General features: G+C 42.8%; 2 protein-coding genes and 3 pseudogenes across 3 annotated transcripts; 2 read left to right on the top strand and 3 right to left on the bottom strand.

Moving 5' to 3' along the window:
• Positions 1-3,616: 3,616 nt before the first annotated feature.
• Positions 3,617-67,713, bottom strand: LOC101703122 (uncharacterized). Its single transcript, XM_087200980.1, is given in 8 exon segments — positions 3,617-5,558; positions 5,560-7,226; positions 15,757-15,885; positions 16,311-16,437; positions 28,660-28,824; positions 29,381-29,801; positions 67,043-67,193; positions 67,531-67,713. Coding segments are annotated over 5 exon segments (2,004 nt in total). The 5' UTR covers positions 28,675-28,824; positions 29,381-29,801; positions 67,043-67,193; positions 67,531-67,713; the 3' UTR covers positions 3,617-5,492.
• On the bottom strand, positions 46,828-48,807 carry LOC101703820 (uncharacterized; annotated as a pseudogene).
• On the top strand, positions 53,274-63,475 carry LOC147821285 (vomeronasal type-1 receptor 4-like; annotated as a pseudogene). Its single transcript, XR_015447285.1, has 2 exons — positions 53,274-55,695; positions 55,734-63,475. The product of XR_015447285.1 is annotated as a vomeronasal type-1 receptor 4-like (transcript).
• On the top strand, positions 67,700-97,800 carry Ppp2r1a (protein phosphatase 2 scaffold subunit Aalpha). Its single transcript, XM_004866739.4, has 15 exons — positions 67,700-68,011; positions 80,412-80,502; positions 83,371-83,471; positions 84,545-84,777; positions 85,592-85,739; positions 85,858-86,013; positions 86,498-86,612; positions 86,719-86,789; positions 87,221-87,355; positions 89,041-89,214; positions 89,470-89,530; positions 90,209-90,363; positions 91,313-91,455; positions 97,126-97,217; positions 97,348-97,800. The coding sequence occupies exons 1-15, from the start codon at positions 67,934-67,936 to the stop codon at positions 97,362-97,364; spliced, it is 1,770 nt and encodes a 589-aa protein (XP_004866796.1). The 5' UTR covers positions 67,700-67,933; the 3' UTR covers positions 97,365-97,800.
• A 10,741-nt stretch (positions 97,801-108,541) lies between these two features.
• LOC101696853 (vomeronasal type-1 receptor 4-like) lies at positions 108,542-109,506 on the bottom strand (annotated as a pseudogene).
• Positions 109,507-117,890: the final 8,384 nt, after the last annotated feature.

Here is a 117,890-nt window from a genome sequence, read left to right as displayed (position 1 = left end):
ATCCAAAGCCTATTTTGTAAAAAGGTGTCCAAACCCTTAGGTAACTTACTGAACATTTATATCCTTCAGACACGAGAACACACTACACTATGGTGTGTGGGTTGTTTACACTCATGGTCCCTGGTGACCGACAGAGACCTATGGCTTTGCTGCTCCTGTCCATGATGAGAGACTATCATACCACATATCATTAGCCTGGAGAAAGAGGAAAATTTTATATTCAAATAGATTTCTTCTGTGTGTCACTTTTGCATTACTGTAAAGATGAAGAATCATTAATTGGCATAAGGTAAGTTGATGTCTCAAAATAAAGAATGTCAGCCTCTAAAGGAGCAGCTTCACACAATCTCCTGAACACCTGGAGACCAAAAGGAGAGGTAGTATAAATATCACGCAGTAATGTGGGTATGGCCCAGATGATTTCTGCAGGTTGAGGATGGTCTGTGGACTGTAGATTTCTGTCTGAACATATCCCGAGGCTTCTGTCTTCTCTGTTCCTCACTGTGAAAGAGACTTTTCCTAGCAAGTTTCCTGGTGCTGTTTTCACACACTGTTAGCCTCCACAAGCCCTCGGTGCCTTGTCTTGGTGTGGTTTGTGCATGGCTGTGTGAGACTTGGGTGAACACTTGTGGTGGCAGCGGCAGGTGAGCACTAAGCCCAAGCCAAGTAAATGTAGAAGAAATAGCACAGGGATAATCATTAAAATGCTCATGCTGGAGTAGGACATGACCAGGAAGGTCTCCACCTTCCTGTGAGTGGAGGGTCTGTGCCACCATGTCCTCAAACTGGAGTTGTAACCAAACTGGTACAGGAAGCAAATCAGGACAAAAAGCTGGATGTTGCACAGAAGCAACTCGGGCCACATACAGCCTGCTCTGGGCCTGGTAGGTAGCGAGGCTGGGGTCGATTCCTGCCTTCAGAAGTCAAGGAAGAGGGAATGAGCCTTCCTGGCAACATGAGAGGAGCTAATGTACAGACCGTTGTGGCACAACTTTGCTGACTTTTAACTTGGAGACCACTTTGCCTTTTTTGGGGGGTCTGATTGTCATGCCTAAAACATTTCTTGTGAACAGCTTCGGGATAGTTCTTAGGCTGCAATTATAGCATTAAGTTGCTGTTTGGCTGCTTTGTGCTTCTAATAAAATTATCTTGCTGTTCAGTTATTTGGAAATGTTACCCACCTAGTTCTATGTGGAATGTAACTAACTGTGAGTTAGCTCTTAGATCAAATGAGAGGCCAATATAAGAGTGTTTTGAAATCTGTGTCAACAAAGGGTTGGTGATGATAGGGAATCATTAAGTAGGACAGAAGAGATGTACAAATGTTGAGTGAGAAAATCTTTTTGGTAAGGATTTTGTATGGTAAGATTTTGCCCTACCAGACTGATAAAAGATGAGGACAAAACCAGGAAGTTAATACAAAAGTGTGTGGAAGATGAGCCTTATGAGAGGAAATTTGATTGTCTCTTCTGTTTGGTTTTGCTCCTGTCGGTTTTGTTAAGCCTAGGAGTTAACCCTTCTAACTTCTGTTGCTCAAATATGGCTAAAAGAGCTATGCACTGACTCATTCTTCACTTCCCCTCCCATGCAGGACCAGAAAAGACCAATAGCTAGAACAGCATTTTAGTGGTGGTGGACAATGGAAATAATGATTAATTAGTGATGCTTTCAGAGAAACTCTCTTAAGGACAAGAGAATATATGGAAAACAAGAGTTGTAAAAATCAAGATGTAGTCACTTGTGTTAGCCATTTAAAAGGTAAACAAAGGTAGAAGCTCGTAAAGGAAGAGTTCTTAGGTATGAGTATCTGATAACAGTTACAAAGGACTCTGCTAAAATCCTAAGTTTGTTCTGAATCAGTTTCATCATGACTTAACAGAGCTGCCATTGGAGAATCTGAATCTTGACATTCAGAGGTAATGAACAATCTCATACCAGGGGGTGGATGAGTAATCAGGACACACCCCTTAGTAACAGAGAATACCCAAGGATGTAAATGTTAGAGGCAGTGATACATACTCTTATCTTGTTTCACTGTGTAGCTGTCTAGTGGGCCCTCACCAGGTGCTGAGGCTCTGTGCCAGAATGCAGCATAACAAGGTCCTCAAATATTTTGTCTTCAGTGCTTGCCAAGACCAGCAGAGGTCCTCAGAAGGATGGGATGGGAATCCAGTACACATAACTAATCCCAAGGGCTCTAGTCTTTTTCTCTTGGTGTTTTGGTGACTGTCATAGAGCCTTACAAATTCAGTAGTTTAGCAAAGGTGATTAGAAACTTCAGCAGTGCTGCAGCATACAAGCTGTCCTCTGCTGTATAAATATCCCCTAATAAACTCAGTTCGCAAGTTGCACTTGTCTGAGTCATGCTTTGTACCCTAATTTGGAGACAGATGTTTCTTTTACATCTTTCTGGCAAATTAATACAACAGCAGATGACTGATATCTAATTTTAAATCACTCAGCCCATCCCATAAATTTTTATATATATATATATACATATATATATATACATATATATATATATATATATATATTTTTTTTTTTTTGGTACCGGGGACCGAACTCGGGACCTTGCACTTTCAAGGCAGGAGCTGGAACCACTGAGCTAAATCCCCAGCCCTTAATATATGTTTTTATATATAATTTTTTGATACTGTTGATTGAACACAGGGCCTTCGATATGCTATAAAAGTGTTTTACCACTGACCTATATCCCCAGTCCTTTTTTAGTTTCACACATAACTTAGATTCAGAGTCTCGTGAGTTGCCTAGGTGGCAACAAATGTGCTCCCCCTGCCTCAATCTACCAAGTGGCTGATTATAGGTATGTACCATGACATCAGGCCCAAATACTCTTTAATGAAAATATTTATTTTTATTAGGCAGTGACCTTGTTCCAAAGGAACAGACAATAGTGATCTTCACTTCATGAGGTAAGGTCTTTCATTTTATTGATGCCTTTTTGACACTACTGTGAAAAGCCTGTTAAAAAAAAAAGGGATATCAATAGGTTTTAAAGTTCATGTTAAAATTCAAATATAGGTAGCCTTTTGTCTTATTTTTGTGTTGCTAAGACAAAATATTCAACATGCAATGTTACAGGAGGAAAAGTTATTTTGGCTTAGTTTGTAGAGGTTTCAGTTCATAGTTGGTGGTCGCCACAGCAGGATGGCATAGCAGAGGGCCATGGAAAAGCAGCTAAAGGCAGTAAAGCAGCAGCCATAAGCAAGGACAGCAGCCCCACATAGGGCAGGAGACCTCACACTCACGGTGGGGTACCCTCAATCCTACCAACGCACCAAGAATCCGTCCCAGTATCACACACCCTGGATGCAGCCACCTCCAAAGCTCTGCACCTACCACTGCATAAGGCTTTGGGTTATGTCTAGATACAAGCACTACCATCTCCCTCTGCCCACAAACCTTCAAGGAATGGAGTATTTTATAACCTGAAATTAGGTGGCCATTTACAAATGTCCTTGCATCTTTGACATATAGCAGGAATGTTAACATAGTTTAACTTGTAATTACTCTGCAGTATCCAAAACAGAAGTTTAACCTTGGACTTAGTCTTCATAAAAATTGTATGATACAAAGTACATTTGAGAATGTCAAATAATTCACCATAGCATTATATTTCTAAAAGTTTTTTTGCAGTAGAAATTCTTTCGTGGATCCTGAGGACACATCTTTGAAGAAGGAACATTTTGTGTTTATGTTGAGACAAGGTCAGTTCAGGCTAGCCTATAACTATGTGGCCCAGGCTGACCTCAAACTTAAGGCTATCCTCTTACCTTAACCTCCCACCTGCTGGTATTACTGGCATGTACCACCACGCCTGGCAAAAGTGAAGTTTCTAATCTCACTGTATTTGTCTGGTTTCACTCGAGAACAAATCCTTTTATGACAACAAAATGAACATTAGACAAAAGACTAATTCATTACATCTGTAAAGTTGCTCCCCAGCTCAACTATTCTATTCCAGTTTTGATGTTTGGATAAAAGCCTTTGCATGCCCATTACCCTCATATGGCTTCCCCAAAGATGTATTATTTGATGCCTAGTGAATGCTGAAGCTTGGAAGTCTCTTGTTGATTAAGCATATGCCTTTTATAACTGTTGCTCTTTAGTATGCAATGAGATATTATTGCTTGAATTCAACATGGTTTTGACACCCTTGTTGCATTTCTGGTATCACTCATATACAAATTCTCTAGTTTTATGCAAGGTGTGAATGTGCACATTCATCACATTTCTATGGTTTCTCCCCAGTACAAGTTATCTGATGTGTACTGAAATATGAGTGAAGAAGATAGGATTTGCCAAACTGCATTTTTCTAAGGTTTTAATAAGGATATATTTTGATATGTCCTGAGGCTTGAGTGCATACTCACAATTTTCCCTTATCATTTAATTTGTAAGGTTTCTTTCCAGTTTGAGTTTTTGAGTGAATACTAATGTCTGATTTTCACCTTAAGGCATTGTAACACCCAATACATTGGGAAGGTTTCTCTCCATTGTCGATTAGCAGTTAGTAACCCTTAAATAACTCAAGGCTTGTCTCATTTTTCACATGTAAAAATTATCTTTCCAGCTGTCATTGTTCAGTGGTTTGTAAGACTTGACCAATGACTGAAGACTTCTGGTACATTCATAAGCTTATTCTCCAGGATAAAATCTAATTCCAAGTTACAGACTGTCACATACAACCTTAACACCTTCTCCAGTATAGATTACATGTTTGGGCTTAAACCCATACTAACAGCTTTGATGAACTCACTGAATTTGTAAGAATCCTCTCCTGTGAGTCTTTTGGTACACAAGGTGTCAAATTTGACTACAGATCTGAACACTTTCATTACATTTCTAAGGTTTCCTTCAAGTATAAATTCCCCAGTGATGTGCTAGGGATGAGATTAGACTAAACAATTTGCCATATTAATTTGTGCAGTATCTCTGCAGTATAAATTCTCTGATGACATGCTGGAGTTTAGACAGAACATTTTGCCATATTAATGACATTTCAAAGGTTTCTCTCCAGTGTGGATTATTACATGTTCTGCCAGATATGAATTACAACTGAAAACTTTACCATATTCATTAAATTTATAAGGTTTTTCTCCAGTATGGATTCTCTTGATTTGTTAGCTATGATTTCTGACTGTGGACCTTGCCACATTCATTAATTCATAAGATTTTTCTCCAGCATGAATTATCAGATCTTGTGGAAGGCAGGAATTGTGATTAAAGACTATGACTATTCATTATATTGTGAAAGGTTTCTTTCCATTTTTTTTTTTGGTACTGGGGATCAAACTCGAGACCTTGCATTTGCAAAGCAGGCAGCAGAACCATTGAGCTAAATCCCTGGCCCATGGTTTCTCTCTACTTTGAATGGTTTGATCTTGTACAGAGTGTGAAATTTGATGGCAATTTTTCCACATTGATTACATTTTAAGGTTTCTCTCCAGTATGGATTCTTTGATGCTTTGCTAGGGATGACTTACGACAGAAAACATTGCCACAGTGACTACATTTGTATGGTTTCTCTCCAGTATGGACTCTCTGATGCTTTGCTATATATGACTTGCGACTGAAGACCTTGCCACATTCATTACATTTGTAAGGTCCCTCTCCAGTATGAATTCTCCGATGATGTGCTAGGGATGAATTCAGACTGAACATCTTGCCACAATCATTGCATTTGTAAGGTTTCTCTCCAGTATGACTTCTTCGATGACATTCTAGGTATGACTTTTCTCTGAAGACCTTTCCACATTCACTGCATTTGTAAGGTTTCTCTCCAGTATGAATCCTAAGATGACATACAAGGCGGGAATTGCGACTGAACACCTTGTCACATTCACTACATTTGAATGGTTTTTCTCTAGCATGAATTATCAGATGTTCTGCAAGGTATGAATTACAAATGAACACTTTACCACACTCATTGCATTTGTAAGGTTTCTCTCCAGTATGGATTCTTTGATGCTTTGCTAGTGATGACTTACGACAAAAAACGTTGCCACATTCATTACATTTGTAAGGTTTCTCTCCAGTATGGATTCTCTGATGATTTGCTAGGTATGACTTGTGACTGAAGACCTTGCCACATTCCTTACATTTGTAAGATCTCTCTCTAATATGAATTCTCCTATGATGTGTCAGAGATGAGTTTAGACTAAATACTTGCCCACATTCATTGCATTTGTAAGGTTTTTCTCCGGTATGAATTCTTTGATGACATGCAAGGTATGACTTATGTCTGAAGACCTTTTCACATTCAGTACATTTGTAAGGTTTCTCTCCACTATGAATCTTACAATGATATGCAAGGTCAGAATTTCGACTGAACAATTTGCCACATTCATTACATTTGAAAGGTTTCTCTCCAGTATGAATTATCAGATGTACTGCAAGGTATGCATTACAACCGAACACTTTACCACATTCATTACATTTGTAAGGTTTCTCTCCAGTATGGATTTTCTGATGCTTTGATAGGGATGACCTATACCTAAAAAAATTGCCACACTCATTACATTTGAAAGGCTTTTCTCCAGTATGCATTCTCTGATGACTTCTAAGGTTAGATTTCTGATTGAAAACCTTACCACATATATCACATAGAAATTGCTTCTCTCCAGCATGGACTATCTGATGCACAGTAAATTGTGAGCATTGGTTAAACGACTTGTCACACTCATTCCGTTTGTAAAGTTTTGTACTAATGTGCATCACCTGTTCTTGTGTGAAAAATGGAGACTGAAGAAAATCATTTTCATATTCATGAGAAATATTGTTTTTGATACTGGAAGGATTTCTTTGGTTGGATGAAACTGAGGAATCACTGTTGACAGACTGCTCAATGTAACTCCACTCATTAAACTTCCTTTCTGTGTCAAATAGCTGCAATTTAGGTTGATGTGTCTGAAAGTTTAATCTAGGCCAATTTTTAATATGTTTCTTTCCTGCAGTTCTCCTACCATGTTCATCTCTTCTGTTAATGAGATTTTCCTTGTGATTCACACAGAATCCTGTGTCAAGTCTTCCATCCTCACTGCAATGGCACTCAAAGTCATGTATATTTGTCTGGATTTCTTTGAAATACAATTCTTGAATCTCATGGATTTTATGTCTTTCCAATATTACTGTGTGGAACATTTCTCCTGTATCACTTTTCCTTTTTGGTAAAAACTCCTTGATGAAACATTTAGGAGACATATCTATGAAACAGAAGAAATCATTGGGTTCTGATTAATTACAGATGGTAAATAAATTCCATTACTGAAACACATGACATTACACCAAAAGAAATAATTATACTTGAACAGTTATAAAACTTCATGATTTTTACTTTTTTGGAAAAAAACCCCTAGAAATGTCTGATTATACGTAATTCATATCAACTGCAGAAATGCTGTTTGAAATAAACTATAACCCAAACAGTCACTTTGCATAAACTAATTCAATGGGTACCCTTATTGTGGAATTTTTAGTCCCCAAACTTGTGACAAATAAATTTTTGTGATTTAAGCATGCTAATCTGTGTTATTTCTAATGGAAGATGGAGGTAAATGAGACATGAAAAGGATCCTTTCCTAAAAAGGATAGAAGGTCAATCAATTGTATTAATCAAAGAATCTTTGAGGGCTGGGGATTTAGCTCAGTGGTTCCACTGCCTGCCTCACAAGTGCAAGGCCCTGGGTTCGATCCTCAGTACCAAGAAAAAAAAAAAGAAACTTTGAAATATCTACTATAAAATAGCTATTATTTGTAACTAATTTAAACTATTATGTTTTTAAAAACCTAGAGCTAAGTTATTTTTAATTAAGGATAGCAGGTCAGTAACATTTATGTTTCTAACACTAATATGCAGACTGTGAGAGAAACAGAATTTGTTTCTTGGCCTGTATGCTTAGATAACATGTTCTAAAAGATACGTATTCACACAAGCAGCATATAGTATAACAAATCACAGCAAATACAAAAAGCATGAAACATTATTTAACAAAAAAGAGCTAGGCTGTGTTGTAACAGTGTCATTCAGCCATCCATTAAGACAATGTTATTTGAATCATTAACAGTGCATATATTGATTTACATAGTGTCCTCAGAACATCTAAAAATCAGTAGGTGTCTAACACTGTCAAGTTAATGTGAGAGTCCTCTGCAAGTCTATGTGTGTAAAAGAACATAACTATTAAGAAGCAGCAGTACAGTGCATCCAGAACAAGGAACAATATGAGAAAGAGCCAGCATGGAAAAAGACAAGCATGGAGGGCATTGAATAATGGGCCTGAGGAAGCAGAATTTCTGCTGGTAAATCTGTGGGAATGTAATTGTACTAGGGCAGTTAATATTCCAGCGTCTGTGGAAAAGAGAAACAGATGGTAAGGAAGAAAGCAGATTCATACATTCTAAAATATCTTTAATGAAATTTATCAAATTGAATGACCTGTAAGTACTAGGTATATCTTTAACAAAATCTTATTTATATATTCTAAGTGATTAGATGAAGAAATGTTTTAAGCAGGACCAACCTTGAAATAGCCAAGAAGAAGAAACAGTGAATTAATTCTGTTCCTACACAGAAACTCAATATAACTTTTATCAAGAGTAGAGCAATCTAGGAAATAATGGGTACAATGTGTTGATTTTCTGGCTTAGGAGATAGATATCTTTGAAGAAACAAGACTAGCAACAGGTCCACCCTTAATCATATTAGCAAAACTGAAAAAAAAAAAGAAAAAAAAAAGAAAAGTGAAAAAAGCTATTAAGTATTGAGGATCCTGAAGCATTGCCATGGCATGGGTCAATGATAACCCAAAGTAGATTATCTGCATTATCACTTGTTGCAAGGCCAGTAATGGCCTGACCTTATGTCACAATGCATGTGTCATTCACAGTAAACACACATTTCTCATCATAAGAATAGTGAGATGAGAATAAAATATTTTGAGCAAAGAGACTAATCTCTCTATCTTTTATCATTAGCCTACTTTTAGCAGTAGTGTTGTTAACTATTAGCTATTGCCATTAATATCATACTGTGCCAAATTTGTAAGTAAAACTTTATCACAGTTATGTATGCATAGGAAAAAGCACAGTATATTAGGGTTTGGTACAACTTGCAGGACAGTTCCTCACCTGGGGATTTGGAATGTAAAGGCACACAATAATGGACAACTACTGTAAGAAATGTTAGGGTAGAAAAATACTAAACAGAAAATAGCACTAAAATCCTGAATTAAAGGTTTTAAATAGAAGACAAATAACTGATAAAACTTATGGCTGGATTAACTAAGAGAAAAAGAGGAAAAACAACTAAAATCACCAAGAAGAAAGGGGACCTTACAAACTGCTGGTTCTATGCAAATAAAAAGAAACAGTAGTGCAGAAAAAATAGGTAAAATTCTAGAAATACATAAGCATGAGGAAATAGGAAATCTAAAAGAGATCAGAAGCAAAGAAACTGAATCAGTCACCAAAAATATCACCCCCCCAAAAAAGACTAGACTCAATGTTTTTAGAGAATGCTATGAAACATTTAAAGAACTAAAGCAATCTTCCTCAATATTGAGAATGAGGAAAGACTACAACACTTTTCCTATGAGGTAGCATTACCTTCACATGAAAGCCAGACTAAGATAATAACAAAGAAACTAAAGACCAATAATATCCCTGATGCATTTGGTGTAAAATCTTCAACAAAATACTATCAAAAGCACATTAAAACATCAAAAACCATGACCACATGAGATTTATTCCTGAACTATAAAGACACATCAATTCATGCAATGTACCACTTTGAGCAGAATGAAAGAAAAAAACCAGAAGGTCATTTCAAATGACAGAAAAACTATTTGAAAAAGTCAATACCGGCTGGCTGTTGTGGTGTACATACGTAAACCCAGCACCCGGCAGGGTGAGGCAGGATAATCACCATGAGTTTCAGGCTATAAAATTCCCCAATTCCACTAAGTGTATGTACCCTTCATAATTGAAAATATATTCTAGAAGAGGTATTTGTAAACCCACACTCATACTAGTATTCACAGTAGCCAAGGGGTAGAAGCATACCAAAAGGATAAAGAAAATATGGCTGTGGATTTGTTGTGGTTTGTTCCCCAAGGGTTAATGTTTCAGAAGCTTAGCCCTCAGTGTGGTGACGTTGGGAAGCAAAGGACCTTAAAAGAGGTGGAGCCTAGTAGGAAGTAACTAGCTCACTGTGGGTGCTGCCTGCAGGTCTGGCAGAGTGATTGAGTTCTTGTGAGAGTGCACTGTTATAAAGTGCGCACCTGACCCCTAATACAGACATCCTGGCTTACCATACGATCTCTTCTGCACATTCTCCTGCCATGATGTCCTTACTAGAGGACAAACAAATAGTGACACTAGGTCCTGGTGTTTCAGATCCCCAAACTGTGAGCTAAATAACCTTTTGTTTATATATTATTCAGCCTCAGTGGTTTTATTATAGCAACAGGAATCAAGAGTAAAGCTCACACACAATGGAATGTTAGCCTTTAAAGAAATCCTGTTATATGAAATAAGATCGATAATTCTGGAGGATATTATGCTAAGTGAATGCAAACTGAAAAAGGAGAGTCATGAAAACACAAAACCTGAACAAGTTCACATATATGAAGCACCAAAGATAATAAAATTCATGGGAACAAAAAGAAGAACGGCAGTTGCTGATGGGCAAAGGAAAGAGTAAGATGGAGGAAAAGTGGATTTAAATACTCATGATAACCAAATGAATTAAATTCAAGCAACAAGAGAAATACGGTATATTCTAATTCTGCTAAGCTCCTATAATATACAGTGGCACTCCAGTACACCAACCAAATAAACACATCCAAGGACAAAAACCACACAATGATATCAATAGACTCAGAAAAAGCACTGGACAAAGTCCAACACACATTCACGATAAAAAAAAACCTCTACAAAAATTAAGAACAGATGGACTTTACCTCAATCTGATAAAAGCCATCTATGACCAATCAACAGCCAACATCACACTAAACGGTCAAAAACTAAAAGCTTTTACTCTAAAATCAGGAACAAGAGATAACGACATCTACTATCACCACTCCTATTCAATATAGTTCTTGAAACATGAGCCAGAGCAATTAGACAAGAAAAAGAAATAAAAAGAATAAGGATAGGAAAGGAAGAAGTTATTATTATTTGTGGATGATAGCATATTTTACACAAAAGACCCAAAAGCTTTACCAAAAGACATCAAGATTTAATAACAAAATTAAGTAGCATAGCAGGCTACAAAGTCAACACTCAAAAATCAATAGCCTTCCTGTACACAAATAACAAACTTGCTGAGAGGGAAATTTAGGGAAACAACACTTTTCACAATAGCATTCAAAAAAGTGAAATACCTAGAAATCAATCTAATGAAGGAAGTAAAAAGCCTTTACATTGAAAACTACAGTACTTTGAAAAAAAGAGTGAAGACGATATCAGAAAATGGAACCCAAAAAACCAATATAGTGAAAATGGCCATACTTCCAAAACTGCTATACAGATTTAATGCAATCCCAATTAAAAAAAACAACAGCATACCTCACTGAATTAGAGAAAACAATCTTAAAATTCATTTGTAACCAGAAGAGACCTAGAATAGCAAAACCAGTTTTGGGCAGGAGAGGAGGCATCACAATCTCTGACTTGAAATTATACTACAAAGCTTCTGTGATAAAAACAGCATAGTACTGGCAAAAAGAAAAAAATAAAAAAACGGACCTGAGTATCAATGGAACAGATTTTAGAAAATATAAAAATAACTCCAAACACACTCAGCCACCTAATCTTTGACAAAGGAGCCCAAACACTTTCACTGGAAGAAAGAGAGCCTCTTTAATAAATGGTGCTGGAAAAACTGGCTGTCCACATGCTGAAGATTAAACCTAGATGCATATCTCTCACCATGCACTAAACTACAATCAAAATGGATTAAAAAGCTAAATAATCAAACTAAAAAACTGAAACCCTAAATCTATCAAAGACAGAATAGGTAGAATTCTTGAAGATATAGGTGTAGCCAAACACTTTATGAACTAACCTCCAGTTGCATAAGAAATAATATAAAGAATCAACAAATGGGATCTCATCTTATTAAACAGCTTTAGCAGAGCAAAAGAAACCCCAACACAGTGTAGAGACAACAGACAAAACAGGGAAAAATTTTTTCCAACTGTTCCTCAAACAAAGGCCTAACATCTAGAATATATAAAGAACTAAAAAAAGAAAAAAAAAATCAGACCCTCCTAAATTTAAAGACCCAATCCAAAAATGAGCATCTGAAATAAGTAGATACTTCTCAAAGAAGTAGAAACAGAAAATGAATATACGAAAAAAATTTCAACATCACTGGTTATTTGGGAGATGGAAATTAAAACTTGATTTCATCTCAGTCCAGAAAGAATGGCTATCATTATAAAATTAACCAATAAAAATGCTGGCAGGGCTGTGAGAATAAAGGAACCCCTCTCTACTGTTGGTGGGAGTGTAGACTGGTACAACTACTATGGAAATCAGTGTGGAGATTCCTCAAAAAGTAAAACTAGAGGTTCCATTTGACCCAGCTATTGGCCTTCTCGTTATCTACCAGAAAGAATTAAAAGTATCATACCACAATGATATATGTACCCTCATGTTCATAGCAGCACAATTTGTGTTTTTGTTTTTAGTACTGGAGATTGAACTCAAGACCTTGCACTTGCCAGGCAGGTGCTATGCTGCTGAGCTAAATCCCTGGCCCAGAAACACAATTTGTAATAGCTAAATCTTGCAATCAGCCCAAATCAACAGGTGAATGGGAAAAGATGTGCTTTTTTTTTATATATAATGGAATACTACTCTGCTATAATGAAGGATAAACTTGAGGCATTTATAGGGAAATGGATGCATCTTTTTTTGTCTTTTTTCTTTTTTTTTTTTGAAATGGATGCATCTTGAGGCCATATTCTTAAGTGAAATAAATTGAACACACATGTTTAAATATCACATTGTTTCTCTGCTGTGAGAAACCAAAGTGTAAATAACCAAGGTATATAATATGTATTGGGAAATGGAAAGAAAATATTCAAATGGGAAGGGGAACAAGGGAGCAGTGGAGGGGGAAAGGAAGAAGGGAAAAGAAAAAAAGAATAGAAGGAAAAAATGGAAACAAAGCTTTTGTAAATAAGGAGAGGAAGAGGGGTTGAAAGGAGGGGAGGGGTTGAAGGTAAAAACACAAATCAGGATATACCATGTACAGATACACATTCCCTATGAAGAAGAGGATCACTATGTATATCTAAAATGTGACAATGAAAAAATCAAAATTTAAAAATATATTACAGGTACTACTAATTGTATATATTAGTATACAGTTGTTACTATGAATGAAGGAATAAAAACATGTACTTATCCAAAATTAATACATCTGACTTCACAAATGTTACCAAGAGAACACACCTAACATTATGGACAAAATAAGTAAATGAACCACAACGGAGATGGCTTTATATAACATCACTATTGGTGACAGCTAAATGAGCAGAGAAATAGTCAACAGCATAAGTAGCAAATGGGAGCCAGAAAGAGGACAGCACCAGAGATGGGGTAACACGGATCAGGTGAACATCATAGGAAATTCAGGTAGAAAGAAAGATGGAGAATAAAACAGTTTTTATGTGCTAAACTCAAGAATGTAATTTCTAGGACTTCAGAGATTTTGTAGTAAATGAAGGTGATACAGGAGTGGAAAAGAATTGCATAAAGTGCCAGAAATGGGCTTAGTTTCCTACAAAATTCTATGAGACAGTGAAATACTAACCTAGTATAGCAAGATGGACACAATGAATCTACATAGAGAAGAATGATTCAGAAATATCATTGGTTCCAAGAAATAACAAATCAGTAAAATGCAAAGAAAATCCAGTAGTTATTAAATTGAGAAATACAGTAAGGGGAAAAGTTATTAAATAAGAATAGAAGGAATGTTTCTCTAAAGATGTTTCTGAGATTCAGACATAGATGAAACAAAAATGATATTATCAAGATATCAAAAGTTCCAAATTTAAAACCAATGAATTTAACAAACAAAAGTGTACTTAAACAATATGCTCTAAGTTAGATAAAACGAAAGTAAAGAAAATAATTAAGACTGTTCAAAAATTGTGGAACTGGGTAAACTTCATACAGACCCTTGCTGAGTTATACTTTCTGCAGTGAAGAAAAAAATCTTCTAAATACATACACCTTTAGAAAATCCTCGTTAGAACAGTCTCACAAACTGTAGTTGTAAAACAAATCACAAGTATCATAAAAAATATGAGACTTCTGACTACATACATAAAAAGGTTCATTTATACTACGTGGTAAGGTACAGGATGAAAGATTACTGTTGTAAAACCGTGAGGGTAGACTTTAAAATCTATGGTATCACTCAACCTCACAAGGTGTCTCAGTAAGATGCACAAAAACCATGTTTTTATAAGTTTGAGCTTACACTACAATGAACAAAGGTCTGAGCAAAGTTATCTTGTTGAAAATGAACAATGGCACCGTGGGCCACACAGGCAGTACTGCAAAGCCTCATGCATATGAGACCATGAACCTGAGAAGTGTGCTGCTAAGAGATTTTTCTGTGCCACTGAACCCTGCCTCAAAGGAGAAGACTGTCACTGTATGTGGCCAACACTGTCATGGTACCACAGAAAGACAATTCTGTGACAATCCTCAAAACAAAAGGCAGCTGGAAATAAGGCTCAGTTAGACGCTACCAATTTTTGTATATGTTGGGACAGCTCAGTGTAGTTTCTAGGGTCTTTCTCACCCTGACACAGGCTGAGAACCCCACTAAGGGTGTTTCCAGGGACACCTGGCAGGTGGGAGAACGAGATTCAAAAGTACAAGGCAAACTATTCTCCTTTAAGGGGTTTTATGTAAATACACACACTCCATGGAATAGTCCACAAGAAGCTATGTATAACCTCAAAGTGGGTTACCACAGCAGAGGAGGATGACATGTCAGACCCTAGGAATTTGTACATCAAAAGCCAATTGAACTGTGTGTTAGATACTTTGGAAGTTGAGGCAGGAAGACTGCAAGTTCGATGCCATCAGGGGAACTCACTAAGATCCTGTCTGAGAATAAAAATAAAAGGGTCAGGGATATAGTTCAGTGGTATGGTAACCCTGGGTTGCATCCTCAGTATCACCAAGAAAAATACAACAAAAAGTAAACATCAACGGAAAAATACTACAAATGTAAAAAAATTCAAAATCAAGAAGAGCCCAGGTTTTTCTCTACTCACACACTAGTAATGGTAGTGAAAGAAAAAAAAAATCTAATATGAAGGATTTGGGGGGACCTTGAGATTGAAATCTGTTCTGTCTACAACCTCAAGAGAAAACTGAGCAGCAGATAGAATCAAGAATGAAAGAGTCAAAGGAGAGACACAAAAGGGCCTTCCCACACAGCACAGGCAGGAACTGAGACTTCATAGAAGCTAATGACATATTATCGTCTATAATGATGGAGATGCAGGCTTTGTTTCTGAGCTCCAGAATGACCTGCAGGTAAAACATCAACCATGACCCTTGTTATGTGGGTGACAGGGCACCACTGGTGGTAAAAGAAACACAGGAAGTAAACATTTTCCCACAGACCTCTCCCATTACAGAAGTTTCCCAAATAGTACTTGATGGTGCAACTTCCTCTCTGCCCATCTGAGCTCTTACCTGTGGTCACACCTTCGACATATTCCCTCCCATTTGAGTTTCCAGATACTTTCACTTGACCATGTACACTCCAGGGCTCTCCTCCTTGCTCCAACATGGAAACAACATTCAGGTCAAAAGAAGAGATTCCTGTTTGGAAAAAGAAAGGCATGTGATGTGTGGTGGATTTCCCACACTCCAACCCTGTTTACTTGAGAAAGAGATCACAGTGTGATCTAGACAAATATTTCACTGTTCTACATAGATATCTAGCTCTCTGCCAAGGAACAATGATTCAAAAGCACAAGGATAAAGAAGTATTTTAAAAGTCTGCGATAAGGCTTCTTGCATATTTCAGAACTGGAACCACCACTTTGTGCCATATCTATCACAAAGAGAGCAGAGCACCTGAAGAAAGAGGACAGTTCAAGTGCAGAAGGTGCATTGTGAAGCTTCTCATTTCAGAGGCAACAGGGCATCTGTCTCAGTCAAACAATGCAGAGGATTCCATGAAGACACAAGGGAAATGCAGAGACACAGAGTACATCTGATTTCTGGAAGGAAGTCGTGCTTACCCAGGGAGACCAGGTTCCTGTAGTTCTCCAACATCACATCCCTGTATAAAGTCCTCTGAGCAGGGTCCAGGCCTTTCCATTCCTCTTGGGAGAACTCTATGGCCACATCCCTGAATGTCAACAGACCCTGAAATGAAAAGCATTTCACCTCAGTGAATTGGGGAGAGTTATAATCTCCATATATAATGAAAAGGGGGGAAATGTAAAAGTCACTTCAAATGAAGCCAGTGAACTAGATCCATGCTGTGATGTCAGGAGTTTCCTGATAGAGGTCACTTTGAATTTCAGGAGTGATAATGATGGTTTTATACGCTAATGAGGTAACTGGTGGCCAGGGGTTCCCAGGGAGCTTCAGGACAGGGCCTGGTCATCACGAAGACCTAGGCAGTATTAGACGGTTATGACATTCACTCCTACCCTCATCTTCCCGGGAAGGGAGAGCATCTAAATTTTGAATTCATCAGGAATGTCAATAACATAACCAATCATGCCTTTGTAAAGAAGCATCCATAAAAACTCAAAAAGACAGGGTTCAAAGGAGCAGTCCGATGGATGAATGTCTGGGGGTTTCTGGATGGTGAAGCATCCACAGAAGGCATGGACACACCATGTTGCTTAGCTCATACCTCACCCTCTGCATCTTTCCCATCTGGGTGACCATCTTTTTAACAAGCTTCATAAGAAATGCTAAGGGTGAGTGTTTCACTGATTTTCGTGAACTGCTTCTTACCAAATTATTTGAACCCAAGAATGGGGCTGTGGGAACAGGAATCCCCATTTAGAGCTGATCATTCAGAACCACAGGCTGCAACTTGTGCCTGTAGCTGTCATCTGATGTGGGGACACTTCTGAGGGTCTTAGCCCTCAATAGTGGGATCTAGGGTATTTCTACATAGACAGTGTCAGAATTGGATTGAATTAGGGAGCATCCCCAAAGAACTGCTTGCTTGGTGTGTGGAGAAAAATCCTCACATATGTGGAGTGACAGCTCTCTGTGGTGAATGGATAGGAGGAAGTGAGTTTGTTTCTCCTATATACTCACACACAGCAAGGTATCTTTGAGCATGTTATAGCTCTGCAATTGTGTTTCAGTATACTTTTACATAAGAGGCTATACTACTTACATCACATATAGATCTCTCCTTTTGTGGACAACTCCACCAATAGACAAAGAAGAAATCAGCAAAGCTTTTCTCTATGAAAGTACCAGATGTCATGTCCAACACACTAAGTGATATTCAATATATACATGGGCTAGAGGTTGAGATGTGTTTTGAGAAATGACATAATTCATAGCAGCTTTAAAGAAAGTAAGAATCTATAAAGCATGAAAGTGACAGCAATAGTAATGGCTAAAGCTACTGGACACTTGTAGGTACTATATATTATTCTAACTGCTTTACATGTATAATTCTTAGAAAAAAAGAGCACACAAAAGAAACAATTCCCTCTTAGTATGGAGAAAACCGTAGCATGGAGACACTAAGAGACTTGTCTCAGGTCAAAAAGACAAAAATGGCAGAGCAAGCGCCTGAATCTAGGGGCTTGGGAATCACAATGAAAGCCAAAGAATCAAATAGAGAACAACACATAGCATGAAAAATAAATTGACATTAGGTTTCCTAAACTTGAAAGAAGTTCAGGATAACATCATAAGTCTGCATGAAAGTTCATTATTTATGCACACACACATGCAGGCAAATTATGTTTGTTGCTGCTACCAATGTATTAACATGATAGTCCATTACAAATTTAATGGAAAAAAAATCTAAGATATAGTTTCTACCGTTAAAAAAATAATAAAATTGGGTTGAGGATGTAGCTCACTTGTAAGGCACTTGCCTAGCATGCATGAGCCCTAGGCTTCAGCTGCAGCATTGAAGAATAAGTACACAAGTGAAATAATAATGTGACCTTAATAAAAACCATGGAATTGCATATCCACATACTAAGTCACACTCAATACACTTAAATCAATAAATTTAAAAGAGGGCTCTTTTTTCAGTGATTTTATTTTTATCATCACTTATTTCAATGTTTATTTCAGTATGTATGGACAATGAAAATGTAAAAAATGAACTTTAGATGACAAAACACTACTGTTTATTAGGATTTTTTAAATGGTACAACATGAAAACTTGTATAATGGAACCTGAACTCCAATGTCTAAAAAAATACGCATACTAAAAATATATTTAGAATGTATTTAAATTAAGATATCCAGGCATTAGGAAAACTCAAATGAAATTTATTAGTTTAATAAAACTATAAGATTAAGACTTTTTTGAAAATCTACTGTACAAGGATCAAACCTAGTGCTTCACGCATGCCACACAAGCATATTATTTCTGAGCTACATCTCCAGCTCAGAAAATTTTAAACAATTCAATCAATTTAATAGATTAAGAGATAGGGATTTATCTCAGTGGCACTGTGCCTGCCTGGCAAATATAAGGTCCTGAGTTCAATTCCCAGTACCAAAAAAAAAAAAAGAATTACTGAAAAATTAAAAAGCAGGAGGAGCCATTGGTGCTGCCCCGCCCCCATCTGCACCTCCCAGCCAGGAGCTGTTGGGTGAAGAGTGGAGCCACGCGGGCACCTGCAGCACCACTCCCCCCAGCCTCTGGATCCACACTGCAGAGGCACTGGGGCTCATACAGGCCATTGTCCTGAGCTCCAGAGGATATAGCAGAAGTGAACAACAGAAAGAGGGCCTCTCTCAGGCTCCTTGACAAAAACTGAAGCCCAGTGAAAAAGTGAAGAGAATCACTGCAATAAAGGCACACCAGACCACCATAGTTGGTAAGTTGGAGGGATCACCACCTCCCATCAGAACCTAGACTATCTTCAGGGGAAGGACAGCTGGAACCTCCAGTAGAACCTTGCAGAGTTCAACCCTGCGGATCAGGGAGCTCAACTTGGGCCTTGCAGGCAGAAATCAGCCTGAATCTCAAGGGTCTGCTACTGGCTTGCTGAGACTAATTTACTTCAATCAGCATACTGCAGCCCACGTTGTCTATTGTGACAGCAGAGACATACCCTGAAGGGGGCCCTTCATTTTTATTTTCAAAATTACTTTTTCTCTTATTTTTAATTTTTAGTTTTCATTTTTTTCTCTTTTCTTTTTTTTTTTACTTTTCTTTCTCTCTTCCTCTCACTCTTGCTCTTGTGCTCTCCCATATTGTTCTTCATCTCCCTTTTTGTTACAGTTTCTAGCTTCCCTATTGCTGTTAGGTTGTTCTGTTCTTGTCTTTGTTCTTTCATTCTGTTTTTTCTTCTTGTCTTCACACAGTTCCCTGGAGTTTGCATGATCTTCCTGTGTCCTCTGGCCTCACTTCTAACCTTGCCCTATCCTTCTACCTATATATCCCTCCCTCCCCAACTCCTTCTAAGTCCCCATCAGAAAAGTCAAGTTGCTATACTGAAGAGTTCACTCACTATAAACATATTTTGGGCTGGCCCTTGATTTTGATTTAATTCATATGGTTAACAGTGATAGATTAATAACTACCACAAACTGTCATTTTCTAAACTGTGCTTGATGCTATTGTTGCTGCTAATTGTATCACTTGGGCTAAGCTGCTGTGATTGATCTAATGAGTTATCCTTCCTGGTATAATGAAAATGTGATTGCCCCAGAATCATTACAGACTCAAAACCTAAAGACCAGCTATATCTGGAAGACACCTCTGAGAAGCAATCATCTGATAAGGGTTCTAAATACAAGCGACAAAGATACTTACAATAAGCATTATTGAAGTATCAACTCAGGAATTTAACCAAGGACCGTACCAACAACAAAAACAGAAATGAGAAGACATCTAAGCAAGGCACAATCCCAGACTTCCAGCTCACAAAAGTAAATTCTGGGGGAAAGAAGGTGAAAAAGTCTGATATTCAACCACCTGGACACCCTGAACTGATAGCACAGGAAGTAACAAAACAGATGAATGAAGCTCTAGAAAAATTCAAAACAGAAATAATTTCCAAAATAACTGCAGAGATGGTGAGCACATAAAAGACATGATTAGAGACTCTAGAACAGAAACAGTTAAAAGAAAAATAGATGAGCTCAGGACCATGATGGAAGCCATGAATGCCAAGCATAGGAAAGAAATGGAAACCATGAGACCTCAACATAGAAAAGAAATGGAATCCATGAAACAGATTCAAACAGATATCCAGGAGATTAAAAACTCTATTGAAAGTATGCACAAGGGCCAGGGATTTAGCTCAGTGGTTCCGGCACCTGTCTCGCAAGTTCAAGATCCTGAGTACAATCCCTGGTACCAAAAAAAAAAAAAAAAAAAAAAGAATGAAAGTATACACAGCACACTGAGCCAATGTGAAGACAGGATATCAGATATAGAAGACAGGATTGTGGACAGTGACCATGAAAAGAGAGATCTCTTAAAAATAGTAAGGGACCATGAGAAATCAATCCAACAGCTCCTAGATGATGCAAAGAAGAATAATATAAGACTAATAGGAGTCCACGAAAAAGCAGGAGAAAGTACAAATGACAGGAAAAAAAAATTGTTCACAGAATTAGTGACAGAAAATTTCCCAAACAGAGCAGAAGAATTTGACATACAGATAAGTGAGGCATATAGGACTCCAACTAGCCATGATCAAAAAATAATCTACACCTAGACATATAATAATCAAGATTCCAGAAACCCAACAGAACAAAATACTACAAGCAGTTAGAGAAAAGAAACAAATCACATGCAAAGGAAAGCCCAACAGAATCACAGCAGACTTTTCAATACAAACCCTCAAGTCAAGTAGAGCCTGGAATGAGGTATTTCAAGCCCTAAAAGAAAACAGCGTACAACCTAGTCTGATGTATCCTGCAAAACTATCTTTCAAAAGTGATGGGGAGGGCCAGGGATTTAGCTCTGTGGTTCGGCCACCTGACTCACAAGCGCAAGGACCCGAGCGAGTTCAATCCTCGGTACCAAAAAAAAAAAAAAAAAAATTGACAGGGAAATAAGATACTTCCATGACAAAGAACACCTGAGAAACTTCATGAACACCAAACCAGCACTCCAAACAATTCTAAATAATATCCTAGAAAAAGACAATGAAGGTCACAGCTCCATGAGTCCCAATAGAGTAAATCTGTCGTGCAAGGCAAGAAATTAAAGGGAGAGGAGGAAAAATAAAAGAGTCAACAACAGAAAAATAACATGACAATTATAAGTCAATACATATCAGCTATAACCATCAATGTTAATGGCCTCAATTCACCAATCAAAAGAAATAGACTAGCAGAATGGATTAAGAAGCAAAATCAAACAATATGCTGTATACAAGAAACGCACCTAGTACAAAAACAAACTCATAGACTGAAAGTAAAAGGATGGAAAACAGTTCCCAAACCTGGAAAAAAGCAGGGGTAGCTAACTTATTTACAGACAAAGTAAATTTCAAACCAAAACTAATTAGGACAGACAAAGAAGGTTGCTACAACCTTGTAAAGGGAACAATCCAAGAGGAAGAGATGACAATCATAAATACTTATGCACCAAATACTAATGCCCCCAATTACACAAAGTAAATATTAAGGGATGTGAAAAATCAAATAAGCATACGAGTGTAGTGGGGGACCTCCATAATCCACTGTCACAAGCAGACAGATCATCTACACAAAAGAAAAGTAATAATGAAATAACAGAACTGAACCAAGCTTTTGAACAAATGGACTGAACAGACGTCTACAGAGTGTTCCACCCCACAAAATCAGAATATGCATTCTTTTTTGGCTGTACATGGGTCATTCTCCAAAATAGACCACATACTAATGCACAGAACATGTTTAAGTAAATGCAAAAGAACTGAAGTTATTCCATGTATATTATCAGATCATAGTGCAATTAAACTGGAGATGAATAACAAAAGAAACCACAAAAACTGCACAAACACGTGGAAATTGAATAAGACACTCCTGAACAACCAATGGGCCAAAGGGAAAGTTAAAGAAGAAATTAGACAGTTTTTACAATTAAATTATAATGCCAGTACAACATACAGGAATATATGGGACATAATGAAAGCAGTTTTATGAGGGAAATTCATAGCAGTGAATGCCCACACTAGGAAAACAGAGCAAGCTGAAATAAATAACTTAATGCTGAATCTTAAGCTCCTAGAAAAAGAAGACCAAGAGAAACCCAAGCCTACTACAAGGCAGGAAATTATAAAGATCAAAGCAGAAATCAATGCAATGGAGACTAAGAGAACAATACAAAAAATTCAATGAATCAAAGAGTTGGTTTTTTGAAAAGAGTAAATAAAATCGATAAACCCTCAGCCAATCTTATCAAAAAAAGGAAAGAAAAGGCTCAAATTTATACAATTAGAAATGAAAAAGGTGAAGTCACAACAGATTCAGCAGAAATCCAGAGGACAATCAATACCTACTTTGAGAACCTGTACTCTAATAAAATGGAAAACACAGAAGAAATGGACAGATTTCTAGATACATATGAATTACCAAAGTTGAATGAAGAAGATATAAAAAGTCTAAACACACCAATAACAATCAGTGAAAGTGAAAACCCAATTAAACATGTAACAACAAAGAAATGCCCAGGTCCTGCTGCCTTCTCTGCTGAATTCTACAAGACATTTAGAGAGGAACTACCACCATTACTCTTTAAAATGTTCAATGAAATTGAAAGGAAACCAATACTTCCAAATTCATTCCTGGAAGCAAGTGTTACTTTGATTCCAAAACCAGGGAAAGACCCAACCCAAAAAGAGAATTACCGGCCAATATCCCTAAGGAACATAGATGCAAAAATCCTCAATAAGATACTGGCAAACAGAATACAGAGGGTCATCAAGAAGATCATACACCCTGACCAAGTCAGATTTATCCCAGGGATGCAAGGATGGTTCAACATACATAAATCAGTAAATGTAATACCATATATTAACAGAGCCAAGGACAAAAGCCATATGATCATCTCAATAGATGCAGAAAAAGCATTTGACAAAATCCAACACCCATTCATGATAAAAACCCTACAGAAAATTGGAATAGATGGTCTTTATCTCAAACTGATTAAGGCTATCTATGAAAAACCAACAGCCAACATCATACTAAATGGTCAAAAACTGAAAACCTTCATGCTAAAGTCAAGAACAAGACAAGGATGTCCATTATCACCACTCTTGTTTAATATAGTTCTGGAAACATTAGCCACAGCTAATAGACAAGGGAAACAAATAAAAGGAATAAAGATAGGAAAGGAAGGATTTAAATGGTCATTATGTGCTGTTGATATGATACTCTACATAGAAGACTCAAAAAATTCTGCCAAAAGACTTCTAGACTTATTTGACAGATTAAGTAGAGTAGCTGGATACAAGGTCAACACTCAAAAATCAATAGCCTTCTTGTACCCAAATAACAGATTCACTGAGAGAGATATTAGGGAAACAATTCCTTTCACAATACCATCCAAAAATATGAAATATCTCAGAATCAATCTAACGAAGGAAGCAAAAGACCTCTACATTGAGAACTACAACACTCTGAAAAAAGAGATTGAAGAGGATATAAGAAAATGGAAAGACATCTCTTGTTCCTAAGGTAGAAAGAACCAATATAGTGAAAATGGCCATACTTCCAAAACTGCTATACAGATTCAATGCAATCCCAATTGAAATCCCAACAATATATTTCACAGAGCTAGAGAAAACAATCCAAAAATTCAGTTGGAACCATAATAGACCTAGAATAGCAAAAGCAATTCTAGGCAACAGAGACATGCTAGGGGGTATCACAATCCCCAACTTCAAACTATACTACAAAGTCACTGTGATAAAAACAGCATGGTATTGGCAAAGAAACAGACCTGAGGATCAGTGGAATAGATTAGAAGGTGCAGAAACAAGTGCAGACATACTCAGCTACCTCATCTTAGACAAAGGAGCCCACCATCCTCACTGGAGGAAAGACAGCCTCTTTAATAAATGGTGTTGGAAAAACTGGTTTTCAACTTGCCAAAGATTAAAACTAGACCCCTGTCTGTCACCATGAACTAAACTAAAATCCAAGTGGATTAAAGTTCTAAATATTAAAACAGAAACACTAAATTTGCTGGAAGATAAGTTAGGTGAAACTCTCAAAGACATTGGCATAGGAAAAAACTTTATGAACAAAACCTCAGCAGCACGGGAACTAACAGAAAGAATCAACAACTGGGATCTCATCTTACTTAAGTTTCTGTACTGCAAGAGAAACCACCAACAGAGCTAAAAGACAACCTACAATGTGCGAAATTTTTTTTACCAGCTTTTCCCCAGACAAAAGGCTACTATCTAAAATATATAAAGAACTGAAAAAGTCAGACCTCCAAAATATAAAGACCCAATTCAAAAATGGGCATCTGAAATGAACAGACATTTCTCAGACAAAGAAGTAAAAGCAGCAAATAAACATATGAAAAAATGTTGAACATCACTGGTTATTCCAGAGATGCAGATGAAAACAGCACTGGGATTCCACCTCACCCCAGAAAGAATGGCTACTATCAAGAAATCGATCAATAACAAATGCTAGTGGGGTTGTGGGGAGAAAAGAACCGTTCTTCATTGTTGGTGGGAGTGCAGAAGGGTGCAACCACTGTGGAAATCAATATGGAGATACCTCAAACAACTAGGATTGGAAGTCCCATTTGATCCAGAAATTCCTCTGCTGGGGATCTTCCCAAATGAATTAAAATCATACCACAGCCATATATATGCACCCATGTTTATAGTTGCACAGTTTGTAATAGCGAAAGCTTGGAAACAGCCCAACTGCTCATCAAGTGGAGACTGGACAAAGATGTGTTTTTTTTATAAAATTGAGTACTACTCACCCATAAAGAACAAGAAACTAGAGACATTTATAGATAAGTGGATGCACATTGAGGCCATACTCTTAAGTGAAATAAATAGCACACACATGTGTAAATACCAAATAGTTTCTCTGGTGTGAGAACCTGAAAGTGTAAATAAGGATTAAGATGATCAAAATGTATAATAAATAATGTGAAATAAGAAGAAAACCTCCAAAGGAGTAGGGGAAGTGGGAGGGGTAGGGGAAAGAAAAGAAAGGGGAAAAAAACATGAGATAGGAAAAAAATGGAAACAAATTATTTGTAAATAGGGAACGGTGGAGTGGGTGAGGGAAGACAGAGAATGGGGAAAAAATAAGAACCAAGATACATAATATAAAGGTACAAGATCCCACTGATGAAGGTAACTATACTGTATACATAAAATGTATCAATAAATCAACTTAATAAAAAAATTAAAAAGCAGTCCAAAAATATAACTTAAAAAGGTAAAACCACCAAGCCTCCAAACATATTTCACCAAACCTTGTGACTGGCAGTGAACACTGGATGTTCTTCCTCCTAGTCAAAGATAAAAGGGCGCTGGTTGGGCTCCAGCCCATCAGTGCTGCACAGGATGCCTGAGCAGGGATCAGTGAAGAAGCAAAAAGGTGGAAACAAGAGGGTATGGAAGATAGAAAAGAGTTGAATTTGTTAAAAACTAACAGATAATATGACTATAAACTTGGAAAAAGAATTTTACTTAAATATAGGAACTACAAATAGTGAAAAAATCTTCCTCCCCGGGCCAGGGATTTAGCTCAGTGGTTTCACCACCTGCTGCACAAGCACAAGGACCCAAGTTCAATCCCCCGGTACCAAAATAAAACAAACAAAAAACCTTCCTCCCTTAGTAGCTCTCATGAAACTCAAATGCACATAATACGTATTCATGACACATCTTACATTTCCATTAGCAAATATATCACAGCTCTTAAGTAAAAGACACTTCCCGATCCATGAAAAGAAATTATGCAACTGTTTTTTTCTTTAATTTTTAAAATAACTTTATTATCAAACACACACACATACAGAAATTAAAACCATTCAAAGAAGAACAATGCAAGGGGAAAAAAACTACAATAATATTCAAATACAGTAGAACTCAACCAAAACAAAACTGAAAAACACTTAAACATTTTTCTATATAACTTAAAAAAGCATCTCAAGCACCAACAAGACATCAGAGGATGTGGTTTGTTTCAGAAAGATCCCCAAAACCAACGCTGAACAAATAATGATCTGGAAAAAAACTCCAGTTAGCTAGCAGACTTCACATAAGCCAAATGTCCCTCTAATTTAAATTTCGATACAGTCATATGACACACGATGGAAACACAATCCGAGAAATAAGTCATTAGGCCATTTCATCCATGTGTGTCCTTAATTACATTTTCAGTTTCTCATACTAGAGAAACTATTCAGTATTTACACACGTGTGTCCTATTTATTTCAGTTAAGAGGATGGGCTCGATATGCATCCATTTAGCTATAAATGTCTCTAGTTTCTGGTTCTTTATGGCTGAGTAGTATTCCATTTTATAAAAAAACCACATCTTTGTCCAGTCTCCAGTTGATGGGCACTTGGGCTGTTTCCAAGCTTTCGCTATTACAAACTGTGCCGCTATAAACATGGGTGCACATATATCACTATGGTAAGATTCTTTTAATTCTTTTGGAAAAATACCCAGCAGGGGGATAGCTGGGTAAAATGGGACCTCTAAGAGATTTACACCAAAACACATAATAACGGAAGCATGGAAAATCAGAGACAAAAAAGAATCTTGACAAGAGAAATGTGACTTCCCAGATGGCAGCATGGTCCTAGGAGTGTCAAATCTCAGCAGAAATTCTGCCAGCTACATGTAAGGATTCATTCACAGCACTGATGGAAAACACTGCCAGTTAACAACTACACCAGACAAAACTGTTCTTCACAAATGAAGAAAGTGAGCCTAATCAGATAAAAATTAAGGGAGTTCATTACCATGAAACCTGCCTGACAAGAATTTATTGCTTTCTTTTTTCTTTTCAAATAGGTTCATGCTGATTTGCCCAGGCTGGCCACAAACTTGAGATCCTTTTGCCTTGGCCTCTGGAGCAGCTGGGATTACACATGTGTAGCAGCTTGCCCAGCCCAAGAATTTCTAAGAGAAATCATGAAGTTGAAAAAAAGAAGAGAAAAAGAAAAGCATAAAAATGCATAAAACTCCAGACAAAGGTATGTAAGCCCTTCAGTAAGAATAATTTTGTTCAGTTTGAATGAATTAAATGTCTATATTAACAGACATACAATGACTAAAGAGAGATTAAAAAAAAAGGAAACCAAGATTGAACTACATGCTGTAAACAAAGATTCACTATTGTTCAAAGGACTCACAGAGGGTAAAAGTGTAAAGGTGGAAAGAAATGCAAATAGGAACCCAAAGAGAAGGGGTAGCTACTCTTAATATTTTAACACATTGCCTTTAAAATAAAAACTGTCTCAAGAGAAAAAGATTTTGCAGAACTACTAAAAGGGCAGTTCTCCAGGAGATATAATTATAAGCATGTACCCAACATTAATCTCCACAATGTATGAAGCAAACACTGACAGAATTAGACAGCAGACAATAATGGGGGGACAATTCACTCTCCATGTAACTTATGGACAGAACAACCAGACAGAAGTTCTAGAAATAAACAGAGGGCTTCAACAATTCTACACAGCACATGCATCTCGCAGACCTATACAGAATATTCTATCCAACAACAGCAGAAATTATTACCTCTAAACCCCACAGGAACATCTACTTTATATATCATAGGTTAGGTTAAAACAAATGTTTAATAAAGTTTTAAAAAATTGAAGTCATTTTAATTTTCTTATGCACAATGGAATGAATGCAGAAATCCACAGCTGAGCAGGTACAAAACTCCACAAATATCTGAAAATTAAACTTACTCTCAACCTACTGGTAAAAGTAAGAAAAAATTTCTGAAAACATCTGTAGCAAAAGAAAAATGAAAACAAATATGACAAAACTTAAGGAATGTAGGAAAAGCAATAGTAAGATGTCTAAGATAGTAAACTTCACATCCAGAAGGACAAACTCAAACCAATAAACTTACACTTCAGTGAAAAAAAAAATTCAAAAATGCCATAAGCAACAGGAAGAAAAAAATTATTATCAGAGTAGAGATAATTGACACAGCTACAGATTAATCAGTAAAACATTAACGTTTTGAAAAGATTGGTACTTCCCAGAACCATGACCAATGGAGCCTCCTCACATAATCCATGTCACTGGTCCTAGTGAGATGGAGTCATAGTGGAGCTGAGCGAGGATGAGGGCACCACAGGTGAGTGTCAGCAAACACAGCAGGCTGCAGGATTACAGGAGGTTAGCAGTCCTGTATCCAGCACTTTACAAAGGAGAAAGACATAGAACAAGCAAATGAGATCAGCACTTTACCTGAATAACAGCCATTCTCGACTCCTTTTTGTTCCTCTTCCTCCTCTTCTAGGCTTCTTCCTTAAGTTTTTAAAGGTTAATCCTAGCACGGTTGAATTCCCAGCATTCAGGAGGCAGGGGCAGGAGGATCACCACAAATACCAGGCCAGCCTACACAGTGGGATACTGTCTCAAAAAAAAAAAGTTAATCCTGAATGTCAAAAATATGCTGTTTAATGTTCAGAATGAACACATCCCTTCCTGTAACACAGCCACCCACAGGGATGATAACCTCACCATGTGGAAAGATGAGTCCTCTGCTGCCCACTGCACTGAGTGTAGAGATGCAGTAATATGCAACTCCTACAGGAGGCCCAACCAGAGACTTCCTTGACACTTCAGAGCTTGCTTGCCTCCTGGTGAAGCCTAAACACCCAGGAGCAGTGGGGAACTGGGCTGTACTGAGTTCTCCTTCAGGACATAGTCCCAGCGCTGACCAAACCCATGCACAGCACATGCCCTCGTTCCTCCATGGATCACAGCTCTCATTAATGCTGGAGTGCCCAGTGTTGCACACAGAATAGAATCAACTTTAATGTCTATCAGGCTGGGTCCCAGGCTGATCATGGGAAAGGGATTCTGGTAGGTGCCACAGCACACTTATTAGCAAAACACCTCAACTCTCCAATGGGAAGCCAGGATTAAGCACCACCCAAGAGGGCAAGAGCAGCCCACATCCTACCTCTGGCTCAGCTCTCCCTTTGGAGCCTTGTTGTCCCCAGGATCCAGACAGCAGACTGGGAAGGATCAGAAAGAAACATGCAGAGCAGGCAGCATGGACCAGGGAGTGAGTATGTGGTTAGGGTGTCAGGGGAAGGTGGAGAGGCCACAGAAATCTCCATGGAGATGATAATACCAGAGCAAAGACCTGGGAAGGAAGGTGTCTGCCACCTGCAGCTGATGCCCCAGTGAGTTCTAAGCTTAGACAGAACCAAAGGAATGTCCTAAGGAAGGAGCTACAGCATCCCCAGGGAAAGGCAAGAGGCCTGTGTGTCCAGGGCAGAGTGAGCAGGGAGGAGGATACTGCAGGAGAGGAAGGCAGGGAGGGACTTCTGGAAGCAGAGCAGGTGTGGCTGAGATCTTCTAATACTTCTCTCCCACATCTGAAACAAATTTTGGAAATGATGCACTTGTCAATCATCTAATATAAAGGTGTGATTTTTTTCTTCCATTTTAAATCAAAATACAAACATTACAATGAATCTTACACTTAAAATACATGCAGAAGTGTTCAGGTAAGCTCCAGGAAGTACAGGGTCACCCCTACCTGAGATATAGAGGACTACAAAGAAGCATTTGCAGAGCTTAGGAAGTCATTTGAGGACTATGAAGGTAGAGTTATCTCTTTGCTATCCCCGCAGAACTAAGGTGATACAAGCACACAGGATTCTAGGGTTTCTGGGAGAGGTCTGCAGGGTAATGAGACACATGTATGGTGTCAAAGCTATGGAGGAGGTGATAAAGGGGTATTGTCATGAAGAGGTTCAAGGATAAAGTGTGGGGCACTGTCACATTCAGACAACACAGTGTTCAGGAGACACCGGCAGAGGACGCCACCTTCCTGTCTGCTATGGCTGTGAATCACCTCTCTTATCCTCCAGCTCTAAGCCCCTCCCTTTTCTTGCTCCTCTCCCTACTTCGCTGTCTGCATCTCTCTGGCAATCAACACTCTATCTTTCTCTATTTGATTTTCCTCCCCTGCTACTTTCTTTTCTTCTTTCACTCTTAAGATCTCTTTGGAGTCCCTCACCCATCCTCTACTTGCCATCTGTTTATGGGTCTATTTCTCCCGACCTCTTTGTCCATAGCTCAAAGGGTGGGGATGGAACGAGAACTCGCCTCCAGAGGAGCCTATCTGCCCCTGGGGAAGAATTTGGGAAGCAAGAACCCTGAAGTCACAGGACAGGCCAGGTGACCTCCACTCCCACGGAGGGGAGACTGCAAGGGGAGGCGCGGGGGGGGGGCGAGGCCAGGTCCCCCTCGCAGTAAGGATGGCGCCCGGCGGCCTAGAGGACAGCAGGGTGAGGGAGAAGGCGCGGCGGGTTCTGCCTGTCCTGCCTGGGCTGCGGCAATTTACTAGGGTGGCGGTCCGGGGACTAAAATCTTCCTAGGTACCCAGATCCGGACAGGAAGGCGCTGGGGACCAAGGAGCGCAGAGAATCCGGATAGAGGGAAACTCACGTGGCCCTGTGCCGTCCACTCCCGGATGCACTTCCGGGTCTGCAGGCTCCTGAGCGGCCCGCGGAGAAGCCGAGCCTGAGCCTGGAAACGCGGGAGGTGGGCGGGCCTAAGTGGGAGGGCCTATAGCAGATCTCTGCGCGTGCGCACTGGTGTTCCCGCTGTGGTCCCGCGGGTTTGCAGAAAGTCCTGGACCCATGGAAGCGCTTTTCGCGAAAGTGAGGAGTTTATATTCCACATCTGGGAACGTGCAGGGCGAGGGAGGCAGAGACTGACGTGTGGAGAACGATGGTAAAACATTTTGGACAGGTAGGGCGGATGGACTAAGAGACACTGGGAGGTGGAATTGGAGACACGGAAATCAGAGACACCGAGTGCTGGGATAGAAGAGGGACTAGGTGACCTGGAGAGCAGTGGCCAAACAGGGAGGGGACTTACTGGGCTGAGCGGATCAGAATTCAAGCAAGGTTAGTGAGAACCTTGTCTTCAGGCTTTTGTCTAAGTGCCCCTCGCCAGAGCCTCATGTGCTCACAGACGTGGCTTTTGAAAGGAGTTTGGGTCAGGGGGCTGCTGTAGCTAAACGTGTTGTTAGGAGGTGGGGCCAGGTGGGGCCTGGTCGGAAGAGGAGGATCACTAGACCTTGCCTCTCTAACCCTATCTAACCTTCCCTCCGAGCTACCCCTTCTCTCTCTGCTTCCCCTCCACGAAGCCCCTCTGCCCTGCTATTTCTTTGGAGCCAGCAAACCATGGACCGAAACGTGAGTGGAAATAAACCTCTCCTCCTTAAGGTTACTGGAGTCCCGTATTTTGTCCCAGTAGAGAGAAAGTAGCTATGACAGCTTCCCTTCTGCTGCAGTCTTAGGAAGCTAGTAACTCCAGAGCCAGTAGAATAGGATTTGATGAGCTAGAAGACAAAGCAGCAAATTGACATTTGACAATTGATATTATTGAGTCAGAGAAACAGAAAGAGAAAAGATGGAGAAAAGTGAACATACCCTATCAAGTGGTGGCACTTTCACGGGGACTACCAATTATGGATACTGAAGAATCAGAAGGGAATGAGATAGAGAATTTGAAAACATACTGGTTATAACCTCCCCAACTTTGATATCACACACTGGTAAAATCATGATTATAAACTTAAGGCTAAACGTTCTAGAGGAACAGGGCAAACACAAACCACTAATGTGTGAAGGGATGGAGGTAGAAGGGATCAAATGGGAGAGTTTCTCACTTTTTCATGATCCTTAAAGGTTGACATGGTCCCAAAGGAAAGTGTAGGAGATATTGAAGTCTGACCTATTAGAGACTATCAGAGAGGTTCGTGTAACTCCATTCCAGACTTCCCTGAATTCTTCTACCCTCATATATGCTACTTTGTAATAATCAGATCAGTAAGTGGCACCATCTTAAATATTCACCAAAAAAGAGAAAGTATCTGAGAAGAATGTCCAATGAAGAAAAAGGAAGACTATGATGTCATCATTTATATTTGAAATCATTGGCCTCATTCATAGAATTGAATGGAAAGTTTGAAATGATGAAATGGAAATATTCCAGGAAAAATTACTTGACAAAACAGACTCAAGCACCGATAGGAAACCTTGTCAGAAAAAACCTCTATTTATCTATATATCTATATCAGTGCCTCACAAATCAAAGCACCAGCATGAGAATATTCAACTGCCATATCATTTAAAAAAATTTTTTTGAGAAAAGATCTCAGTCCAGATTGGCCTTGAAATTGGGGCGATCCTCCTGTCTCAACCTCCTGTCTCAATCTCCTGAATCCTGGGATTACAGGCACATGCCATCATCCCTGGCTCAAAAATTCTTAAAGCAATGCAGCTGCTCTGTCAAAAAGCATTGAATGCTCACCAAAATTATCTACATAGTGTTATGCTGAGACAAAGAAGGAGGACCCCGATCATGCAATTTTTCAGTGAATAAGTACAGAATCTAGAGATTTTTTTAAAAAAATCAGTGCTTTGACTCTTGCAAATTTAACCCGGGTGTACTATCCATTCCCCTGTGAAGATTTTCAGGCCAACTTGGAATTCAGCAGGTAACAGTTCACTTAACTACCATGACTTCTAACTCATCTGCAAGTCTAAACCTCCCAAATCACCCTTAGGGTCAATAATTCACTTGAAGACCTCATAGAACTCACAGAGAGCTGTTTTACTCATGGTTACATTTTATTACATGGAAGGAGAGGTTATATCCACAGAGGGAAGCAGCAGACCGGGTGGAGTCCAGGACAAGTGCCCACATTGAGCTTCCAGTTATGCTCACATGCTGTCAAAGAGGCACCATTTTCCAGCACCATGTGAAACAGTACTCTTGCAGATTTTTAACCAGATCACCTAAGGCTGGTGCCCAGAGCTTCTTCTCAAGCTCTATCATACACAATCTATGTGGCTAGCTTTTCTTCTCTCATTCCTCCATAAGTTGGACTGCCTCTGCATGGCCCCAGGTCTCCCTCATACATCACACTGTTACACCGTCTGGTGTCCATAGCCCCAGTGAAACAAAGACCTCTTCCTTCAGACTTGATATTTCAAAGGGCTGGCTTTACCTCCCAGTGTCTAACAGCAAAAGCTGGGCCTCAGTTTGGGTAAAGCTATTTTTTAATACTGCTAGTGTCTCCCTAAATCTCTCTTACAGAAAAGGGAGCATGTTTGTGCATCTACATTTTCTATGGCCTTCACAGGACACATCTGAGAATTTTTTTTTTTTGTACTGGGGATCGAACTTGGGACCTTGTACTTGTGAGGCAGGTGGTGGAACAACTGAGCTAAATCCCTGGCCCACACCTGACAATACTGTCATGCGTGTATTCCTAAAATTTGAAGTGCCAGTGTGTGGTAGCAGAGATTTAGAGCTACAGTAGTTGCATTCAGTAGATTCATTAATTCATCTTCATATTTATTAAATTACTCATTTTCATCCCAGACTCACCACTTAAGTTTAGATAATTTTTACACACTATATTTTCAAGTCAAATGTATACTTCACATGTGTTAAATGTAAACTGCACATATGGTGTAACCAAAGTGGACGGAGCAGATTAATGAGAATGAAGAGGCAAAGGATGCTATGAAATTGTGGCAATATGACTTGCGGGTCTGTGAGGATAAGGGTTGCAACAATCATAGGAACACAGGACAGAATAGGGAGAAAGCCACAATGGATCAAAGTAGATAGAAGGCAGAGGGTTAAAATACCTAACAGAGAGGCTGGGGATTTAGCTCAGTGGTTCCGGCACCTGCCACGCAAGCACAAGGCCCCAAGTTTGATCCCCGGTACCAAAAAACAACCAACCAAACAAAAAATGCCTAACAGAGTTATTGTGGACAAAGGATTAAAGAACACAGGTGAGGTGATTTCTAAGTTATATAATTTTTTTTCTTTTTGATGGAATGACAACACTGACAATAGAAGTGCAGAAATTTTTATTAGTTATTATTAGCTGTAAAGGAGTAAGATTCTGAGTAGAAGCACATCAGGGTTATTCCTAGAAAGTGTGACAGCAGGCTGGGAGTAGCACATGGAGGACACGTAGTGTGACAATCACTGGGATTCCTGGGAACTCTGTGAATTGATTACTCTGAATAATAATTTAATGCCTCTGAAACATGGGGTTGTCCTTGTCTGGTATTGTCCATTTGGCAATCTGGAGGGGGTCCCTAAGTGGCCAAATATGTAAGAGCTCAGTTAGGGAGGTGCTTTGAATGCAGACATAATCAGATGCTAAACAAGGGAAACTGACAACCCTCTACAAGGGTCTCAAAACTGGGTCAAAAGAGAATTAAAAAAAAATGCAAATAGATTACAGTCTATTGGTGAATTAAGTATGCCCTGGCAGTAGGTCTGTAGTGTTGACGGACAGACACTGCAGGTTGGAAGGTGAATACAAGCCTTGTATTCTGGCCTTATGTGTGGGTGTGGAATAAGAAGATAGTAGGAAGACAGAGACATAACACATGCAGGTAAAGCAGTGAGTTGGGAAAGATAGGGAGGTTCCATAAAGGACCTAGAAAAAAAGGGTAGACATGGGAGGTATGAATGGGGACACAGTGGCTGATGCCATCTAATGAAAAAGGTCTGAGATTTGTGAACAAGGAGCCCTATGTTGAAGTCACTGGAATTAAATACATATTACCTGGGAAGGAAGACGTGGAGTTGACGGAAAGTGAGGAGCGTCGTGTCCACTGCAGTGCCTGACAAGTGCAGGTGGTCAGGTGGACAAAAGCCTGGATTCAAATGGTGCCAGATAGAAGTGAGTATGGAAGTGATACTAACCTGGATGAAGCAATAATAGTGAACAGAAAAAAGCAAATGGAAATGTCTCTGGAATTTACTGATGGCATTAAAAAATAAATTACTACCGGCATCTATAACAGTGAGCATAACAGATTTTGTGTGTTCCATAGTCTTCTAATGCATCATTGAACATAAGATTGTTTTGGGAAACCTAGACACAGAGATATTTCAGAAGTCATGGTGGTCTACCTTGGACCATGTCCCTCTAACTCCTCAGTTGGCTGAAAAATCTTTTCAGAGAAATAGTGTAGGTCAAATTTGTAACAGTTGAAAGATTGGTTTTGACCATTACCCTTAAATGTTCTAGAAAAATAAGAACACTTGAAAACTAAAGCTAGTACAAGGAAAGAAATTATAAAGATCAGAGCAGAAATTAATGAAATTGAGACTAAAAGACAATAAAAAGAATAAATCTAAGTGCTAGTTGTTTGAAGGAATAGATAAAAACTTAATTATTGGAAATCAAAAGAAAGACCCCAGTCAATGCAATTAGAAATGACAAAGTTGAAATCACATTTACTGCTGAAATCCAAATTAGTAACTACTTTAAAAGTCTGAAATGGATACATTCTGATACATATGAAGTACTAAAACAGAAACAAGATATTAAAATCCTGACTAATCCAATAACAGGCAATAAAACTGAACCAGTCATAAAATACCTACCTAGTAAGAAAAGTCCAAGACATGATGAATTCACCACTGAATTCTATGAGAACTTCAGGGAAGAGCTAATGCCAAGAGTCTCCAAACTCTAATGAAATTGAAAAGGAAGATGCACTCCCACAGTCATTCTTGGAAGTTAACATTTCCTGGATTGCAAAAGCAGACAGGGGGCCCAATTAAAAAAGAGAACTATAAACCAATCTCTTTAGTGAACACAGATGCAGAAATCCTGAACAAGATATTTGCAAGTAGATGGCAAGAATAAAAAATATTACATATCATGACAAGGTAGGATTTATCCCTGGGATACAGGAATGGTTCAACATATGCTAATCAATAAATATGATACATACAGCACATAAACAGAAACAAGGAAAAAAATCACAGAATCATCTCAATAAACAGAAAATCTTTGACAAATCCAACATCCACTCATGATAAAAACATGGAATAAGATGGGTATAGAAGGACCTTATTTCAATCTGCTAAGAGCCACTTATACTGAACCTACCACTGACATCATATTAAATGGGGAAAAGCTGAAGTTTCCCTCTAAAATAGGAAGAAGACAAGGACATCCACTATCTCCACTTCTGTTCAATAAAGTACTTAAAATATGACCCGAAGAAATTGGGCAAGAGAAAGAAATGTCAGAGATATCTATGGGAAATGAAGAACTCAAATTATTTTTTATAAATTTTATCCCAGTCCCCTTCCCCTATGTATAAAAGCTTTGTTTCAATTATTTTCTTCTAGTTTCACTTTTTTTTCTTGTCACACCAGTAGTGGAGAAGGGTTGCTTTTTCCCCACAGCCCCTCCAGCATTTGTTATTGGTTTATTTCTTGATAGCAGCCATTCTTTCTGGAATGAGATGGAACCTCAGTGTTGTTTTAACAGTTTTATGAAATGCATGTCACCACAGGACTTGTGTTAACAGGGATTAAGTAGGACATAAAAAGATGTAGAAATGTTGAGTGTGAGGATATATTTTTGACAAGGAAGGATTTTTGTATGGTAAGATTTGCCCTACCAGATTTAAAATACAAAAATGAGGACAAAACCATCACACTAAATACAAAACAGTGTGTGGAAGAAAAGCTTTATGAAAGGAAATTTGGTTGTTCTGTTTTTTGGTCTTCTTGGTTTTGTTGAACCTATGAGTTAATCCTTTTTATCTTTTGTTGCTCAAATGTGGCTAAAAGGGCTTTGACACATTCTCTCATAATCCACCTTCCTCTCCAAGGTAAGACCAGATAAGATCAACAACTGGAACAGCATTCTAATGAGGGACAGAAAAGAAAAAAAAATGGAAATGAAATCTATGTAAATAGGGAAGGGCAGAGGGGGTGAAGGGCGCACAGGTAATGAGGAAAAAAATAAGAACCAAGATATATCATGTACAGGTACAAACACCCAATGACAAATGTAAATGAATTGTATACCTAAAATGTACCAATAAAAGAACTAAAAAAACCCCCAGTTAATCAGTGATGCTTTTCAGATTCATAAGGACAATGGGGAATATAGGGAAAGCACAGGAGTTGTAAGAATAAGATGGAGTCACTTGTGTCAATCCTACCAAAAGGTAAAAAAGGTAGGTTTCAAGGGAAAGGTTCTTAGGTATGAGTAACTGCTGATGGCTGTTACAAGACTGTGCTAAAATCATAACTTTGTTCTGAATCAATTTGATCCTCATTTAACAGACCTGCCATTGGAGAATCTGGATCTTGACATTCACAGGTAAAAAACAACCCTTATAGTAGGGGTAGATGCATAATCAGAGGACACCCTTTGTAACACAGAGAATTACCCCAAGGGGTAAATGGCAGTGATGCATACTCTACCTTGTGTCACTGTTTAGCTGTCCAGAGGCCCCTGATCAGGTGCTGAGGCTGTGTGCCAGACCATAGCATACCAAGGTCCTCATGGTGTCTTGACAGTGCTTGTTGAGACTAGCAAAGTTCCTCAGAAGGATGGCATGGGAATGGAATACATATAACTAATCCCAAATGCCCTATTATCTAGTCTTTCTCTCTTGCTTTGTTGCTGATCGCCAGTCTTATAAATTCAGTAGCTTTGCAAAGGGTATTAGAATAGAAAGTTCAGGAATGCTGCAGCACACAAGTTGCCTTCTGCTCTGTAAGTAACCCCTCATAAACTCAGTTATTCCAAAGTGGCAGCTGTCTGAGCCATGTTTTGTACCCTCAATTTGGAAGCAGATGTTTCTTTTACATATTTCTGGCAAAAAATTGGAAGAGCAGATGACTGACATCATAAATCACTCTCAGCCCCTTACATACATACATACATACATACATACATACATACATACATATGGCTTAAACACAGAGCACATTCAACAAAAATGCTTTACCACTGAAGTATATCCCATTCTTTTTAGTTTCATAGGGTCTCACTAGTTGCCTAGCTGGCACCAGCTGTGCTCCTCCTCTTTCATTCTACCAAGCAGCTGAGGTTATAGGTATGCACTATGTCTTCAGGTGAAATTATGCAACAATATTCAATTTGGAAAAAGTGTCTTTGTTCTAAGGGAAGATGGACAGGTATGTTCTCACTTCATGTGGTAAGGCTTTTCATTTTACTGATGCCTTTTTAGACACTACCATGAAACCTCAGTAAGAAAAGCATATCAACACATTCAGAGTTCTGGTTAAAATTAAAATATCCTTTTTCCAAAGAAATCTGAAATAGCGTTTTATAAGCTAAATGTATTTGGCCATTTGCAAATGTCCTTGCATCTTTGACATTTATCATGAATACTAACATAGTATAACTTGTAATTACAGTATTCTGCAGTATGCAAGACACAAGTTTCACCTTGGATGGAGACTCATTTATCCTTCATATAAACTCTATGGAGTACACCGTGAGATTTGATTATGTAATTTACCACAGCAATACATTTGTGAGTTCTTTAAAGTAGGAAATTTTTGGTGAATCCTGAGGACACATCTTTTAAGAATCATATTTTGGGGTCCTGAGTCACGCGGAAGACCCCAAATCACCCCACTGCACACAGGCAGGTCTGCCCACACCCTGCCGAGGTCCCCAGTCACGCGGAACACATGCCAAATCAGCCCGCTGCAGACAGGCAGGTCTGTGCATGCCCTACTGAGGTCCTGAGTCACGTGGAAGACACTGAATCACCCCACTGCAGACAGGGAGCCACCTGATTCCACATTACCAAGGCGCAGAGGACACCAGACCACCAGACCAAGGTACTGAGTCCCACTGTTCCCGGCCCAGAGGTAGGGGCTTCTGAGCTGTCGTCCCACTGCTCCTGGTCCAGAGGAAGGGGCTTCCCAGTCACCATCCCTCCTGCTGCTCCCAGCCCACAGGAAAGGGCTTTTGGGCCACCTTCTGTCCCACTGCTCCTGGCCCAGAGGAAGGGGCTTCCAGGCCACCATCCCTCCCACTGCTCCATGCCCAGAGGGAGGGGCTTCTGAGCCACCATCCCACTGCTCCTGGTCCAGAGGAAGGGGTTTCCTGGCCACCATCCCTCTGGCTGCTCCCAGCCCACAGGAAAGGGCTTTTGGGTCACCATCCCTACCGCTCCTCCCAGCCCCTGTCCCACCTCACCCAGCTCAGAGGAGGTAATCCGTGCAGGCGCTAACAGCCCCCGCCCCAGTCAAAATGAGAAAACACATAAATAAGTCTCAAAACCAGACTTCCAGATCACCTACAGCAACCCCAAAGGGAAATGAGATGGAACACTCTGATACTCAACCACCTGGACCCACTGAACTGGCAACAAAAGAGGATCTGGAAAAAAATGAAATCAGAAATAATTTCTAAGATAACAGGAGAAATTGTGCCCTTAGTGCAAGACATGATTAATAAATCTAGAGAGAAGCTGAGGAACATGATGGAATCCCAACATAAGAAACAAATGGAATCCATAAAACAGATGCAAATAGATTTCCAGGACATGAAAAACTCCACTGAAAGTCTACACAGCAGAATGAGCCAATGTGAGGACAGAATTTCAGATACAGAAGATAACATTGCAATTGGTGACCAGGAAAAGAAAAATTGCTTCAGAATTATAAGGGAACATGAGAAATCAATCCAGCAGCTGCTAGATGATGCAAAAAAGAATAACATAAGACTGATTGGGCTCAATGAAGAAACAGGAGAGAGTGCAGATGACATAAAAAAATCTCTTCACAGAAATAATGGCAGAAAACTTCCCAATCAGGGGAAAAGAGCTTGACATACAGATAAGTGAGGCATATAGGACTCCACATAGCCTTGATCAAAAAAAATCTACACATAGGCATATAATTGTTAAGATTCCAGAAACACAACAGAAGAACAAAGTTCTCCAAGCAGTCAGAGAAAAGAAACAAATCACATACAAAGGAAAGCCCATCAGAATCACAGCAGACTTCTCAACACAAACCATCAAGGCAAGAAGAGCTTGGAGTGACATATTCCAAGCCCTGAAAGAAAACAGCCTCCAACCCAGATTGATGTACCCTGAAAAACTATCTTTCAAAATGGATGGAGAAATAAGATACTTTCATGACAAAGAGCACCTTAGGAACTTCGTGAATACCAAACCAGCACTCCAAAGAATTTTACACAATAGCCTAGGAACAGACATTGAGGATCACAACCCCAGGAAGCAAAGCAGAATGAACCCATCTGGCATGACAAGAAATTAAATGTAAAGGGGGAGAACCCAACAAAAAGAAAAAATCATGGCAATGACAAGTCAATACGTTTCAGTTATAACCATCAACGTTAATGGTCTCAATTCACCAATCAAAAGAAATAGACTGGCAGAATGGGTCAAGAAGCAAAATCCAACAATATGCTGCATACAAGAAACACACTTAATTCAAAAGGAAACTCATAGACTGAAAGTTAAAGGGTGGAAAACAATACTGCATGGGACAGGAACCCGAAAAAAAGCAGGAGTAGCTATCCTCTTGGCAGATCAAGTAGATTTCAAACCAACACTGATTAAGAGAGACGAAGAAGGACACTACATCCTTGTAAAGGGAAGAATCCAAGAGGAAGAGATGACAATCATAAATATCTATGCACCAAACACTAGTACACCCAACTATATAAAACAAATACTAACGGACATGAAAAGCCATATATGCACTAATACAATTGTAGTGGGGGACCTCAACACCCCACTGTCACAAATAGATAGATCAACTAGACTAAAACTAAGTAATGAAATACTAGAACTCAATCGAACTCTTGAACAAATGAACTTAACAGATGTTTACAGAGTCTTCCACCCCACAAAATCAGAATACACATTCTTCTCAGCTGCACATGGGTCATTCTCCAAAATAGACCACATACTCACACATAGAACATGTTTAAGTAAGTGCAAAGGAATTGAAGTTATCCCCTGTATATTATCAGACCATAGTGCCATGAAATTGGAGATCCATAGCAAAGAAACTCAAAAAATTTCATAAACACGTGGAAATTGAACAACACACTTCTGAATAACCAATGGGTCACAGAGGAAATTAAAGAAGAAAACAGACAGTTCCTTCAATTAAATGACAATGACAGTACAACATATCGGAATCTATGGGACACAATGAAAGCAGTCTTACGAGGGAAATTCATAGCAGTGAATACACATATTAGGAAAACAGAACGAGCCCAATTAAATAACCTGATGCTGAACCTCAACCTTCTAGAAAAAGAAGAGCAGGACAACCCCAAAGCTCATAAAGGGAAGAAATTACAAGGATCAGAGGAGAAATCAATGCAATGGAGACTAAGAGAATGATACAAAAAATCAATGAAGCCAAGAGTTGGTTCTTTGAAAGAATCAACAAAATTGATAAACTTTTAGTCAACCTTGTCAGAAAAAGGAAAGAAAAGGCCCAAATCCATGCAATTAGGAATGAAAAGGGTGAAACTACAACAGACCCAGCAGAAATCCAGATGATCATCAATACCTACTTCCAGAACCTATACGCCAATAAGATGGACAACACAGAAGAAATGGACAGATTCCTAGATACATATGAATTACCAAAGTTGAACGAAGAAGACCTAAAAATTCTGAACAACCTGATATCAACCAATGAAATTGAAAATGTAATTAAAAGCTTATCACCTAAGAAAAGCCCGGGCCCTGATGGCTTCACTGCTGAATTCTACAAGACATTTAGAGAGGAACTGCTGCTGCTACTGTTTAAACTCTTCAATGAAGTTGAAAGGGAAGCAATACTCCCAAATTCATTCCTGGAAGCAAGCATCACCTTGATCCCCAAAGCAGAGAAAGACCCAACTGAAAAAGAGAACTATAGGCCAATCTCACTAATGAACATAGATGCAAAAATCCTTAATAAGATACTGGCAAACAGAATGCAGAAGATCATCAAGAAGATCATACACCCTGATCAAGTGGGATTCATCTGAGGGATGCAGGGATGGTTCAATATATGAAAATCAATTAATGTAATACACTATATCAATAGAGCCAAGGACAAAAACCATATGATTATCTCCATAGATGCAGAAAAAGCATTTGACAAAATCCAACATGCATTTATGATAAAAACCCTACAAAAAATTGGAATAGATGGTCTCTACCTCACACTGATAGAAGCCATCTATGAAAAACCAACAGCCAATATCATACTAAATGGTCAAAAACTGAAATCCTTCACACTCAAATCAGGAACAAGACAAGGATGTCCACTATCACCACTCTTGTTCAATATAGTTCTGGAAACATTAGCCACGGCAATTAGACAAGAGAAAGAAATAAAACGAATAAAGATAGGAAATGAAGAAGTCAAATTGTTATTATTTGCAGATGACATGGTACTCTATATAGAAGACCGCAAGAACTCCACCAAAAGTCTTCTAGACTTAATAACCAAATTCAGTCAAGTAGCTGGTTACAAGGTCAACACACAAAAATCAATAGCTTTCCTCTACGCCAATGACAGACTCATTGAGAGAGAAATAGGGCAAATAATTCCTTTCACAATAGCATCCAAAAAACTGAAATACCTAGGAATCATCCTAATGAAAGAAATCAAAGACCTCTTTTCTGAAAACTATGGCACTCTGAAAAGAGAGATTGAAGATGATATCAGAAAATGGACAGACATCCCCTGCTCCTGGGTAGGAAGGATTAATATAGTGAAAATGGCCATACTTCCAAAACTGCTATATAGATTTAATGCAATTCCAATGGAGATCCCAGCAGCATACTTCATAGACCTCGAGAAAACAATCCAAAAATTCATTTGCAGCAAGAAGAGACCCAGAATAGCAAAAGCAATGATAGGTAACAGAGACATGCCAGGGGGTATCACAATCCCCAACCTGCAACTATACTACAAAGCTACTGTGATAAAAACAGCATGGTACTGGCAAAGAAACAGGCTTGAGGACCAGTGGAACAGATTAGAAGATGCAGAAACAACGCCAGACACACTCATCCATCTCATCTTCGATAAAGGAGCCAAACACCCTCACTGGAGGAAAGATAGCCTCTTTAATAAATGGTGCTGGAAAAATTGGGCTTCAACTTGCCAAAGATTAAAACTAGACCTGTATCTCTCACCATGCACTAAACTAAAATCAAAATGGATTAAAGATCTAAATATTAAAATAGAAACTCTAAACCAGTTGGAACAGAGGTTAGGTAGAACCCTTGAAGACATTGGTGTAGGAAAAGATTTTATGAACAAAACCTTAGTTGTCTGTGAACTAGCACAAACAATCAACAAATGGGATCTCTTCTTATTAAAAAGCTTCTGCACAGCAAGAGAAACCACCAGCAGTGTGAAGAGACAACCCACAATGTGGGAAAAAATCTTCACCTGCTCTTCCTCAGACAAAGGTCTACTATCTCGAATCTATAAAGAACTTAAAAAGATCAGACCTTCCAAATTTAAAGACCCAATCCAAAAATGGGCATCTGAAATGAACAGACATTTCTCACACAAAGAAGTAGAAATAGCAAATAAATACATGAAAAAATGTTCAACGTCACTGGTCATTTGAGAGATGCAAATGAAAACAACACTGAGATTCCACTTCACTCCAGAAAGAATGGCTGCTATCAAGAAATCAACCAATAACCAATGCTGGCGGGGCTGTGGGGAAAGAGGAACCCTGCTCCACTGCTGGTGGGAGTGTAGACTGGTGCAACCACTGTGGAAATCAGTATGGAGATACCTCAAAGAACTAGGACTGGAAATCCCATTTGACCCCGCTATTCCACTGCTGGGGATCTTCCCCAAAGAATTAAAAGAATCATACCACAGTGATATATGTGCACCCATGTTCATAGCAGCCCAGTTTGTAATAGCTAAAACTTGGAAACTGCCCAAATGCCCATCAACTGGAGACTGGATAAAGAAAATGTGGTTTTTTAATAAAATGGAGTAGTACTCAGCCATAAAAAATGAGAAATTAGAGACATTCATAGCTAAGTGGATGCACATTGAGGCAATACTCTTAAGTGAAATCAATAGGACACAGATGTGTAAATACCAAATAGTTTCTCTGGTGTGAGAAACTGAAAGTGTAAATAAGGACTAAACGTATACTAGGTAATGTGAAATAGGAAGAAAAGGGGCAAAGGGGAAGGAAGTGGGAGGGCTAGGGGAAAGGATAGAAGGGAATGGGATTAATATGAGAAAATGGAAAAATAGGAACAAAATTTTTGTAAATAGGGAGGGCTGGAGGGGTTGAAGGGAGGGCTGGGCAAGGGTGAAAAACAAGAACCAAGAGAGACTATGTAAAGGTGCAAATTTCCAATGATGAATGTCATTATATTGTATACCTAAAATGTACCAATTATTAGAATGAATAATTGATAATGTAAAATAGGAATAAAAGGTCCAAAGGGGTAGGGGTAGTGGGAGGCACAGGGGAAAGGAAAGAAGGGAAAGGAAAAAATGATGAGAAATGGAAAAAATGGAAATAAAGTCTTGTAAATAGGGAAGGATGGAGGGTGTGAAGGGAGGGCTAGGAATGGGGAAAAAAATAAGAACCAAGATGCATTATATAAAGGTAGAATTCCCAATGAGAAATGTAATTGTGTTGTATACCTACAGTGTACCAAACCAAGATGCATTATATAAAGGTAGAATTCCCAATGAGAAATGTAATTGTCTTGTATACCTACAATGTACCAATAAAAGAATTTAATACCAAAAAAAAAAAAAAAGAGTATCACCTCAATGTGTATCCGTTTGGTAAAAAAAAAAAAAAAAAAAAAAAAAAAGGATTATATTTTGTGGGGCCAGGGATTTAGCTCAGTGGCTCTGTGCCTCACAAGCGTAAGATCCTGAGTTTGATTCCCAGTACCAAAAAATTAAATGTTTTGGACAGGGTCAGTTCAGGCTGGTCTTTAACTATGTAACCCAGGTCAGCCTGTGGCTATCCTCCTCCCTTAGCCTAACAAGTGCTGGTGTTACAGGAATGCACCACTATGCCTGGCAAAAATGATCTTTCTAAATTCACTGTATTTATCTGGATTCACTCCAGAATAAATCCTTTTATGACAGCAAATTTTAACACTTGATGAAAGAGTCGGTATATTCATTACATGTGTGAGGTTGCTCTCTAGATCAACTATTCTATTCCAGTTTTGGTGCTTATATAAAAGCCTTAGTATACCCATTACGTTTGTATGCCTTCCTCAAAGGTATAAAATTTATGCCTAGTGAATTTTGGGGCTGGTAAGTCTCTGTTGTATGTGCATTGTTTTTTGCAACGCATGCAATAACATGCATTATTTTTTTTTAAACTGTTGCTCTTTAGTCTGGACTGGGATGTTGATTACTGTTTGACTTCAGGAAGGTTTTGCCACCTTCCTTGCATGTGTAAGATATCCCATATATAAATTCTCCAGTGTTACACATGGTGTGAATTTGCATTCATCTCATTTCTATGGTTTCTCTCCAGTACGAGTTATCTAATTTGTGCTGGGGTGTGAGCACTGAAGATATTTGCCAAACTACATTTTTCTAAGATTTTCTCAAGGATATATTTTCTGATGTATTCTGAGCCTTGAGTGCATATCACAAGATATACAAGACTAATTCTGTTTGTGAGGATTCTTTCCAGTTAGAATTTTTTGGTGAATACTAATGTCAGATTTTCACCATCAAGCATCTTTACATTGGAAAGGTTTCTCTGTACTATGCATTAACTTATGGTTATGTGTTAAATGATAACTTGAGGCTTGCCTCATTCTGCATGAAAATTATCTTTCCAGCAGGAACTGTCCAATGTTTTGTAAAGCTTGAACACTGCATGAAGTCTTCTGTCTCATTCATCAGCTTTCTCTCCAGGATGAAATCTCCAAGGAATCCCAAGTTAGGAATTGTCATGAAAGCCCTTGCCATATTTTTTCTAGTATGTGTTACATGCTTAGTTAGGCTTACACGCTAATAGCTGTGCTACACTCATTGAATTTGTAAGATTTCTCACCGCTATGAGTTCTCTGGTGCAGAAAGTGTCAAGTTTGACTCAAGATCTTGGCACATTCATTACATTACTAAGGTTTCTCTCAAGTATGAAATCTAGGATGATATGCTAGGGAGGAGTTTAGACTGAACACATTGCCACATTCATTACATTTGTAAGGTTTCTTTAGTATGAATGTTTTGATGACATGCAAGGTAGGAATTGCGACTGTACACCTTGCCACATTCATTACATTTGTAAGGTTTCTCACCAGTATGAACTGTCTGATGACGTATAAAGTGTGATTTCTGATTGAAGTCCTTGCCACATTCATTACATTTGTAAGGTTTCTCTCCAGAGTGAACGCTACAATGACACACAAGTTTGGAATTGCGACTGAACACCTTGCCACATTCATTACATTTGAAAGTGCCGCGGACCAGCCACAGTCGATGTAGGTTAGGAAGGGGAGATGTCCTGGGCTGGCGATGAGAAAAGAACCTTCACAAGTAATGTTCAGGTTCCCTCTGAGAAGTCTCAGGGTCTGATTTATTTTTATATCTTTAAGCAATAGTGAAGAGGCATTGGGCGGTACATGTTGCCTTAGCAATATCTGATGAGGTAAAGGTTATTTTTGTTAAACAGTATATTTTTTCTAAGCTGATTCATTTCATTGAACATCATGAATACATTTTTTAAAAATTACAATTGTCCCCTTATTTCCCCATACCTAAGCAGAACAGAAAGTATTTTCCCATACCTGAGCAGAACAGAAAGTAACTTAATCAAATTAAATGTCAAACTTGTGGTCACCAGCTAGCCCTTGAGAAACTGCACAATGGTTAATATAGTTTGCTATTAGCTCTCTTTTTTTTATACCTCTGTTCATCTTAACTAAATGTCATTTGGGTTCACAGTCCATGAGCAGGAGATATTTACAGCACTTTGAGAAATATTGAGTAATTTGCCTCCTTAATGCATTTACCTGTCTTAACATTCTTTTTATTCCCCATTTCCCACTATTTTGTACATCAAAAGTCTGTCCTTTCAATCTCTTTATAAGACCCCTTTAGTAAAAAGAATGTCAGCAATAAGAGAGGGAGGAATAGTAGTGGGAAAACAGCGGGGGTTTTAAGAGAGATTTCTTTAGGAGTGGATGTGGCAATAGAACTTAAGAGAAACTGGAATTTAAGACTTTTGAGCCAGATCAAATTTCAATATATCATTGCCAATTAGCCTCATGGAGAGTTTGTTGTTAGTCACAAACACAGTGACTCCTGTGACCAGAGTAACCATTATAAACATTATGGCAAGAAAAAAATAAAACATGAGGGTACGATGTGTCCCACCCTTTCTTTCCCCAGCTGGAACTTTGTCAAGCAGCCTTGGAGGTCGGTTGGGCTTTGCCATGAAAGGTTTCTCTCCAGAATGAATTAACAGATGGTCTGCAAGGTATGAATTACACTTGAACATTTTACCACATTTGCTACATTTGAAAGGTTTCTCTTCAGCATGGATTGTTTGATGATTTGCTAGAAAAGACCTACGACTGAACACTTTATCACTTTCATTACATTTGTAAGGTTTCTCTCTAGTGTGGATTCTCTTATGCCTTGTCAGGTATGACTTTTGACCGAAGACCTTGCCACATTCATTACATTTGTAAGGTTTCTCTCCAGTATGGATTTTCTGATGACTTGCTAAGTATGATTTGTCACTAAATACCTTGCCACATTCATTACATTTGTTTGTTTTCACTCCAGTATGAATTTTCTGATGACGTATAAAATTCGAATTCCTATTGAAGACCTTGCCACATTCATTAATTTGAAAAGTTTCTCTCCAGTGTGAATTTGCCGATGTAGCACAAGTTGAGAAATACGATTGAAGACTTTTCCACATTCATTACATGTGTAAGGTTTGTCTCCATTATGCATTCTCCAGTGACTTCTAAGGTTGGATTGCTGATTGAAGTCTTTGCCACATATATCACATAGAAATTGTTTCTCACCAGCATGGACTATCTGATGCACAGTAAAGCATGAGCCTTGATTAAAAGATCTGTAAGGTTTTGTACAACTGTGCATCACTGGTTGTGTGAAAAAAGAATCAAGAAAACCTTTTTCATATTCATGATTAATGTTTGTTATGACACTAGAAGGATTTTGTTGGTGGGATAAAACTGAAGAATCATTGTTGACAGACTGCTCAATATAATTCCTTTCAAAAATGTTCCTTTCTTTTTCAAATAGCTGTAGTTCAGGTACACGTGACCGAAAACTTACTCCAAGCCACTTTTTAATGTTTCTTTCCTGTATCCCTTCTACCATGTTCATCTCTTCTACCAGTGAAATTTTCCTTGTGAGTCACACAGAATCCTGTGTCAAGTCTTCCACTCTCTCTGCAGTGATACTCAAAGTCATGTATATTTGTCTGGATTTCTTTGAAGCACAATTCTTCAATGTCATGAATTTTATGTCTTTCCAACATTACTGTCTGGAACATTTCTCCTGTATCATTTTTCCATTTTGGTGGAAATTCATTGATGACATGTTTAGAAGAGGTATCTATGAAATATAAAAAATCACCAGGTTCTGATTCATTACACACGATAAATTTTGTTACTGAAACACATGACCTTACACCAAAAGTAATAATTATACTTGAACAGTTATGAAACTTCATGATTTTTACTTTTTAGGAAAACAGAAGGAATCAGAAAAGTTGCATTACATGTAACTGAAACCAAGTGTAGAAATCCCATTTCAAATAATGACCAAAACACTCATACTGCATGAAATAATTCAACGCATACCTTGATTACAATTTTCAGTCCTCAAATAGGGGAGACATAAATTGTGCGATAAGCCCAAAACTGAATGGATTTCTAATGGAGGATGGAGGTAAATGAGACATGAAAGGGATCCTCTCATCATAAAATGTAAAGGCTGATCAGTCTAAGGATAACAACTTTGAAATATTTACTATAAAATAGCTATGATTCTTAACTATCTAACAACACTATTTTGTAAAAACTTTTGAGAAGTTATTGTTGCTTTTAAATTTAGGACAAAAGGTCCTAAATTTATATTTCTAACTGTAATTCACACAGAGTATAAATAGCATAAGCAGGATTTGATTCTTGGCCTGTAGGCTCAGTCAACATGTTCTCAAAGATACCTATTCACACAGTACATAATATAACAAGTCACAACAAATACAAGAAACAAGGAAAGTAGCATTTCAAAAGAAAGAGAACTGAGCTGTGTTATGTCACTCAGACATCCCTCATAGATGTTATGTGAGTCATCAACATGGCACACATTGACTTAGATGTCCTAAGAACATCTAAAGGATGAGGAGATGTCTTTCCTTACACTGTGAAGTTAGTGTGGGAGTCCTCTACAAATTCAAGTATGTAGAAGAACAGATATATATTGAGAAACAGCAGTGCAGTGCATCCAGATCAAGGAACCACATGAAATAGAGCTAGCATGGAAAAAGACAAGAATGGAGGGAAGGATGTAAGGGGCATGAGGTAGCAGAGTTTGTGCTGGTAAATCTGTGGGAATGTAATTGCATTAGGGCTATTAATATTCTTACCTTTGTGGAAAAGAGAAATGGATGTAGCAAATGGGATAAAACTGTCTGATTTTTAACTATGGGAAGGAGTATTCAGAATACTCCTTCCCATAGTTAAGAGAGAATGGAAAAGAGTTAACAGTGTAGCAGTGTGATGGTGGGGAAGAAAGAAGAGTCACATCTTCTAAAGTATCTTTAATAAAATTTGTCAAATTGAGTGACCTGCAAGTTCTAGGTATATATTTAACAAATTCTTCTTTATATAGTCTAAGAGATTGTGTACAGAAATGTTCTAAGCAGTACCTGAAAACAAAAACCTTGAAATAGTCACGAAGAGATGGTGAATTAATTCTATTCCCTCATAGAAACTCAATATAAGTTTTAGGGTTCAGCAATCTAGGGAGACAATGGGCAAAAAGCAATGATTCTCTGGCTATGGAGATATGAGATAGCTTGAAGAAACAAGTCTAGCAGGAGGTCTACTGTCAGTCACATTGGTGAAACTGAAAAACAAAACAAAAACAAAAAGAAAGGTAAAAAGAGCCATCAACCATTGAGGATTCCTAAGCACTGCCATGGCATGGCTCAATGATCAAGGACAACCCAAAGCAGATAATTTGCCTTATCAATTGTCAGAATGCCAGTAATGGCCTGACCTTATGTCACAATGCCTGTGTCATTCACAGCAAATAGGCATTTCTCAGCAAAAGAAAGGGTGAGAGCAGGACAATAAAGTGTTTTAAAAGACAAAGAGACTAATTGCAAATATTTTATCAGAATCAACTGTTAGCAGCACTGTTCTGTTTTACTATTAACTATTGCCATTAATACCATACTGTGCCTAATTTATAAGAAAAACTTTATCTTAGTTATATGTGCATTGGAAAAGGCACAGTAAATTAGGGTTTGGTACAACTTGCAGATATAGTTCCGCACTTGGGGTCTTGGAAGGTATGAAACACAATAATGAAAAACTATTGTAAACTGTGATAGGGTTCAAAAATACTAAATATAAAATAGCGCTAGAGACAATCCTGAAACTAAGAGGTTTTACATATAAGAGACAGAAAACTGATAAAACTTATAGCTAGTTTAACTGAAAAAATGAGGAAAGACTGGGCCAAATCACCCCACTGCAGACAGGCAGGTCTGCCCATGCCCTATCTAGGTCCTGGGTCGCACAGAACACACCGAATCAGCCCGCTGCAGACAGGCAGGTCTGTGCACGCCCTACCAAGGTTCTGAGTCACGAGGAAGACGCCGAATCACCCTACTGCTATTTGAAGTCCTATATGCCTCACTTATCTGTATGTCAAGCTCTTTTCCCCTGACTGGGAAGTTTTCTGCCATTATTTCTGTGAAGAGGTTTTTTATGTCATCTCCACTCTCTCCTGTTTCTTCATTGAGCCCAATCAGTCTTATGTTATTCTTTTTTGCATCATCTAGCAGCTGCTGGATTGATTTCTCATGTTCCCTTATAATTCTGAAGCAATTTTTCTTTTCCTGGTCACTAATTGCAATCTTATCTTCTATATCTGAAATTCTGTCCTCACATTGGCTCATTCTGCTGTGTAGACTTTCAATGGAGTTTTTCATGTCCTGGAAATCTATTTGCATCTGTTTTATGGATTCCATTTGTTTCTTATGTTGGGATTCCATCATGTTCCTCAGCTTCTCTCTAGATTTATTAATCATGTCTTGCACTAAGGGCACAATTTCTCCTGTTATCTGAGAAATTATTTCTGATTTCATTTTTTCCAGATCCCCTTTTGTTGCCAGTTCAGTGGGTCCAGGTGGTTGAGTATCAGAGTGTTCCATCTCATTTCCCTTTGGGGTTGCTGTAGGTGATCTGGAAGTCTGGTTTTGAGACTTATTTATGTGTTTTCTCATTTTGACTGGGGCAGAGGGCTGTTAGCGCCTGCACGGATTACCTCCTCTGAGCTGGGTGAGGTGGGACAGGGGCCGGGAGCAGCGGTAGGGATGGTGACCCAAAAGCCCTTTCCTGTGGGCTGGGAGCAGCCGGAGGGATGGTGGCCAGGAAACGCCTTCCTCTGGATCAGGAGCAGTGGGATGGTGGCTCAGAAGCCCCTCCCTCTGGGCCTGGAGCGGTGGGAGGGATGGTGGTCCGGAAGCCCTTTCCTCTGGGCCAAGAGCAGCGGGACAGAAGGTGGCCCAAAAGCCCTTTCCTCTGGGCTGGAAGCAGCGGGAGGGATGGTGACCGGGAAGCCCCTTCCTCTGGACCAGGAGCAGTGGGACGACGGCTCAGAAGCCCCTACCTCTGGGCCGGGAACAGTGGGACTCAGTACCTTGGTCTGGTGGTCTGGTGGTCTGGTGTCCTCTGCGCCTTGGTAGTGTGGAATCAGGTGGCTGCCTGTCTGCAGTGGGGTGATTCGGCATCTTCTGCGTGACTCAGGACTTCGGCAGGGCGTGCACAGACCTGCCTGTTTGCAGTGGGGTGATTTGGTGTCTTCCTCGTGACTCAGGACCTCGGTAGGGCGTGCACAGACCTGCCTGTCTGCAGCGGGCTGATTCGGCGTGTGTTCCGCGCAACTGGGGACCTCGGCAGGGTGTGGGCAGACCTGGCTGTCTGCAGCCCCTTGAGCCAATCTTATATGGCCTGAATCTTCATTTAAAAATGTTAAATTTATTTTATTGGTACCTTTTAGGTATACAATATAATGGCATTCATCAGTGGAGATTTGTACCTTTACATAATATATCTTGATTCTTATTTTTTCCCCATTCCTCTGCCTTCCCTTCAACCTTTAGACTGAATCTTAATTTCTAATGGCCAACTTTTTTTGATTGAACTCTACTTAGAGCTTTCCAATCAACCTCCACAGATTCAAGTCCTCTCTGTCTGCCTATTAGGGTCCAAACTTAGAGACATACTTTAAACTTTCTGAATTTAAACTATCTTTGCAAAATATATGCCAGAATTTATAAAATATCACTACGAAAATTATAGAAAATATAATATGTAGGGCATTGTGGCAGCAAGTGATTTTGAGAGTGCTACTTAGAGTTTATACATTCACCTGTAGGAAGCATGCTGACTACCATATTTAAGTTAACAGTTCTCTTAGAGCAGACTAAATTCCTGTTGAAATGATCAGTGCGTTTCACAGCTCATGTTGCCTGTGGGATCCTCGGGCCTAAATATGATGCGAGTCACTTAGAATCAGCAGGATGGCCTCCAAGAATTTGCCACTGGAATAGTCTACACATTTCACAGTGTGGTTGGAATCCTCCTATTTGGCCCACTTTATTATACTTAAGGACAGAAAAATTCCATTGATTTGATTGTCATACCTCATTAATAGCCAGTATTTGGTCACTCTTTCTTAAAGTGTCTCTAAGACCCACCTCTGTAGTCTGCACAAAGACACTTGCAGATATGGGTTGAAGCATTTCACCAAAGACTTTAGACTATAACTTTTGCACTGGAGCCACCTGTGTCTTGAGGTTCTTATGTCATCATCATGAGTCCCAGGAACTCCAGGTACATAGAACATAAAATTCTCTGGATTACATTGTGTTCCTCATCTATTTGTAAACATGATTTTCCTATGTGTATGACTGCCAAAGAGAAGCAAAATCATAACAAATGAGAGAGGGTTTGAAGCTGTGTGCTTCTGGATTCCACAAGAAAATCAAAGAGTCAATAGACACAACATTGCTGTTACCCTAGAATGCTTCCCATTCGGGATTATCATCTCTGAGTGTGTTTCCATGAGTTTCATCCTGTTCTGACAGAAGCAGCAAGTCTCACACTTACCAGTGTCTGCAGTTCTCCCACGTTTTCTGACTTTACACAGTAACTAACATGTATGTGGAAAGAATGAAAGAGGCATCTGACTTTGTAAGGGCACAGCTCAGTGGGATTTCATAAATGGAACACAACTCTCCCTGCAACACATAGATCAAGAAACATAATTTTGTCTTTACCTTAAAGCACCTTTCTGTCTTATCTAGATTACTATCCCTAAGGTTATAGCTGTGGTGTATATATATATAGAAGTGGAATATGTAGACATGTTCTTACATATGTTGTAATGTTTAAGACACTAAATTACTAATGCCTGCCTGGTATTTTATAGAAATAAAATCAAAGAGTATTTTCAGATGTGGCATTTACATGCATTGTGTGAAACATTCGGGGGAACTTTACTATTTAGCATTATTTCCAATATTCATGGGCATTGATTATAGGATTGTACTGCATTAATAGCAAATAATTAAATAAATTATAATTATACTCTTAGTAGGCATGGAGGGTGTTGTGAGTTTAGGTTTACTGTGAATAGTGCTGGCATATAGACTGAAGTGTAGCATGTCTTCTTGTGATCCATATATGAATTTCTGTGGACTAAATTTTAAAAAATAAAATGACTGCAACATAAAATTATACCATATAATTTTAGGTGAATACTAGCAGTTTTTCAAAATAATTGTATTGATTCTGATACTCAAGCAAATATGCACGTTCTTTGTATATCCATGTCCTTACCAAAACTAATGTATATTGCTTTATTCATTGTAGCATTCTGAATGATGTGTGATGGTACCTGGTCATGGTTTGATTTCAATTTTCCTTATTCATAATGTCATTGAGCACCCTCCATATGTTCATATCCCACTAAAAAACTTTTTGAAATTTCAGCTCACATATTTTCCTATTTTTATTCTTGTTTGCAATGTGCTAGAGTCCTTAATGGTGAATACATGTGTATCTTTCCACGTCTCACTTTTCTCTCTTTCCCTTTCTCTCTCTTGTCTCATTTTTATGCAGTTACACGTCTTTTTCTGAAAATAGATCTTACTTTTAATATAATGTATAATTTCACTCATAGAGTTTCTTAGAGCAAAGAAATGATTTGTCCTGAAGCATTTCATATATATCATAAATATTTGCATTTGAAATCCATTCAGAATATTGCTGCTGTGTGATGTGGAGAAGGAGTGAGGTTTTCTTTTTTCAAAATAATCAAGATAAATTTCAGGATTTACTGAAAAAGTTGAATTATGCTTTCTTCCTGTTATGCTGTCACTTGTCATTTCTCCCCCCAGGTTAGCACCATCTTATCCTTAGTGATGACTTTCCCATGAAATGTGGTGAAAATTCTCATTTTCTTCCACTTCTTCAGATTTTTGTGATTCCACAAGCCTACACCACCAAAGTTACTTTGGTGTCCAATCTCTACAATGAGCCATGTTACTCAGAGGAGTGACTGTCATCACAATTTAAATGAAACTTTCAAAGGAAATGACAAAATGTGTTCTAAAGATCTGGCAGTAGGAATAATCTTCTTGTCTCAGACGATCACAAGTGTCCTTGGAAATATCTTCCTTCTTTACCATTATAGTTTCCTTTCCCACAAGGGCAACAGTACAAGGTCTACAGGTGTGATTCTGAAACACCTGTTTGTAGACAACCTCTTGGTTCTTCTTTCTACAGGAGTTCCTCACACAATCGTAGCCTTTGGGTTGAAACAATTCTTCAGTGATTTTGTGTGCAAATTGATCTCCTATGACAACAGAGTGGGCAGGATTGTGTCAATTGGTACCATCTGCATCTTGTGTGTTTTTCAGAACATCATGCTCAGCCCCATGAACTCCTATTGGAAAGATGTTAAAGGTAAAGCCCAAAAGTACATAGGCTTGTCCATTACCTTCTTCTGGATCCTAAACATGGTGGTCAATTTAATTATTCTTCTGTACACATTGTATTTGTCTACAGAAGGTTACAGCAGAAATATCAAGAAAATATATGCAGGATACTGTTGTCACCATGACTTGGGGTAGTTATAGTGTTAGTCTTTATAGCATTAATAGTTTTCCCTGAAGTTTCTTTTTCTGTCCTTATAGTCTAGGCCAGTGGCTCTGTGATTTTCATCTTGTACAGACACAAGCAGCAGGTTCAACACATTCATACCACTAATATCTCCCTCAGATCCCCTGAGTCCAGAGCCATGTAAAGCATCCTTCTTCTGGTGAGCACATTCATATCATTTTACACTCTCTCCACCATCTTTCGCATGTGTATGGGTGTAATTTATAATCTCAGTTCATGGTTTCTTAACACTTCTGAGGTAATTTCTTTGTGTTTTCCGACTATCAGCCCTTTTCTGATCATGAGCCAAGATTCCTCTATATTTAGGCACTGCTTTACCTGCGTAAGACGCAATCTCTCTAATGTTTTCATGTATATTCCACAGAAAACAGAATGGCTCTTCAGGTATTGTGTTAGAGAAATAGAAAACAGGCAAAGGCACAGAGTTGTCTCCACCTGTGTCTGATGCAGTGATCCTCTCCCTCTGCTCAGAATGCCTGAGAACTCTTCACATCCTCAAGATTCACGAGGCAGAAATTGCAGGCAGTAAGGCAGAAAGACATTAAAACTTAAGTAGAGTACAGATCGTGTACAGGCTGGAGTATACACGGCATGTGCCCCTTTACCATGAATGTTCCATGATAATGTTCTGAGTGACTTACTGTTTTTAAATCTTGTTCATAGCTCAAACTCAAAGCTAGGTTCTAAACTGTTTCATCCCATTGACCATGCTATAGACACCATGCCCTCAGCATCTGACTCCCTCAAACCCAGAATACAATTGTAGTACATGTGATGGTGCACAGGTGCTGCATGTTCTAGGGAAAGCAGAAAGAGCACATGTGTTTACTTGGTTCCCTCCGCCTCAATGTTTCAAGCTTCAAAACTGCAGAGTAAGACTGTAGTCCATACTGAAAGGAGAGATGACCAAAGTGGCTAAAACCAGGAGACAACCAAGGGAAAAATATGGAACCTGGACCTCCCAATTCAGAGGAAGTCTTGGCTTCAGACACAGTTGGAGCAGAAAAACTTGTGTGTTTGCCTGTTGTCTGGAGCAGTGCTACATAATTTTAGGGAAAAATCATTTGGTTAGCCTAGTTCTCCTGCCTACAGCCCAGCTATGGAGTTCCGAGACATTTACATTTTGGCCTCTGGTCACAATTGAGACCTCAATGATCCGGTGATGCTGTGATTCTCCAGGACAAGATTACACCAGCTGAAGACATCCTGGGAGGAACAAAATCTTCATCTACTCAGTTCCTCATTGTTCTTGGATTGTTACATCTTGTTTATGCTGATGTACTGAACTCTCTGCAAGTCATTTGTTTCTCCCGATATATGTTAAGCTGGGGGCTTTCGTCTTTGCCCCCCAGAGCAGCACTGATCAGACCCAAAGCTCAGTTTCTTCTCAAAGTCTCATTTTTCTACCTTTCCTGTAATTCGCCTTGTGCTGCCGTGGCTCACAGGAGACTAGGACTTACTGCAGAGGTTCTAGTAACGTCCCCTTTCCCTGTTCCCAACAGCCTGTTCTCCATTTCTATGACAACATCACTGGGGCTTGGTATGCTGCAGAGATAAAAAGTGTAACTTATCTCAGTGTTGGGGAGGTTCAAATCATGCGTCTATGTGCTCAGTTCTTGTGAGCACCACCTGTGCTGTACATCGTGTCCCTGTGCAGGTACTGTATACAGCTCAAGATATAATGGCAAGAAGAAGAGATCATAGGTGAGATAAGAAGCATACTAATTATCTTTCTTGTTATATACATGAAATGTGTGCACATTTTTTTGTTAATTTTATCATTTATTTACATGTTATACCTGAGAGTATTGACAGACATCCCCCACTTGCCCTAGCCTCCTCTTGGTAGCCACTATTTTACTCTCATTTCTATAAAGGTGACAATTTGACACTCTATGTGTAGGAGACGTCATGTAGTTATTTGTCTTTCTCCGCCTAACTCAATTCCTTCCAGGTTGATTGACATCAACAGGAAGACAGGGTTTCCCTGTTTAGGAAGCTGAATACTGTTCCACTGAATAAAATTTACACACTGTAGCACCTCTTCTCATAACCACACTAGACACCCAGCTTTCAATACACTTGCCTTTGGGAAATGAATCACATCTAAACCACAGCATCCTGTTGGTGAAACTATCTACTTCTGTTGAGAAGAGGGCCAGCCTTTATATATCAGTTTCTGTTGCTGGGATGAAATACCGAACAGTCACATCTTAGAGGAGTATGGCTCCTTTAAGTATGAAACATTGTTTGAAACCATGTTCAGCTGGCTCCAAAATAAAAGGTTCATGGTGAAATGTATGGCAGAAGAACATCCCAAATAGGCCTGATTAGAGAAAAGCTATGGTTTTAATTTGATCAGGGAGAAGAAGACTGTGCATCTTCCTTCTGTTTCTAAAGCCAGGCTCAGGGCTGAGAGCCTTCCTTTATTGTCCCTGAAGTAAGGGGAGACTCTGGCCAAAATAGGGATTGAATCTTAGCTTAATAAGGAAGCAACCATAGTTAGCGTTTAGAGCAGAATCTGCAGGACAACAATCAACAGAATTAAAAGCAGTTTATTCTCAAAAATGTTTGCTTTGTCCATTGTGTCCCTTCTGCTCCCAATAAGATTGCTTAAACTAAGTCAAAATGTGTCACGCAACAAACTGTCCCGTTCCAGCCCTATCCCCTGACAAAAACTTCTATACAGTATGTTGCAAATGCTTTTATTCTATGTCTGTGTCCTCATTTCCTTATGGTACACATAATTACCTTCAGAGCTCTCAACTGTTGGCTATTTTACTGAGATTTTGGAATCAGCCCTTCTTGGTCCTCTTAGCAACTAAAGTCTCACCCCCTAGTAATCTTTTTCATAGTGTACACAGCCACAGTTGCACATTGTGAGAGTGAAGTGCTGCAGTTGTGTGCCTCCTCAGAGTCCTGCAGTCAGAGTGCAGCTTGTACTTCCTGTCTGCTGAGCAGACCTGGCCTGGTAGAGAGAGGTGGACCAGTGTGGCACCTGGTGGGCACAGGCCAGTGAGATTGATCCATGGACAAGCTGCCCCACAGCATGGCAGCAGTCCTATAGAGTAGTTGAAAGGGAGGGAGTCCTCAGAGGGAGGGACTCAGAGTAGTTGAAAGCATTCAGATCTTTTCAATATTCCCACTTCCTTCCTGTCAACCACTCAACCATGAACGTAAATTCAGTATTCTAAGGGTTTGTGTAGGCAGAAAGAGGCATTCTTTAGGGTCATAGTCTCACTCTGCCCCTTACTTCACCCTTGGGGAAATGGGGAGGGGCTATAGGCTCACACTGGTTACACAGCTAAGCTGACTTGGGGTAGGTGAGCACTGCTCAAGTAATTTTTGAATACTAGAAATCAGGCTATCTGTAGAGCTTTGCTCCAGCTGTGTGCTAGGACTTCTGCACTGAATTTCCAGACTCTCACAAGGTACTCTGTCTCCACTCTGCTTAGTGGTCAGACTCAAAGCTTCTGCAAGAGACAAAGATAGAAAGCTGCTATTCCCCCATCTGGCAGAAATCTCTCCACCTAAAGTGTCAAAATTTAGTAATGCAAAAGCAAACAGTAAAACTACTTCCACTGTGTTTGTCATGGGATTTATAAGCTTTTTGAGTTTTAAAATGTCTTTTTTGGGGGACTGGATGAAATGGCTTCTTTTCACTACACATGCAACACAAGGCCCTAAGGAAACATTTTCCTCTGCCAGAACTGCTATGGACACATTTGTACCCATGACACCTAAGAAAGAAAAAAAATGCAGCTGAATATAGTTTACTCAAAACTTCATCTATTGTTTCCTACTGTAAGTTCCATGTGAGTTTTCATAGCATAGCGCTGTGACTTATGTAACAGCCAGACACCCGCACATCCCCTGAATAAAATGCAAACTCCAAACTTATCACAACAAATCCTGTCATCCTTCCTTTTGTTCCCCTGAGTACACTGGGGGTTTTTTGTTGTTGTTCATTTGTTTTGTTTTCCATTAAGTTTATCGGTACATTTTAGGTATACAGTACAGTTACATTCCTCATTGGGACCTTGTACCTTTACATGATGTATCTTGGTTCTTATTTTTTCCCCTTCCCTTGCCCTCCCTTTACCCTTTCCACCCCTCCCTATTTACAAAGACTTTGTTTCCATTTTTTTCTTTTCTCATATTTTTTCTTTTCCCTTCTTTCCTTTCCCCTACCCCTTCCACTTCCCCTATTCCTTTAGACCTTTTCTTCCTATTTCACAATATCAATTATACATTTTGATCCTTATTTACACTTTTAGTCTTTCACACCAGAGAAACTATTTGATATTTACACATGTGTCCTATTCATTTCACTTAAAAGGATGGCCTCAATGTGCATCCACTTAGCTATAAATCTCTCTAGTTTCTTGTTCTTTGTGGCTGAGTAGTCTGAGTATGCTGTTTTTCATTGTACCAGTTTTTACGTATGTGTGTTCCTAAATCAAGACACTATGTTTCATTTCACTGGGGTTTTTGCAGGTCCTCCATCTCTACCACATTAGACAGAAAGCTACTGTCTCATAAATAGTATTGACATCTGGAAGTGTACATCCTTTAACTTGGTTTTTCTCATATCTCTCTTGCTATTTTTGGCTCTCAATGGCTTCTTATCTCTCTCCTTCCCACTGTCTTCCCTAGATCCTCCATGTCCCTATGTCTTTCTGTCTTTGTTTCAGGCTCCACATCTCCCTTACTGATTGGCCTTTTTTCCCCAGTGTATACCTGTCCTCGACCACTGCCTAAATCCAGAACAATCCACCCACGCTTACTCACATCCTCTCCCGACCGTGTTCATTAATGCCTTGTGAACATGACTTTTCCATGAATTTCATGATCTATAGCCATTACTACATTTCCTCCTCATTCTCCACACTTTCCTCATAAATCCATGATTTTTTTTCCATGCCAATAGGACAGTATGTCTTAGTCACTCTCTTTCTCATTGGAACAAAATATCTGACACCCACAACTTTAAAAAAGGAAGGTATATTTTAGACCACAGTTTAAAAGTTTCAGTCCCTGGTCAATGGGCTCCAACACAAATAGAATGGAAAAATTGTCTGGTGTTCAGCAAGTAGAAAGGGAATAGAGGAGCTGGGGAGAGAGATACACCATTCTAGGTCATTCCCCTACCCAGGGAGCAGCCCCTAACCAGGCCTCACCTCCTAACAGCAAGTGAGCTATGAATCCATCAGTGGACTAACCCACTCATGAAAATAGGGCCCCCATGATGTAATCAGCTTTCCAACACACGAAGCTTTAGGGTGAAGACATTCTCGTTGTAAAACATAATATCCCTTAATCTCTAAAATCGCTTAAAACCTGGCCTTGTGGGCCGGGAATTTAGCTCAGTGGTTTTGCCGCCTGCTGCACAAGTGCAAGGACCCGAGTTCGATCCCTGGTACCAAAAAAAAAACACAAAAAAACCTTGGCTTGTGTGTATGTTCACACCTGGCTATGTATCTTAGCTCCTTTTGGATGTTTAACAATTTTTGCCCCTATCTTCTCATTTATTCTGTTGTCTCTTTCCTTGGCCTTCTACACCAACATATTGTCCCTGTGTGCCCTGCTTCACTGTGTCCTCTTTTGTACCATTCTGTCTCATGCCTATGCAGTATCATTGGCCCAACATTTACTAATAGAAAAAAGATGTCTCTAATGATGCACGTGCCCCGATGAGACTCTGCATCATCCAAGTACACATTCCAAATTTTCTTTTGCATCTTTCAAAATGAATTTGAAACCTCCTTGACCTCTTACCCAAGTACCCCAAATTAGCAATACCTCCATTCAAATTTAGGGTATTTTCCAACTCACTGCGTCTCTAGACTTCTTTCTGTTGATGTTGACTGAGGGTCATGGGATCTCTCAAACTTAAATTCTTCCTGGATTTTTGAAATTTCTGCCACATTGGGTTTTGTTTTTCTTAGCCAGATATTCTTGGGGGCATAAATCCCATATCATTTTTTAGGTCACCCCGCTTTCTCTCCGTTGCTCAAAATGAACTTAGTACTGTATCACCCTGTGAACTCAAGGGCAGTCTCACTTTCCCAGATTTTGTCCAGAATGCTGGAAGGAGGGTGATTAAGGTCTGTCTTCACCCTGGCCTGTGGTACACTTGTGAACCCATAAACCACAAAAGAGGGTATCATTTCAGAAACTTTTGCCCTTCCTCATCTATAGGAAGGGTACAGAGAAAGGTTAACCCAGTGTGAGGACTGAGATGTCTTAGATACCCTGTCTTCCTGACCTAAGAGTTTCTTCTGAGGGATTTGGTAACATTAGTTCTGGGAAAGGAGAAGAAAGTGCATGGTGGAGTGGGCCACGAGAGTGCTTCTCTCAACTTAAGGTTTATATATTAAAGCACTTTGATGGACAGGTCATATTTCCTCACAAATAAAACTGTGCAGTTATCTTCTAGTGCCTGTGAAGGGAGTAGATCGAGGAAGAAAGAAGAGCATTAACTGACCCACTTAGGAGCCAAATTTCTGGCTTCCCAGAAGGGATTAGACTTCCAAGAATGAAACAAAGGATGTCTTACAGTGATCTCTGAGTGCTGCACATCCAAAGAAGCCCTACCTAAATTGAACTGTTCTGATTTTATGTCCAAGTGCACCTTCTGGGTCTCCTTTGGGTGTTTCTGATATACTTTACCATGAGATCCTTGAGGAGTCATTTCCTGAGTGACTAACCATGTCCCTTTTGACTCCTGTCAGAATCGTCTTTCAGATTGTCTATCAGGTAAATTCCTCAGCTCCCGCTAGCTAAATTATCTTATGGATTTTCATGGCTATTGCTATGCTCTACTCTCTTTTCTAGTTTATTCTCCAGATAAATCTTTGCTGCACTTCTCATGAAGAAGCTTCTTAAGTTCCTCCATATAGTCTTCCTAAGAATCTTGCTGCTTCTGCCCTAAAACAAATAGGGCAGGGAGAGCCCATGTTTGTTCTGTAGTTTAGCTGTGCATGATGGTTTTTTCTGAGGTTTTATGAGAGCCAGAGACTCTTAAGTCTTGCTGACCTGATACCTCTGACAATGACTGAGCCTCTTTTGAAAGAAGTACTCCAGTTTCTTCTAAATCTCCTTCCTTACAGGGAAATGTATGGGAAAGACATATATTAGCAGATAAGCTTGGTGTATGGGGGATAATTTGTCTGGTAGACTAAAGGCTTTCTGAGGATTCTGGATCACAGAAAGTGATCCTCATGAATTTCTTTCTATTTCTATGATAGTTGCCATTCCAGATGTTGAATTTCAGTTGTGTAGTATTCTTCTTCATTCTGAGCTCCAAGGAGAAAAACTCTAAAATGCTGAATGGATTGGGATAGATGAGAGAGTGAAATACAGGATTGAAGGAGTGTCTGTAGACCAAGTACTTAAGCTTGATGCAGAAGCTGTGGTAGCGATATATTCTGAGCAAGAACTAAAGCTAGAGCTTAGAGTAAGGCAGAGATGGGGCTGACAAAGTATCATGAGGTCATTTAGCTTGTACTGCGAGTGGGGGAGCATTAGATATTGAATAAGGCAACAAGAGACATTACTTACCAAGGAGTAGGTCAGAAGCCACACCAAGAACTTGCTATACAGAAAGAAATTTATCCTTTAATTTCTGCTATTCACGGTTTCCAAAATCTTGGGATCTGAGTTACTGAGGACCATGCACCTGCTCTGGTTTTCCCAAAGTTCTCCAGAAAGTTTGGTGGCTGTGATGTCCAACTCATTGGAAATGACTCTAAATTATTCCAAGAATAACTGAGTGCCCTTCGTTGTTTTGCAAATGATTCTTTCTTCCATTATTTCCCCTTCAAAATTTGAAAACCTATTATCTTTATCAATGTGTTCTCAGGGGCCACTGGACATCAGAATAAGGAAAAAGAAGCCATTCACTTTGATATTCCTGACTGTAGCATTACTCCAGGGGGAACTCTTAGACAGACAAAACAAGAAACCAATGTTCACAATTACAGTACGTGCAAATGAGGACGGACAAGTTCTTGCAGAAGTCTTAGTGGCACAGAAAAGGCACTAGTGGCACAGAAAAAGAAAATCTAACAGGGGCACCCTGGAGAAAAGCTTTTTTTTTTTTGGTACTGGGACTTGAACTCGGGTCCTTGCACTTGCACAGCAGGCAGTGAAACCACTGAGCTAAATCCACAGCCCAAAATAAGCTTTTAAGTACAGTGCCAACAGGGTTAGACTAAAGGCAGTTTGAGTTAAGCACGTGGATGGTAGCAGAGAGCACTATAATGGAAGTTGAAAAGAAAATGAGTCAGTCAGACTTGAGTGATGGGTCAGACTGGGGAAAGTTACAATGATGAGTCAGGGGAAGAGGGGAGTATAAAAACAAGGTGGTTTGTTTGGGCAGTCTCATGCAGTACCTCAAAGAGCTCTGGAGGTATAAGATGCTCTATTGAAATATGAGCTCTAGTGTCAAAATGGGCCCTGAAGCAGAAAGGTACCCATGAAGCATGAATAAAAGAGAAATGAAGGGACTGGGCCTGTGGCATAATAAAAATGCATTTTGTCTTTGTTCCCAGTTCCTGGCATAGAATTCTTAATACCCTAGGAGGAATCTCTTGAGTAAGATGAGTGTCTTTTATGTGCTAACAAGATGACTCATAGAGAGGGGATCTAGAAAGCTGCAAGTTAGGGGAGGGGAGCAGTCAATGAAAGACCAAATCATGACTAAGGGTTGGACCTTCTACCTCCTTTCCCGAAATCTACCTCAGATCTCTGGGAAAGAAAAGGACTGGAGATTGAGTGCAATCACCATTTATCAAGGCTTTAATCAATCATGCCTGTGTAAGGATAGCCTCCAATCCCAACCCCAACCACTGTGTCCTGAGATCTTCCAGGCTGATGAACACATTGATGAATGTCTTGAGATCACATGGAAACTGTGTGCCTTTCCCCACCACCATTCCTCACTCTGCGCATCTCTTCTATTTGGTTGTTTCTAACTTATCCTCTATAACAAACCAGTAGATATATGTAAAATGTTTTCTGGGGCCTGAGGAAACCCCTGACTTGTACCCAGTGAGTCAGAAGTATGGGTGGACGGTAAGATTGGCTATTGACATCTGTAGTGCAGGCAGCATTGTGAAAGTGAGCCCTTTACCTGTGTTGGCTAGTACTAACTCTGGAAGGGAGTATCTAAACTGAATTGAATTGTTGGACATCCAATGGGTGTCAGAAAATTGGAAAATTGGTATAAGAAATCTCCACTCGGGGTCTATGAGAGGGCAGAAGACAGAAGTAAACAAGCCAGAGTTACAAACAACTCAGGCAGCGGAACTATAAAAGCCAAAGTTACACAGAGCACCTTGCACTGGCTTCCCAGGAGCACGTTAGCTTTGCTGGACAGCTTTGACCCTCCTCACAGTGGCAGAATTGCAAGGTGTCTTGCAAATATTGTGCAAAGCTCCCTCACAGAAAGCTTGCCTATCTGGCTGCATGACATGAGTGGACAGGCTGGAGAAGGGCAGAAGATCTGTCCTGCCTGTCTGTAAGAGGTAAATGCCCTCCTGTGGCTCAGAAAATGACGCTTCAAAAGAACAGCTCCTTGGCATACTGAATTAAAGGACCCTGGCAGAGCCTCAGAAGCAGTCTGACCTCTTCCTGGCCTATTTTCTCCTGCTCACCCACAGGCAAGCCATGGAAAGTAGGACCCCACTTCCCCAAGGCCAGTCATAATATCTAAAAGTATTACTCTAACACCCTCTCCACACACAACACACACACACTTTCTCTTCTCTGCAAGAGCTGGCAACAAGGAAACTCCCTGACCCATCTGTCTGGTAGTAAGTAGATTATAAGACCCTCTTGGCAGACAGGGTCCTGTCCTATCCTGGAAGGAAGTAATGTCAAAGAGACCAAGGCAAATCTGAGCAGACAGGCCTTGCTGAATTTCCTCAGTCTATTACTATTAGATCATGTCCTTTGTGCAATCACATTTCTACACAGCTGCCCGTTTATGCTGCATCTAACCTAAGCACAAAAACAATTTTCTCTGAGTCCCTTCTAGTATCCCCCCAAAACACCACTTTCATGCAAAGGCCTCATTAAACAATTTCTCCTTTGTTAAAGATACCACATGGCTGACAACAGGGAGAGGTAATATCCAGTCCCACAAAGGAATAATCTAATAACTTCACAGCAATTACTTTTTTCCAAGTCCCTCTGCCAATGAGAGATCACAGTTCTTTCTCCCCTGCCTATGCAGCCCCCCACCCTGTTATCCTGCTCTTCTCTCTCCTACATTTTATACTCACCGTGTGTGTGTGTGTGTGTGTGTGTGTGTGTGTGTGTGTGTTGCTGGAGACTGAACCTAGGGCCTCACATATACTAGACAAACGCTCTGCTGCTGAGCTACAACCTCAGCCCTATATTTTCCTTTTTAATGGATCAAATCTGCTCTCCCAAACCCATTCCCCAATATGTACACTTGAATACGCCCTGATTTGGAGAACTGTGAGTCTTTTCCATAGTTTCACTATGTAGTTTAAGCTGGTCTTGAACTCACAATGTAGCTCAGCTTGAATTTGTGGAGAACCTTCTGCCTCAGCCTCCCAAGTGTTGGGATTACAGACATGAGCCACCATACCCAGCTCTTTTAAAGTGACTTTAAAACAATATTTTACTTCTACATCCCAAGCTGGAAATTTCTTAAGGGGAAAAGGAAGCATAAATAAATGTTAAGTGATTGTTAGTAATTCTGCTGGTCATTTTAAAACTATTATATGTATGTATGACATATTTTTATTACACAGTTTATGTAATTAAGGATTTACTGTTTTCAAATGTAATATCTTAAAATATAATTTTAAATATTATGTAATTATATACGTAGGCACATATATATATATCCCAAAATATAGTTAAACAAATAAATGATTACGTCAATGTCACTAAAAACTAAGCTTTTTCATTTCAGACAAAGGAAAAAGAAACATAGAGAAACCCAAAATATAAATAAATTAAGTACAACATAAAACGTAATAAGAAACAAAATCTTTTGCAAAAGGGAAGGTGAGGGAAGAGGAGGGGAAGGGGATGAAAAAAGAATTAAGATGTGTTATGAACATGTACCAACTCTCCACGTTGAATATAATCATTTTGTACTCCAAACATGGGCGGATAAAAGTTTTTAAAAAGCAAAATATGGTAAGTGAAAATCCTAGTAGTTTTGATTTGAATTGGCATAGTTAATATAAATTAATGATTAGAAATGTCAACATGAACTCAAGATTTTTGAAATGCACATTTTCTCCCACTACCGTCTGAAAAGCCCAGGACCAGTGACAACCTGCTCCACGTTGTCAGCGCTTCTGGAAACGTCCCTCTAGGACAGTTCAGGATGAGGCTGGAATACGTGGTTATGTCTCAAACTTGGGGAGGCAGGAGAGAAGGGGAAATTTCTGTAGAGACCTGGAAAGGGAAGAGAAACGTACTATAAGGAAAAGGTATGGCAGGAAAAAGCAAGCGCGCTGAGGCAGCTCTCACTGTCCAGGGCTGCAGAGGGGATAAAGGAAGAGACGCGGGGAGAGGCTGGACAGAGCCTTGCATACAAGCCCCAGGGGACTGGGTTTCGTCCACCGGACAAAGCAAGTCCCCCCTTGTCTAGGGCTCCGCACAAATCACACTCACTCACTCCACCTCCCGCACAGAGGCGCTGGGAGAATGTCCGGCAGCCTGGGGACCCAAAGCGGGACAGGCCAAAGTCTGCAGAGCGTCAGGGCCCCGACGACTTCAAGGGCTTACTTACTATTGACACTCGTCCCGAACCCGTCTCCCAGACTCTCTCGAGGACAGGATTCGCCACTTCCCACTCCCGCCCTCATTGGTCAACAACTGTTAGTCACAGTAGTTGTTAGCGGCAACGGAGGCGGGCGCAGTCTTGGTCGATAGGATTCACTCCGCACTTCCGTTTCCTTTCCCCTATTGTAGACTCCGGGAAGCCAATCTCATTCGTTTGACCAATGGTAAACGGACAGTAGGCGGGACTTCACGTGTCTGGACCAAAGAAACGCGGTCTTTTCGCCGAACAGCCCCTGTAAAGTGGCTCAGGCGCCCCCAAGGCCGCCTTTCCTCCTCCCCGCTCTGCCCCTCCCTACCCCCGTTCGAGCACAGCGCTGGCCGCAGTCTGACGGGAACTGGACGGAGCCAAGATGGCGGCGGCCGACGGCGATGACTCGCTCTACCCCATTGCGGTGCTCATAGATGAGCTCCGCAACGAGGATGTTCAGGTGCGGAGGCCACGGGCTACCTCTGAAGGACGGGGAAGAGGGGCACGGGGGGCTCCTGCGGCCCTCGCCGAGAGGGCTCGGCGTTCGCTGAGAGTGGCGGAAGGGACAACGACCAGTCAGCGTCCAGTGCTTATCTTTCCAGGTCGCTAGACTCCATGAGACGACGCCCCGGATTGGATATTGGTTCAGCGGAGGGCGGGAGCAGGGCGAGCCTCGGGGGGTTCCGATCCCGCCAAGTGCGCGGCCTTGGGGAGCTGGGTCCGGGGTCGGGGTGGGGTTGGACGGGCGAGAGGGCAGCGGAGGGCTCGGAAGTTGGCGGGGGCTCCGAGTGGCCCCTGGCGGGTAGGCGGGCGAGTGACTTAATCCGAGTTGGGGAGAGGCCACTTGATTGGTGGGGACCCAGATTGGTGCTGGATTTTTTTGCGTCTTTGCCCCTGGGCTCTGTGGGAACCGAGAGGCGAGGGCTGCCATCCGGATCCTACTTTCCATCCGCCTATAATTTTTGTGTAGATTCCACACGAGGAGGGGACGTGAAAACTCCGCTCTTGAGGGGAGAACTGGCCAAATTTAGGGGTGAATTATGCTGAAAACACACACACACACACACACCCACACACACACCCCGTTTGCTAAGCGGGCCGGCATTTTTGGTGATGGCATTTGGCGGCCCGGGCTCCCTGAACCGGGCTGGCTGGTGGTGTGGGTTTGAAAGGAGTTCAGACTGCAGGTCCATCACCCACCTGCCGTGTGACCTTGAGCTCCTTATTTCACTGCTCTGGCCGTCTGTTTTCCATGAAATGTGGACTAAGAATAGTCTCAGCTTCACTGGGTGGGGTGAGGAACAGAACAAGTAAAATAGAACGGTGTCTGGCCACATGTAAGGGCCCAAAAAATGTCACGTGTAATTGGGAGTGACGATTGAAAAGGTCCCATCCTTCTTTAGGCCTCAGTTTCTCTCTTTATAAAATTGTCTGGGGCACACTTGTAAACCTGCTGAGCTGGGGCCCCGCCTTCTGGTTTCTGAATATGACTTGGGCTCTCATCTCAGACTGGTTGCAGTTGTGTTCCTGGCTCTTCAACTTCTTGTTGATTGACATGGGCACGTTATTTCTTTAAGCCTGCCCTCCTCAAATGGGGATAATTACGTAGTTCGTAGGACCATTGTGTGAATTCATTTGTCCAGTTAACACCTGCCATGTATTGGGTATAGTGTTGGGGAAGTAGGGATGACAGATAAACAGTGCTAAATATGTAGTGTTAACACCTGTAAGAAGTGCTGGGAAGGAAACAAATGGGATGTTGTGACAGTAAACGAGCAAATACTTATTAGGCCCTGGCGCCCTGTCCTAGGCACTGGTATGTAGCAGGAACAAGACAGACAAAGCTCCTGACCCTGGGGGATTTACCATGTGGTGAGGGGAGACAGAAAATAAACAAGACATTGGGTAAAATATATACCGAGAGAGAAATAAAGTTAGGGAGGAAAATAAAGAAGGGGCAACACAGTTGTAGTTCTAGAGGTCAGAGATCTTGTGGGTCTCACAGAGCTAAAATCAAGGCCTGAGGAAGACTGAGTTCCTTTCTGGATGGAGGGTCTAGGAGGAGAATCCGTTTCCCTGCCTTTTCCAGCCCTTAGAAGCCTCCACATTCTTTGGTCCGTGGCTCCTTCCTCTACCTTCAAAGCCAGCAGTGCTGTTGCATCTGTTTTTTCTAGTTACATTTCCTGACCAGTCTGGAAAGGCGCTCTGATTTTTAAGGATCCGTGTAATTAATTTGGACCCAATAGAGAAGCATCACTCCTCATCTAAAGTCCTTCCTTAACCGATTTGCTTCGCCATGTAAAGTAGATATTCACAGGTTCTGGGATGAGGATATGCATATCTTTGGAGGCATCAGTACAATCACAGGTGCTGTGGTTGGAAAGTAGAGACTGAAGAGGAAAGTTACAGGCAGTCGAGGATAGTGAAGTGTTTTGTTTTACTTTAATGTGACTTTTTGTTTATTGTATTGCTTGTAATTTTACTGCATCGAGGTCAGTGAAGGAGCGCTTACTCCACAAATATTTAAGGAGAGCCTAGGTATGCTAAGCATTGATCTGGGTGAACGGACAATGACAGTGCACCATCGGCAACAGCCTGCCCCTGCGTAACTCACTTTCTTGTGCAGACACAATCTGGATGGCAGGTGGTGGAAGGAGCTCTGGAGAAACATGAGGCAGGGATGGGTCCAGCAAGACTGGCGAGTGTGCCAGTTTGAGATAGGGTGTTCACTGAAGCCCTTACTTAGGAGGTGACATTCAAGCAGAGAGAAGGGAGAGGTCCATGTGAATGACTGGCGAATAGCATTCCATGCAGAGGAAATAAGTGTAAAGGTCCAAAGGCAGGATTATATAATGTGGATTCTGGAAATGGGAGGAAGGTCACCGGAGCCAAGGGAACGAGTTGTTTATAATGGGAAATGATATTGAAGAGGAAGCCAAGGCTGGACCTTCTGAGCCATTGTTCTGACCAGTGATTGGTAAACAGCTGCCTGACCTATGCTAGCTTTTTAAATAAAGTTGGGTTTTTGTTTTTGTTTTGCAGCTGCTGCTCTTGTGCTACAAAGCAGCTTAGACTTGAGTAGTTTTAACTGAATGATATGGCCCTCAAAATCCCAAAGTATTTATTATCTGGCATTTTGTTTCTTCTATCCCCCTTTCTCCCAAGAGGGCAATTCCTGACTTAAACCATCTGTGTCGAATTATTGGGTTCTTGCTGTATACAAGGTGCTGTCCAAAAGCATAAATTTTATTCCCTTAATGAATTCTTACAACTTTGAAGGAGGTTCTGTGTTTCGCTACACTTTTCCAGACGAAGAAACTGCAGTGCAATAAGAGTAAACTTAGCCAGGGCCTTGATGCTGAGATGTGAAGGAGCCAGGAAAGAAAATCAGAGAAAGTAGTATCTGAGGATGCAATAGAGTTTGGGGTGGGACAAACACTTACCGACTATACCCATATGCCAGATATTTCAATCGTGTCTTTAATGAGACTGTTGAGAATACTAGAGAGAACGTGAGCTATGAGATTCCATAGTTGCAGTGTATTTATTCAGCAAATATTGATTCAATACCTCCTATGTGCCAGACTCTTTTTTAGACCTTAGATAAAGATAGGGAGCAAAACAGCATAGCTGCTGCCCTCATGGAGTTTATACTCTTGTAGGAGAGACAGTAAGTAGATCTACAATGTGACGTCAGTGGTGGTGATTGTAAAGAAGAAAAACAAGGCAGCAACAAGAGAATAGGGCAAGCCTTGGGCTTCTGTTTTAGGAGGTTAGGGATGACTCCCCTGAGGAAGGGATGTTGAACAAGCTGGGGAGATCAGTACAGGGAAAGGAAAGAGTGGATACAAAGATGCATGGTACTATGCTTGATGTCCTCAGGAGCGAAAAAGGGCCATGTAGCTGAAGCAGGGTAAATGGCAAAGTGGTGGGAGGTGAGTACTGGATGAGACCAGGTTAGGTGAGGCCTGTGGGCCCTGGGTAAGGGCTTTGGTGAGACTGGGGCTAAGGGAGCCATTGCAAGGCTTTGAGCAGAGGGGCGACATGTTCTGACTTAATTCTAAAGGATCTTTTTGGCTGTCATATAGGGGATGAGCAGGAGCTGCTAGTCTGTGAGAAGCTGTAACAGTTTTGCATGTAGATATGTCAGAAGGGGCTGGTGGGAGGTGCAGGCAGGTTGGGTGTGGTGTGGTGGGTGATAAGAGAGAGCAGTCAAGGTAACTGAGGTTCGATCCCAGTCTCACCGGTTTGTACCCTGTGTACCTGGAGCAGCAGTATGTTCTTCATCTCTGGACCCAGATTCTTCACCAAAATTGACATCTGTCTGGTCGCGAAGATGCAGTACAATCAGCATGTTAAGTGGCTGCCTCAGAGTAGGCATTCAGCAAATGATGAGCTGTTTCAGTTGTCATGATAGCTGTGGTTTTATACTTGGAAAGTGAGTTAGAGGATGATGAGGAGGAGCATGGGTTTATTTCTCCACATTTTACCGTAGATTCACTAGTGCTTTCCTTGCCTAAGCTGTTCTAGCCCACACACCTGCGAGATGCAGAGGCCAGATTGCAGCATCCCGGGCAGGAGAGCCGGGACACTGTCTCCACGGTGGGAGCACTGTGGGTGGAGGCCAGTGGTGTGCAGTGTCCGACCATGCCCAGGACAGCCCTACAGCGAAGGGTCATCCGGCCCTGATGTCAGTAGTGCTGAGCTTAGGGGACCCTGTGGTGTCCTGCTGCACAGTGCTGAGTGTTTCGTACATATTAATTGAATTTTCACAGAAAGCCTCTGATATACTCATTTTCTTTCCATTGAAACTTTGTCAAATTTCACACATACACCAAAATATAGAAAATAGCACCAGACCCCCAGATACAGCATTTTTTTTTCAAAATTTTGCTTCATTTGTTTTATCTTTTCTTCCCAATTCTCTCCTCCTTTTTGCTAAAGGTTTTTAAAATAAATCCCAGGCTTTGGTCATTTTCTCCTGCATTATTCAGTACATACTTCTAACACAGTAGACATATTTTTAACAACACTTCCTTATCACACCTAACAAAATTAATAGCAATTTCTTGGGATCGATCTAATATTCAATCCAGAATCATATTTTCCTGATTCACCAGTGTCCTTTTTACAGTTTGGTTTGGCTTAAATTGGATTCCAGATCTGGCCAGAAATCTTTACCTGAAATCCTTTCCATGTGATAGATAAGTATACCCAACCAATCTCATACCGCCTAGAAAGTGGCAAAATTAGAATTTAGCCAAGGGCACTGAGCTCCATGGTACATCTTCACCCCGAGCTGTGGCCCTCTGTGGAGCGATCTCACCTGAGAGGCGACACTGAAAAGCAGTGCTGTGGTGGAGGCAGACCAGGGTTTGAATTCTAAACTGGCTACTTTACAAGTTACTCAACCCTTTGGTACCCTGGTTCCTTGTTAAATAAAAACCACATGGAAGGCACACCTGTCAGCTTTTGAGATTAAATTAACAGAGCAGTTACTAGCCATGGTCAAAGACGCTGCAGAATTCCCTTGTGTCCACATGTTGGAAGCATGGTTCCAGCTTCTTTTTATGGCATGCCTAGGGACCTGGTGGCAGAATGTAGAAATAAGGTTGCCCTCTGAGAGCTTACAAATAAGGATTTACAAGAGGCCAGTTCAGTTCTAGCCTTAATTTAGTGGGTGTGTGTTCCCCTCTCTGTGCCTTAGTTTCTTCATCTTCAAAATAAACTCAGAGTAGTGTCTGCCTCTTAGGTTTGTTGTAAGAGAACATATGTACTACCTAGTTTTGAACCTAGCACATAGCAAGGACTAAATAGCAGTTGGGTTTTAGAAAACTTAAAAAAATTTGTGTGTGCATATAATGGTAAAATAAGTATGTTTAGAACTAGCCAACTGGATTCAGTTTAAACATCGGTTTTGTTGGCAACATCCATAGCATGACAGTAAGGAGCCAGCTGGAATTGTGCCTCCTGTCCTCCATCAGCCTAAATGGCCAGTGGCCTTGGCTGCCTCCCTGTCTCAGAGTTGCTTCGTGTTGGCCTTGACATCCACAGGAAACACAAGAATGTTGTCTTCTGCGTGTTTCATGGCAGACCCAGGGGTCCGGGGAACTTGATGTCATAGTGGTCAGCGTGTTTCCCCCGGGGTGTTCTCAGGATATTCTGGCTGCCTCTGGAGCTGCTGTGTCTTGGGTTGCTGGAAGGTGGGTGACATACAGAGCTGCTTTTTTGTCGTTTTTGAGGCCTTTCAGCTGTATGTTCTTGGCCTTCAAACCCTTTGTTTTGGCTTTGACAGGAGACGAATTTCCTTCTTTGGTTTCAGTGCTATCTTGGTGAAAACTTTTGATTTTTGATGTGCCCAGCCCTGTACTAGATCTATCTTCAGGAATCAGTTGGTAACAGTCCTGTCCCTTCCTTAATCCAGAGACAAGTTGGCTTCCAGATGGGGAAATAGCCACATCCATAAATGATCACGGTGCCAGCCAAACTGAGGATTTCTTGGTACTATAATTTCCAAGGAGTTGGGGAAATCGCTTGGTTTTGTTCCCCCCTCTGCATTTTAATTTACCTTTTTCCTTCTCCTGATCAAGATACGCATGAGAAATAAGGATAATTGATAACATTGAGAGCTTCCTGTGTGCCAGGTTCTGCCTGCATCTTCCTTGTTTGAGCATCCCAATGAGTGGTGCAGTGAGCCAGGCCTTGTTGTAATTCCTACTTCGTGGTGAAGAAACTGACGTGTCTGGCACTGGCCCAGCCAACCTTAGCTGATAATTGGTAGAGTACACAAATTCAGTATTTTAGAAAAAGAAGAAGATTTAGTCTTCACAAATAGAGATTCTGATGAGCATTCTCACTTCCCAGGCATTCTAAAGTGTTATCAGATTAGTGCTTGGTTTTTCACGTACATCTCCTACACACACACACACACACACACACACACACACACACTATTTTCATTTAAAAAGTTCTTCATGGAATATGGAGGAAGAACCTATAGACTTCAGGACTTTATGGAAGGTAGTTACTTCTGTCTTTCACTGTAGCACACAGTGCAACCTCTCCTGGCCCCATGATCAGACACCAGCTATACTGAAAGTCACTGTTCTGAGCATATTTCTCCAGATGCTTGTTTCTCTATCTGTGCTAGTGTGTATTTTTTCTTTTTGTAAAAATTAGTCCTGTGAATATTTACTGAACATCTATTTCTACACCAGGCCCCGTGCTCGTTGTCGGAGCACAGAGTGAAGAGGACAATGTCCATTTGTTGTTTTGGTTATTGTCAAAGGAACCATTGTGACAGGCACCCATGGAGTAAGGGGCAGTAAGAATGGTTCAGCAGGCAAGTGCCACCCTGTCCGGCCTTGCGAGCCAGAGTAAGTCCTCAGACTTTTATTCTAATTGTGAAGGGAAGACTGGCACAGGTGGGATCAGGCTGTACATGTTGGTGTCAAGGACGGCTCTATGGGTTGAATGCCGGTGAGTCTTCAGAGTGGTAGAGTCCTGCAATTGCATGCAGGGAAAGGGGAGTTTTACTGTTTAGTCTCCACGGCCCAGGCTGTGCACTGAGGCTTGCTGGGGACATGGACAGGCCCAGTCCAGGTGCTGTAGACTATGCATGATCAAGGGACAGATTTCTTGAGTTTTTACTAGTGATTATGATAGCTGTTTTATCAGGAATGATACAGAGGATGCAGACAAGATTCATTTAAACAAGTAAGATCCCCCCGCACCCCCATTCAACAAGATCAGCAGCTTAAGAAAGTCACAGAATTGGGTCAGAGCATGCCATACTCTGATGTGCTTCCTGTGGTCACAAGATTGCCAGTCTTTGCTGTCTTCATCAGCCACACTAAAAGCAGGGCCATTCTAGGACAGAGAGCTTCTTGCCATCCTCCCTTTCATCTAGGAGGGGTCTTTCCTGCAGCTCCTCAGGAGACTCTTCCTTAGGTCTCTTTGTGCAGAACTAGGCTGTGTGCTGAGTTAAGCTGGGAGCAAGTTTGGCTGTGAGTGATAGGAAAACTATAAGGAATAGGGCTTAAATGAGCTTGAAGCTTCTTTCTGACTGACGATCAGAAAGTCTGGTGACAGTTTAAGCCTCTGTGACACCCATTGGTGTTCGGGTCCCACGCTTTTACCACTGCACTCTGATTATCCTCCCCTCCCTGCCATGTTACCCCAGGGCCTCAGGATGGCTCCTGAGGCTCTATCCCTTATAGTCTCATGCCATGAAAGAAGAAGGGGAGAAAGGTATGGATGCATTTCATCATAAGAGCACTTCCAGCCAGGCATAGTGGTGCATGCCTGTGATCCTAGCACTCTGGAGGCTGAGATAGTAGGATCTCTGGAAGTTCGAGTTCAGCCTTGGCTACAGAGTGAGATCAAGACCAGCCTGAACTACATTGACCCTATTCTCAAAAACAAAAAAAACACTTCCTAGCAGTAGCACACACCACTTCCACCTGGGTTTCACTGGCCATATGTTGGTCTTAGAGCACATCCAGGTGCAAAGGTGATTTGGTACTGTCTTTTCCAGGGGTTCATGTACATAGCTGAAAACCACAGGATCTGAGCAGTAGTATAGCCCAGTGCAGGAGCCCTTAACCACGGGCTCATCTCTAGTTCGCAGGAAGGTGCTTGGATGTGAATGGAAAAGTAACATTTTTTATTTAGTTCGAACTTACTTTTTTTACCTTCCCTTCTATTATGAAGTGCAGCACCATAATAGCCTGTTATAAGCAGGACCTCTGACGGAATCTGTGTCTTGTGTTGGTTATGCTGACCTCTATTTCAAAATTATGACCAATATTGGACCTGCTAAGGGGGTCCATGGCACCACCACTATCCACCTGCCTCTTAAGAAGAAACCAGTAGGAATCCATGGTTCTGGTAAAGAGCCTGACAGCTGAGGCTTGGATTCTGGCTCTGCTGCCTATGGACAGGCTTACTTGACCCCCCTGTGCCTCTTGTCCCTGCCATAAGATGATGTCCTATATTTCCCTCATGAGGGTATGAGGATCAAACTTAAAACACTTAGAATAGAGCTTGTAGCGTAGTAAGCACGGGAGGGTAGATTTGCCCTTATTATTTGACCATCATGAAGGAGAGGAAGAGAAACATGGGTGGACAAGTGGCCAGCTGCCACCATGCCCTATGTGACAACCTGAGCAAAGTCAGGATACTGTCAGCAGGGTGGGGTGCCGTAGTCCCCGTTATTGACCTTCCCTGGTGCATTGTCCCTGGAGTGCGTCACTTTGTCACTTAACCTTCTGACATTAGATACTGCCATTCCCTCTTCACAGATAAAGAAATTGAGGCTCGTAAGGGCCCAAAGATTACTCAAAATTCCACGGCTAATATCCAATATCGCAGCTTTGAATGTAGGAGGTGTGGCTGTGAAATACCACCCCAGGCTACCTTTGTTCCCTGCAGAAAGCAGTGGTCCTTGCTAAAGAAATCAAAATTTCTCTCCACCATGGGAGAGGAGGCCTGATTCTCAGAGCCTGGCCCTGGGAATCTTTCTCAATGACAGTGTGATGTTGAAATTGACCCAGACCGCCTGGGTTCTGCTTGTCTGTTGCTTTCCACCAGGGAACAGCTTCTCTGTTAGCATTCTCACTTGTGCAGTGATGAGGATTCTGGAAACAAAACCTCAGAGCACACTTGGTTCTCAGATTAAATGTGGTCTTTGTCTATGTCAGACACTGGGAAGCACATGGCAATCCCTTGCTATTGTTGCTGGGCATGGTGGCGCATGCCTGTCACCCCAGCTCCTAGGAGGCTGAGGCAGGAAGATTGCCGAGAGTTCAAAGCCAGCCTGGGTTACATAGCAAGACACTCAAAAATTGCTGTTGTCACTGGCTTTGTGATTATTATTTATTATTGCCACTGTCCCTGGGCTGCTGCTCGCCTATGGTGGCCCTGGCCCATAGTCCAGCTGAGAGGAGAACCCAAACATTTAACCTGAGGGAAACGAGGAAAGCACACAGCAGCTATGTCAGTACTCTGCACAGTATTTTGTTGTGAAAAATTGCAGACGTAAGAACTTTGAAAGACTAGTACAAGGGACAGCAAAATACAGCCAGCGAGTCTCAGCCGCTGCCTGCATTGGTTTGCACACGTCTGCCGCTGTGGCTGCTGTGTGAGGGCACAGGTGAGGGGTTGCAGAGCTGCAGATATTTCTCGGCAGTTGTAGCACAGTTCTGCTGACCTGTCGGCTGGTATAGCCAGCACCTGTGCTCACGGCCCAGCCCCACTGACTGGAGTGTCTGCCAGGTTTGGTTTTCCTCTGTGCAGGTCTGTCTCCGCATGTCTCATTTTATGGCTGACCATGAATTGTGGCTCCTCAAGTGCTTCATCCTGAGGTGCTTTTCCTGCCCAGATGAGTTTTGGGGCCGCCTGAAGCTCAGCTGGTCTGAGAGCCTCTGACTTCGTAGGAAACATTCGGCATGTGCATTTCTCACCAGAGCATTCCCTCAGATTGCTAACACTGTGACCCTGGAGAGACGCTTAACCCAAGCAGAGAACCCCACTTGTGCAGGACATCAGTCACTCTTAGGGCTTTTCTGGCTGCATGAGGCCCAGGAGAAGGCAGCGGCAGCGGCAGCGGGAGCAGGGCCCTGCTCTTTACCTTGCCCCACCTCTCCCGTTCTGCCGCTTCCTCCAGGAAGTGTGACCACCCAGGCTCACACTTTCCTGCTCCTGCCCTCCGCTGTCACTCACGACCTCACTGCGTTCCTAAGACGGCCTGAGCGCTGGGTAGGAGGTGCTGGTGGACATGGGGTAACACAAGTCAGCCGGCTCTCAGCAGCTGGCCTTGGCCCTCATCCCTCCTATTGCTGGTCTAGATGGGTGTCCACAGGACAGAGAGGCCTCCAGTTAGACCTGTTATCGGTGTTAGTTTCTCTAGGGCTGCTGCACCACAGTACCGCAACCCAGGTGGTTGAAAGCAACATATCTAACCTTTCACAGTTCTAGAGCCAGAGGGTAAAATCAAGGAGTGGCAGGGCTGCTTTCTCCGGAGGCCCTGAGGGAGGACTGTGTGGAGCACCTCTGTCCTGACTGCTGGGGGCTGCCGGCAGTTCTTGGTGCTCTTGGGATTGCAGATGTGTTGCCCTGACGTCTCCCTCCTTCCCTAGGCCGTGTCTCCTGTGGGTTTCTGTGTCTCCTCCATTCCTGTCTCTGAAAAGGACGCTGTCATTGGAGTAGGACCAACCCACTATTTAAAGGTTGTTTAGGAGAAAAACAAACTGCCTACTTTTCCTCTGTTCTTATACCAAATTAATTAACAGAAGGTTCTGTGACCCTAAAAGATGTGAGGATTTCTTCCCATCAGCAAACAAGCAGTCAGCTCTGCAGCAGCAGACACAGCTGGATGTCCCGTAATCTGGGTGTCTACCAGGAGTCAGTGTCAGATTCCACAGGTTGGGGGCCCAGGCCGAAGACGCTTCCTCCCCCGTGCTCCCTTAAGATGCCACTTGGCAGCCCCAGATTGTTACACTCATGCTTCTGGCCAGCTGGCTGTAAATCAGGATTCCCACAGCCTGCTCCTCAGGTTCCATTGATTTGCTCAAGCGCCTTACAAAACTCAGGGAACTACTTATGGCTGGCTTATTATAAAGGATATTTCACAAGATATAGATGAAGAGATGCACAGGGCCAGTGAAGAGAGAAGGCGTGGAGCTGCCACACCCTCTCTGGGTGTGCTGCCCTCCTGGGAACCTCTGTGTGTTCAGCTGTCTGCATGTTTTCCATACTTTACCCTTTTGGGATTTTGTGCAGGCTTCCTTGCGTGGGCGAGAGTGAAGCGTGGACAGCTGCGCCGCAGTGTAATGGGACAAACAGGGTGTGACCTGAAGCTAATAGACAGGGCCAGAAAACCTAGGGAGGCCTGTTGGCTTCAGCATTCTTCTTGGCCTCTGTATAGCACTCTCCCTCCAGGAACGGACAGGACCCCTTATGAAGTGGTGGTCTTGTGGTTCAGTATCAGACAGGAGGCCAGAGAATTCCATTATGGCCAGCCATAAGACAAAGGCTGGAGTTCGGAGTGTCCTGTCACTCCTGTTTGGGAAAGAGAAATTCTGATTTTTGTGACCTGCCTTGAGGTGGGAGTGGTGAGCCAGGAGCAGTGAATGAAAACCAAAGTGTACGTATCAAAATGTGACGGGCCAGTATTCAGCCCACTGTGCTAGTGATAATACCGGTAGTACTACTGAGAATGCTGCTGTTGTTTTTATAGTAGTACCCTGATATTGTTTGTTCTTTCATCATCACTGTTAGCCAGAAGTCCTGGGTTTAAATACCTGTTCCATGACATTATAGCTTTGTGATGCTGAGAAGGAACCACCGCTCCCCGAGCCTGTTTCCCTCTGTAAAACAGTACAGAAAATAGGTCCAACCTTACACAGTTGCTGTGAGGATTAATGGAGGTGCTGGGTGTGAGGGCCTAGCGTAGGACCTGTCCCAAAGTGAGCGTGCTGCAGGTATGGCTTCTGCTGTCACAGTGCAGTGCATTGCTGTTAGGTGGTGCTCAGTGCAAGAGGAGGATAAAGCAGAGAGCAGAGTGTGTTGGGGAAGTGGGGTGGAATCTCAGAATGAAATCAGAAAGTGCAACTGAGCAGGCTTGGGCTCTGTAAGGCCCAGAGGGTGCTCTGGCTTTTCTGCTGATGCTGTTGCCATTGTTGTTTCATGGTTACTTGGGCTCACAGAATTACTTGGTAGGTGTTTACCAAGTTAGTGCTGACCATGTTCACACAGGCAGCAGGGCTTCCAGGGGCTGACGTGGCTGCTTCCAGAGCTGCAGATCTCTCCTGAGGCTGGGATCCCTGACATTCTCCCTTCCTTTCTTGTTCTTTCATTAGCTGCGCCTCAATAGCATCAAGAAGCTGTCCACCATTGCCTTGGCCCTAGGGGTTGAAAGGACCCGCAGTGAGCTCCTGCCCTTCCTAACAGGTAAGGAGGTGGACTCCCGGGGCCCAGGTGCTGGGATCAGTTGGGGTGGTTCCTGCCAGATATGAGAGAAGCATCAGGTTCTAAGGGTCTGCCCTGTGCTGTGGAGTGGGACAGGGACCCAGGGGAGGTGGAATGCAGTTGTCTGAAGGACTGATCTGGATCGGTGGTGGTGAACCCTTTGGAGCTTTCAGTGGCACAGACAGCCCGCAGTAGCACGCGGGCCATAGGTTCTCCACCACTGGTCTGGGTGATGGTGGCAGGCCCCAGCAAAGGGGCCGGCGTGCAGGCAGAACCCGTTTCAGTTGCATCTCCAACTGTTAGCTGGTGACTTTAGATGGTTTCTTTATTTCAGTGTTCTTCACATTTTTCAGCTACAGTACAGAGACAGTCATCCCCACTCCTCAGCATTGATGAGAGCATGAAAGATCAATACTAATGGCCATGGCTCCATTGCTTACCACGTGCCAGATGGTGTCTAGATGTTTTGGTGGGCCTTAGTTCCTGTGAAGTGATTGTAACGGTGCCTGTACACTTGAGCTTACATCCCCATCGCCATTCACTGTGCGTCTCACAGCAGCACCCTGAGGCAGCTACTGCTACTGTCCTCGTTCTGTAGATGAGGACACTGAGCTGTGCCAAGGGAAGTCATTCATTCACCGGAGCTGTACCCCTAGGCAGTGACTGAGAGGGGTATTTATACAGTCATTCTGGCTTCAGATTTGCCAGTGTGAGTGACTAATAGCACGGGTTGGGGATACTGACTGCCTGATTTCAAATCCAGACTTTCCCACTTTTCAGGGATGTGACTTTGGGCAAGATGTTTCCCATCTGCCGCTTTCAGCTCTTCATGGGTAAACAGGTGCACTAGTGGAAGCGCGTGTGCGGGTAAAGTGGGAGTCTCTCAGGGCTGTGATGGCACCTGGTAGGTGGTGCTGCTGGACTAAGTCGGCTGTCTGCAGTGATGTACACAAAGCACTCGGTACCTAAATCCTCTTCCCACTGTTCTCAGTACTATCTCATCTTACACATCATACTGTTTAAAATCGCAACTGCAGGTTAGAATGCTCAGTCACTAGAGGAAGTGTTTCATATCCAGTCATCTCACTTGGACCTAGGGGTGGTCTTGGAGAGGGAGGAGGCCAAGACTGGCACCCCAACCCCTCTCCGACACTTGGGGAAACTGAGGCCTGAAGAGCTTCCCTGACTTGCTCACAGTGACACAGCTGATGAGGTGTGTGACTGCACACGACCTGAACAGTGGGTGTCTATGCACTCGATGCCGAGCACTGACCCCAAGCCATGGGCTTCCACAGATGAACTGCTGGAGAGGCTTAGGAGCTTTGGAGTACCGAGATGGACAACTTTGGGAGCAAGGAGTGTGGCACGGCAGGAGAGTAGTATGTTTAAAAAGTTAGAGGGGACACAATTGGAGGGACCTGAGTTTGAAAGAAGCAGCTGTGCCACCAGCCTCCTGGGAAACCTAGGGGCACACTCTGTCTCTCCTCCTCAGTTCTCTTCTCTGCCATGGGGTCTGTAACGTACCCGACCGAGAGCTGTGGGAGGCCACGGCCCCGTTCCCACCCTGGTCTGTAGGAAGTGTTCCGCATTCAGCAGGTGCTGCTGGCACTTCTGCAAGGAGGTGGCGGGAGGGCAGCCTGGAGAGGGTGACTAGCAGGACTGACTAGTGAATGATTCCCAGGAGGTATTCAGGGAGAGTCGAGGGGGAGGTAGGGATGCTGGGTTGTATTTTGCTGGTCTTAACTACCAGTAGAGCTATTTGGGTCTAATCCTGTAGATGAGGACCGAGTGCCATTGTGGGTGGCTGCCAGAAGGTAAAAGGAGAGGAGATGTAGGAGAGCAAACCTTACATACGTGCAGAATTTGTATTGAATGGGTAGGCTGAGGAGAAGAGGAATGATGGTGTAATACGTATTAGGGTCATTGTGAAGATTTACCGAGTTTAACACGTAAGTATTATTTTTATTTAGAATCACATGTACCATCACATTAATAATCCGGATAGAGAGAACTGGGGATGGGGGCAGAGTAGGGTGGGAGCCGGGAGACTGGCAAAGAACCCAGGATTCAGGGATTTCTTTGAGCTGTTGTAGTGCCAAGTAATGTCATATTTTTTCTGCTTTGGGCTTCTAGCCATTGGAAAATGTTCAGAACAGCAAGTGCAAGATACGCTGTGTCTTTCATATCGGACTAAAAGCTCCTATGAGCTCTCACTGATGGAACATTCAGAATCAGTTTTTTGAAAGTGAAATCACCATATTGTATTAGTTTTCTAGGGACAAAATGTCCCGGATGGTGTCTTGAACATCAGAAGTTGATGTTTGCAGTTCTGAGAGGACACTGGTAAAGCTGGCATGGGGGTGCAGGGAGAGTGAAGCTAGGGAAGGGGGCTGACTTGGTGGAGTGGCATCCTGGACAGCCTTCAGTAAGAGGTAGCTGAGCCAGGTCTGAGAGACCGAAGAGAATTTCCTAGCATTTGAGAAGGAAGGTCCCGGCAGAGCAAATAGTGCTGACAGTAGGAGATGGAAAAGCTCCCCCGACCACATTCGGTCCTGGCTACCCGTTGTCTTGCTTCTCACTGCGGGGAACCAGTGAGCAGCACCACTTTCAGGAGCAGGAGTGGGCTTGGCAAGATGAGGTTGCTAGCTTAGCGCCCCACACCTAGAAAGGGCTCTGCCCTCCAAGCCACGCTTGCGCCTCCGTCTCTGGCCTGGCTGTGTGGCAGGCAGGGAGACTGGTGCCGGCAGTGTGAGGGAGGTCACAGAGCCTGCCTGCTCCAGGCTCTGCTGGCTGAGGGCCTGGGCCCGCACTTGGTGTGGGACAAGTATAACAGCCTTCTTGGTCCTGCAGACACCATCTACGACGAGGATGAGGTCCTCTTGGCACTGGCGGAGCAGCTGGGAACCTTCACCACTCTGGTGGGAGGCCCGGAGTACGTGCACTGCCTGCTGGTGAGTCCTGAGGCAGGGCGCCCCCTTGCTGCCCCATCCTCAGGGTCAGATTAGTGGTCCTGCCTGCCAGGGACCGGGGAAGAGGATGCAGGAGAGGCTGGATCACGTGAGAAAGGCGGGCCTTGGACACCAACCGTAACCCTGTGAGTCAGTGGGGCCATCAGGACTGTTACTGAGCTCACACTTGTCGTCTGTGCTGTTCACGGGGCCACACCCAACCGGTGTCAGGCCCAGCTGGCACTCTGTGGGGAGGGCTTAGGGCTTGGAGCCTCTCCAGGCCCTGTACTTACTCACTTCCAGGAATTACTGGACCTCTCAGTGTCCTCTGTAAATCAGGGGCCACTGGCTTCAGAAGCCCACAGTCAGCACTTGGCGTATAGTGAGTGCCGACAGGTGTTCCCTGTGATTGTCACTGCTGTGTCCCCGCCTAGGGCAGGGGGAGTCTCTTGGATGAGCCACCTAGAGCAGCCAGAGTTGAGCAGCCTGTCAAGGTCGCATGACTAAGAAGTGGCACAGCTGCCGTCTGACTCTGGCAGACCCAGCCCCTGCCTGAGCTTCCCTGTCAGTGCATGGTGATGGCTGCAGACACAGAGGGGGTTGGAGACTAAGGGAGAGGATGAAGGAGAGCCAGGTGGCCTGGTTTGGGATCCCGGCCTTTGCAGGTTACTTAGCCTGTCTCTGCCGTAGACTCCTCCTCCCCGAAACGGATAGGACTGCTTCCCAGGATTCAGTGGGACAGACCAAGCACCCCGGCGCGGGTGACGCAGTGGTCCCGCTCCACACCCAGTGCATGGGCGTCAGCCAGTCTCGGTGATGATTGTTGCACTCTGAGGAGCCGAGGACAGGCGAGGCCCTCTCCTCGGGAAGGGACTGGAGTGATTTTAAGATTCATGGACCTCAAAGGAGCTCTTTCGAGGCCCTCTCAGTGCAGACCTTCAGGGGAGGCCCACAGGATGTAGGATGGGATGGGCTGATCAGAAGAGGCTCGGTGGTGAACCCACAGGGCTCAAGGTGGCTCCCGAGCTGAGGTGGCGGGGCAGGCACTGTCCACTGAGCTCACGCTCTCTCCGCAGCCACCCCTGGAGTCACTGGCTACAGTGGAGGAGACGGTGGTGCGGGACAAGGCGGTGGAGTCCTTGCGGGCCATCTCCCATGAGCACTCGCCCTCGGACCTGGAGGCCCACTTCGTGCCGCTTGTGAAGAGGCTGGCGGGCGGCGACTGGTTCACCTCCCGCACCTCGGCCTGCGGCCTCTTCTCCGTCTGCTACCCCCGTGTGTCCAGTGCCGTGAAGGCCGAGCTCCGACAGTGAGCCTTCCCTGGCCCTCCCCTCCCCTCTTCCTTCGCAGCAGCCCCATCAGCCCGGTCTCCAGGCCAAGCCTCAGCCCCTCCAGATCCACCCAGAGCCCTAGTGTCCAGGACTCTCCTGCTCTGCCCACGGCCTCAGCCCCCTCAGAGGGGCCTGCGCGTGTCCTTGAGAGGGGTCTGTGGACCCTGAGGCTGCGTCAGTGCTCCTCCCCTCCCTGGTGCTCCTTCCTCCCACTGGTAAAGAGAAGCTTTACACAGAGAGCACTTAGAACAGAATCTGCCACATGAAACAACCAGTGGATGATGTCTGCTGGTACCAAGGCCTGCTCCAGTCCGAAACCCTTGGCGAATGTACCCTCATCTCAAACATTTGAGCATCAGGCAGACCCCAGGCTGTTACTCATTCCACAGTGCATGTGCTTAGATACCCGCCTTACTCCCCCCGAATCTCTGAGATGCTCATTGCTGGAAAAGAAAAGAAGGCCTTTCAGAGGCGTTTCAGTTGAGTATTTTACATGGTCGTACTGATAGTTTGGAGCCCCTACCATTGACTGTAGATTTATTTTGTGCAGATGGCTGCTGAGGGCCGCACACCTGTCACCTCCTCCAAGGCTCCCCATCACCCTGCAGCTGTTTTGCTGTCAGCCCCATTTCCTAGGCCAGGAAGACTCAGGGGTCATCACTCCCACCCGGTCCCCTGGCCAGAGCCAGCACTCAAGTGCTCAGTCAGTGATGCACAGTGTTCCTCTCTGCCATGCTGCCTGCTGCCTCAGGGTCCCCAGGCCCCTCTTCCTGAGCCCCATTCCCACCCCAGGTACTTCCGGAACCTGTGCTCAGACGACACCCCCATGGTTCGGCGGGCTGCAGCCTCCAAGCTGGGGGAGTTCGCCAAGGTGCTGGAGCTGGACAACGTCAAGAGTGAGATCATCCCCATGTTCTCCAATCTGGCCTCTGATGAGCAGGTGAGGTGGCTCCCAGCCCCTCCGGCAGCCCTCCCTCCGGTGGGCCCTGCACCGGAAAGGGACCCCAGAGCTCAGCTGGGCCTCTGTCGACCTCCCCCTGCCCCCGTGCTCACTCCAGGACTCAGTGCGGCTGCTGGCAGTGGAGGCATGTGTGAACATCGCCCAGCTCCTGCCCCAGGAGGACCTGGAGGCCCTGGTGATGCCCACCCTGCGCCAGGCTGCCGAGGACAAGTCCTGGCGTGTCCGCTACATGGTGGCCGATAAGTTCACAGAGGTAGGTGAGGGGCTTTTGACTGCCGGAAGATGGGGACCCTGAACCCTTCCGAGGGAAAGGGGTAAACCGCATACAGGAGCTGGGCTTTTCCATTCAGGCAGCACGATCCTTGGGTGTTTGAGCAGTGAGATCTCTGAGTGTGCTGTTGGAGTCCACTGCTGTATCATTAGAATGGTTTTGCATCAGGTAACTGAAAACACAACTAAAATAACCTGAATAGGAAGGATAGCTATTGCTATTGTTAGTCCAAACAACACTACCAGGTAGGTGGCCTTGGGGCCCTTATTTTGTTTCTGAGTCAGCCAAGGCTTGCTAAGACGAAAAGCCTTGCCTGGAGTCATGACGTGTTGCTGGGTTTGGTCTCTGGGTGGTTCCTTTACCCATGCTCTGGCCTCTGTTTCGGGTGCCTTCCCTTCAGCCTCAGCCCAGAGTAGCTGCCAGGCCTTCTTACTCACCCCCCTGCCCCTGTCATCCCTGTCTGCAGCTCCAGAAAGCAGTGGGACCTGAGATCACCAAGACAGACCTAGTCCCTGCCTTCCAGAACCTGATGAAGGACTGTGAGGCCGAGGTGAGGGCCGCTGCCTCCCACAAGGTCAAAGGTTGGTGCTGGTGCCCAGAACACAGCAAGGTGGGCGGGATGTCCAGAGGGCTGGAGGTGGGGCCAGGACATCACATCTCGCCCCTCCCTACCTCCCTCGCCCACAGAGTTCTGTGAAAATCTCTCTGCCGACTGTCGGGAGAATGTGATCATGACCCAGATCTTGCCGTGCATCAAGGTAATAGGGAGCTCTCTGGGAGGAGCAGAGTGAGTCTGAGGTTTACTAAGGAAGGGGCCGGAGTCTGGGCATCGGGACAGCCAGAGGCAAACTAGGTTCCCAGCCCTGTAGGACCAGGCAGCACGGGCATTGGGAGCTGGGAGTCCTGACTCCAGGCAGAGCCTGCAACCTGGGGCTGACCTCAGAGGAGGGTGTGCTTGTTCTTCAGAGGGGACTGAGTTTCCTCAGGCACAGAACTTGGGATTGGGGCAGCTTAGGAACCACAGTGTGCACTCCACCTTCCTGCTGCTGAGCTGCCCCTGCTTCATGAGTGAGAAGGGCAGACAGTGGCCATTATCTCAGGGCTTCTTCAGAATTGGCCTCTGGGTCACTGCTTGCTGCTGCAGGGGTTTTCTGACCCTAGGGCTCCCCCGCTGCCTTCTTCCTCTCAGGAGCTGGTTTCAGATGCCAACCAACATGTCAAGTCCGCCCTGGCTTCGGTCATCATGGGCCTCTCCCCCATCCTGGGCAAAGATAACACCATCGAGCACCTCTTGCCCCTCTTTCTGGCTCAGCTGAAGGATGAGGTAAGAGGTACAGTAGAAGGAGGGCAACTGTTGGTTCTGAGACTTGTGTCACCTTCAGACAAGCTAGCAGGATGTTGGCTGTCTTCATTCCTCATGGAGAATCTTGTCGTTTTAATAAAGACGGATTTCTGCTTTTCACAAAAGAATTGTTAGGGGGAACTCTTTGGGAGTTTCACAGTGAGGGTTCCAAGTAACACTGTCTTGTTCTCCCAGGGTTCATTGTTTGCTGGATCTGGGTCCTAAGACCACTCTTAGGTAGAATAACCCAGAGCAACCTGCAGAACTCAGGAAAGTTGGTTATACTCACATATCCTTTCAGGACAGGCCAGGGTCACAGCAAAGGAAAAGTGTGTTTGAGAAACCAGTGTTGCCAGTTTTCTCCCAGTGGACTTGTGGAGACGTTGCTTACTTCTCCCAGGAACCTGGTGGGCAACATGTATAGAGGGTTGCCAGCCAGAGCCGCCCCCAAGCCTTGGGGCCAGGTTTCTTTGGTGGGTGAGTGGCACAGGCCTGGAGCACCCTGTGGCTGATCTTAGCTACTCAGTCTCCACCCCTTCAGAGGTCAAACTGATGCCAAGCAGCCCAAGGCCCCACCATAAATGCAAGTGATGGACATAGCCTGTCCACCGTGGTCCAAGGCCTCAGGTAAACCAAGGCACTGCTTGTTACCTAGTGGGATGTTCAAGGGGCTTAGAAGTGCTGTGGAATGTGCAGAATTTGAACAGCTGAACCTGTTGCACACTTGCTTACTTAGTCATTGACTTAGTGTGGTACTTTACCCCACCACTCAGAGGGAGACGTAGAGAGGAGTAGCTCATGGTGTCTGCCATTCAGGAGCACATGAGGTAGAGTAGGGCTCTAGTTGGAGTAAAAAGAACTAATTGTGTTTGTGTGTCTTTTTTCTAAATGTCTTTGTGTGCTTTATGGAAGTAGCTGAGGTATGTTTGATACACACTGAACCAGAGCTCATAATGTTGATTGTCAGAAGCAGATCAAAAACGTGCTTTCAGAGGGGAAGGAGCGGAATAAAAAAAGAATAAAGGTGTGTTACATACATGTACCAACTCCCACGATGAATATAAATGCTGCAGATATACATGACTCAAAATTGAAAAGAACTGCCTGCCCCCCGCCATGCTTTCTGTCAGCCAACACCTTCTGGGCTGGAGACTGCTGGGTGCTGGGATGTGGGTTATATGATGCATACTCCTTGGGGCACAAGCTAGCAGTCACGTTGTGTGCCAGACACTGCAGCCCCACTTTGCTCCTAAGACCCTTGGTCACCCTTTGCGGCTAGGTGGCTATTTGATGTCACAGGTTGATACCCAGGGAGGAGCTCTTGCTGTCTTAACAGCCATCGGGAAGCAGAGCTAGAACTAGTCATGTCTGTACTCTTTCTCTCTCACAAGATTGTATTTTCTTCATGTGACTCTTGCAAGTTAGAAAGGCTCAGCATATCTTGTAATACTGCTGCATGGTTTAAAAAGCTCCCTCACTTCCATCTGTATTCCTTGCTTCGTGTGTGCCTTCAGCCTGTCCCCAGGCTTACAGCCATTCAATGGATGTGGGCAAAGTAGCCCTTGGGAGAGTTTGGTTACATGAGGCTGCTGGAGTTGAGTGCTTTTCACCTTGCTCTGGATGCGGGTGAAGCACATTCTCTCCGCGTTCCCCTGTCCTCTCCTCAGTGCCCTGAGGTACGGCTGAACATCATCTCCAACCTGGACTGTGTGAACGAGGTGATCGGCATCCGGCAGCTCTCCCAGTCCCTGCTCCCTGCCATTGTGGAGCTGGCTGAGGACGCCAAGTGGCGAGTACGGCTGGCCATCATCGAGTACATGCCCCTGCTGGCTGGGCAGCTGGTGAGTGGGGAGGCCTGGGGGCTGGGAGGCTTGATGTAGCCCTGACAGCTGCCTGGGGCATTGGAGGAAGGCACCCGGGAAGTGGGTCCTTAGAAGACAGAACTCAGTAAGAGGGCGGAGGGAGAGAAAGGGGTACTTCAGGTGAGGTTGAGAAGCGCCCAGCCTCTGGGTTGGTGCAGTTTCCTAGGGTCACTGGTACCGCTCCCTGGCTCCTCTTCCGTGAGGTAAGGGCCCTTACCTTTGTTTCCCCTGCAGGGAGTGGAATTCTTTGATGAGAAACTCAACTCGTTGTGCATGGCCTGGCTAGTGGATCATGGTGAGTCCCTGCAGGAGGACAGCAGGAGGAGGGGCAGCTCCAAGAAGGATGGGCAGATGGGCCGAGGCCCTTCCCCTAACATCAGGTGCCCACACGGACCTGCTGCCTTGCTATTGAGAGCCCTAAGAAGTGCATGCTGAGAGGGGATGTAGCAGATCACCTACGGCTGCCTGGCCTTGGGAATCAGAGGGTTGCCAAGCAGAAAGCCCTGCGTGAATTCCCTCTTCCCAGCTGTCAAAGCTTACAAAAATCACTTGCCACCCTTTAGCCTTACGTTTATTTGGTGAAACAAGATTTCTCATCCCAGTGTCTGAGGACCATTGTGAGAACTGCTCATTGCTTTCATTCGGGTGGTGGAAAATAGTTAATGTTCATTTACCAAGCACTGTGTGAAGTACTAAGTGCTAAGTAATTGGCATGGGCAAATTACTTCTCAGAACCTGTTGTCCTTTCTATATAATAAGCCCAACAATGGAGTCTTGTTGAAAAGATACTCTCTGAAAAGAAGACACTACATAAAGCATGCAGTGCTGTTTTGTTTTGGCTGAGTTTGTTGGCTTACCTGTGGTCCACCACCATGGCTGCTCGATAAGTGGTAGCAAGTGTGAGTCTTCACTACCAAGCACCTCACTCCTTCACCCTGGAATCACCTCCCCTCTCACTCTCACCTTGTCGCAGTCTATGCCATCCGGGAGGCAGCCACCAGCAACCTGAAGAAGTTGGTGGAGAAGTTTGGGAAGGAGTGGGCCCATGCCACTATCATCCCCAAGGTCTTGGCCATGTCTGGAGACCCCAACTACCTGCATCGCATGACCACGCTCTTCTGCATCAATGTGAGTATCTACTGCCTGCTGGCTCACCCTCGGGAAACTGGGCAAGGGTGTTGGGAGGGCCCTCTGCTGAGACACCGGCTGGACATGGAGAAATGGCTGGAACCCAGGGCCCCAGGAATGAGTCCTGGGGAAATGCAGGCCACAGCTTGAAGCTCTTAAGAGTGAGATCACAGGGCCACTGTGGGCAGGGACTTGCATGAGGGGAGCCCCAGGCGGGGAGACCTCACCTGTGTAAGCAGTGATCTCCAGAGCTTCCTGAGAACCCTCTGCTTCCCTGCTAAACAGATAAGCACATTCATCTGAGGTGGAGTGGCTGAGCTTGCGCCTCTGGAGTCACACCTCATTTGAAATTCTGACTCTGCCACACATTAGCTGTGGACCATGGGAAAATTACCTGACAACTTAATGCCTAGTTTTTCTCACCTGTAAGGGATTCATGCTGGTAGTCAGAGTAGCTAACTTAATGGGTTGTGAAGATTAATCTTGTTATGCATACAGAATGCTTAGAACACTTATGCTATTTAGAAGAAATACACTTATCTCTTTACTTTCATTATCATTACAGTTATCTCATGTACTACTAACTTGTATCACTCAGAGCTAGAAATTAAAGGAAGAGATTTAGAAATAAATGGAAGTGTTCTAGTAGTTTCTTCCCATGCCATTGCATTCAGGAGGGATCTCGGGCTAAGAATCAAGGCCCATCCCCAGAGAATGAAGTCCATCTGAGGACAGAGACTAGGACCCCCAGAGTGAACGCGTGGTATTGGGGGAGTTGGAGCTTCCAGAGATAAACTGCCTTTGGAGTGGTGCCTCTGAAGCCAGAGCCTCCTCTGTTGTCCAGCCTCTACCTGGACCAGATACCCAGGAGGCCTGGTGGGAGGAAGGGAACGTGGGCCTTAGCTGTGAGCTTTGCATAATCACCTCTCTGCCACTTGCTGCCCTCCAGGTGCTGTCGGAAGTCTGTGGGCAGGACATTACCACCAAGCACATGCTGCCCACAGTCCTGCGTATGGCTGGGGACCCGGTGGCCAATGTCCGCTTCAATGTGGCCAAGTCCTTACAGAAGATAGGTCCCATCCTGGACAATAGGTGAGGCCTGGGGGCTCCCTCACACACTCGCGGGGGCTTCTTGTGGGCGTCTCAGTCTTTGGCCTCTGAAGATACCGCCCAGGCTTTGAGGCTCGGGACTGTTCTTTGCTTGCTCTGTGTACCTAGGCTCTGCTTTCCCCTTCACAGGGTCTGTTTATGAACTGTAGATTGAGAGTTCACGTGGCCTCCTTCATAGAATAGAATGAAACACAAGGTGGAAGCTCTGTAAACTAGCAATAAGTCATTAGAAAATGAAATGAACGAGTATTTTATAGATACATGCTATAATTGAAAAATACTGTTAATACTGAAATTTAAAACAAAATTTACAGAAAGACACTTGTCATTAATTCCCCTCAAAATCCTCCTCATTTCAAACACACTCCATCCTTCTTGCCACTTTCTGAAGCAGTTCTGGAAGTTCTCTTTCATGAGTGTGTTTAGTTGTGTTTTCATGGCTGCCTCAGTGTCCTAAATCGATGAAAAATCTTTACCTTTATTGACATTTTGACTTTGGGAAAGAGGCGGAAGTTACGTGGTGCCAGATTTGGTGAGTAAGGTGGAAAAGAACGTACTGCAATGTTTTTGTGGCCTGCCTTTCTGTTGGGTGGCCCTTGGCAGCAGAATTCACTGTATTTTTTATCATTTCTCTTAAAGACATGAAAGAAGCTTTCCAGAACTGCTTCCGAAAATGGGAAGGATGAAAGGATAAGGGTACTCAAAGCAAGGGAGAGTATTTCAAGAGGGATTAAGGGATTAATGGTGATCTGTCTTTTTTTTTTTTTTTGTATTAAGTTCTTTTATCGGTACATTGTAGGTATACAACACAATTACATTTCTCATTGGGAATTGTACCTTTACATAATGCATCGTGGTTCTTATTTTTTCCCCATTCCTAGCCCTCCCTTCACGCCCTCCATCCTTCCCTATTTACAAAGACTTTATTTCCATTTTTTCCATTTCTCATCATTTTTCCTTTCCCTTCTTTCCTTTCCCCTGCCCCTCCCACTACCCCTACCCCTTTGGACCTTTTCTTCCTATTTTACATTATCGATTATTCATTCTAATCATTGGTACATTTTAGGTATACAATATAGTGACATTCATTATTGGAAATGTGCACCTTTACATAGTCGCTCTTGGTTCTTATTTTTCACCCTTGCCCAGCCCTCCCTTCAACCCCTCCATCCCTCCCTGTTTACAAAGATTTTGTTCCTGTTTTTCCATTTTCTCATATTAATCCCATTCCCTTCTATCCTTTCCGCTAGCCCTCCCACTTCCTTCCCCTTTGCCCCTTTTCTTCCTATTTCACATTACCTAGTATACGTTTAGTCCTTATTTACACTTTCAGTTTCTCACACCAGAGAAACTATTCAGTATTTACACATGTGTGTTCTATTGATTTCACTTAAGAGTATCGCCTCAATGTGCATCCACTTAGCTATAAATGTCTCTAATTTCTCATTTTTTATGGCTGAGTAGTACTCCATTTTATTAAAAAACCACATTTTCTTTATCTAGTCTCCAGTTGATGGGCATTTGGGTTGTTTCCAAGTTTTAGCTATTACAAACTGCGCTGCTATGAACATGGGTGCACATATATCACTGTGGTGTGATTCTTTTAATTCTTTGGGGAAGATCCCCAGCAGTGGAATAGCGGGGTCAAATGGGGCTTCCAGTCCTAGTCCTAGTTCTTTGAGGTATCTCCATACTGATTTCCACAGTGGTTGCACCAGTCTACACTCCCACCAGCAGTGGAGCAGGGTTCCTCTTTCCCCACAGCCCCTCCAGCATTGGTTATTGGTTGATTTCATGATAGCAGCCATTCTTTCTGGAGTGAAGTGGAATCTCAGTGTTGTTTTCATTTGCATCTCTCGAATGACCAGTGATGTTGAGCATTTTTTCATGTATTTATTTGCTTTTTCTACTTTTTTGTCTGAAAAATGTCTGTTCATTTCAGATTCCCAGTTTTGGATTGGGTCTTTAAATTTGGGAGGTCTGATCTTTTTAAGTTCTTTATAGATTCGAGATAGTAGACCTTTGTCTGAGGAAGAGCAGGTGAAGATTTTTTTCCCACATTGTGGGTTGTCTCTTCACACTGCTGGTGGTTTCTCTTGCTGTGCAGAAGCCTTTTAATAAGAAGAGATCCCACTTGTTGATTATTTGTGCTAGTTCACGGGCAACTGAGGTTTTGTTCATAAAATCTTTTCCTACTCCGATGTCTTCAAGGGTTCTACCTAACCTCTGTTCCAACTGGTTCAGAGTTTCTATTTTAATGTTTAGATCTTTCATCCATTTTGATTTTAATTTAGTGCATGGTGAGAGATACAGGTCTAGTTTTAAACTTTGGCATGTTGAAGCCCAATTTTTCCAGCACCATTTATTAAAGAGGCTATCTTTCCTCCAGTGAGGGTGTTTGGCTCCTTTGTCAAAGATGAGATGGCTGAGTGTGTCTGGCGTTGTTTCTGCATCCTTTAATCTGTTCCACTGGTCCTCAGGTCTGTTTCTTTGCCAGTACCATGCTGTTTTTATCACAGTAGCTTTGTAGTATAGTTGCAGGTTGGGGAGTGTGATACCCCCTGCCATGTCTCTGTTACCTAGAATTGCTTTTGCTATTCTGGGTCTCTTGCTCCAAATGAATTTTTGGATTGTTTTCTCGAGGTCTATGAAGTATGCTGCTGGGATCTCCATTGGAATTGCATTAAATCTATATAGCAGTTTTGGAAGTATGGCCATTTTCACTATATTAATCCTTCCTACCCAGGAGCAGGGAATGTCTGTCCATTTTCTGATATCATCTTCAGTCTCTCTTTTCCGAGTGCCATAGTTTTCAGAGAAGAGGTCTTTGATTTCTTTCGTTAGGATGATTCCTAGGTATTTCAGTGTTTTGGATGCTATTGTGAAAGGAATTATTTGCCCTATTTTTCTCTCAATGGATGTGTCTTTTTTTTTGAATCACGGTCTCCCTTTGTATTCAGGCTGGCTCTGAACTCACTATGTAGCCCAGGCTGGCCTCAAACTCATGGTGATCCTCCTCCTGCCTCTGCCTCCAGAGTGCTGGGATTACAGGCATGCGCCACCGTGCCTAACTGCCAATGTGTCTTACTGTAATAAATTTTTAAATTTATACATTCACTGTACATTTTGATAACACTATATATGTATATGTACCCACATATGTATGTGTGTGTATAACAAACATCCAATAGCCAGGAATAAATTGAGTGAGAGATGTGTAACGTCTCTGGTAAAGGAAAAACATTGCTTTGAGAAACTTCTGAAGGACCTACATAATATCTGTGTATGGGCCAGTTCCCTGAATTCATTTTTAAATTTGGTGTAAGTCTATTAAATATCAGCAGATTTGTTAATGGAAAATTGGCCACTTCTGGAAATATCATGAGAATGCAAAGACTGAATTAACCAAGGTGTCTTAGTTTTCTCATTGCTGAGACAAACAGCAAGTTAAAGGAGGAAAGGTTTATTTAGCTCACAGTTTGTAGAGGTTTCAGTCCATAATCGGCTGACTCCAAGGCAGGGTGGCAGGGCAGACAAACATCGCAGAGGAAAAATTATTCATGGTGTGTAGAAGGTAGCAAAGCAACAAGGGACAATCACAGTTCTTTCTATCCCTTATATCTTACCCAGCCTGCTTAGGATGGGTAGCACTCACACCCTTAATCCTAGTGCCCTTGATCCTAGGTCACACACTGTAGATCCAGCCACCTCTGAAAAAGCCCCACCTATGGCTGCATGAGGTTTTAGGGGGACAGCTAGACCCAAGCCATAACACAAGGCCACCCTAAAGAATAAGAGTTGGACAATTCCTCTCCCAGAGACCAAGACTTACAGTGCCACTGTAATTAAAAGTGAGCTTTCAGCACGAGTAGATCCAGATCCATATATACCTGGGGCACAGAATCAAGGGTGCAGAAATGGACCCAAAAACACATGACAGCAGGCACCATTGCAGTTTGGTGAAGAGATGCTCATATTTTCCCAACTGATCAGTTGGATGTCCAACTAGGAGTGAAGAAAACTGCCTCATTGCATAAGCAAATTAAGTTGAAATGACAGACTAGATAAAAGAAGACTTCTAGAAGAAAATGTAGAAGGCTTCCTCACTTGGGTAAGCACAGATTTGGTGGACAGCTAAAGGAAGAGATGGAGAAGATAGTCTTTAGTCAAACAAAGAACTGTTTATCACAAGACAACATTTTAGTACTGAGCCACTGACTGGGAGGAGGTATTTGCGACACACATTCCTTTTTTTTTTTTGGTACCGGGGATTGAACTCATGACTTTGCACTTGTGAGGCAGGTGCCAGAACCCCTAAGCTAAATCCCCGGCCCTGCAACACACATTTCTGATAAACGACTCTTAAGGAATACTTGTCTGGAAATAGTAAGACAAATCCCAAGAAAGAAATGGGCAAACATTTGAATGGACAGTTCAAAGAGGGCCTCTCCACATGGCCAGTAAGCGATGACAAGGGGCTCAGCATCGTTAGCTATCAGAAAAGGCATGTTACGCCTCCATGAGGCGTCACCACACACTGCCGGGAGGGCTGGCCAGGACCAGGGCTGCTGCTTGCTCACCTCAGCAGGGGAGCCGCCAGTGGCTGAGCCCTCTGGGCACGGGTGGGAGGTGGTGAGGGTAGATCCCCACACACGCAGGAGCCAGCCCTCACACACGTGGTCTGCATCCGAGAGAGAGGGAGGAGTGCTCACTTCTCTTGCAAGTGCTCACCATAGCTTTCTGCATAGCAGCCATAGGATGGAAACAACCACATACCTGTCCACAGAGAGTGGCCGAGTTCTGGTTGATTCGTATGATAGGAAACTGTTCAACAAATAGAAGAGATGCCTGCTCTAAGCCGCAACACAGTCACTCGTAGGCATCCTGTTGAGGGAGAGGCCAGATCTGAGAACAAAGCGCCATTTATATCAAGTTCAAAAATAGGCAGAACAAATTAGAAGGTAAAGTGAGTGCAGCGGTTCCACGGGGCAGGGGAGCTGTTACCTGGAAGAGGATATGTGGAGCCTGCTTGGCTCATTTCTCTGAGTTCTGCAGCCCCGTACTTTGATTTTTTCTCTCAAGCCTGCCTTTGTTTCCCAAAACTGTTGACCGTCAGCGCAGGCAAGTTTCCCTGGACTCCCTTAGATTAGGGAAGACGCTTCCTGCAGTTCTCTGTGGGGCCAGAACATCCCCTTTGAGCCTCGTCAGGCACATGACCTGGCACTGGTTTGGGCAGCACCTTTCTGCTGGTCTAGTTTCGACTTGGGCGGGAATTGGGATGGTACACCACTGTACTCAGTGGGCCTCAGTAAGTACGTGTTCAGTCAGCGAGAGGCCTCCATCGCTCCGCCCCAGACTTTAGGTTCCAACCTCTTCCATACTTGGCTTTCCTGGACTGCTGTGACCAACCTGCTTGGGGCCCAGAGATGTCTCATTGCTTGTCAGATTGACACCCTTCAAAGTAATGGCACTGTAGGCCTCAGGGACTTCTAATTCGGGCCGGGGGCGTGTCCATCCATTTGTCCTGGGCTCTGGAGGCTCCCCTCACCTGTGTTGTATATCTCTGTGCAGCCTCTTGCTCGGGGAGCCCTCTGCCCACGGAGGCCCCTTTCCCAGCCAGGCTCACTCTCTTCTCCTCTCTTTTCCTTCCAGCACTCTCCAGAGTGAAGTCAAGCCCATCCTGGAGAAGCTGACCCAGGACCAGGATGTGGATGTCAAGTACTTTGCCCAGGAGGCTCTGACTGGTGAGCACTTAGAGCCCCACAGGAAGGTGGCCTGCAGCGGGGCTTGGGCTATTGGTTAGGGAGCGGTGCTGGGGCATTTGTGGATTGGGGGAGCCATGCTTCTGAGTCTGGCCCATTGCTGTCTCTGCAGTTCTGTCCCTTGCCTGATGCTGAGTGAGAAGTCAACACTGGCCTCTGATGTCCACCCTCCAACCCCACCTGCCGCAGGGAGTACCTCGCGGGGAGACAGTGGGGGATGTGGACTGCCACTCCTGGTGCATGGTCTGACCCCAGGCCCCTTCCCCAGCACGGTTCCTTCTTTCTCCAGCCTGAGGAGACTTCTCACATCCACCTCCCAAGGGGCTAGGGGAGCACAAGGTGGGACAGGGCAACAACCCTGGGAGGAAGGGGCTGCTCCTGCCCATGGTGGGGAAGAGATGTGAATGTCCCAGGTCACTTGTTCCTGCTGCTGTAATGGGGACCCCCTCCTACTTAGCACCTCCCTTCCTCCCTCCACCCCAGTGGTTTTTTGGTGTCAGTTGTACTGTTTTTATTTTATTCCATTTCTCCCCTTTTCACAGAGAAATAAAGGTCTAGAAAGGTCTGTGGTCATAGTCATCAGCTTGGAGGAGCGTGTGCCATCCCAGGGCCATGAGCTCTGTCCTCTCTGGGAGACTTGTTCTGGAAGTGTTATACTAGGTGTCCTAACAGCTGGGAGGATTCTCTGGGGTCCAGCAGGAAGGCAGCTGGCCTTCAGGTAGAGGGTCCCAAGGCATCTCTGGCCCACAGCCTGTAGAACAGTGAACTTGTGCAGACACTGGCAGAGCAGTTGATGGTTAAGGGCAGAGGACTCAGTTTCATGCTGTGTAAGGTGGGGGTGGCAGCCGTGTAGGTCTTGAGGCTCTTCGTGTGCGCCAGGTGAGTTGGGACCCGTGAGGTGGGAAGCCCCCGTGGCTCGCAGTGTGCAGTGAGGCTGGCTGCACACAGCCTGCACACGGGTGTGGGTGAGGCCCTGTGAGTTGGGGAGATGGCCTGGGGCCTGTCTCAAGAAGTCGCAGTAATCAGGGCCATAGCCACGGGCAGGAAGGGGACTGCAGAGCACAGAACCATTTGTCCCCAGAATCTGCTTTCCTTTTCTTAATATAGAAACTGAGCTTTAGGTGGGTGCATGACTGCCCAGAGTCAAGGCATTTCATCGTCTCTTGAAGTTTGTGTGTTGTGGTCACTAAATTCTGGCTGATAGGATGTGGAGGGAATTGGTGTGAGTGGCTTCTAGGAAGTGTTCTGTGGGGAGCATGGCTTCTTCCCTCATTCCTGCACTCTGGAAGGTAGACCAGGTGGCTGGAGTGGAGGCAGCCATCTGAGGCCAGAAAATGATCCTAGGAATGTAGGGCAGGCAAGGCAGAAGAGTAAGGCAGGAGCCTGGTCAGAATAGCTGGCTGGTGTTGGTCACCTGGGAGGGAAGTGACTGCGGTCTCATCACGTAGGGGGTCACCCAAATTTCAGCTGATACAGGGAGGGGCCAAAGAACCCCCGAGAAAGGAGCATGAAACTTAGGGCCAGTATGTGGGGGAAGTTTCACAAAGGAAGTGACATTTGAAGCCATGTGGCACTGGGTGACAGTCGTTTCACCAGCTCCACCCTCATGTTACTGAGCTCCTTTTTGGTAGACCCTGCTGGGCCCTGAGGACTGAGGAAAGGACCGAGTATTCTCAGACACGCCATATGTGCCCCAAGATGGAGACTTTCCTGGTTGTGACTCACAGCTGTCAAAATGATACTGCATATCACCAGACATGGCAAAATCCGGGTTAAGCAAAACCTCAGCTCCCTGTGGTTAATGCAGGGACCTTGGGATCTTGATACCCAGGCAGTCCATGCTACAGTAGCCTCTGCATCCCTGGGAAGCCTACAGAAATGCGGATCTTTGCCCAGACCAGACCCTCTGAATCAGGACTCTCATTGTAACAGGATCTCCAGGCACTCATCTGCACAGTACATTTGAGGTCTGCCTTAAACACGACTCGGCTTTCTTCTCTCCAGAGTGATGTCAAGGGCCAAGGACGGTAGTATGGCTTAGAGATGGAGTCTAGGAGTGGGTGTTAGAGTGCAGACCAGGCCCGGGAATACGCCCAGGCTGCAGGATTGGGCAGGTGATGGAATGAGGACCACAGCGGGAGAGGTAGAGGTGTAATGTCTGGGTGGTGAGGTCAGGTTGAGGGAGGGGCGGTGTTTGCTGTGTCCCAGGTGCATGAAGGTAGATTGAGCCATTGAAATGCCTGGCAGAGGATCACAGATCAGCCAGGAGCTGCTTGGTGTCAAGTCACAGTCTCTGGAAACAAGCTGAGATGCCATCTTACCTGGGCACCTTACTGCGGGAGTACTGTGAGAAGGAGACGGGTAGCAGCTGTTGTAACTTGGGAGAATCAAGTCAGATGATGAATGGGCATATTGGCAGGGCCAGCCACAGGCTCTGCCTGCTGTGTGAGCCAGGCCCTGCTGGAGCTGAGGTTTGCTCCTCCAGGCCTTGGACCCGAGCTGCGAGAGGTGAAGATGAGTGCTGTGGCCCCGTCTCCCGCTCCGGCCGGGTCCTGCCAGCTGGGAGGGTTGCCTGTAGAGCTTCCCTCGAAGCACCGTTCACAGGAGCCCACACACCTTGGTCTCCCTGTTGGATGATGCAGCTTCTTTGCTTGACTTGTCTTGCCAGCAGCTCCTCACTCCGCCCTTCCACTGCTTTGACCCAGATGACCTGGATGCAGGTGAGGTTGCACAGCAACTGGGGTGCCTTTGCCAATGAGTAGGGGTTCAGGCGGAGCCCTAGCATCACGGGGCCCTCGGCTCAAGGTGCAGGGTGCAGCTGGGGCTCGTGAGCTGCAGGGGCACTGGACATTCACCCTGGCCTCCCCAAGCGGATGACGATCACAGGGTGGTGCCTGCTCACACCAAGGACCAAGTCCTGCCTCTCCTCTCCAGGCTCCTTCCTCTTATTGTCCAGATGGCTGACTTCAGCCTGAGCACCCCCTGGACATTGTCTTTGTGCTCCTCTCAGGCTGTGTGCACCTCTGTAGGGGGCACGGTGTGGTGGGGAGCTCCCTGCTGAGTTGCGCCGGATGAGGCCTTCATGATGTGTTAAGCTGGGCAGGGGGTGTTCCACTGGCTGGCTGTTTCCCCTCCATTCACTTCCCACCCACTGTCCTCGTGCTCTTCCTCACTGGCACCGTGTGGCTGCACCGTGATCCTTCCCCTGTTAGCGCAGGACCCTTCTGCACTGCCTTGAAGCTCCGGAGTCTCCAGAGAGAGGGTCTCCTCTTTCCCTTGGTGCCCGCCCTGTCGGGTCAGGGGAGATGTCTGTCTAGTTCGTTTCACATCTAAATGGCAGCATTGGTTTCTAAGCCACGGGGAACAGCCACTGTGTACAGGAAGATGCTCCTGTCCCAAGCCTTTCCTGGGAGCTGGGCTTCCTTGGGCAGGGAAGGGGTGTGGAGACCCTGCCCAAGCCAGGGGCCAGTTGGTGTGTCCCGAGCTTGGAAACCATTTCTCTGCAGAGGTGAGAGAGACCTGAGTGCTGCTGGAAAACGTGGAGCGCTCTGTGCACACCTCCAGTAGCCTTTCCCCTGCTGCTTGCTCTTCCCTCGGCCACGGCAGCTGGCATCCAGACAGCTTAGGTTCCTACTGACGTGCAGCTCTGTTGCTCACACTGAAGGTTTCAGACAGGAAGGGCAGGTAAGTAACATGGGAATGCTTTCCATTTGGGGCTGAGTGAACACAGCCTACAGCAGCGTCCTGCTTCCCAGCTCAGGAAGCTCACTTCCCCTGCTTCATTCTCTACAGTGTGGGAATTAAGGCCAGGGTAAGGGGTGGGAAGCAGATGCCAGCTTCTGAGCCTCCCGTGGGCAGAGGACAGGGCAGCTATTTCTCATCAAGACTGCCAGGCTCACAGGTTTCTCCAAGGCCTCTGATCAGTGTGGCCAGGCTAACCAGCAGGTAAGCCTGTGCAGCCTGCAGCTCGGTAGCATTTGGTACTCAAGGATCAGGGAAGGAACTGCTTACGTCAGACCCTACAGCTAGCTTTTCATTTTTACGTTTGAACATTTTTATAGGAGATACTTTTTTCTAATGACATAATGTTAAAATACACATATTCTAGCAATGGAACCTGTGAGCCTGTGGCACAATGAACCTGGAGGGAGGTGGGTGTGCACTGCCACTGTCAGCCTCCCTTCATGGCCCTGGCAGCGTGAGAAGCTGGCCAGGCTCTCAGTATGTGCAGAGTTGACCCCATTCCTTCCCTGAGGGCAGGCCCCTGGGATGCCCTAAACCAGCACTCCAAATAAGGCCTAAGCAGAAAACTTTTTTTAGAATAAAATACATGTTTGAGAAGACCAAATGTCCATGGCTACAAAAAAATACACACACAAAAACCACCAAGCTTCCTCAGAAAATGACCTAGATGAGAACTGATAAATTTTCTCTACCTGGATGAACTATTTGTGGAAACTTGTCTTCCCAGGAGGGTTGGGGGAGGCCTTTGTATGGCCAGAAACAGCAGACTCCAAGAGGCAGCCTAGGGCAGTGACGGTGAGCCTTTTAGAGCTTTTCATGACGCAGCCTGCTGGGGCATGCATGCCTTTGGCTCACCACCACTGGCCCAGGGTGAGGAGAGGGTAGTCCCCCGGGGTACCTGGCGTCCTTGGCACCTGCTAATGGGGCAGGTTGGGTCACCGGCTCTCCTAGGGGCAGGGAAGGGGGAATGGCTCAAACACAGGTGCTGGTGTTTGTAACCTCCCCGGGTTTCTCGATGTTTGTCCCTTTCTCTGATCTGCTTGCCAGTAAGCAGGCATCAGTGGTGCTCAGCAGTAACTGGCTGGCTACAGTATTTGCCATTGGTCACAGGAGGAACTGTGATCACAAGGATGTCCATTGGTGATTCCCCTTGGGCTGGGATTGCTGCCTTATGCTGACCCCTCCCAGCCTGAGGTCTAGACTAAACCTGGCTCACCTGCAGGATCTGGCTTTCCTGGTCCTCAGCATGCTCATGCCCTTGCTCGTGAAGACAGCTCTGGTCTGGGCACTGGGCACGGCCTGGAATCCTTGCTGACTTGATTTCTCAGGGGTCCGTCTGCCTTTGATCTAGTTGAGTTGAACCTACTGAAATGCCACTTTCATCCTCTGGAAAAGCCTGTCCTTTCTGTGGTAGGAATGAGGTCATTCACCCGGGTTCCTGCAAACTGTCTGTCCTTGGTGGGGTGGCTTCTCCGTTGGGTTAGTGAACTCCAATCCTGTAGCTCCTCAGTGCTCTGCAGATTTCAGACTCCTCAGGTTCTCCCCTCTTCATTGGAGGCTAAATTCTCATCCTGGATCTTAGGTCTTGTTTTAGGTCATTTGGGCTGCTATAACAAAATACCATAAACTGGTATTGATTGGGCAGCTCAAATTAGCTTACAAATAGCTGAGATTTATTTCTCATAATTTTGGAGGCTAGGAAATCTGAGCTCAAGATGCTTGTAGAAACCAGGTGTGGTTGGCTGAGCCTGTGAGTTCAAGACCAGCCTAAGCAACAAGACCCCATTTCAAATAAAGGAAAGATGCTTGCAGGTTTGGTGTCTGGTGAAGGCTTACTTTGGTTCATAGATCATGCCTTCTAGCTGTGTCCTCACTTGCAGAAAAGGGCACATGTGCTCCCCTGAGCCCATTTTATAAAGGCACTAATCCCCTTTGTGAACATTGTCACCTCACAACCTAATCACCTTCCGTATGAGTCCCACAGCGTCCTTATGACTTGTGCAGCCCAGGTGCCTTCTCAGAGGATGATGCCAGTGTCCAAAGTCAGGACCTGGAAGTTTGAGCTGAGTCACCCAGTGCCCTCCTGTTATATTTCACACCAGCCCAAGTGAACAAGGTCCAGTATGAACTCCATCACTTTTTTTCACTCACACTGGTGCACAGACGGTGGGATAGGAAAAGCGACCCATTTTCTGGGCCTTCTGTTTACCACCCCCTAAGGGCTTTTCCTTGAGAGGGATCAATTCCAGCATCTCCAGAGGCTGTGGCCCTAGGACCTCATAGAGAGAGTAAGAGATTAAGGCTCTCCTTGGAGATTCTGGGGTCAAACAGGCAGAACCTTCACTTTCAATGGTCCACTTTGCCACCCTTCTTGCCTCTGTATTAATGCTGATAAATGAGGACCTAGACTGCCAATCACTCTCCTTTCTCTAGGCAAATGGCAGACAATCATTATTAATATTCTGGCTTTATCTCTTGTCGGTGTTCCTTCACTCTTTATTTTTAGTGTGGATAAAATCCTTTTCTTTTTTGGGAAACAGATTAGTGGTCCTTAATTGTGCAGCAGTCAGTGGTTTTCTAATGTACACAGACACTCTCCTCTTGGAGTACAAGCTCCGTCAGTGGAATTCTGTTTCTTGGGGCCGCAGCTTCCTCTTTCCTACATGAGCAAGGTTTCCATCACCTCTACAGCACTCTCCAGATCAGCCCTATCGTGGGGGTTTAGTCCAAAAGCCTTGGCATGGAAGGCAGAGGAAAAGAAGTGTTGGGAGGAGACTTACTATCCTGTAGGGATTCTGCCCTCTGGCTAGGCTTTCTCTACAAAGGAGAGTTTAAAGTAGCAGCCTGAAAACAAAACAACAACAAGAAGCTACAACCTTTGAGGTTAAATGGAGAAGAAAATCGAGCTGTTAAGTGAATAAGCAGCTGAGAATCTGTTTGTGGTCATTAACCCTAAATTTGTAAGAAGTCTAAGGATGAAAAGGTGGGATGATGCACGGGCTAACTGAATGAGACCAACACAAGCAACAATTACTTAGAAATAATACTCTAAGCCTTAAGGAAGTTAACATTTAAACTCTTTTATTTGTTTTCAAAAAATATTTTTAATCACTCTAACTGGTTGAGCTTTCAAGAGCAGACAAAATGGTTGGCCAGAGCCTGACACATTGACAGATGACACAGCTTGGCCAAGCGACACTTCACAAGACCCAAAAACTAATCCTGAAGAGTCTTTATCTGACCTTAATAGTAAAAAGAAATTTTTGATTACCTATTCAGTCTAAAAGACTCAACAGTAAAATGTAACCAGAGAGTAAAATGGGGCTCTGTGGGGGCGGGGGGAGATTGTCCATTTCTCCTTAAAAACAAAAGACAACATACTCCTGGACCTTAGCCTGTTATTCATCAAAAGCATGATTTGTGCTCACTTCTGAGGCAATCAAAAGAACTTAAAAGAGGTTTTTATTAAAACCCGTGACTCTTCACTTGGACCTGGAGATGCCCAGTAAGTAACTACGTATAAAACAAGGCTTGAAATTCGTTTTGTCTTGCTTACCTTAAAACTTTAGATATGTAATCATGGAAATTGAAATGAGCACCATGTGTCATTTACATTGAGCTCAGTCTCTTGAAGATAAAGCACGAATGCATGTTACTCTAGTGCCTTAGAATCCCATGCTATGTCACAGAGTAACACAACAGTCCCAGAGGATTTTTAAGGGTGGGGGAAACTAGAACGAGGTGAACCCACAGGCCCAGCCACACTGTCTGGCCTGACACTACCGCTTGTCCTGGCCCCATTAGATCCTCTCTGGGTCTTCCCTTCCACCTCCATCCTTTCTTGATATTTTTCATATACTTTAGAATAACTCCCCTGCTGTTCCCTAAGTACCTCAACTATCAGCGGTCTTCCTTCACCCTTTAGAAATTGTGACTCTGACCCCAACAAACCTATAGCCTTGGAAATCTGAAGTTTTTGGGGAATATTGCTAGTAACCAGGTAATTACACTGTTAAGAATTCCCAGTGGGTTCACTTTTGATTCCCTGCAAAATCTGCCTTTGCCTCATAATAACTCACGGAATCCATTCCCTGTCCTCTAAAATATTCCACAAAAATTTTCATTTTATGAGTAAAGCCTCAATTGTCCATTGAAAACAAGAGCATGAGGGCCGGGGATTTAGCTCAGTGGTTCTGCCACTTGCCTCTTAAGTGCAGGGTCCCAAGTTCAATTCCAGGTACTAAAAAAAAAACCCCAGAAAACAAAAGCATGGGCAGAGAGTATGAGGCAGGGGATAAGGAACATTTTGAATTGTGGGCCTTCAAATATGCAGAAGTTTTTAAGACTGAAGGTGGAAGTGGGGATGGAAAGTTACTGGCCAGAAAATCATATGAGTCCATGGTTAGCAAGAGTCACAGGCAGCTGCCCATGTTCAGGCTACCTGCTATGGGTCTTGGGGTAGGCTAGCTGCTGATGTGGTGAGACTTGAAATTAAATTGTCTGCAGTTTGTATTCCAACCTTTCCTCTGGAAGTTACAATCCTTGAGAATGACTCTGGAGTTTCAAAATAGCTATATGAAGCTGGCATGGTGGTATATGCCTGTAATCCCAGCACTCTATGAAGCTGAGGCAGGAGGATTTTGAGTTCAAGTCCAGTCTGGGCAACTTAGTAAGTTAGTGATACTGTGTTTAAATGAAGGGCTTTTTTCTTGGTATGAAATGCATGCAGAAATTTTGGAATACTGATGGGAAGTATTTTCTAAGATGAAGATGATCTAAACCTGTGAAGACCTGTAAAGCTGTGGCTTGCCCTCCCATTTCTACACATATGCTATAGAAATCTGACATGTGTCCCCAAAGTGTAGGTAGCACTTACAAGCCAAGATGATCAGTGATAGCCCTACACTGAAGACCACTGTGATTGCTTGTATCTAGATGTCTCCCTAAAGCCGCATGCTTTTCAGGTGGCGCTTTTCAGTGGTGATTGGATCTAGGGTGTGTGAATATGTATAAAGGTGTGTGATAAATTAGTCCACTGATTGGTTTTGCATAGTTCTGAGTGGATAATGGGAAGGTCCACACTGTATGTTGGCACCAACCAATAGGCTTATACCCTGAATAGGATAAAAGGGAAAGGAAAATTTCTTCCTTTAATTTGTGGGTGTTGGGTATTATGTCCCAGCAGTGGAAAAGTAACCAAGACAGCCACCCTCATGCACATCAAGAAAAGAATGGTCAGATTAATTGATATTAATACAATGGAACTATATCATGGACAAGATGAAAAATACAGATAAATCCACAAGAACGTGGAATTTAAAAGCCAAACACTCAAGAGTTGAGGATGTTTGATTACATTTATATAAGTACAGAGAAGATGGAAGTGCTGTACATAGCTAGGTCTCCTACAGAGGTCCCTCTTGTGATGGAAGAGTGCAGCAAGGCATCTGTGAAACGGACCATATTCTCGGTTTTAGACATATGGGCTTCATGGCACAGTGGACGCAGTTGGTGAAATCTCATTGAATAGTGCACTCATGACCTGAGGCTAAAATTATTTTAAAAATCATATCAGCAGTTATTACATTGAAAGATGGTAAATAGTATACAGTAACCTTGTATTTTTCAAGGAGGATGGTGTAGGGAACAGGGAAAGGGGACATTACTAGAACCTCTGCAGTGAGTCCTAGTCTCCTGCGAGCCACAGCAGCACAAAGCGAATTAACTTATTATTCAGGAAAGGTAGAAAAAATGAGACTTGGAGATTCAGAAGCTGAGCTTTGGGCCTGATCAGTGCTGCTCTGGGCAGCAAAGAGGAAAGACCCTGAGCTTGCCACACCTTTATTCAGTGGATCGAGAGAAACAAATGTAACAAATGACTTGCAGAGATTTCAGTACATCCGGGTAAACAAGATGTAACAATCCAAGAACAACAAGGAACTGAGTAGATGAAGATTTTGTTCCTCTCAGGACGTCTTCAGCTGGTGTAATCTTGTCCTGGAGAATCACAGCATCACCAGATCATTGAGGTCTCAGTTGTGACCAGGCACCAAAATGGAATTATGTCTCCAAATGCCATAGCTGGCCTGTAGGCAGGAGAACTAGGCCAAATCAAACGATTTTTCCCTAAAATTATGTAGCATTGCTCCCGACAGGGTTTTAGATCATGTGGGGCACCTGGGCTTACTGATTATGGTAGCTCTTATGGGGTCCAGTTGAGTTGTCACGAGAGGGTTGTTATAAAAGAACAACTCTGGATCCTCTACCTTTCTTGATTTCTGTCTAACCTGTGATCTTTGTCTCTTGCCATAATATCTCCCATCATGTGATGGAGAGGGGACCCTCAAGAACTGACAAGATACAAGTGCGTGCTCTCAAACTCACCAACCATGAGCTAAGGCAAGCTATTTTCTCTGTAGAATATGAAGCCCCATGCTTCATATGAATGCAAAACAGGCAGATCAAAGATTTCTGCTTCATCTGTGTCTAATGCAGATTCTCCCTCTGGATCAGGAGGTCCCGTTTCCACATTCTTCCCTTCATTCTCTCCTCATTTCATCCTCTTCTGTCATCTGTGCTTTCGGTATGGACAGCATTCTTATTCTGGATATTTGTGGCACAGGGAGCAAATACACCCAGGTGCTCCTTCTGTCCTCACCAGAGTACCTAACACCTGGACACCATAAGGAGTCCATAAGAATAAGAATAGCTGCAGTCTGGGAATGAGGCAGTGAGGCAAAAAGGCAGGCAGGTTATTTTGGGCATGGTCAATGGGAAGAGATGCTTTGGCACTGAGTTATGAAGAAGGTGTTTTAAAAGAAAGTAGTTACCAGAACATCAGCAGACAACAACCATGATATGTTAAGTGAAGCCCCTACATGATCCATGTCCTTGTTCAACTTTTGAAAGAAAGTTTTCTACTTCATTCTAAGGACTTTTTTGATGGATCTTGAGGATATGGAGACTTTTGTTGCATCACTTTTTCTGTGGGTCTCCAAAAATTCTCGTCATGTTGGATATTGCTCTTGCTGTGCTGGAGTTTTGTTTCCATATATAGTAAGCAAATACACTTTCTGAGTTAAATATTGACATTTTCCCTATCATCCAAGACACTTTCTTCATCTGGACAACCATGAAAAACAGTAAAAGGCAAGATCTGCACATGCATCTGCCCATTAGATACAGGAAATACATAGAGAATTGTCTTTCAATGGAGTTTTCTACCCATTTCTTTATTGTATTCACATTTGTCAAAGGTTTCCATAACCAAGGGATTTAGTAAAATATTTTGATTAATCAATACATCTACTAGGACTAAATCCATTTAAATTGCCTCCAGAAGCATTTGATTCAGATAGCTATGGGCAGATAGCTGTGCACCAGAATTGAGCTCATCTGCTCTTCTCATGCCCATTATTCCCATGTTAAGTCTGGCATTCACCAAGCTGAAATACCCATTAGTTGACCTATGGAAAAATGCATGGCCTGTCCTTGCATTTCTGTGTTACCTCTTAAAAAGCAATGAGGAATAAACAACTGGAAGTGCTGCCAATACATATAATTTATATATTTCTGACAAGATTGGAAGGGATTTTGTTTCTTACCCCTACAAAGAAGATCCTGGATATAGAGGAATCTTGGCTCATGACAAAAAAGGGACTAATAGTCGGAAAACACAGAAATTAATGCAGATGTGGTCATCAACCAAAAACTGTGATTATAGAAAAGAGCTATGGAAAGGTGAAAGATGGAGGAGAGTGTGTAAAAAGATACAAAGGTGATCACCAGAAGAAGGATGCTTTGGGTGGCTCTGGCCTCAGGGCATTTGAGGGAAGCATTTGTGATATGAATGTGTTGGACCTGCCACTTGTGTCTGTACAGAATGAAAACCATAGAGCCACTGGTCCAGATCATGAGCACAGAAAAAAAAAATTCTGGGAATGATATTAATGCTGTATAGACTAAGTCCAGGACTGTCCCGTAGTCTACAATTTGACAGTGTCCCACATCTTTTTTCTTTGTGATGTTTCTGCCATACTGCTCTCCAGACATGTACAATCCATACAGAGGAAAAATTAAATTGACCACCATCTGTAGGGTCCAGCAAGAGATAATGAGGAAGCCTATGTACTTTTGAGCTTTTACTTTAAGATCTTTCCAACAAGAGTTCATGGGGCTTATTGTGATTCTCTGAAATACACTCAAGAGGCAGATGGTACCAATTGACATACCTCTACCTATTCTGCGGATATACAAGATAAAAGTGCAACCAATCTCATTGAAAAAATTTTTAAACCCAAAGGCTGCCATTGTGTGAGGTAGTCCTTTAGAAAGAATAATGAAAGAGTTGGCTATAAACATGTGCCTGAGAATCAAATCTGTGGACCTTAACCTGCTTTTTTTGTAGTAAAGTAAAAAATAATGACAAAGAAGAAAGGAATTTCCTAGGATTCCAATGGAAGTCTGTGACAAGAAGATCATTCCTATGGCCAAATCCATCGAAGCTCTTTTGTCATTTCCTCTAAAATGTCTGAAGTTGTGATGACAGTTATTCCTCTGAGAAACACGGCTCTTGTAGAGAGTTGACACCAAAAGTAACTATGGTTTTGTGCTCTTGTGGGATTGTGAAGATCTCAGGAAGGAAGAGATGAAGAGGATTCTCAGCATATTTGATGGGTAAGGCAGTATTAACCTGGAGGAGAAGTTAAGACCTGAGAGTGTGTGGAGCGAAAGCAAAAACATTTTCAGCAAATCAAGAACTTTTGCTTAGTCATCCTGAAAAAAAGAGGAAAAACTTCAATCGTTATCAACATCATATAATGGATCAATTCAGAACGGATTTTAAAATAAATATTTAAGAAAAATATAGAGGACTTCTAGGAAGATGTCAGAGTGCTGACCAGCAGCAAATCAGCCTCTGCAAGATTCGGAGTCCAGACACTGGAGGATAAGGACTTGGAAGTATAGCAACTTGGAAGAGAAGAAGAAGGGAGGTGGATTTCCGGCACCCAGGAAAAATCTGAAGGGAGAATTGGCACTCTTGGGAAGAGCGAAGTGACAGACCTCAGTGCAGAAGAGGGAGGTGGCAAACTACTTTCTGCTTGACTCCCAGCTGAGGCATGAGAAAGGAGCCTCAAACCTACAGAGGCTCAGTGATGGAAAGTGACTGCATCTTTCCCTATGGATGCAAACACCTTTTATTCCACTACATCCTTCCCATGGGCCTCTCGATAGGCATTGCCCTTTTGAAGTACTGCTTGTAGGATTTGGTCCTGTTCACACTTGCTGAGGGTCTCAGTAAACAAAAGCATTATATTTTCCCAGGTTAAATCAGGCAAATGAATGAGTCTGTCAAAAGCTCAAATATAAGGCTGGGGATTTAGTTCAGTGGCACCAAGCCTGCCTTGCAAGCACAAGGTCCTGAGTTCAATCCCCAGTACCAAAAAAGGAAAAAGAAAAAAAGCTCAAATACATCGATCAAGAAAAAAAAGTATATTGATGAGGGTCATTTGTAAAACTCCCTAGGTCTTTTTTATTTCTCCCAACTTAGCAAAAGTAAAATTTGGATGGATTATTTCTTCTCTCCCATTGTTGTACAAGGGGAGCAGCTTCTCTGGGGTTACACTGGGGTGGGAGGAGTTTGTCTCTGAACAGTGGGGCTGGGTCTTGGTTCTTTCTGAGGGTGCACGTTTCTTTGGGGGAAGAGGACCAGACATAACTGCTAAAAGAGCAGGATCTATTGAACAAGCAGTAGCCCATTTCAGGATGGTCACAGAGAATAGAGAAAACCTGCATGTAAGGAATTTCATTCCATTTTTCTTCTTGCTTACAAAGGAGAACTAATTGGAGGATAGTAATAAAATTTAAGGAGCCCCCTGGTGGCCATATTCTCCATTTCTCAAGGAGTAAATGATGTATACCTCCATAGAATAAAAACTGAGAGCCTTTTTCTTAAGAGTGTGGGGTTCTAGTTTTCTCTCATGTTTAAGTAGGCATTCTAAAGGTGATGGGGGAGGTATGATGGATTTTCCAGCCCCAACAATGTCAGAGAAAAAGGAAAATGGAAGCTTGTCAGGTTTTAGCCTTCTGTGTCCTAGGACCTTGACTTCAAGAATGTAACTGGGCTGGGACATGAGGTTGTTGGTTTGGGCAGTGAGGCCTGTGGAGAGTAACATCTGAAGCCCAGGGCTTGGGAAGTGAGGCCCCCTTTAATTAGGAGAGTGGCCTCTGATGCCTGAGATGTGGCATCCCCGGTCCCCTGGGCTCAGCCCTCCATGGCCTAGGGGTCCTGCCATGGGAAGTAGTCATTGACAGGCTGACGCGTAGGATTTGGCTACACTTAACTCAGTGTTGAAATCCAAGGCCACATAATATCAACAGTAGCTGATAAGCGAAAGCAGAGTAAGGCGGTTCCTATTGGTGCCATTTAAATAGTCTCCAAACTCATAATCCAAGGGGGAACCAGTTTATCTTGCTAGGGCTTTATGTTTTGTTTGTTTTTTTATTGGTGGTTCTCCTTGATGGCAGAAAGGGTGAATCAACATAGGAATATAATTTCTGGGTTGGCACCAAAAAAGCCTACGGGGTTCCTATGATACCAATTAAAATTCTTGTTTTTATTATGTTTATAAAAGTGGCAACCTTGAAGTGAGTAGCCTAATTTAGAAATGATCTATAGTTTTTCTTCTGTGAGATGTAAAGCAGCAAACGTTGGAAAGAAACCATAGCCTATGGGTTTTTTTGTGGGGGGTGGCAAAGAGAATGTCTGGAGATGCCCCAGATCTCCTAATTCCCCCTCCCAGAATCCATGGGCACTGACACTAACCAGCCTGAAGGATCTCCTTTTAGCATAGGTGTTCCAGTATTTAACTGGATCCACCACTGAGCCATGTAAGGGTAAAGCTCAAGTCTTCTCTGAGATGGTCAGAGACTGCACTCAATCCTCCTGGAAACTGAGTTCCTTATTGCGTAGAAGGGGCCCAGCCAGAAGATTGTCCCCATGCTAGGTGGGAGAGGAGTATCTCCCAAAAGTGAGCTGAGAATAGGATGGAGTGTCCTCCTGCATTCACTCCTGTGTAGGCTGGCTATACTGGCTGTGTCTGTGGGTCTTGGGTGGTCTTCCTTTTTTCCTTAAATTATTTTATTGGTGCATTTTAGGTATACAATACATTTACATTTCTCATTGGGAACTTGTACCTTTACATGATGTATCCTGGTTCTTATTTTTTCCCCATTCCAGGCCTCCCTTCACCCCCTCCATCCTTGCCTATTTACAAAGACTTTGTTTCCATTTTTTCCATTTCTCATGATTTTTCCTTTCCATTCTTTCCTTTCCCCTATCCCTCCCACTTCCCCTTCCCCTTTGCCCCTTTTCTTCCTATTTTACATTATCTATTATAACTTTTAGTGCTTATTTACACTTTCAGTTTCTCTACAGAAAGTATTTGGTATTTTCATGTGTGTCCTATTTATTTCACTTAAGAGTATCACCTCAATGTGCATCCATTTAGCTATAAATGTCTCTACTTTCTCATTTTTTATGGCTGAGTAGTACTCCACTTTATTAAAAAACCACATTTTCTTTATCCAGTCTCCAGTTGATGGGCATTTGGGCTGCTTCCAAGTTTTAGCTATTACAAATTGTGCTGCTGTGAACATGGGTACACATATATCACTGTGGTATGATTCTTTTAATTCTTTGGGGAAGATCCCCAGCAGTGGAATAGCAGGGTCAAATGGGACTTCCAGTCCTAGTTCTTTGAGGTATCTCCATACTGCTTTCCACAGTGGTTGCACCAGTCTACACTCCCACCAGCAGTGGAGCAGGGTTCCTCTTTCCCCACAGCCCCGTCAGCATTTGTTATTGGTTGATTTCATGATAGCAGCCATTCTTTCTGGAGTGAGGTGGAATCTCAGCATTGTTTTCATTTGCATCTCTCGAATGACCAGTGATGTTGAACATTTTTTCATATGTTTATTTTATATTTCTACTTCTTTGTGTGAGAAATGTCTGTTCATTTCAGATGCCCATTTTTGGATTGGGTCTTTAAATTTGGGAGGTCTGATCTTTTAAAGTTCTTTATAGATTTGAGATAGTAGACCTTTGTCTGAGGAAGAGCAGGTGAAGATTTTTTCCCACATTGTGGGTTGTCTCTTCACACTGCTGGTGGTTTCTCTTGCTGTGCAGAAGCTTTTTAATACGAAGAGATCCCACTTGTTGATTGTTTGTGCTAGTTCACGGGCAACTGAGGTTTTGTTCATAAAATCTTTTCCTACACCAATGTCTTCAAGAGTTCTACTCTCTTTCTCTTCTTCTGTTTCTCTGTATTTTTCTCTTATCCTTTTAAAATTGTTACCTCTTAAACTTGCTATATTGAGGGGATATGTCTTGTATATAATTTTCTAGTTTGTTTTAGATTTTGTTATATAACTATAAATCTTGTTCCTAAAGTTAAAGGAGGCAAATTAATAGTTACCATAGTTTATCATTTTCTAGGCTATGCTTGGTATGCTCTTGTTATTACTGATTGTACTACTTTAGTCAAGATGATACAGTTGTTGTGATCCGTTGTTCTTCCTGCATGTCAATACCAAGAATGTCTGAAGGTCATAAACAAAAAGATATCCAGTACCAAAGAAATGGGTGCTAGGCTAAATAAGCAGAAAGTTCTCATCCCTAATAAATTGGAGATGTAGGATCTTGCAACAGGCTCAAAAGCCAAAAGCAGCTTAGCTTAGAAGACATCTCTGAAAAGCAATCATTTCCCAAGGAGGTCTCAATACTAATAATAAAGCTATCTACCATAAACAATTTACAATAATAAATGCAGAAAAAAATATTTAAAAAATAAAAAATGAGGCAACATGGAAGAAATATGCAACGTAAAACCTCCAGCTCATGCAAGGCAAATCCAGGAAATAATTTTTCAGAAACTTCAAGAGATGGGGATCATAGTGAAAGACATGGTTAGTGAATCTAGAGTAGATACAGATAAAAAAAAATAGAAGAGCTTAGGAAAAAGACAAAAACCTTGAATGTTCAACATAGAAAAGAAATATTCCATGTAACAGATTCATACAAATATCCAAGAGATTAAAAATTCTACAGTCTGCTGCAGACAGGCAGGTCTGCGGACACCGTCCTGAGGTCGTGAGTTGCGCAGAAAACACCAAATCAGTCCACGCCCCAGCAGCAATCCACTGGACACCACCACCACCACCCCTGCTCCTCTGTACAGCCACCTGGTTCCACACTACAGAGACGCAGAGGACACCGGACCACCAGACCACTGTACTGAGTAAGTTAGAGTCATCTTCACCTCCCATCAGGACCAGGACTATCTTCAGGGGAAGGGCAGCTGGAACCTGCAATACAACTCTGCAGAGTTCAACCCTACAAAAGGACAGGGAGCTTAACTTGGCACTTGCAGCCAGAAATCTGCTGGAATCTCATGGGTCTGTGACTAGATTGCTGAAACTCATTGACTTATATCTGCACACTGCTACCCACATTGTCTATTGTGACAGCAGAGACATACCCTGAAAGAGGCCCTTAATCTTCATTGTTATTTTTTATTCCCAAAATTAGTATTATTAGTTTGGGGTTTTTTCTCTTTTCTTTTGCTCCTCTTATCTTTAATTTTTTTCCTATTCTTTGCAAATATTTGTTTTTCTCTCCTTTTTTTCTTTTCTTCTTTCTTTTCTCTTTCCTTTCTCTCTCTCTTACACTCACTCTCTTGCTCTCCCACATTGTTCATCTTCCCTTTTTGTCCCTGTTTTGGTCTTCAGTCAGAGTTCTTCTTTATTTTCCTATTATTCTCTTTTTCCTTCTCACTTGTGTCCTCTGGCCACACTGCTAACCTTCCCCTATCCTTCTTCCCATCTGTCCCTCCCTCCCCAACCCCTTCTAACTCCCCATCCCAAAGGGTAAAGTTGTTATATTGAAGAGTTTATTCACTATATGTTGGGTTGGTCCTCGATCTTGATTTAATTCACATAGCTAAAGGTGATAGATTAATAACTACCACAATGTCATTTTCGAAGATATACTTGATGCAGTGGTGTTGCTGATTGTATCACTTGGGCTAAGGTGTTGCTATTGATCTAGTCTATGAATCCTCCTAGTATAAGGGAAATGAGATAGCCTTAGAGTCATTAGAGACTCAAAACTTAAAGACCACCTATATCTGGAAGACACCTCTGAGAAGTAATCATTCCATAAGGGTTCTAATTACAAGCAACAAAGATACCTACAATAAACAATTTAAAACTTATCAACCCAGGAGTTAAACCAAAGACAGTACCAAAAACAAAAATGAGAAGGCATTTAGGCAAGGCACAAACTCAGACTTCCACCCCACCAAGGGGAAATCCTGGGCAAAATGAGATGGAAAAGTCCCATAACCAACCACCTGGATACCCTTAACTGATAGCACAGGAAGTAACAAAACAGATGAATGAGGCTCTGGAAAAATTCAAAGCAGAAGTAATCTCCCAGATATCTGCAGAGATGGTGAGCAGAGTGAAAGATATGATTAGAGGATTTAGAACAGAAACAGAAAAAAAAAATAGATGAGCTCAGAAACATGCTGGAAGCCATGAATACCCAGCGTAAGAAAGAAATGGAAATTATGATCACCCAACATAAGAAAGAAATGGAATCCATGAAACAGATTCAAACAGATATTCAGGAGATCAAAAACTCCATTGAAAGTATCCATAGCAGATTAAAGGAATCTGAAGATAGAATATCAGATATAGAAGACAGGATCGTGGCTAGAGACCATGGAAATAGAGATTTCTTAAAAATAGTAAGGGACCACGAGAAATCAATCCAACAACTGCTAGACGATGCAAAGAAGAATAACATAAGACTGATAGGAGTCCATGAAAAAACAGGAGAAAGCACAATTGACATAAAAAAACTGTTCACAGAAGTAATAGTGGAAAACTTCCCAGACAGAGGTAGAGAATTGTACATACAGATAAGTGAGGCATATAGAACTCCAACTAGCCATGATCACAAAAAAATCTACATCTAGACATATAATAGTCAAGATCCCAGAAACCCAACAGAAAAACAAAATCCTACGAGCAGTTAGAGAAAAGAAACAAATTACCTACAAAGGAAAGCCCATCAGAATCACAGCAGACTTCTCAACACCAACCCTCAAATCAAGGAGAGCCTGGAGTGAAGTATTTCAAGCCCTAAAAGAAAATAACTTCCAACCTAGACTGTTGTATCTGGCAAAATTATCTTTTAAAATCGATGGGGAAATTAAATACTTCCACAACAAAGAACACCTGAGAAATGTCATGAACACCAAACCAGCACTACAAGCATTTCTAAACAATATCCTAGAAAAAAGCAATGAAGGTCACAACTCCATGAGGCCCAGCAGAGGGAAGCCACCAGGCAAGGTAAGACGCTAAAGGGAAAGGGGGAAAAAATAAGGAATAAAAGAGCCAACAAAAGTAAAATATCATGACAAGGATAAATCAATATCTATCAATTATAACCCTCAATGTTAATGGCTTCAATTCACCAATCAAAAGAAATAGACTGGCAAAATGGATTAAAAAGGAAAATGCAACAGTATGCTGTATACAAGAAACACACCTAACTCAAAAGGAAACTCATAGAATGAAAGTAAAAGGATGGAAAACAGTTCACCACGCCAGAGGAACCCAGAAGAAAGCAGGGGTAGCAATCTTATTTGCAGACAAACTAGATTTCAAGCCAAAACTAATTAAGAGAGACAAAGATGGTCACTACATCCTTGTGAAGGGAACAATCCAAGAGGAAGAGATGACAATCCTAAATATATATGCACCAAATACGAATGCCCCCAACTATACAAAACAAATATTAATAGACATGAAAAACCAAATAAACACTAACACAGTTGTAGTGGGGGACCTCAATACCCCACTATCACAAATAGACAGATCATCTAGACAAAAAGTTAACAAGGAAATTCTAGAACTGAACCAAGCTATTGAACAAATGGACTTAATACATGTTTACAGAGTGTTCCACCCTAAAAAATCAGAATACACATTCTTTTTGGCTGCACACGGGTCATTCTCCAGAATAGACCACATGCTAGCTCACAGGACATGTCTTAAGTGTAAAAGAATAGAAGTTACCCCCTGTATATTATCAGACCATAGTGCAATAAAATTGGAGATCAATAACATAAGAAACTGCAAAACCCCAACAAACACATGGAAACTGAATAACACCCTCTTGAACAACCAATGGGTCACAGAAGTAATTAAAGAAGAAATTAAACAGTTTCCACAAGCAAATGAAAATGCCAATAAAACGTACAGGAATCTATGGGACACAATGAAAGCAGTTCTATGCAGGAAATTTATAGCAGTGAATGCCCATATGAAAACAGAGAAAACTCAGGTAAATGACCTAATGCAGAACCTCAAGCTCCTAGAAAAAGAAGAGCATAATGAATCCAAAGTTCATACAAGAGAGGAAATTATAAAGATCAGGGCAGAAATCAATGCAATGGAGACTAAGAGAAAAATACAAAAAATCAATGAATCAAAGAGTTGGTTCTTAGAATAAATAAAGTCGATAAATCTTTAGCCAGCCTTATCAAAAAAGGAAAGAAAAGACACAAATACATGCAATTAAGAATGAAAAAGGTGAAGTCACAACAGATCCTACAGAAATCCAGAGGATCATCAATACCTCCATCAAGAACCTCTATTCCGATAAAATGGAAAACACAGAAGAAATGGACAGATTCCTAGATACATACAAATTGCCAAAGTTAAATGAAGATATAGAAATTCTAAACACCCCAATTTCAATGAGTGAAATTGAAAATGTAATAAAATATTTACCAACAAAGAAAAGCCCAGGTCCTGATGGCTTCATTGCTGAATTCT

The sequence above is a fragment of the Heterocephalus glaber genome, unplaced genomic scaffold, assembly GCF_053883595.1.
Source record: "Heterocephalus glaber isolate CG9 unplaced genomic scaffold, H.glaber_assembly_v1.0 deba00001745, whole genome shotgun sequence".
In the NCBI taxonomy this organism is placed as follows: Eukaryota; Metazoa; Chordata; class Mammalia; order Rodentia; family Bathyergidae; genus Heterocephalus; species Heterocephalus glaber.
The sequence above is the reverse complement of the archived record's forward strand: the minus strand, read 5'-3'. Positions and strand labels throughout refer to the sequence as shown.

Excerpts from the sequence above, each read along its gene's own strand:
- Ppp2r1a (XM_004866739.4), top strand. The coding sequence starts at position 67,934 with ATGGCGGCGGCCGACGGCGATGACTCGCTCTACCCCATTGCGGTGCTC. Across the intron at positions 86,014-86,497 it reads TGGCCGATAAGTTCACAGAG|CTCCAGAAAGCAGTGGGACC; the intron begins GTAGGTGAGGGG and ends CCCTGTCTGCAG. Across the intron at positions 86,613-86,718 it reads TGCCTCCCACAAGGTCAAAG|AGTTCTGTGAAAATCTCTCT; the intron begins GTTGGTGCTGGT and ends CCTCGCCCACAG.